The 144,179-nt window shown below is 42.3% G+C and overlaps 2 protein-coding genes and 1 long non-coding RNA gene across 5 annotated transcripts in view; 1 reads left to right on the plus strand and 2 right to left on the minus strand.

The window, feature by feature from the left end:
• NEK2 (NIMA related kinase 2) overlaps positions 1 to 1,259 on the minus strand; it is a 17,912-nt gene extending 16,653 nt beyond the window's left edge. The window contains exon 1 of the mRNA XM_045787844.2: positions 1,103 to 1,259. The gene's annotated coding sequence lies outside the window, so the exon portion shown is untranslated. The remainder of the gene's footprint in view (positions 1 to 1,102) is intronic.
• LOC148110664 (uncharacterized) overlaps positions 1 to 3,140 on the plus strand; it is a 7,721-nt gene extending 4,581 nt beyond the window's left edge. The window contains exon 3 of the long non-coding RNA XR_015722556.1: positions 2,892 to 3,140. This is a non-coding gene — a long non-coding RNA (uncharacterized LOC148110664). The remainder of the gene's footprint in view (positions 1 to 2,891) is intronic.
• Positions 3,141 to 30,714: 27,574 nt separating this feature from the next.
• LPGAT1 (lysophosphatidylglycerol acyltransferase 1) lies at positions 30,715 to 113,758 on the minus strand. Of its 3 annotated transcripts, none has more exons than XM_087857969.1 (9): positions 113,626 to 113,758; positions 113,165 to 113,376; positions 112,016 to 112,280; positions 75,858 to 75,976; positions 71,753 to 71,848; positions 68,550 to 68,823; positions 64,746 to 64,872; positions 39,822 to 39,928; positions 30,715 to 36,957 (listed from the first exon to the last, which is right to left on the minus strand). In XM_087857969.1, the coding sequence occupies exons 3-9, from the start codon at positions 112,251 to 112,253 to the stop codon at positions 36,806 to 36,808; spliced, it is 1,113 nt and encodes a 370-aa protein (XP_087714095.1). In that variant the 5' UTR covers positions 112,254 to 112,280; positions 113,165 to 113,376; positions 113,626 to 113,758; the 3' UTR covers positions 30,715 to 36,805. The 3 variants fall into 3 exon arrangements, with proteins under 3 accessions (XP_087714095.1, XP_087714096.1, XP_045643804.1); XM_087857970.1 differs by lacking the exon at positions 113,626 to 113,758 and adding an exon at positions 113,116 to 113,159 and having other exon boundaries at positions 112,016 to 112,288; positions 113,231 to 113,483; XM_045787848.2 differs by lacking the exon at positions 113,165 to 113,376 and having other exon boundaries at positions 113,626 to 113,756.
• Between the last annotated feature and the right edge of the window lie 30,421 nt (positions 113,759 to 144,179).

Here is a 144,179-nt window from a genome sequence, read left to right on the forward strand (position 1 = left end):
AACGTGGGGACGGGAATTCAGGTGGGAGTTTATGGTAGTAAAACCCAGGGGATAAATGATACCAACGGAACTGAGGAAGTGGCTGTGGGAATGGAGAAGGTGGTGGGGGGCAGACCTGTCTGGGAGGTAGATCAGATGTATGTCGGGGAGGAACGAGGACAACTCCCAGCTTGAGTGAGCAGACGGGTGGTGGTGTCCTAACTGCTGGCGTGGGGGACACTGAGCTCACGCTCAGCCTCAGGGCCTCTGGGGGAGCTGACCAGTGGGCAGCCAGACACGAAGTTTCAACAGAGTGGTCTGGGCTGGAGACAAGAGCTGGAAGTCGGTGGCGACAGAGTTCAGGTGTGGGGATGAATAGGCCCTGAGAATGGCAGAGTGATAAGGGAGATGGGAAAGGAGCCTGGAGGGCATGCTGGGCATGAGGAGGCAGAAGAGCCAGCGAAGGACACCAAGGCGAGTGACCAAAGAGGTAGGAAGCAATAGGGAAATAACTTGTAACCCAGCTTGCAACCCAGGAAATGGTTTTTTAAAAATGTGGCGTGGTCCACAGTGCTGGATATTGTCGAAAGAGCAAATAAAGTCAGTGCAGAAATGGAAACACTGGATTAGGTCATTCAGAGAGCCTGTGACCCACCTAGGAGCATTTTCTTTTTTTAAAAAAAAAATTTATGAGAAAGAGATAGTGGGGGGAGAGGGGCTGTGGGAGAGGGAGAGAGAGAATCTTAAGTAGGCTCCACTCCCAGCGCAGAGCCTGACATGGGGCTTGATCCCACGACCCTGAGATCACGACCAGAGCCAAAATCAGGAGTCAGATGCTCAACCAATTGTGCCACCCAGACGCCCCATAGGAGCATTTTCAAGTCGAGTGGTGTAGAAGCCAGCAGGACCAGATGGTGAAGGAAGATAGTGTGTGTGTGTGTGTGTGTGTGTGTGTGTGTGTGTGTGTCCTGTGGGGCCCTGCCTTTCCGCCCAGCCCTGTCCCCAGAACGGGTGGCCTTCCCACCCTCCTTGCCCCACTCTCCTGACATCAGCCTGCGGCTGGTTGCAAGTTACACGCTCACGACAGGTGCCTCATGGAGCTCACGTTCCTCACAGCACCCACCTTCCCGGCGGCCACGGATGAGGTTCCACGGGAAAGGCGAGGATCGTGACCAGCAGCCCGCGGAGGCCGCGGAAAGGGCGCTGTTGGCCTGCCTTTGCTCAGTGAGGAGGCTTCACAGGAAGTCAGAGGAGGAACTTCTGTTTTGACTTTCAGGGGAAAGAACCGAAAGTCTAGGCACCAGCCTGGGTCTGCTCCCCGGGCAGGGCGCGTCATGAGCTCCCGGGCGCCTCCCATCGGCAATGAACTTGAGTCTGGATTCAGTCCAGGAGGAAGTGCCCCACACCCTTTCGTTGTTTCTCAGCACTCATTCTTTGACCAAGCCCCGCCGGAGAGTAGCCTCAGGGCTGTAGCCTGTAGCCGGGGAGGACAACCCAGGGCAGACGCAGAAGGGAAAGCCTGTGGTGACAGGTCTCGCATGGTGACTGGTCACTGAGCTCCGGCCAGCCCCGGGCCAGCACCGATCCCATCTCGCAACTGCCCGTGGGGAATTCACAAAGGAGGAACTGGGGGCACAGAGACGGCAACTGGTGAACTCAGGGTGCTGAGTGGCAGCCCCCGGTGGCGTCCGTCCTCCAAGAGATCAGGATCTTGACAGCTAGTTTGTGTGGCTGGCCTGCTTTGGTCCAGGACAGAGGGGATTTTTAAAAAATCAACGGCAATGATCCAATGTCTAGAGTAGGCTCTGCTCTAACCGCTGCGCCATGAGGCCTGGCATCTGCCCACTGACCAGACCTCGCCCCCCTCGCTGGACCCCAGAGAGCTCACCTACTGCCTCAGTGTGAACGTGGAGAGAGGGTGGGAGGGAAAAGCCGGGCTCTGTGTTCCTCCTCAGCGACACGGACCTGAGGCAGATGCCGGCCCCACACACCCAAGCTGGATGAGACGACGGGCAGTTACCCAGGGCCCCGGAGCCCCGGGTCCCTCCCCTGGAGAAAGGGGGACATAATGCCTCCCTCACAGGGTTTCCCTGAGGGTTGGGCGAAATCATGGGTGTCATGTCTGACCTGCTGTAGACGCCCCCGATGTGATTGCTACTATGGTTTATAGTAGAATTCTCTTGTTACGGAGGGAAACACAACACTAGACGTTCAGCTGACTGCTGAGGCTCTGTGACAGGCATTTTTTAAAAAGATTTTATTCATTATTTGACAGAGAGGGAGACAAGCAGGGGGAGAGGCAGAGGGAGAAGCAGGTTCCCCACTGAGCAGGGAGCCTGGTGTGGGGCTCGATCCCAGGACTCTGGGATCATGACCTAAGCTGAAGGCAGGCGCTTTACCGACTGAGCCACCCAGGTGCCCCCATGACAGGAATCTATCTGACCTCCAGTCGCCTGCCCTGGCCAGCATTTCAGACGACAAACACTGCCCCAGAGGGTCCGGCTCCTTCACCTGGCCTCTGCGTTGCCTGCTCCCAGGTGGCACTCTGCCCTGGTCAGGTTCTCAACGTGGCAGTCGAGGGCTTTCGAGACAAGGGGAGCAAGGGCCAGGCACAGCTGTTTTCAAGGTGGTTTTAAATTCACTTCAGCATTGATGAGCAGATGTAAATGGCTCCCAAGTGCCTGCCACCCTTCTTTGGCTGTGCTAACTTTCTCTCTCTCTCGTTTTCTTCTTCCTCCTCACTACCTGTCCAGGGCAGACAGGCAGCTGAGGGGAGTTGAGGGGAGGAGGTGCCCTGGTCTGTGGCCCTTCAAAGCTAATTCCCTCCCTCATGGGCCTCAAATTCCAGAACTGGCCTCCCTCTGGTCTGAGACACATTGCAGAGACCTCACTCTTCCTCTCTTGTTTTTCAGGAAACATCTGGAAACTCCTCTGGGGAGATCTGCCACATGGCCTCTGGAGTGAACCCTAGACTGCCGTACATTCTTCCAGAGTTCTTCGGTTGCTGGATGTTAGGAGAAATGACATATATCATTCTCCCAAATACATAATTTGAACCCAAAGCACAAAGTTCTTCGTTAAATCCCTGTCTTTAGAGAACGCAACACATGAAATCAGAATTTACCACACAAGTAATTTAGGAAAGGGGATTATTTGTGACACAGACCACTCAAAGAACTTGCTACTGATTACTTTAAATGCCAGTCTTCCAGAGTGTTCTTAAGATGTGGTTTCATTTGAAAGGTATTCTTTGCACTTTTGTTTTTTCTGGAGCAATTTTGTGGTGCACAGAGAGAGGACCTAATTGGAGGAGGTTTTGGTGACTGTCAATGTATTATTACTCTTCAGGCCTGTGTAGCCGCCCTCACAGTGCCCCCCACCCTGGGCAGCAGTGGAGGGCCGCCCTGGAGTGTCTGCTGAACTGAGGCCACGGTTACACCTGGCATGGCTGATGTGGCCTGGGGGAGCCAGGAATGATAAAGGCCACTCATCCATGTCACACACTGGGCTACTCACTCTTCTTCACTCTTCACCACATAACCATGGTTGAAATATTGGTTTATTCCCATTTTCCACGAAAGAAAACTGAGGCTCAGAATGGTTAAGCCTAAGACCTCAGCCTACCATTCCAGTTCTCATCTGAAGAAGAGAAAGCAGAAATGGGCCCACTCACCCTACAGATTCTTGGAGGTCTGGCTCACTAAACCCTGAGAAAGCCCCCCATGCCTCTTCAGACCACTCAGAAACTATATGACCCCTGCAAGGAGTCTGGTTAGAACAAGGGCCTACGGGGAAACAAGTCAAAGGGCAGCATGAGCCTGGTTCGGTGGGAGGGCCGTCAGCCTGGACGGCCACACGTGGGCCGGCATTTGTGCAGACGTGTGTTTGTGCACACAGGGGCAAGGGTGCAGTTGGGGACAAGGGTCATTTCTACAAATGGAAAAGCTATAGTCTCCTCACAGCCTCACCACAGAGAAAGGGAAGCCAGACGAAACCTGAACCACTGGACCACAGCAAGCCCTGCCCCAGCAGCGAGCCAGTGAGGCACTCCCTGTGAGAGAGATGAGAAGGGCCGCCTGGGCACATGAGGCTGGGGTGGTAACGAGACAATTCAGCATCGCCCCTTTGCTTAGGGACCCCGGCTGGAGGCAGCACCCCTCATTCTGCGATTCTGGCTTGCTTGGAGCTGACCCGGCTTGTGGCGCTGAAAGCCTCGCGTCCCTGGATACCCCTTGGTCCCATGCAAACTGGGACGGTTGGTCACTGTGGCTATGGAGCTCCTCTTTGCAAGCACCCCAGCCTGCCCATAGCCAGAGCGGTGTTGTTGGTAAGTGGTGCCAACCCTTGAGTGTGGTCCTCGGACAGCAACCACGCCGTCCTCTGGGGGCTTGTTAGAAATGCAGACTCTCGGGATGCACCCCAGACCTGCCCTTTAACACAGAGCTCGGGTGACTCCCGTGCAGGCTCACGTTGGGAACAACGACTTCCGACCTCACTTTGCTCGGAAACACCATGCGGACAGCGTCTGCTTCTGAGGCACCCTTTCCTGGGAGCCCCCGATCAGACCTGGGCCCAAGCTTTGGGATGGCCAGGAAAGCACTCGACCCATTTGAAACCATCCCAGCGGTGAGCAGCTGGTCGGTGACAGCCTCTCAGGGAGGCTCCCGAGGGGCAGCAGGCCTGCAGAGCGGCGCCGCCAGCCTTTTCTCCCTGAGAATACAGGGGAGAGCAGAGCCGGAGGACTGGCCTCGCATCTGCTCTAACTTAAATATGGAAGACGATGAATGCGTCCAAACTTTGGCACCGTAACTTCATATGATTAGCAGGACGGTATGGGTGACGCCTCCTATCTGATCTCAATATCCTATGGTTCTCAACTTGAGTGCCGATCAGAAGCCCTATGGGGCTTGTTCTCCTAAAAACAAAAATGCCAGGACCACACCAGGGACCTTCTGCATCAGGGTCTCTCGCGAGGGCCCAGGTTTCTGTGACCTGGGGAAGTCCCGCAGGTGGTTCTGAGGGGCATCCAGGGACCAGAACCACTAGGAGCATTGCCTGCAGCCGGCTCAGCCCTGCGCTGTCTCTGCCATCCTGCCTGTCACCAGATGAAGGTGTCCTTCCCTCCCTCTAGAAAGCACTGAAGGGATGCCTGGCCCCTCACCTATATGGGCCAGCACACTCTTTTGGAAGAGGGGTGGAGGTGGGAGAGAAGGAGAGGATGGTGAGAGACTAGACTCTAGAGGACCCAAACCTTGGGGGTGCTTAGATGTGCAGTGTCCCAATATAGAAACCTTGACCCCATGACTGAAAGATTCACAGCAAACTTCTGCTTTCTGGGGAACAGACAGGTTCCTGAACGTGCCTCAGGACCTGATTGACCCTTGAGCTGGGTTTTGAAGGTCAAGTAGGAGTTAGCCAAGGAGGTGAGGCCAGGGTGGAGGGTAGTGCCAGGGGCATAGAGAACAGAGGGGCAGCCGTGGGTGTGTGTGACGATGCTATTCTAGCAAGAGGCTAAAGCAGGCCTTACAAGGTCTTGGATCTTGGGAGGTTATGCTCCATCCCAATGGTGACAGGGAGCCACTGAAGGGTTCTCAGCAGGAGGAAGGGAGCATCGTCAGATGTGCACTGACACAGACCACCTCAGGGTTGGAGAAAGATTCCATGCCCAGAGGCAGAGCCTCCAAAAAAGAGGTTGTTGTGGGATCCGGGGCATTTGAAGGCCCCTAAACCAAGACAATAGCCACAGAGAGGAGAGGACACCCTCCGGTCATGTTTAGAAGATAGAACGACTGGGCCACTGTGGCTTGAACGTGAGCAGTAAATGGGAGGGAGGAGTGGAGACAGACGCCCAGGTTCCTGGATGCACCACCTGGCAAATGACTGTGCCGCGTAGACGTCAGCGGGAAGGAGGGCAGCCTGCCGAGGAGGGGGTCGGGCCCTCCCACTGAAGATGCCTTTGTGCAGTGGACAGACGACCCGGGGAGGAGAGAAATAGAGATCTGGAGTCAGCAGCAGGTAAATGACCGTGTGGAAGGTCCAGGAGAGAGGGTGGGATGAGAGGGGGTCCCGGGCAGAGTGAGGGGAGCAGAGGGTCCTGGGCAGGCGGACACCAGCCATGCAGGGTGTGTGGGCGGGGGCTGTTTACTTTCATGAACTCGGGATTCTGTTGAAACCAAAACTGGCTTCATTCTGTCCATGGTCAATGAAATGAGGAATGGTGCCTGGAGTCAAAAGCAGTTCTCCACTAAATGGCTTGTTTTAAGTCATTATTGGTGGCTGCTTTCCTTGGGAGCTGTTGGTAAAAGCCTTAAAACCGCATTTCCTGAGCCGCTTGAACAAGAAAGGTAATCACAATACAGAAGCAAGTTAGAAGAGCCCCCCCACTCCGCACGCCCAGGGCCTCGATGGGCCTTTGCAGGAAGTGAAGAAGGGTCTGGAATGAGCGCACCTCGGGCCTGAGGAAAGGCTCAGAAGGGTTGGCGCTGCAGCTGCTGAGCCAGGCCCACCGGGTCCTTTCTTCCTGTGCCACACCAAAGAGGTGCAGGGAGGGGGCGGTGTTGTCATTTGCACCCAGGACAGGAAGCACCGGAAAGGGAGGCTGCAAAGCCCGCGCCAGCCCTCTGTTCCCGTGGCCGCTCCGGCTCTGGCCGGCGTGCGCTGGGCAGGCTCTCGAGGCTGCCGGCTGGACGAGCACGGCCGTTTGGGGCAGCACCTGCGGGGTGGGGCTTGCCCCCGGGGCCCCCTCAGCCCTCAGCCCTCAGCCCTTATCTACCCACCCCAGGGAGCAGGTGCGGCTACAAAGAACGCCTGGGTGTGATCTCACGTCCGCGGCTTGGGGCCAAGCCCCCTGGGTTTTCCCACGGCCTCACTTTCACTCCTGACCTATTTTCCTCAGGGGTTTCAAGGAGGAACCAACCCCGCTGACACCCGGATCGTGGACGTCCGGCTTCCAGACTGTGGGGCAGTTTCTTGATTAAGCCACCCCGCGTGTGCAGTTTGTAACGGCAGCCCCAGCAGCCAGTTCCCCTCTGTCTGGTGTGAAGAGGCGACCTCTTCCGAGAAGGGACAGGGGGATGCCGAGGGTCCCAGAACAGTTATTCTGATGTATCTGTCCGGCCAAGTTAACAGTCCAGCTTCTCAGCAAGTCCCGCTCCTCCCTGCTCCCCGGCCTGTCCCTGAGTCTGTCCCAAGCTGGTTCGTTCACTTATTCACGTGCTGGTCCACCGTCCGCTGGTTTTCTGGGGCATTCCGTTCATTCGTCTTGTCCGCCTTCTGTGAGCCAGCTACTGTTCCAGATGCTGGGCGTGCAGTGGGGGGCCTGTCCTCAGGGCACTTCCGTTGCAGTGGGAGCCAGGGCATTAGCAGTGTCAGCCACGTGCTAGCTGCTGCAGTGACAGGAGCAAGGTGCCAGGAGCGGCTCGCTGGGGGTCTTGCTGTCCCAGCAAACCCTGACCCTGACCCTCCCGCTTCCACGTGAGCACAAAGAGGGCTCGGGTGTGTATAAACAGCCTCGTCACGCTGCTAAGTGTTCTGCTGGTCATGAGAGGTTGTGCATCGTGAGTACAGATGGGGACCTTCGTGTGTGCCTGCCCCCTCTGCAAGCCCCGTCTTGGGGAGAGGACCGAGGGACTCTGTGGCCCAGGTGGCATGGATGTGTGACACTTGCCGGGGCTGGATGTTCTACATAAAGACCACAAGGTGACAACACCAGAGGGTCGTCGGGGACTCAGGGGGTCTCTGCAGGAGGTTGGGGGTCACAGGTGTTGTGCAAGGCAGGGCAACTCAAAGCATGCCTCCTGGGATCACCAATGCCACCTGGGACCTTTTGAGAGATGCAAATTCAGGCTCCACCCCAGACCTACTGAATCCGGAACTCCGGGGTGGGGCTCCCCGGGGGCTGCTGATGAACCCAGAAGTTGAGAAACACTGGTACTGGGGACAAGCGTGGCTCTGGGGCAAACGGGTCCAATTTGAGAACCGGCCTTCTGCTTACTGAGGTTTTGTTCTCTTATATTTAATAAGGGCATAAAAAAAAGCACCTAACTCCTCCCACCAACTTCCAAAGTTGTGAATAGTGTATTAGATAATGCGTGTGAGTGTGGGATCCAGTACAAAGGCAGGAAACACTAGCTAGTTATTCTTTTATTATAATTATTATTTTCCTATCTGCTTATGGAGAGCAGGCCTTCCTACCCAAAGCATTGGAGCATCGACAGCTGGTTAGAAACCCTCAGCGTGACCCCAGCCCTCTCTCAAACTGGCTGCCTGGCTGGCTCGGTGCTCTCTGCCCCCCAGGAGGACTGGGGAGGCTGGCTCGCTCGGGGCCCTAGAGGCCTGAGGGCTTATAAGCCAAGAGTTGTCAGGAATCTGGGCCCCAGCCTGCTCCAGGAAGTCTGGCCTACGATAAGGCAACACCACCATTCCCCCCCAGACAGTGCAAACTCAGGGCCTCTGCAGGGTCCAAACAAGGAAGCCTGGTGGCATTTTGGGGAGGACAGGTTCTGAGGGGAAGAGCAAGGTGATCGATAGGTTTGTGTGTGAAGTGGAGGCAGCCATAAAGATTTCCTAGGAGCCAAGGCGGTCCGGGGCTCCAGGTACCAGAGAGGGTGGGAGTGTGGTCTTAGTGTTCCTATTGTCCCACCGACTTCTTGATCAGGGCTTCCCTCTGAGCACCTCGCTTTGTGACCCAGAGAGTAGGAGGTTGTTGAAAGCTGTAATAAAGCTCCGAGCTTGAAGCAGCTTTGCCGCTGTTGGGGGCAGTTGCCCCGAGCAGTTCAGAAAGGCCACGGCAGACATGCGCACTCAGCGAGCTCACGGGCATTTCCACGGGCATTTCCTGCCCTGCCCCACTCCTTCATCAGGAAGCTTTACTGGGTGAGGCTGGACTTGGGGGCGGGGGGGCATGGCCTTGGACTCCCAGGCCTGCTTACATGGCACGACCAGCCCAGCCTCTTCTTGCACAGGGGCCGAGGTGGGGCCTACACACCTCATCGGGGGACTGAGGCTTTTCCCTAGCTCCTTCCCAAGATTCCCTGGGAGGTAATCCGGGTGTTGGGCCAGTTTGTCAGGGTCATGAAGAGGCTGGGATACAGTGGCCTCCCCTGAGCTCAAAGGGCTTCGGCCCTGTCTGCACGGGTGACACCTTCCTGGTCTGCTCTCAAGTTCAGTCTCCTTCTGTGGTGGGCTCTGACTCCTTTCCCAACCGTGACCCACCCCAACCCCTGCAGAGATAACTATCAGCGATATTCCCCCAGTTGGCTCTCCTGGCTTCCCCTCTGGGGCTCACCAAATGGGGTGAGAACACTAACATTCCCGCAAAAGATATGCTCGGCCACTGACAAATCAGAGAGAGGAAATAAAGGTTATATATTCCTGTCAACCTTCCATTCAGATATATATTTTCCTCCCATCATCCTTGCTTTTTTTATTTTATTATTTATATGTCTCTTTTATTATCTGGATTCTTAAAAACGATCTAAAATTGTTTAGGAAAAAGACATTTTTAGTGGTAATCTACTTCTCATGTCAAAGGGGGATGAAATGTGGGGAAGAAGATTAACCCCCAAGTCAGGCCACAGTCACGGCTTAGACACAGGGAAAGGGGTGGAGGGGTCTGTGCTGAGTTGACTGTTGTGCCCACTCAGGTGGACTCTCTCCCTTCCCGTCCCTGCCCCCTCTTCCCCGGTCCCTCCCCAAGAAAGAGGGGCAGATGCCTCTTGGGGAGAGACGTTTCTCTCCCTCTGCTCCTTTGCTCCTCAGGGGTAAGAGAAGAGCTAAGGGAAGCAGGTAGCCCCACTGGCCCCACCCAGGCCCCTCACGGAATGTGGCTTCTTGGCTCACCCACCTTCACACAACCTTCTGACACCCTCTCTCCCCAGCCTGTCCTGGTCTCAGGTCATTCGGTGGCCCCTAAGCCTTCAGCTGTGGGCCTATAAACCTTCCCCATACACTGGTACTCCGGTCTTCCGTCTGAGCCCATCGCCCCAGCCTCTAAGCTGTCTCCCCCCGAAAACCCTGGGCGGATTGCGCATTGCCATTCCCGATAAACCCTGAACCCAAATCTACCGCCGTGCACGCATCTTGTGTTGTTCTGGAAGGACTCGGGGCTTCGGGCTTGGTCTGTGTGATGTCTCTTCGGGAGAGAATGTATACGGCACGGTGTGAAAGAGCTCGCCCACTTGGGTTTGGACGGCCGTCCACGGCGTGCCCTTGGGCACATCTCATCGGTCTTTGTTGGTGGTGGTTTCGTTGTGGTAAAATACACATTTACCATCTGAATTATTTTAAGGTATACAGTTCTGTGGCAGGAAATACATTCATGTTGTTGTGCAAATCACCACCACCCAGCTCCAGAACTCGTCTTACAAAACGGAAACTCTGGAAAGTTCTGACAGCATGGTATAACATGGATGAACCTTGAAGACATCATACTAAGTGAAGTAAGTCTGTCACAGAGGGACAAACACTGCACGATTCCGCTCCTAGGAGGGAACGAGAGTTGTCAAATTCCTAGACACAGAGAGTGGAATGCTGGGGGCCAGGGGCTGGGCAGAGGGGGAAGTGAGGTGGTGGTACTGAATGGGGACAGAGTTTCAGTTTGAGTCTTGGAGGTTGGGTGCAGAACAGTGTGAATATATTTAACACAAATGAACTGACACTTGAAGATGGCTAAGGAGGTAAATTTTATGTTTTATGTAATTCACCGCAATTAAAAATTTTTTAAACTAAAAATAAATTTAAAAAATGGAAACTCTGTACCTTTACCCTACTTCTATTTGCCTCAGTTTACTCATTTGTCAAATAGGAATAATCATACTACCCATCTTGGAGGGGCATTGTAAGGATCCGCTGGGGGATGTATAGGAAGTGTTCACATCGGTGCCTGGCCACCCAAGAGCCTCATGTCAGCTCTTACTATTACTAGTGTTTCCGGTTGAGCAGGGTGGTAAGGGGGAGGTTAGTAGAGAAAAGGGACAGGGATGATAGGATAGGGTGGGGAAGTGTGAGGGAGGGGAGTCTGTCCCAGGACCTTGGGAATCTATCCCCCGAGACAGAGGAATTCCTTAAGGCTTATTGACCTGAATGCCTGGGTCCCAGAAGAACAGCTGAGTCGGCCGATTATGCAAACACTGGTCATTTGAATTTGTGATCATGCATATACAGTAGGCTGGAATTTCGGAGTCTCCTACCTAGCAGAAGGGTGAGCTGAGCTCACTTTGGGCACAAATCAGAGAGGTCGAGTACATGGGAGATTTTTAAATTTCTTAACGGAATAAACTACCTCCAAGCCCTGCAACAGGGTTGCTGGGAATATGGTTGCAAAGTGTCTTACCTTCCAGTTGAGTACCCTCAGAGCAATTTTGAAAGACATTTCCATTAAAAAAAGCCTTATGAAACTATAAATGTAGTTACATGTAATAAGCAACCGTATTTAATAAGAAAAAAATCACATCCTTAAAAATCTGAGTATGGTCCCCCGTTACGTTGGGGTGTCACCCGGGTGAAGCCCGGGTTCCTGGACTCTCTCCTCCTTATAGCACCGCCACCCCCCATGACTGCAGGACAGCAACTGAGCAGAGCCCCCCCAGTCCTGTGGAAAGATCCAGCTGCAGATGGGCAGCAAAGATGAATGAAATGAAAAAAGGAGATTAGTCCAAAGGGTTTTACAGCATCTGTCCGACCAAATGTTTTCTGATGTTTGTATGAATTCTCTCGGGCTCTTGCTCCAAGGACTGTAATGACCTCATTCCCCGCTGACTTTGCCCTCCAGCCAGACCGCAGGCAAGTCCGGGTGGTCTTCTGTTGCAGGAGCTGAGGAGTGGGGACAGGCTGCCTCCTGTCCTCAGGGTGTGTGTATGGATGGGGGTCCGCAAGCACGATTCCTGGGAGTGAGAGCTGTGGGACCCCTCCGCCTCTCCCCCTTCCCTCCGTCCTCCATCCTTAGGCAATGGCTGCAGCACTAAGGCTGGGAATGCTGGAGATACCGGTGCTTTTCTGTTCTTTAGCTTTATCGGGTTTGACTGACGTACAAGACACGACACACATTTGAAGTGTGCATTTTGAGAAGTTTCGACATACGTATACACCCATGAAACCGTTAGCAGGAGATACATATCCACCCTCTGCACCCCTGTGCCCCTCCCAGGCAACCACGGATCTGCTTTTTGCCTCTATACATTCTTTCCATTTTACAGAATTTTGTTTAAATGGAAGGGTGCGTTATGTCCTTCTTTGGCCCAGACTCTTTCACTCGGCATCATTATTTTTTCAGATTCATCCATGGTCACGTGTATCACCTGTTCATTTCTTTTTAATTCTGTCACTTGTTTATCCATTCGAGTGTGGATGGGCATTTGTAGACAAGACTTTGTGTGGACAGATGCTTTCATTTCTTCTGGGTAAATAGCTAGGAGTGGAATAACTGGATCATGTGACGGTAAGTCCATGTTTATTTAAGCAATTACCTCACCGTTTTCCAAAGCGGCTGTGCCATTTTATGTTCCCACCAGCAGCACGCGAGAATTCCAGTTGCTCCGCATTCTTACCAGCATTTGCTACTGAAGGCCTGTAATTGTGTACATTCTGATAGACGTTCACTAGTATCTTGTGGTTTTGATTTGCATTTCCCTAACTAATGATTTTGAGCCTCTTTTCATGTCCTTATTTGCCATCTGTATACCTTCTTTGGTGGCTCGCCTATTTGAATCTTTGTCTATTTTTAAAATTGGGTTATTTGTTATTATTGAGTTTTGAGAGTTTAAAAAAAATATAACTAACACAAGTCCTTTATCAGATATATGCACACAGTCTGCGACTCGCCTTTCCATTCTCTTAGCAGGGTCTTAGGAAGAGCACGAGATTTCTTTCTAAGAAGTGTAATTTATCAATATTTAATTTCATGAAGCGCGCATGGGTGTCACGTCTAAGAAATCTTTCACAGAAGGTCACAAAGGTTTTCTCTCACGAGTTCTTCCAGATATTTTAGAGATTTGGTTTTACATAGGTTTATGATCTGTTTTGAGTTAATTTTTATACATGCTGAAGGCATGAATCCAAGTTTATTTCTTTGCATATGTGTATCCAACTGTTGCAGCCCCATTTGCGGAAAACACTATCTTTTTCTTCACTGAATTACCTTTGCCCCTTTGTAGAAAATCAGTTATGCATTTGTTTCCTAGGACTGCCTAATAACATACCACAGACCTGGGGGCTCACAACCACAGATGTATATTCTTTCACAGTTCTGGAGGCTCGGAGTCTGAAATCAAGGGGTTGGCAGGAAGCATTCCTTCCAGAGGCTGTAGTCTCGAATTCTCTCTCACCTCTTCCAGCTTCTGGGGGCTCCAGACATTCCTTGGTTTGTGGCAGCATAACCCTAATCTCTGTCTCGTCTCTCCCTGGCCTCCTGCCCAAGTATCTCTCAGGGTCTTCTCTTCTTATACGGATACCTGTCATTGGCTTCAGGGCCCATCCTAAATCCAGGATGTTCTCATCTTATGATCTCTAACTTAATTACATCTGAACAGACCCATTTTCCAAATAAGATCACATTCATAGGTTCCGGGTGGACATTTGCTTTGGGGAAGGGAGGAACACAAGTCAGCCCACTCCACACATCTATGTGTGGGGCTATTTGGCTATTACCGCTTTATAATAAGTTGTGAAATCAAATAGTGTTAGTCTTCCAGCTTCGTTCTTTTTCAAAGTTGTTTTGGCTGTTCTAGTTCCTTTGTATTTCCACATGAATTTTATTTATTATTATTATTATTATTATTATTATTATTATTATTATTATGAGAAAGAAAGGAAATGGGAGGGAGAGCAGGGGGAGAGGGGGAGAGAGAGAGAGAATCTTAAGCAGGCTCTGTGCCCAGCATGAGCCTGATGCGGGGTTTGATCTCATGACCCTGAGATCATGACCTGAGCGGAAATCAAGAGCCAGATGCTTCACCAACTGAGCCGCCCAGGCACCCCTCCACATGAATTTTGGAATCAACACGTCAACTTCTACCAAAATGACTATTGGGATTTTTTTTGAGATTGTGTTGAATCTATTTGGAGAGATTTAACATCTTAACAATAATTGTGTCTTCCAAACTATAAACGAGGTAGGTGTCACCATTTATTTAGATCTTTAATTTCTCTCATCAGTGTTCTGTAGTTTTCTACATACATGTCTTTCACATCTATTGTCATGTGTTTCCCTTTTCAGATATTTTGATAGTACTTGAAAAGGGTATTGTTATTTTAATAGCAGTTCTGATTGTTCATAGCTAGTATATAGAGATGCAATCGATCTGTAGATATTCACCTGCAATCTTACTAAACTCACTTACTGGTTTAATTGCTTTTTTGTAGAGTTAACAATCAGATTTTCTTTATGTCATCTGAGAGTAAAGACAGCTTTACTTTTTCTTGCCACTAGGGATTTCTTCCTTGCCTTACGCATTGGCTGCAATCTCAAACACAATAACAACGTTGAGACTGGATGTTCTGATGTGCACCTGACCTTAGGAAGAAGACATTCAGTCTTTCACCATGAAGTATGCTGTAGTTGTAGGTAGAGTGACCAGTCGTCCCAGTTTTCCTGGGACCAAGGGGTGTTGTGGGCTGCACCACCCTCAGTGCTAAAACTGGGATATTCCCAGGCAAACTAGGACAGTTGTCACCTTAATTGAGGGTTCTGGGCCAGTTCCAATGATGATCTTTTCTTCTCATTATGGGACGTATTTTTCAGTTTCTTTGCATGCCTGGTAATTTTTTATTGGATGCCAGACATTGTGGATTTTACTTTGTTGGGTGCTAGATAATTTTGTATTCCAATAAATATTCTTTTTTTTTTTTAAAGCCAGTGAGAGAGGGAACACAGCAGGGGGAGTGGGAGAGGAAGAAGCAGGCTCCTAGCGAAGGAGCCTGATGTGGGGCTCGATCCCAGAACGCCGGGATCACGCCCTGAGCCGAAGGCAGACACTTAACGACTGTGCCACCCAGGCGCCCCTCCAATAAATATTCTTGAATGTGTTCTGGGATGCAGCAATTTTATCCTTTCATGCCTTTAGGATTTGTTAGGTGGGATGAAAGCAGTGTTTAGTCTAGAGCTAATTATTTTCACTACCTAAGTACGATCCTTCTGAGTACTCTACCCATAAATCATGAATGTTTCCAGTCTGACTGGTGGGAATAGCGAGTATTCCTGGCCCTGTGTGAGCTCTGGGTACTCTTCCCTTCATCTGTTTGGGTGGTTCTTTCCCCAGCTGTGAGTAGTTTCCTTACACACCTGTGCAGGTCAGCGCTCTACTTAAATCTTGGAGATTCCCAGGGTTCTCTCTCCATGCAACTCCCTCTTCCTGGGTACTCATTTGTGTGCTGTCGCTGCCTAGATATCCCGAGCTTGCAGCTCCTTCTCCTCACTCACAGTCTGCTGCGCTCGGCCTCAGTGTCCCTTCCCTGCTTCATGGCTTAGAAATTCTCTCAAGGCTGTAAACTGAGGCAATTGTAGGGCTTGCCTGCTTTGTTTCCCACCTCTCAGGTGTCCTTGACCTTTGTAGCCCGACGTCCAGGGTCTTGGAAGCCATCATTTCCTGCATCCCTCCATCAGGCTAGGAGCTCCTAGAAGGCAGGGGGCTGTGCTTGGTTCATCAGGCTGGGTGCTGCTGGAGAGCAGGCAAGACCTGGACCTCTGCCTTCCTCCTTATCCCTCCTTCAAATCATGTTCTAACAGATACTTAAGACCATCCCATTTTACTCATGGTTATTGCCTCCAAGTACATGTTTGCTTTCATGTGACACAGATTAAGCTGCAGTCCCTTGAGATTGCCCTTTCTTCTCTCAATGGTTCCCAAGACCACACATCCTCTAGAAAGTCTTTCTGGTTGGAGTGAGATAGATGTTGTCTCCTTGCCACACCACCTGCCCATGAGTTTATGAATCCTTTCCCCCTGGTTTGCCATTCTCCCAGTGATTCCTAGAACTACTGTCCCCAATCTTGGGTTGCCCCAGAAAGGTTTTAATCCACCTTACCAGTTCTGTGGGAATCTATGGGGGTTATAGTTGAAATCATGTGAAGAAATACTGCTGGTTATATCCCACTCATGAAGATTCACAGAGCATGTTAAGCTTTTAAAGGCGCTGATAAATACTGTAGTAGAGGAAAATGTTTGCTTTGTTCACACATATTTTCTAAATGTAATTGATTCCAGTAACTTTTCTTTGATCTCAGAATCTCTCTGTACTATTTATTGTTCTTAGGAACACACTTAAAGAAACACTAAATCGTCATGAACAAATGAGAGGTTCTCCTCTTCTGTGTCCATCTCTTCCTAGAGAACAGATGAATGTTTGTTAAGCAAATGATTCAAAGAAAGAATTTGAAATCACTCTCAACAACCCATTCTGACTTTATCCTTATAGAGCAGGCTGGTTTTCCATGGGATTCTCTGGAGCCTTGCTCACAGCATATTTGGTTGCCCCCTCCTACCCTGTGTTCTTTGAACCCCACATTAGTCATTTGCTCCTATTTGGAACTGGTTTGGTGTCACATGAGTAAGGCTGGGGGCACAGACTAATCAGAACACAGATAAAGGACAGGACCACACCATTGCACAACTTCAGGGGCATCCTTCATGCTGAAATCTTTGTGACGGGCATTCCCCTGGAGTCATGCAACACAGTAGCCCTAGGGAGGTGTTTGAAAGTAGACACTCTGTGGGCTTTCTCATTTCTAGATCCCGAAAGTACCATTGCTCTGCATGGAAGACTGTTCTGCACATTCTCTTGTCAAAATTCTACTTCAGTCGTAGCTAAATGCCGCTTCGAGGAAACCATTCTGGGTTCCTCAGAGGGCATTAGTGTCTTCTTTCTCTGAACTCCCATGGTTTTATCAGAGTCTGCCTTTGAACGCGATTAGTTGTGTCCAGGCCTTCCTCCCTGACTCGAATGTGCACTTCATGAAAACAGGGACTGTGTCTCACTCATTTCCGGATCCCTGGTTCTTTAACATAGGACCTGGCCTGGCAGAAGCTCGCAGATGTTTTAACAGACTAGTGAACAAACGAGCTGAGGTTCAGTGGAAGCTCCGAAGATCAGACATCCTCAGCCCTTCTGGGAAAGTCTTCAGTGGAGCATACCAGGGTTCTTCAGGGCTCAGGGCAGGCTGAGAAGGGAGGCGGGGGGTCTGAGACATTAAGGTCCTTGTATCAGTTCGGCACAAAGCCAGAGAGGTGGTGAGACTCAGCTCAAAGTCCAGCCAGCTGTGTTGATGCTGTCATGAAAACCTGGTAGATTTTGTCCTCAATGTCCTCAGTGAGGACCCTTCAGCACACACGACTGGACACATTCGTGTCCAGGGGACACGTGTGCGGGGACAACTTAGGCAGACACGGGAATTATCACGCGTGGTCACATCCACAGGGAGATATGCCGATGTGCACTTGCACGGCGCATGAGGCATGCAAGAGCACGCTTACGTACACAGGCTGGGCGATCTTTGAGAGCCCAGAAACACAGTGAGTGTGATAACAGGTAGTCAAGGGTGGGGAAGTGCGAGCCCTGAGCAAACAGATGGGCTGTCTCTTGATAACCAAAGCCAAAGGAAGCTTGGAAAGACTGAACACCGAACTCCTCCCCGCCTTCCCTTCCTCTCTTCCAGAGAGTTCTGGAACTTCAGGCAACAAGCCAGCAAGATCCTTCCAGCATTGCCCCCCTGTAAGGAACCACAGTGTCTGATAGGCAGCCGCCGGAACCAGCAAGCATCCAACTAGCTTGGACCCTTCCTGGCTCAGCTCTGCACCGGATGGCAGGGAGGCCTCTGGGAAGGGGGCAACTTCAGGTAATCCCCTCCTCTGGGCCATGCCCCTGCAGTGGTCCAGCTAGTTCCAGCCTCCAGAACAGTGCTTACACCTTGCCTGTGTCTTCCAGTTACTGTCCTTGCAGTCACAGTGGATGCGTGTGTGTGTGGGGGGGTGTGTGCATGTGTGTTGGTGTCCCTGTGTGTCCTCTGTCTGGTCGGGAGCTCCCAACAGCTTCTCTCTCTTGAGCAAAGACCGTGCCTCCCTGGGCTCTTCTAGAAGGCACTGCTTTCTCCTCACCTGTGTCCGCACTGAGGGCCCCGAATGAGTGGTTTCTGAGTTGGGCTCTTGCACTCTCAACACTCCAGATCATTAGGGCAATCATGGCTACAGAGGGCTTTTAACATGGGGCCCTGGTGAGCCTCCATACTTCAAGTTTCAATCTCTGGCAGGCTCAGAGGCCGCAGGCCGGGGAAGCGGGCCCCAGCACAATCCCAGCTGCAGCACCCCAAGACAGAGTCCTCTCAGGTTTCTTGGCATATCTGACTCACTAGGGAGTTGTTGAGAACCTGAGGTTTCCTCAATAATTTACATCCGTGCTCCTCCTGTGACAGGATCACATGGCCCCGGACAAAGACAGCAAACACTATCCCGGGGAACCTGATCTCCTGGGTCCAGTGACAACAACAAAGGGAACAATGCCCAGGATTGCTCTGAGCTCCGGCCAGCACCTGGGAGGTCTGGACCCAGCTGGAAGCCAGTGACCTGAGAGGGCCACTCAAGCTCAGCAATGGCCTTACTTGCTGGGAGGTGGAGGGTAATTGAGAAAAAGGCAGCCAGATGCTCCAGGAGTCTCAGGAAAAAGATGGAGGCTGGGTTTTGCCCAACACCACTAGCCTGTGGGGCTACGGAAGAGGTTACTGCGGCATGGCTGCTCCATTCCACACTCCGTCTCTGTCCTCGTCTGAACTGAGTGTCTGCTGGGTCTTCTTGTTCCCTGTCCTCTCACCTGTGCTCAGGGCCCATTCCCCTCCCTTGGTCCCATGCCCAAGTTCTCCTGCATCCTCAGCCTTCTCTCTTCACTGACTCCATTCCTTCAACATATAAACACACTCAAAACTTTGGAATCTTCCAGTAAATCCGCCCTTACCCCTCCAGTCACCACCCTACTACTCTCTTCCTCCTTGGATAAGCCACTGGAGACAGACTGAGAGCCTTCCTCACTGCCCACAGCCCATTGGCCTCCACCTGTTCCACAGAAGCGGCCCCACCCCCGCCCCGCCAATGACTAATATTCCCACAAACACTCCTGGGCACCTGAATGTTCCACAGATAAGCTCTGGACTTGCTATTTGTTCATCAAAAGTTTTTAAAATACCTTCTCTTTGCCAGGAAGGGAGGTATAATGTGAATGCAATTAAGGCCAAGGAGCTTACGATTTGACAGTAAGCAGAAATACGAACCAAGCATAACAGATCTGATTGCTGGGAACCCAAGGGAAGTGCATGGAACCAGGAGGGAAGGAGCAACTGGTCAGAGGAAACTTTCCGGGGGAATTGGGTTGGAACTGAGTTTTGAGGGATGTGTAGGAAGTGGATAGAAGAAATTGGGATTTGGGCTATAAGAGTCTTTCACTTTATTTTTCTTTCTTTCTTTCTTTCTTTTTTTTTTAAGGTGGGATAGGGGCAGAGGGAGAGGGAGAGAGAGAATCTTAGGCAGGTTCCATGCTCAGCGCAGAGCCTGATGTGGGGCTCAATCTCATGACTCTGAGATCATGACCTGAGCCAAAATCAAGAGTCAGATGCTTAACCCACTGAGCCAACCAGGCGCCCCTGAGTCTTTCAGTTTTAAAAGTGACAGGACAAATTTAAGCAAACCAGGGACAACTGGGTGAAGCTGGTCTCCGAACTCACAAAGCATTCAGACTTGCTGCTCTCCTCACATCATCTCTGTTGTTTCTTCCTCTGTGTTGAACTCATTCTCTCCTATCAATCTTCCTTCATGTTTCAGGGGACAGGAGGGCCATGGCCACAGGAAATCCTAGGCTTCTATCACCTTAGTTGGTTGCCCCCAGAAGAAAAAAGAACCCTCCTAGCACCTATATATATATAAAATCCCAGAGGAGGGCTCTGATTGGCCCAGCTTGGGTCACGTGCCCATCCTGGGCCAATCATGGAGGGATGGGATACTCTGCTTGACCAGGCCTGGCTTTCCTCCCCACCCCTGGGGCCAGTGGGCAGGATGATTGGCAGCTCCATCAGGACCGCATGGAATGAGACAGGAGAGGTAATCCAAAGGAGAGGGTCCTGAGAACACAGACGACAGATGTTCATAACAGAGTACTTTCTAGCCGGAGAGAATCACGCATACGAAACCATACAACAGCCATGGAATGTGTCTCGGAATAACTAGGAGTTTTATATAGCTGTATCTAAGGATCAACTTAGGGGAGTGACGAGAAATAAGCCTAGAGAAGAAGAAAGAACTTGGAGGCCATATGTAGTAAACAACAGAGTTTGAATATTATCTTAAAAGTTATGGAGAATCTTGGGAAATTTTATGTCAGATATTTACATGATCAGATTCTTATATTTGAGAAGAAAAATGCTTTTGCCCATAGACCTGATCTTTTCCTTTCTTCCCTATTTCGGTTAATGGCATCGCCATTCCACTAGTTCCATGAGCGAGACATCTGAGGGCAACTTGGGGTCATCTCCCTCAGCCAGGTCCTTCCTGGAGCCTCTCCCCGTTAGCCAGTCTTTTCCTTTCTGTGACACTGCCTTCGCTCAGGCCTGGCTCTGTCCTTGCCAGGACTGCGGTGGTGGGTCCTGCTGATGCAGACCAAGGAGGGAGGTTTCCATGGCGCAGCCCAGGCTGGGTTAAACCTGGTTCTCTCTGCTCCCAGGGTGCTCGCGGCTCTCACGGCACCCATCCCACAGCACTGTAACTGTGCCGGCTGACTCTGACCCCACCTATTTTAATTTTTTTTAAGTAAATGATTTCCATACTTTGGGACGTTATGATTAGTATCACCTCTTGCAACACATTTCACATCTGACCAAGTGCAGAGTCTGAGTTTACCCCTGGGGGGTCTTTCCTGAGGGGGGAATTACAAGGAAGGACTCCTCCGTGCACACCCCAGCGAAGGACCCATGGCCGGCCAACACCAGGGTCAGGGAAGCACGCAGAGCAGCCCTTCCCAGCCCTCCCTGAGGCTCTTTGGCTCCTTGGTCCAGAACTCAGCTTCTCTGGAAAAGCTTCTCAGACAAAGCCTGTGCTGCTCCGGACACTCCTCTCTCTGGCCGCATCCTCACGGCCTTGTGTGTTCACTGCTGGGCCCACACGTGCCTGCCCGCTCAGGAAATCAGCTGGTCTCATGCTTTGGAAAGACTGCCAGTCCTTGCTTTACACTTTCTCATCTTTCCCTCCTTCCATCTAGGAGCTTCCTGGGGGTGGTGGAGGAACATACCACCCCCTTCATCTGTCCATCTCCCAGCCCTGTACTGTCTGGTTCCAGCCTGGGCTCAGCCACCCAACCTAATGGCTCACTGATGCTTGATGATCAGATTCTCTTTCCTTCTCCCCTGAGACTCTCCGGGGAGGTGAGAGGAGGCTGCTGTCTGGCCTCTCCTTTTAGCTGTCTGGAGCGTCTGTCTGTCCTTCTGGTTAGCTTCAACTTTGCTCTCTCCCCTGTGGAGTGGAAAGTGTGCAGCGCCAAGAGTCAGAAACTCTGACTTATGCTCTCAGGCCTACCACCAGTTAGCTCTGTGACCTCGGGGGTCATTCATGCCCCCTGGTCAGTTTGCTCACCCATTAGAAAAGAGGGCGAGATCACTCATCCTCTTGTCTTTATGAGGACCGAGTAAGACAAGTGCCTATAAAGTGCTGTGCAAACCGTAGGCTCCCTTCCGTGGCATGCATTCCCAGGGTCATGTTACCCCTGTGCTCTTCTCAGTGGAACACTAGATTACAAGTGGCTTCAACCGTGAAAACAGGCCTTGTCTCACATGTCAACAAGCCTGGAGGGAATTCCAAGACTCAGCAGCTTGACAATGTCCAGGCTCTGGCTTAGCTTCTGTACGAGGCTCTTGGCTTTCTTCTTACTAGATGCCACAGCTGCTCCCGGGCTCAGCTTCTCATGCCAACAGTCGAAGCAGGAAGGTGTGGGTAAGGCGGGGGGTGAGGGGTGGGGGAGGGGAGTTGCTGGTTAGAAATGTGAACCAGCTAACATCTAGCTCAGCTACTGTCAGGTGGGACAGGACAGGCTCTGGAGGGGCCTTGTTGATAAGGAGGAGGGAAGAGACTCCCTTGTCTCTCTGTTTTTATCAAGGAGGGAGAGTTTCCCAGAAGCCCCCAGTGGACTCTCCCTCAGATTCTATTGGCCAGGACTGGGTCACACAAATAAGCTGAGTGGTGGTATGGACTAAGATTCTAAATCAATCATGGTTCGGCCATGGGGTCGGGAGGAGGGCCCCTCTGGCACGCAAGAGAAATTGGGGTTTAGCCAGCATGGCAGGTGGGGGGCCTGTCCTGCAGCCCCCGCCCTGTCTTCCCTGCCTCATTCCAGGCTCTGCATAATGGGCCCTGCCTTGCTCTTCCTTTCTGATTCCTGCTGTCCCTCCAAAGACATCTTGCCATTTTTGTCTTCCTTTCCCAGGACTCAAAGTCCACTCTCTTCCTTCCTGACCCACCGTACCCTGAACCTTTATGCACCAAGCCCGTCACCGTAATGGTGTCAATGACCTGCGTCTCCAGCTAGTTAGAATCTGAGTCTTTCTCTTCCTGCACCGACTTTATGAGATGATCTGGAAAACATTTCGGGATCTTGACTGTGCCTCCAAGTTCACACTAGCCCTGATGGCTGGATGTGTGCTGTGGAATCAGGTCAGAAAGCCTTTTTTTTTTTCAATAACAATCCCCAGCATTCACACGGCATCGGAGCATTTCGCTCACCCTTGCACAGACCCACCTAATCTAGCTTGACCCCCGTGGGAGCCCAGGAGGCAGACAGGCTGGGCCGGCGTCATAACCACCTGTGTGGGATGAATCACACGAGGCTCCAGGAAATCAAGGAGCCTGCCCGAGGCCATGGGGCCCCTAGCAGTTGGGCCTGGAGCAGGGATTCCTGGCTCGGGCCCTGACTGAGGGCCTTTTCCGTTGCTCCACAACTCCGAGACAACTCACGACTGGCCGGTTTAGATTCCAGACAAGCAGGAGTTTGCCAGGCTCATGAGTTCCCAACAACAAAGCCCCTGTGTGTGCCAGGAAGAGAGAGTAGGAATCGGGTTTAACGGGAAGCCAGGCACAGGGCGGCAAACAATGGTTATTATATGTCACATCTACATCGAACTCCGTTGGTTTGAAAATTTTGCTCACAGACGTTTCATCTGATGTCTCAGCAGCCCTGTGACGTGGAGATGGCAAGGCAGATGACTGCTGCACATGGGGAAACTGAGGAAATGTGACTCGCTGGCTAGAAAAGCTGAGCTGTGACCTAAGCCAGAGATTCCTGTTTCCCAGGCCCGGATTCTCCCCGCTCACAGATGAACAACAATCATTAACCCGCCCCTCTGCTCGAAGGTTCGGGGGTTCTGGCTGGTCAACTTGTCTGTCAACTAGTTTCTCAGAAGAAGGCAGAGAGTAACTAGGACCTAGAAAGCGGTTTCAGGGAAATGTGGCCAAGGGAAGAGGGCCTTGGGAAAGGAAGGAAGGGGTTGGCCAGAGGCTCAGAGCAGGCGTGCTGAGCCAGCAACTCTGGCGGAGCCCAGGGCAGCCTCAGGCAGGCAGCCAGCTGGACTCCAGGGAGCGTGTGTGCAGGAGGGGACTGAGGAGCGGGGTGGCGGGGTCCCCGGGGTTCTCCAGCCAGCAGGGAAGCTTTACTCGGAGTCCTTTCCTGGGCTTTGCGGCTGTTTCTCTAGAAAGCCTCTGGGGATCAGCCTCTCCCCTGAAGCGCTTCATCATGGCCACAGCCAGTCTCGGCGATGCCATCCGGGGTGCATCAACATGCTGCCCTAAGGGGAACAGAGCCTGTGCCCTTCCCCTCCCTCGCCCCCTGCCCAGCTCATTCAGGAAGCACACTCTGTAAATAACAGCTGATTGGCCCTCGCCCGCTGTGCCATCTCCGGGGCTCTGGGGCTGGGGAAGACGGTAGCCCCAAGACTGAACAACTGTGGGCATCGAAGAGGAGCACAGAGACCCACAGGGGAACAGTGCAAGTGATGTTTTGTCTGCAGATCTCCTTGCCACCCCTGCTCCCAGATTCTGTCGAGAGCTGGTCCCTAGCGAAATCTGGAGCTCCCTGTACAGACACGTTGGGTGTCCCTCCCTATATTTCCTGTGCCCTCTGCCTTCAGCTGCCCTGATGGTAGCTGGCTGATGGTTCTCTGGGGACTTACACTCACCTTGGGCACATCCTACCTGAAGCCCACTCCCTGAGTCTTTTTGCTTTTGGCCCCAGGGTTTCTCCAGTGCCAGGAAAGCTTCTCTCACCTACGGCAGGGACAGCCTAGAAATTTGGAGAAGTTAATGGCCACAGGGGCAGCCCCTAATCAATGGGGGACAGGAGGTGATGGGTGAATGCCCAGCTTCCTGTAGAACTGAGCTCCCGCTGCCCACAATGGCAGTGTCAATGTCCCCAGTATTCACTCTTCCTTGTCCCTTTCTCTTTCCTCTACACGCTTTCTGATCCCGGACTCATTCTAAGAATCATGCCCCAAATAAACTATCTGCACCCAAAGCCTTATCTCAGGCTTTGCTTTAGAGGGAACCCACACTGGGGCGCCTGGGTGGCTCCGTCGGTTAAGCATCTGACTCTTGATTTCGGCTCAGGTCGTGATCTTGGGGCTGTGGAATCGAGCTCCGCTTCAGGCTCCGCTGCAGGGTGTGGAGTCTGCTTGGGATTCTCTCACTCCCCCTCCCTCTGCCCCACCCCACCCATGCTTGTGCATGCCCTTGCTCTCTCTCAGAAACAAACAAGCAAAAAAAAAGAGGGACCCCCAACTAAGACCCCTCTCACTGGACGAGATGCATGACCATCTCTGCTTACCCGGGCTGCGGTAGCGCCCAGCAAGCTTCCCCCTCCCAGATGGGTTCGCGGTGCTTTTACTAAGGGCAATAAAGGAGAAGAGGCTGCGGCCTGGTGATCCATCGACCTTCCTGGGCGGGTTTCCCCTGCCAGCCTCCCCTCTCTGAGCAACTATACAGAGGCCCCCTGAAAAAAGCGTAAATCACAGCGGTTGAGAGGCCAGACTGAGGCCTGATACCCTGCATCTGAATCCTGGCTTGGCCATCATTCATGGGGTGATTTGGGGCAAGTCACCTAAACTCCAGGTGTCATTTCATACATCTGTAAAACAGCGATAGTATCACCGACCTCGTGGGGTTGTTTTGAAGGTGGTGACGTGCTCGGAGTATTTCCTAGCCCACGGGAGCTGGGAGCTGTGTTTGCTACTCTTACCTCCTCTTCCCTAAGAGGGTCCTGTGCAGGGCCGTGGGAGGAGGAACAGACCGGGGGCACGGAGGCCCCCCGGCGGCCTGGCACCTTCCCGTTCCTCACTTCCTCCTTGGGGTCCTGGTGGCAGGGCGGACTTCATAAACGTGTCACCCGCACCTGTGTTAATGTTCTGCCGTCGCCGTCTTGCAATTCTTCAAATTTTCAGACCAGGGGCTCTGCGTTTCACCCCGGGTCCTACAAACGATGTAGCTGGTCCTGCCCGGTGGCTTAAATCGTGGGGAGAGGCCTCTGTGAACGATGAGAGCAAAACGAACCCTGTCCTCTGGCCAAGCTGAGCTCACGCTTTCTTCCCCCGCTGAGCGCAGCGGACGACGCGGGCACAGTGAAGCTTTCATCAGGGGGCCACCGACGGACAAAGGCCCGAGGCGGGGAAGCCTGCAGCGCCAGCTGGTCCAGCCCTCGGCGGAGCCGGGCTCTCCCACCCACCCCTGGCATGGGCTCACCCAGATTCTCTGTCAATTCTTTCGGTGACAAGAAAGGACCCGTTTCATTGTTGGATCTCATTGTATCTGCTGCTCATTCGTGTGGGGTGTTTAAAGTTCTTTCACAAGGATTATCTCTCTGGGTTGTCACCGACCCGCCGTGCGACAGGCATTTTCTAAGGAGTAGAAATTGAGGAAATGAAACCTTCCAGATTAGCAGCCCTTGCGGCCCACACTCAGCCTCCCTCTTCCTTCTCTCAGCAGTTGAACTCGCACTTCATTCAGGAAGTCCTTCAGCCTATCAAAAGAGAAAGAAGAACACCTCAATTCTTTGTGCTAAATTAGTTTTCCCCTGGGCTGTAGGTAATACAATACCTTCTTTTCATTCGTGCTTCATTTTGAATAACAGGCATGAGAAGGGCATGGATTAAGCAGCCTTTTCATGAACTGAATCCTGTTTTACATATATTCAACTTCTGTTTAAAGATGGATAAAGCAGGATCACGGAACCTCCCTCCCCTGTTGCCCAAAGAAATAACGCAGAAATTTAGAAACTAGACAAAAACACAACCACCGCAAACAGCCAATGAGTCAATCACACAAGAACACACGCTTTAAAATGTGCCTGTCAAGGAAAGAAATGGAAGCTTCTAGAACCATATGGTTTTGTCCCCCTCCTGATCGTGGAACTATGTCCATGGAGAAAATCCTGAGCACTTCAGCCATGCCCTCCCATGCGGAGGGCAACCACCTGAGGGAAACTGGAGCCAGGAACTGTCTGAGAGTGGAGGGGCCTGGGGCCTGGGACCAGAGTGGGCAGGATGGGCTGTCCTTGGCTCGCCATCTTCCTGGTGAGATGGCTTGACCAGAAGAACTGGAGGCCACAGGAGAAGCAGCCCCGGTGAGAAAGCCTCACCACGAGGACCTGCTGGTTGCTAACTGCACACCTGAGCTACCAGACGTCTGTGACTGAGGGTGTCGCAGGCAGTCTCTGAAGGACATACTGCCGCCTCTCACTTGCTCAGCAGACCCAGCGCTTTCCTATTTCCCCAGCTTCCAAAAAAAGAAAAAAAAAAAGGCTTTCCTTCATTTCCTTCTTATCTGTAGTGTTCAGATTCTTATACCCACCATGACCACTCCTCCCCACCCCCACCCAACAATAAATACCTTTCAAATGGGAAACCCCGTGGGGCACTTGGCTGGGACCGGTCTCTCCATGTTAGAATCTACCCCTGTGGTTAGACAGGTCCCTCCCCGTGGGGCTGGTAAGGTAGCCCTCTCGCTAACCCTTTCCTTCCTCTTTCAGTAGTCAGTCAGTCTGAATCAGGGCTTCTCCTGACACACCAGGTTTCCCCATCACTCAGACACAACTCCAGTTTATTCCAATTACTATTCCTGATCTTATATGGAATAGACTCTGAAGGCTGAGTCATCAACCGTTCCATTTCTCTGCCCCCAAGGAGAAAATGCTTTATAAATTCCACATTCGTTAACTCATTCAACCCCTTGCCTTTTGTAGTAACTCTTTAGGAAACCAAAGCCAGTTTCCCTTCATTACAGGCCAGCCTAGGACTGCTCTGATTTCGGTCATGCCTCGGCAGGCCCAGATGCACCTCCACGAGTCATCGTTCATGCCGAGCTTCTCCCCGGACGATGGCTTCTAAGTACCTCCAGATCTCCTCTAGGAGACCTGTTCCATAATCCCACCTTTGCCCCTCGCCCTCTCCCTCATGGAAGTGCTACTTCCTGGTGTTGAGAACCTGAAGAAGTTCTGTGAATGTTGGCCCAACAACCTGATGGGTGTCAGGCTGGGGCCCTTAGAGAAGGATCAGGCTTCGGAGCATCACCTTCTTACCACCTCCCGCCCCCACCCCCAGCCGAGCTAGGCCTCCAGCTCATGGCTGCTGTCCAAGCTGCACAGAGAGGTTCCTCTGTAGTCGACCACAATACCTCCATAACCATAAGCATCTGATTCTTCTCTGCTCACTTCCTTCTGGTACCTAAATTCTTAAGAATTGAGTACGTGGCACTTACAACTGGAAGAGCAAATGTCAGCTCTCGAGATAGAAGCTTCAGAGCTTCTGCAATGAGAAAGGAAAACATTTTCAAAATTACTGTGACTTCCTGAATCTTCAGGATGCCTTCAGTGCAGCTTTCATATTTGAGGATCATATGAATTATACATAGAGAACTATGGGCTGGTGGATAGCTTCCAACGACTAGAAATTACATTTCCCTCCCTTTTGATAATGAGTTCAAGGTCTTCACCACAAGTGACATCATGTCTCAGAGGCAAAAATAGTCTCTACGAAGACTGTGTAATGTCTTCTGTCTGGCAGATTCTATTTCCTCTTTATGCCCTACTCTCCTTACCTTCCTGATTGGCTCTCGGACCTCAAAGCTCTTTGTTGCTGCTGTCGGGAGCCTTAAATAATGAGATATACTCTGACTAGGTAAGTTAGGAGCTTGGCTAGGCTGACTACATTTCAGTTCCCCTTAGAAACCCAAATGACCTCGGGCTCTGAAAAAAATGGGATGGTGGGCGTTATAGCCTGGGGGATAGTGATACAATTCTTAAGAACAGGTCAAAACAAAAACAAACACAGGTCATTTGGACCTTAGACACAGGAGTATGGGAATAATTTACATACTCTGTTAAACCCAATTGGGGTGAGATAAACCAGCCTCCTTTACTGAGCGTTCAATACAATGGGCTTCACAGAAAAGATCGTCCTACTGAAAAGAACTCTTTGAAAGTTTCCCATTGAACACACAAGGAGAGTGCGGTTTGGAGGATAAGACACTTATTAAAAGGGTTAGGATTCAAGCTCACAGGCTGAGTCCCGGGTGTTGCGGCCCTTCTGCGGGCTCTTCTTAGACAGGTCCTGGAAGCCAGCCAGCTGCCATGATGAAGAGACATTTGTGCACTAGAGGCAGTGGTGGCCTGAGTTTACCACCTGCTGCCTGTTATACCTGGCATTCAGAAAGGAAAGGAGCTGTTAGGAGACTGACATCTCTCCTCGCTTCGGTCTGAAGTGAGGCATTCTGTTTCTCTTCTACTCTATGGGGCAAAGATAAACACAAAATAGATTTCACTTCCACATCCCAAGAGATAAAAAGCATGGATTTCAGACTTTTTTTAGTGGCTAATTGTCTCTCCGCAACAGCTGAGGGAACAGTTATAAAAAAAAAAAATAATCTAGGGCTTGGGAACTATCATGTAGATTTTTGAATCGAGGAAAAGGAGATTATAGAAGCTTTTAAGTCCATCACCCCTTTACGAAGTATACTTAATCCTTCAGATTTAACTCTTAATTTACTCAAAACAGAAACCCAAACAGGCAATATGTTGTTTTGGAGAAAACATCTGAATGGAAATCAAGAGCCCTGGTTCTAGTCCCTGCAGTTCTGGTAAGTAGCCATTTGCTGCTACCAGCAAGGGACCAAAACTGGACCAGAATGAAATCCACCATCTCAAAGCAAGGTGATTTCTAAAGTTCCTGCTGGCTAAGGGCCAATGAGTTATGCCTCAATCGGTGCTAAAAATAATAATAATTACTCCCCAACAAAACCTCCATTCTTTTAGATATGTGTCCTTTTGATGAATGTGATTTATGTGAATGAGTGATGGACCAACAGATCTAATCCTCTTAAAGTATTCAGAAATTCAAAATATTTCCAACTATTGAAATTATGGGCAAACTTGTAAAAGTGCAAGAATTCTAGACCTGTCTAGTGTTGTTTATTGCAATAAGTGAGGAATTGTTTACTGATAGATGCTCTGCAAAAATGGCTCCTGATGAGCCATGCCTCCCGATATTTACACCCTCTTGTAGACCCTCCCACATTAAATCTGGACTGGCCCTGTGACTCACTTTCTCCCAAGCGACATCGTGCCGGGACTGGATCTAAGCCAAAAGAAGTCTCGGTTGGCTTTTACTTTTTGTGCTTTTTGGAGCCCCAAGCTGCCACTGCTCTCACTGTCCCACACTGAATATATGAGAGTTCAATACATCCAATACAGACCGGCCCAGATGTCTCGTTTCCAATGTCATCCTTTGTCCTAATTGAAACGCGTACATTTCAGGGACAGCTAAAAGCCCTATTGTGGGCTCTAGATGCCTTGATGAAAAGAGGCTCCTTGTCACCAATATTTTGAATTGCCCCTTTGTTTAGCATCCCGGCGATGCCTAGAGGCTCAGAGGCGTGCTTTTCTTCTGCCAAGAGGGCAGAGTATCTGAGATGGCGGGTGGGATCCTTCACAGGTGAGCCCTCAGCATGGCAGTCTTAGGACAGAGTTCTCACCGAGAGGATGTACCGTGTTGGAATACCCCCTGGGGTCCGCAGGTGTCAAGGGCGTGTGTACCTGCTTAGAGAACAGCTTTTGTGCTCCCTGTGTCTTCTATCACTCCTGGGTTCCTCTTCCTAGTACTCTAAGCTCTTCTGATTTCTCCACTTCTGGGGCTCTACTTTCTTGTCCCTCAAATGTCCATCAGCTGATCCTGATAGTCTTAGTTCACTGATGAAAAACTGAAGACACTTGTCGGGAAGTTTTGCATCAAAAATGAAACACAGGCATGAAGATGCAGCAATTGGTAATTTGGGGAAGGATCCCAGCAGACAGCTGCTATAATCACAGGGATGGCCCAGTGTTCTCTCTTACCCACGCTAAGTGAGTGGTAAGAACTTTACCATCTCTAGAGCAAATCTCACACCTAAAAAGGCAGAAAGTACTCCAAGGACGAGCCACAGCAACCTACCAGGGGAAAATTCAGAGACGACCTTTGTGATACACTGTTTTCTAGCAAAAAACATTGTTCCATTTCCTCCTTTGTAAAATGGTTTGATCATATCTATTTAAGAGTATTTTTCTGATGATGAAGAGAGCCTGGCTCCTACCTGGTGGTTAGCCAACCCACCCCCTTCCATTTGTGTCGTTTATATGTGATCCGGATGATTTGACACTTAATGTTTCTCATGCCTCTGAGAGTTAAGAACAAGGTTATACAAGTCCTGAGAGGTAAAAATTTATTGATTTATATATCAGCATGTTATGATATGGTCACACCTGCTCATACAGCTGACTTTTTCTTATGGCCAAAAGAGGATTTTTTTTTCTTTTAAAAATACATTTTTTTTCCAGCAGGAAGAAACATTTAAAAACAAACATTTTCATATTAAGTGGAAATTTAAAACAATGGCTTTTTTTCCCCCAACTCATGAAAAATAGGGCTGGTCAGCGAGAGATCTCGGAGAGCTTCAAATATGCCTTCAGTCTTCTGCTGATTTGTTCTTCGTCTTAGAAACAACTTAGAGTGGGGATAAAATTACCACCTCAACTCAAAACAGCAGGCTGAACCCAAATAGAAGAAGAGGTAGACTGAACTGTAATGTTTTAACTTATTTGGTAGATTGTATTAAAAAATTTTAATACATTTAAATTTTTTCAGTGGAATCAAACATATTCTACAAATAATGACCTAAACAATAAACGTTTTAAATGCTCAAAACGAAATCTCAGAGAGGCTCATATTACAGTCTACTTCGCTTTGAGACCCGAAAGCATAGAACCAGCTTAAGAAATAGGCAAGCTTCCCATGCACTTCAGGAAAGTGCTTTTGTCAAATTCTTCAAATCAAAAGCACGCTCTGTAGGACCAATGTTAATGCTTTCCCACCTTTGGAAGCCCCTGCAAGGGTCAGTGGTAGGAGTTTCCTGAGAGCAGTGAGTAGCTTAAGTGTGAGAAATTTATTCAGTACTAACAGTGAAACAAACAGAAAAGACAGGGCAGTGGTATGCTGGAGATCGCTCCAACTGGCTCCCGACCCTAGAGCCGATGGCTAAATTTTAGAATTTTGCCAGCAGTTGTTAAGCAGCTGTTACTAAAATTATATAAGCTATAATTAGTGCTGAAGCTCAAAGTGGTTCACTTTAATGAGTATAATTTGTACAAGGGTAAGAAATAGTTTAGCAGATCACATATCAGATTGAGTGACAATAAATTTGAGAAATAGGTGAATTAGGATGTTATTCCATTTTTCACATCATGGGTTGGCTACAAGAGTTCAGCAAAATCAATTAAAGCATCCTGGGAGAACAACTTGGCCATATGGAATTTACAATAAAGTATATTTAATTATTATCTACTAATTGTGTTCTGTATTCTTTTATCAGGAACATTTATAACAAACTTACGTACATTTGCACACGTTTTTTCCCCCAGGATAGTGGCCTGTTGAACATTTACCAGTATGCCACCAGTATACCAGTATCTCCACCATACCATGGGGGAGAGTGGGAAAGGAGCGGAGGGAAGAGTCTAAAACCCACGAAGGAAGTACAATGGTTTTCATTTGGTTTTTCAGTTTGCCCTCAGCAGCCACCTGCCGTGATGTGCTCTGAGTCCATGTCTGCAGATGTTCATGCCAAAATATCTCCAGAAACACACAAACGCCCCGTCCCCACCACTAAGAAGTAAAAGCACTTTACTTGAAAAAAATCTTTATTTTTTTCTAGGTTAAAAAAAAATAGAACCAGCTATTCATTTGTTGTTGTTGAGAAAATGCTTCTTTTGGTGTTCACATCTACATTTCTGAAAAGGCGATCTGGTTACTAAGATAATCCCGTACGCACTCAGGAACCAGAGCCACGTGTGACCAGCCCTTTACAAAAATTAATTACAGTTGCTGCAGCCTTTACATTCATTCTGAGCATACATTACAACATGCAGATAACAAAGAAAGAAAAACAGGTCAACAAAAGCTGAAGTAAACATATGGCATCGGGAAAACTAAAACCCATCTGTTTAAAATAAATACAACTTTGTAATAACTGTAGAGAAAATGAGAGCACTTAACGCAACAATGGCAGCTTGTGTGTAACTGTGTCATTACCCAGTCATGAGATAAGTGACTGTGAAATGCAGACCCCTCACATGTAAAGAGCTCGTGCATCAGTCCTGTGTTCAACAGTTCTACACGACAAAAATAAAGCCATTCAAAATATGTGTGCATACTTTGCAACTAGAATACACTTAAAAATTTTTTGCTCTTTCAACTGTTTTAAAAAATATTAAATGTAAAAATCCTCCAATGGAAATTTTGCAGAAAAAAACCCTATTTTATCTTCCATATGGCTCCCGTCCCCCTCCCCAGCGGTTCAGCACCCTCAGCTTATTCCCAGGGTCCAGTTCCTAATTGTTGAGGATCAATGCCAATGATTGCAATAAAGCACCAACCAGCAACTGCTCCAGAGAGCCCCCGGCCCCTCTGTGATCTAGAAATGTCCAGTGTAGGTGGTTTTGGTCCCAAACATATTGGTCTCCACCCCCTCCTACAATAAACCAGTATACCTGCGGCCCAGTGCTGCTTTGGACTTTGCCTTTCACGTGAACAGATGTAAGGTTCACAGCACTACATGGCAAAAAAATAAGACTAACCATTTTTATTCATCCTTGTGGACCAGAGCGGACTCGCTCGTGATGGTAACTCTGGAGTGAAATCCTGTGTGATGAAGAAAATAACTAACTCTTTGCTATTCGGCAGCACAAATAAAATTTCCTTAAATATCAAAAGAATCCAATAAGACCGTCCATGATTAAAGACTGCTATCTATGATTATAACCAGGTCCCGCTAGTTCAGAAGAGTCTTTAGGGAAGTGATTGTCAAAACGTCACTAAAGACAAACCCACAAGAAGTGAGCAACATGGACAAAGAATGAAGAGGCATTCTTCACATCAGTCCGCACGATATTAACACGAGAAGGATGTTCTGAGGTTCGTACTGGGTGATGTCACATCTTGTTTTCATTAAAGGCTTGAGTATCGTTGCAATACCGCCAACTCTTGATTATTCAGGGATTCCTTTTCTAGCCCATGGATTATTTAGGCTTTTGTGTTCCCTCTTTCTGAAGCTGTCTGTCTTCCCAAATCTTTTCACTACTCATTAACACAGTCATTAATACATACGCAAGAGAAACTAATAAACAATCGAAATCCTTGTTTTAAAATCAGCAAGCATCCCCAGAAGAACGAAAAAATCCTGATGAAAAAAAACCTCAAACTCGTCAATACACATTAGATGTTTGGCTAACTATGACTTATTACTGGATTAATTATCTGGTAATCCCTAGTTCCTTCACTGTGGGCAATTAATGGTTGATTGTAATATTAAAATCTACTTAAAATATGACAGATCTGAACTCAGAGCTATCTTTGTTTTAAAAAGCTATTTAGATTCTCAAGTAACTTCTTGGCCCACCCGAAATGTCCGTTTCCATCCTGTCATTTTTCTTTACCTTCCACTGGCGTATAGGTTTCTCCATCGTATCTGCATATTTCAACACCAATGACAGTTTCTCATGTGAAGAGTGAACTGCCGGTGTGGTCCCCTCTGTATGCACCGCACCTGCCCTCGGCTGATGGCCCAGCGGGGGCTCCATCACTGTGATGTGCTGAGATGAAGGTCCAGCAGGGTGTTCTCAACCCTCTTTGCTGTAGGAATCTAGGCAGGTCAGCTGAGACCAAGAAGTGCTGAGATTCTATAAGCTACTGGTGTAAAACTGGCACAGTTTTATTTTTTCCTCCTTCACAAAATGTGTATTCCCTAAATCTCCTTTTATTTCACATTGCAAAGAAAGTACAAATTCGGAATTTTTATTCACTTCCGTACAGTGGCATATTGCTGCTTCCCTGATTTGCCATAGAACACGGATTCTCTCTCTACGTGTCCTGGTGCAAGTAGCCGAACTCCAGTTCCTGGTACGGAGAGCGCTGTCGACGCTCTCAAACAAACAGAAGAGAGAGAACACGTTGATAAACAAGTGGGGAGGGATATGCAGATCAGTGACACATCTATTTACACTCACAGGTCTATTTTCAAAAAGGAACTCATGTATCTATTGGTATTTGTCACTCGAAAGACTGTCGAAATGACTCTGCACTTGAAGAAAACGTAAAGCGTCTTACAGAATAGATAGTTGGTTTAATGTGTATTAACAGTGTCAAGTTCCTTTGGGGCACAGCCATGGCAGAAGTGGCCCTAAACTGCATTTATGTATGCATGTATCCATCTCTCTCTCTGTTTCCTTCTTGATAGAACTGGCCACTCCTACCTGTGGCTTGCTTTAGCAATGAGGAGAAGGCCTAGTTAGCTAGGACTGTGCAGGCCATACTGGACAGTGAGCAACTTATCCCCCAGGGGACTGACTAATCTCTCAAATGAACAATTTCAATTCAGCCTGTAATGTAGCAGTGTTTGCTGGACCTCAAACAGAAGCATCGTTAAGCTTCTGTCTGGCTTCCTACCAACATCCATGCCTCTTAAGATCGGTTTCACCTACTCACTGTCACTGTAAAACACACAATACAATGCTTAGATTGCAAAAAAAAAAAATTGCACCTTGTAACGACCCTACCAAAGCACACACATTAACACTGTCTTCTGTGTTTTACCAGTAGTAGCCTAATATGCAACGAGGTATTTCATTAACACAGTATTCTCTTTCCTATATGCACAGAATGAGGCTGCTGTGGGCTTTTATTTGGTGTTGCTTTACCTTTCCCACATAACTGGGAGAAAATTCACATCTTTTCAGTTGTTGTTAGTTTGGTTTTTTGGTTTTGGTTTTGGTTTATTTAAAAATAGAAAACACGAGCCTTTATTTTTATTTTCTGGCCTACTTCTCGAAATTGCCATTGTAGGATTAGTGACAACAGGGAATCTACAACACTCATATCACAGAAAACTGCCACTGACTTACTAGGATCTTCAGAGTCTTAACAATCCCAAACCAAACACCAACTCTGTTTCAACACTGGGAGTGCAGGTGAGGGGCAGATGCAGTCCCAGAACTTTCTGAGAAGAGTCTGGTTCTACCGTGAGGTAAATCACATGAATGTAGCGGGGGAAAAAAAAAGTGTTCTCTAGAAATAGAAACTTGACTTTATCCTCTTTAAAAGCAATTGTAAGAGACTGGGGAGCCTTTGGTGTGGGTCTGTCTCCCAGTCACACCACACTGATGTGGGCAGCAACTCGAGGTGATGATAGAACATAGGTTTGGGGGTGTCATGTGAGAACTTATCACCATTTTAAGCCTACGTCTGGCTCTAGCTCTTAATTTTCTAATAAAACCCCTATTTCACCTCAAACTGATCATTTAAATGTTTTAATTTGTTCCAGCCACCCCCAAATACATTTGGTGCTAATAAGTCAACATGGGCGGAACAAAGCCTCTGAGCTGGGCAGAAGCCTCCCGTGGGCCTGGCGCTCTGTGCAGGGGGGCGCCCGGGTACACACGCAGAGACAGGACAGCCTCTCAAGAATCCCACTCACTGATCACGCTTACATTTGTTTTCAGGCTGTATTACTAACCCTCTGCTCTATATGCATCTGATAAAAGTGCATTTGGTAAAAGACAATTATCAATCTATGATATGCCTCTATACAAAAAGAGAAATCCAGTGACCCCCCTCATTTAAGGGGAAGCACTAGCGCATGTAAACACGATGTCGGACTGAGCGAGCCTTTTTTAGGAACACATTCTAGTACCGGAACGTGTCCAGTGGACACTGCTTCTCCCCCACGGGCATGGCTGACACTGGAGTGTCCCCGCGAACCACAGGGGAGCAGGTCTTGAGGGTGCCGCCCAGCTCCCCTCAAGGCTCCTAGTGACCCAGCAAGAGCTGGTGGAAGTGAGGGCGCTCTACAGCTCTGCCCTAAGAGACACTACTAGCTTAGAGGAGCGGATGCGCTCTGAGCTTGACTAGATTACCAACTGTATCTGGTGGGAACAGAATTTCCCTCAGATAGTCTTCTAGGATGATTCTAGGATTTCTTCTTCTCCGAATGTGATGTCTGCTTAAATGTATGGTAGAGTGTATCTTTTTAAAACGTGAAAGATCCTCAAAACATATTAGCAGGTCATTATATACTGATCCTCATTTTAGTAGAATTTTAAAATATCCCAAAGGGGGATAAATATTAATCCATCCACTGAATTTCCTTTGCTTTTTTTTTTTTATATATTCCGATTTGCACATGTAAAATAATGCACACTTATGAAGGTCTGAACTCCTATGGTGACCTTGACAAGTCCCAGTCAATTCCTAAAACAGGCAATGGTAAAAATACTGGATGAGGCTATACCACATATAGCCTGACAAAAACGCAAAAGACTGTATGAGAAATATCCACATATTGCTGAGGGTCATCTCCCTGGAAACAGCTTCCTTACGGCCCTTGGGAGGTGGAAAAGCCCCTAAAAGACAAGACAGAAATATCGTTTTACTGGTGGTAAGGTCTCCTGGAACAAAAGCTGAATATTAGTTTACCTAGGACTTTTTTTTTTTTTTAAAGATTTTATTCATTTATTTGACAGAGATAGAGACAGCCAGCGAGAGAGGGAACACAAGCAGGGGGAGTGGGAGAGGAAGAAGCAGGCTCACAGCGGAGGAGCCTGACGTGGGGCTCGATCCTACAATGCCGGGATCACGCCCTGAGCCGAAGGCAGACGCCCAACTGCTGTGCCACCCAGGCGCCCCATAGTTTACCTAGGACTTTTGTTGTTTGTTTTTTAAAGACTCTTCTGTGACTTTCCATTGTTCCTGGAGAGAGATCTCATTTGAAATACAATTTTCAAACTGCTGAGCCCTTTCCTGCCTCAGAACATTTGTGCTTATTCTTCCTGCCTGAGAGGCCTCTCCTCATCTCGGTGAATGGCGGGCTCAGCTGCCTTCTTCCAATATCAGAAAAAATACCATCCGCTCCCTGCTCCCCCCAAGTCAGTCACACTCATCGCCGCGTTTATTTCCCTCTTGGCACTTTCCTCGATCTGTAATGATCCAGATCTATCTTTTCTTTTTTCTAAAGACTTGTTTACTCTCTGTCTCCCTCTGGAATATAAACTGCATGAGAGCAGGCACTCTGGCTGCCTTGTTTCCACTGTAACCCTAGAGATTTCTACAGTGGCCAGGACACAGGATGTGTGAAATTGATGTGTGTGTGTGTGTGTGTGTGTATTTTTTTTTTTAAGATTTTTATTTATTTATTTGACAGAGAGCGGGAGAGAAAGAGAGAGAAAGCACAGCAGGGGGAGCAGCAGAGGGAGAGGGAGAAGCAGGCTCCCCATTGAACAGGGAGCCGGACGCAGGGCTCGATCCCAGGGTCCTGGGATCATGACCTGAGCAGAAGGCAGATGCTGAACCAACTGAGCCACCCAGGTGCCCCGAAATTGATATTAAATAATTTCTGAAATGATATAATTTACACTAATTCCTCCATTGACAAGTTAAATGTTTTTGCCACAAAAAAGGTGGTGGTAAATCACTGGTATTCTTTTCAGAAGGCAATATTATTTATGAAATGTATCTTAGTAATTAAAAGGAGAAACACAAAGTAAACAGATGTCTTTAAATTCTTTTCTAGAAGGGAAAGCTAGACCACTTCAGAGCAATATTACCTAAGGTCAGCTTGATAACACTTCAGCATTTCAAATAGTCTTTGTCCTTGCTGATAATCCCTTTGGGTAAGCTGATTCATGCGGGGATTTACGTCTCACAAGCAATTTACAGAGAACACTTTCAAGTTTCAAGGTTTATTATACAAACAGCTTTCTCAAAAAGAGACCTCCATTATTGCTGCTACAATTTAGGCTAAATACCATAAAGCAAGAGACGAAGACTGAAAGAGAGATCCTGTTGACTCTTAATTACCTCATGCCTTCTTACACATCTATCCTAGTTTATCTTTAAAGAAATTTGGGGGGCTCCTGGGTGGCTCAGTCAGTTAAGTGTGTGCCTTTGGCTCGGGTCATGATCCCGGGGTCCTGGGATCCAGACACATGGTGGGCTCCCTGCTCAGCGGGGAGTCTGCTTCTCCCTCTCCCTCTGCCTGCTGCTCCCTCTCCCCCTGCCTGCTGCTCCCGTTGCTTGTGCAAGAGCGCGCTCTCTCTGTTAAATAAATGAATAAAATCTTTAAAAAAAAAATAAAGAAATTTTGAGAATAAGACCAAGGAATGCACATGGCGGAGAGGGGCATCTTGTTCAATGAGTATTACTAAGAATTCTAGAGACATGCACAGGTCCAACCCCTATCATATGAGTATCTCCCCCCCCCCCCCCCCCCCCCCCCCGGGTCCACAGCCCCAGGGTCAGAACGTTAGAATCAGGAAGGAATCCTGCTGTGTGTAATGTGAAACAATCCTAAACACAAAAACAAAAATATTAAAGGTAATTAACAGTATCAGCCTTTGCTCACTATTAGGCCTTTGACCGTCTGATTTAACATGAACGTTAATTCTGAACCAAAAAAATCTAAGTGGGAAGAAAACAGCACTTTGTGTTAACATCTCACAGCCATCATCAGGCCTAAACCAACTTTCTCTTCCCCTTTTTCTTTTCTTATTGTAGGATCCGGACAATAAGCCTACAACGGGCGGGCGTAGTTATTGTGAAAGCACTTTGGTAATGCCTGACATTCTACCAACACTCATTTCCTTCTTTCCTAACTTCCTTTCTTCCTCCCTCCCTCCTCCTCCCTTCCTATGTCCGTTTCACTGCATTGCAGTTTTCACAGAAGGTACAGAAAATTAACTATAGATAAGGGACCTTTGGGTAAATTGACTTTTTTCTCTCAAGGAGAAAAGTATAAGGTTGTATCTGTGAAAATTTAAAAAGTAAGCTTTATCCCTACATGTAAAGAAAAGAATAAGCATGTAAAAACACGGTTCAAAATGATCTCAAATGACTGCAAGATGATGGAATTATGTAAATAACCATGTACAATGCCAAACCACACATGTTATCTGCAACTTCACAGAGCAGCCCGTGTAACTGTACGCGTATGACTGTAGTCTTCCACACACCGCGCACTGACTTGAATTAGTTCCATTTGTGCAACATTTTACTCATCATGTGATCTTGCACACTGGCTGTTCAAGTAAGGGCCTGAATAAATTTAACATTAACACTGTCCTTATGAATATTCTAAGCTGGAATTTTTAAATATAGAAATACTTTGATTCCTTTAGGGCATCTGAAGAATGGAAAAACGGTTACCTCCCCTAACGTACATCTTTGGAACTATTGCCAACTTCAGAAACATAAGTAATAGGAAACTGTGTACCTGTTTCATAAAAATGCGATAGGAGTTCCTCTTTTTCAATAAAACGTTGATAGAGCCAATCAGAAAGGCCATCCGTCTCCAGGGGCACATCTTTGATCGGAAAGATCCTATGTGAGTTAGAAAAAAAGCAAAAACTACTTTAATTCAGAAATCAAAATCATTCAGAAGCACAATTTAGGGGCGCCTGGGTGGCACAGCAGTTAAGGGTCTGCCTTCGGCTCAGGGCGTGATCCCGGCGTTATGGGATCGAGCCCCACATCAGGCTCCTCCGCTGGGAGCCTGCTTCTTCCTCTCCCACTCCCCCTGCTTGTGTTCCCTCTCTTGCTGGCTGTCTCTCTCTGTCAAATAAATAAAATCTTAAAAAAAAAAAAAAGCAGCACAATTTAGCTTTGGTAACTGAAGAGCTGAAGACAAGTTATGGAATCACCTTTGGCTTTTGCAAGGATTCATTTCTGCAGCTTCTCAGGGCACCTTGGTTTTTAAAAAATTGTTGATTATACAACAGAGTTCATTTATTCATTCATTCAAACATTTACCAGCCTATTAAATATGTTAGGTCCAGTGCCAGATGATGAGAAAATATTAATAAGTTGTCTGGTAGCTATGAATAATTATTGAGCAATAACTGTCTTCCCATGCTAGCGGGTTTAAGAAGAAACAGTGTTCCGAAGAGATGAAATTTTAAAACACAGCTACTGGGACGCCTGAGCGGCTCAGTGCATTGAGTGTTGGACTCCTGGTTTCAGCTCAGGTCAGGATCTCCCAGTGGGGAGATGGAGCCCTGGGGTGGGCTCCGCGTTCAGCAGGGAGTCTGCTTCCCCGCTTGTGTGCATGCGCCCACACACTCTCTGTCTCTCTCTCAATTAAATAAATAAATCTTTTAAAAATAAAATAAAATAAATGCAGCTACTTTAGGACACATTTAGAGTAGTCAGATGCTAGGCCAAATAATGCATTTTAGCAATGTTCTTTGGGAGGAAATGTTTGTGAACAGACAGAATCTGCCTAAATTGGTGCCTACATTGTATCAGAGATAGAGGTTTCCTGAGCGGGGCCACCTCTAAGAGGAGCGCGATGTGCCGATCCTGTGAACGTGTCGGCTCAGCAGGAAACGACCCGGATGATGAGTGATAACGATACATGTCCGCTGGACCGGAGGGCAGAAAGGGGCACCTCGAGTACATACTATGTATTTGCTGACGTTGAAAAGAGTTTCTTTTTTGTTTTCCAGTTTTGTGGGGAGTTTTCTTAATTTTATTTTAATCGAAGGTATAAAGGTACACAGTTTTAAAAGCCTGCAAAAGGTTCGTATGAAAAGTAGCGGTCCCTGTCCCACTGCCGGTTGTTCCTCCCTCCCCAGAGGAATCGATTTTTACCTCTTTTAAACAAGCATCCTGATATTTATTGCCATGTTTCCCCTTCAGTTTTAGGGCCATTCTACTGACTTCCCACTATGGAAGAGGAGGAGTGAGCGCCTTCTTCCTTTTCCCATCACGCATTCATAACCTTCCCATCTTCCCAATGCAGCTGTATGGTCATTTTAATTAGCGGAGTACTAGACATTTACATTATTATAATCACGTACATATATTCAAAGCTAAGCCATGTAGTAAAGCAAGGCTACTCTTCCCTTCCTGCCCAATTTTTGTTCTCCCTGCACTGAGCGGTTTCATCATTTTCTCTGTATACATAACTAATTCAACCATAAACTCTTGTCCATCTAGAGACAATTCTCTAGAGCGCGTCTGCAGACTTTTTCTTAAAGGGCCAGACAGAAAGTATTTGGACTTGGCAGGCTTCATGGTACCTGTCGCAACTATTCAACTCTGCTTTGTAGTGTTAAGGCGGCCTTAGACCATGTATAAATATGTGGCTATAGTTATGTTACTTGAACATATACACTATAAAAAACAGGCAGTGAGCCAGATGGACCTCTCAAGGTGCTTGTGTGCATCAGACATTCTTTTAATTTTATCTTCCTGAATAAATTTCACCCACACTACGGATTTGTTGCCTGTAGTTTTCATCCTGCAAAGGCCCCTTACTTTGTCCTGGTGATGCTTCTAAAATGCATTTAATGTTTCCTACATCTCATGTCTTCCTTTTTCTGTATTTACTCTACATTCTGATGGAGCATATCCTCCAGTGGTTTCTGGAGAAAGGGTACTTGAAATCTTGCATTTCTGCCAATGTCTCTTTTCCTGTCCTCACACTTGGTTGATAATTTGACTAGACAGAGGATTCAGGGTTGCAATTCAAATTCTTCCATCTCTGTCTTTGTGTCCTCCTTTCTAGGAGATTTCTTATATAATTTCTAAACTTTTTTTTTTTTACTGAGTTTTTATGTCTTTTCTCGTATTTTTAATTTCTAAGAGCTCTTTGAATGTTCCTTTTTTATAGTACACTGTCGTTTTTACTGTTATAATAACTTACCTTTATGAAAATTAGAATGGAAATTTTAAAACATTCATGAAAGTACAGAAGAGGGTTAATGAACTATTAGGATTTTTGGCAGCTGTGCTCTCCCTGCACCATCCCTCCAAGTCACTTTTTTCTGTTTGTTTTAAGTCTCCGTCTTTCACAGCAGAGGCCGATCAGATGACGAAGTTATCCGGAGAGTCTTCGTTTGTTGACTCACATTTATGGATAAGGGGATTAAACAGCTGATTGAAGGCTCTCAGCCTGTGAGTGCACGTTGTGGACTGGGAGCTTCGCTAAGGATGATCTGGTTGGGCCATTTAAGTTGGTCTTTCCTCCTGAACTTGCCATTGCTGCAGACAAAGATCCTCCAGTACCCTGCCCAGAGAGTGAAGGCCTCGTTGTTGGCTTTCTGATGGCAAAGTGAAACAGCAGGGCTGGGGGTCTCAGCACTCGGCGCCCTGACATCACTTAACCGTACTGTTTTCATTATGGGACCTCTGCCTCAACTGTGCCAGGAGCCCCTGAGTCTAGACAGCCTGTGGTTCCCTCTCCAGAGTAAGCCTCCAGTCCCTGCCACGGCAGGGAACGAAGAATCTCCCAGCTGTGGAACGGAGGGTAGGTGTTCTGGGGATCTGAGTTCATCAACAGATTTCAACCAGACCCCCCCAAGTGTAGCAAGTCTTTCAACCTCATTTCCACGGGCACTGATCCTGCCAGTTTTTCAGTTCTGTGGTGTTAAGTCAGGCTGGCTCCCGGCTACCTGCTGGCTTAGGGTTCTGTTAGGTTATTGGCTGCTCGATCTGTTTTCCAATTTCCCGACTTTTGTTACTATTGCCTTTCCTATTGTATTACTCATCCTTGTGGGTTTACACTTTAAAGAAACTCTTCAGTGTCATTCTACGGGAGTTTTGGAAGGGCATGAAAGTTGACGTGAGTCCGAGCCACCATGTTCTTTAGGAAGCTGTCCTGTTATTTCTGAAAAGTCCAAGATGATTTTCTATCTTTGGCCAGTGTCTACTACTTGCCATTCTACAACGGGGCCTATATTACTATTTCAAGTTTAGGCAAAATGTGTGTCAGTCACTTCGTAAGGATTTGAAAATTATAATGACGCATACCCATCACAAAAACATTGAACAGCTTCTACAGTTTATCAGTAGAACACAATGTCCAGACTAGCCAAGTAGTACAAAGGATTCCAAATGACCAGACTGCCCATGCTCAGACTCCTTCAAAGGCTTCTTAAAAATTACTCACGTAGCATGGTCATTTGCATACAAAACAATCAGAAGGAACATTATTTATGAATCGCATTATAATCAGATCCCTTTCTCTTGTTATTTAAACACCGAAATACCAGATTTGGGGTACTTCAACACCCCAATGTAAGTATCTGTGGGCAGGAAAAAGAAGAGAGGAAACGAAGGAAGAGTACGGTATGGAAAAAATCTATTAAAAATCAATTTCAGGAAATTACAGTTTTGATTAAAAAATTTTGCTTTCAAGAATTTGAAAAGGATGAAAGGTAACCAAAACATAGTTTTATTTACACAGAAAATACGTTTCCCAATCTTAGTCACCTTTCTATCCCCCTTAGTACTAAATAGCTCTACAGCTGTAATACGGAGGTGTTCTGGTTTATTAAATATTTTAATGGGATAGGAGAGCCTAAGGTCCAGAAACTTCAAGTTTCAGCTTGCTACTGTAAAATCCCCTACCAGAATTAGATTTTCTTTTGCTTTGAAAGAGCTAACCACAAAAAGAGGAATTAAAGAACATCACGACTTTTAAAGAGAAAAAATACTCGAAATGCTTCCAGTACATAAAATCATCCCGTAGGCCCGTATTTCTTAGCCCCTTTCATGCCTACACTCCTAGGTAATTGGAAGATTTCTTTCAAACAAAAAATGTCTGCCTCTTCAGTCTCTCATGTTCTCCTATGCCTCACTACAGTGAGAGTAGGACTTCATGGCTGAGATTCCCTTCCACAAACAGTAGGGTTTTTGTTTTGTTTTGTTTTAATATGTGGAGAGTCTTTGCTTTTTAGGCATAATTAAATAATCCCAGAAGGTCGTTGGCCCAGTGATTAAGAGTACAGACTCTGGGACAGACTGCCTGTGGCTGAATTCTGGCTCTACGGCGCTTGCTGACTACGTGACCTGGGGAAAATGGTTTAACCTTTGTACAACTTACTTCCCTCATCTGTAAAATGGGGTTAATAATAGTATTTACCTTACAAAGTTGTTATATATGTATACTACTGGGCAGAGGGTGGTGGCATAACTTGGCTTCAGCAGTGATGGTGCTGGGTGTTAAATGGTAAGTATTGTGCTTTCGAGTTTTCTGGGTTCAGCAACAGTTGTAGTGACTGGACCGGACCTGAAGCTGTTATAAGGGTTTGGCAGTCTGTGACTCTTTTCATATAGCATAATTCTCTCCACAGATAGTCTGTGTGGTGTATCTCTATACCAGTGAGGCAGCAATGAAGCCAGCCTCAAGACAGTCTCATAAAAAGATAAATGCTGTTACCAAGTACTACAAGGGTGAATTCCTGACAGAGATTTTCAAGATTCTTAATATTAATACTGATATAATCAGAGGAGCAGAGACACGGAGATACGATTTCAAATGAGGAGGCCCGGGGCTATTTAAACAAGTGTGTGTTTCCATTCCTTCAAAGGGTAATTCTACTCTTTGAATTATAAGGAAGCCTCAAATTAGAAATAATATTCTAAGAATTTTATTATCTCCTCTTTTTCTTCTCCCCATTTTAACTAAGAATGCAGATCCCTCTGGGGGAAAGTCACACAGGATACACGAGCTCCTAAGACTATTTCTACAGACTACTTCACCTGCAGTGCACATGGAATCCTACAGAATTCAGCCGTTAGGCAAACATATTTCTATGGAAAAATGTTCTCCATGCTCACCATACAACACTAAGCTCACACCTCCTCGTCTGTTACATCTTTGTCCTTGCCTGCAAAAGGTCAAACTCCCTGTCTCCAGCCACCATCTCAACTTAGAGTGGATTTGAAAAGGAGATGACTTTTTTTTTGAAGTCAGTCTGTAAAGTAGCGTTTCCAGCCTCTTCCCTTGTCTGAGAAGACTCTTCAGGTACCTGGTTGTATGAAATGGCCATTTATATTGTGAAGGCGGCATGTCCATGTCCACCAAGCAATCTTGTAACCTTAATCTACATGTAGGAAGATGAATTAACACAAATTATGACAATTTGGTTTTTACCTTTTCTATATTTACACTGTTGACTCCATTTTCTTGTCACACTGCCTGATCAGGACAATACTGGATAGAAGTGATAGTAACGAGCTCCCTTGTCCCTCATTTCTCGTCTTTTGGGGGAAACATCCAATAGTTCACCATTAAGTATGATATTACTATAGATTTTTTTGTATATACTATTAATGCGATTAAAGAAATCCCCTTCTAGGGGCACCTGGGTGGCTCAGTCGTTAAGCGTCTGCCTTCGGCTCAGGGCGTGATCCCAGCGTTGTGGGATCGAGCCCCACATCAGGCTCCTCTGCTGGGAGCCTGCTTCTTCCTCTCCCACTCCCCCTGCTTGTGTTCCCTCTCTCGCTGGCTATCTCCGTCAAATAAATAAATAAAATATTAAAAAAAAAAAAGGAATCCCCTTCTATTCCTAGTTTACTAAGTATTTTCTGTTATCACGAATGGGAGTTAACACTTTATCAATTTTTTCCATCTGTTGACATGCTTATGTAATTTCTTCCTTTATTCTCTAATGTGATGAATTAAATTGACTGATTTTGAATGTTAAACCACTTTCATTCGTGGAATATATATACTCAGTACATAATCTGATGTGTTTTTAACATATCACTGGGTTAGTCTGGCGTTTATAATCATGTAACAGATTTGTCTGTAAATTTTCCTTTCTTATAATATCCTTGGTTCAGGTTTTTAGATTAAAGGTATGTTGGTTTCATAAAACAAGCTCAGAAGTATCCCCTTTTCTATGCTCTGAAAGAATAGTACTTAATGTCCTTTATTGTCTTTTTTATGACTGTAGAATCTATAGTAATGTCTCCTTTTCATTCCTGATATTGGCAACACTGGTCTGGTTTTCTTTTTAAAATGCTTTGTTTTTGAAGATTTTATTTATTTATTTATTTGACAGAGATAGAGACAGCCAGCGAGAGAGGGAACACAAGTAGGGGGAGTGGGAGAGGAAGAAGCAGGCTCCCAGCGGAGGAACCTGATGTGGGGCTCGATCCCATAATGCCAGGATCACGCCCTGAGCCTAAGGCAGACGCTTAACCGCTGTGCCACCCAGGCGCCCCTGGTCTTTTTTTTTTTGATCAGGGTTGCCAAGAATTGGTCAATTTTATAGTGCTTTTTAAAAAAACAATTTTTTGTTGTTATTCTTTCTACTGTAGGTTTTCCACTTCAATAAATTCTCCTTTATTATTCCCTGCTTTTTACTATCTTTGTATTTAATTTGCTTTTCTTTTTCTAACTTCTTGAGATAGACATTTAGATCATTCATTTTCAGTTTTTTTTCTCATAGTAGCTTTTAGGGCTACAGATTTTCCTCTAAACACAGATTATGCTATATCCCATACATTTTTATAGATTATATTTTCCTTATCATTCTGTTAAAAAAATCTTCTAATTTCATTGTAATCTCTTAATACACAGTAAACATGAAATTCCTCTTATTTCCTAATGATGGACAGTTTCTCATCTTTTGTTATTCTAAACAATGTGGCGATGAATGACATAGTGCAAATGTCCACTCATATGTGTACAAGTATATCTAGAGGATAAAATTCCAGAAGTGAAATTGCTAAGTCAAGAGTAAATGCATTACTAATTTTGAAAAATATTGCCAAATTGTCTTCATAAAGATACACCAATTTACATTCCCATTAGCAATTTATGAGAATGCCTCTCATGGAAAGGTTTTTTTTTTTTTTAAGATTTATTTATTTTGAGAGAGAGAAAGAGAGAGCACGTGCACGCGTGAGTTGCACTAACGCTGTAGGGAGCAGAGGGAGAGAGAATCTCAAGCAGACTCCCTGCCGAGCACGGAATCCATGTGGGGCTCCATCTCACAACCCTGAGATCACAGCCGGAACCGAAATCACGAGCCTGCTGCCCAACAGAGTGAGCCACCCAGGCATCCCTCGTGGAAAGTTTTTAAACTGGAGAATAACAGAGTCAGAGGCTCTGCTTTAGAGGATAGCTAGCAGTGTTTCACAACTGGGATATGCAAATTTGGGGACATATTCTTGGGGATCAATCTATGAGTTCTCTTTAAGTAGAGAGAGATCTTGTGTTTTCATTTCAATGTTAATAATAAAAAGATTCTGAATTATACAGATAAACATATTTTTTAAATTTTAAAATTTTTATTATTATTTTATTTTTTTAAAGATTTTATTTATTTATCTGACAGAGAGAGAGAGAGAGAAAGTACAAGCAGGGAGAGCTGCAGGGAGAGGGAGAAGCAGGCTCCCACTGAGCAGGGAGCCTGACATGGGGCTCGATCCCAGGACCCTGGGATCATGACTTGAGCTGAAGGCAGCCGCTCAACTGACTGAGCCACCCAAGGGCTCCAATTTTATAAATTTTTAAAAACATTTTTAAGTAGGCTCCACACAGCGTGGAGCCCAATGTAGGGCTTTAATTCACAACCCTGAGATCAAGACCTGAGCCGAGATCAAGGGTAAGACACTTAAGCAACTGAGCCACCCAGGCACCCCCAGATAAACATCTTTTTTACTAAGTACCGCTATGTGACTTCAGTGACAATGTGTATAGTCACTTTGGCACAATGCAGTACTACTTTAAAAGGCAAAAAAAGTACTCAAGGGCAAAATCTATTCTTTTACCTCTTAAAATTTGAGATTTAGCTGTAACTTTCCCTATGACTTATAACAGTCATTAAAATTAGACAAAAGGTGAGTTCTGCTTTTCACAATTGCAGAGTAGTTCACAGGTAACAGTTACAAATTCTGGACGAAACACAAAAAGTAATTAGTGGAATGCACTGGGGAGTGACTAAAAACAGGCAGATACTGGAAAAGAGTCAACACTGGGAAGACAGGAATGGCACTGGGTGAGTTTTCCATTTCTTCCAGCTTTTTCCCTGAGGATAATTCCCAATTAGCGCCACACAGGGAGGCCTAAAGTTTACACGGAAATATGTAGTCTTACTGGTTGAAGAATGAGAGGACAGAGATTAGGATGACCACAGCAGCTGGAAAGACAGGCATCCCAGAGAGAAGCACACACGAAGGGGGAGTTACAACTTCCAATCTCTGGATGACCCCTGAACTCTGTTACGTAGGGACAGACTCCAAGCAGAAGCAGGCCTCACAATTGGTAGCCAGCACAGTTCCAGGTACAAGAGAGGTGTGCCCAGAGCTACGCAGGAAACTTAACTATTCAGGAAACGTAATCATTTCTTTCTTTGTTTCCTGCAAATTAGATATCCTTAAATAGTTGGATTTTTAGGAAAATCCGTTAAACTTCACTTCACCCTGATACTAGAGGAATGTTTTAAAATTTAAAACTTAAATCTAAAAATTGGATTTTACTTTTTAAGTGAATGGCATTACAAATTATTGACTTTTTACTTTTAGATAATTTAGTACTATCCTAACACAGCTTTGCAATATAGGTAGCACTCTTTAAACTACTCACTTCTACCGCACTGAATAGCAGCCAAATGGTTTGGGGAATTATTTGCATTACTTTTTGACTTATAAACATCTACTGTTTCTGTAAATATAAAATCAGGCCTAATCGACCTAAGGATAACTTAGCAAGAGCCATAGGGCTAAAGAACATCTCGAAATAGTATTTAAAGCATCTTTATAAGGAGAAAAGTGACTAAGAATATGGCTGAATTAAACAGAGGAAGTTTGGGTTTACCAATTGAATTCTTGAAAGGACATGGTAAGGTTGGCAAAGTATATACTGCTTTAAGTGGGGGTGAGTGTGGGAACAGGGCTGTGTTTTAACAGAAAGCCTCCCCTACCATCTGCCTAGAATAGCTTGGACTTTCTCTTGCCTTAGGAAACAGCCAGGAGGGCAGACCAAATGCTCCCTCAAGAGCAATCTACTTTTATTACTCTGTTTCATCACTGTGGGATTAAAATATTAAAACAACTAACCCCCTAATATGGCAAAGTATCAAATGCACTCAATACCAGTTCTCTTGGAATCAAATAAAAGGAGATCTTGTGGGATATAAATAAATAAACAGATAAATAACAGAAATAAATCCTCCCAATACCAGTAGCTATCCAAATGAGAAACTAGCTTCTAATTTTCAAGAAACAAAAATTCTAATTATCAGGAATCCAGAATGTGCTCTTAAATAGAGTATTCTACCAAAATCCATTGAATCAGATTTAAGAGCACTAAATTACACTTGCAAAAAAAGATATAAATAATGCTTAGCAGCTGGTACCTCTATATATTTGAGTTAGAACATTTGAATTTTCATGCTACCAAGGATCCAAAATGGGAGCTAACAAACAACAGGGCTAAACCCTCAATTCCGTTATGCCAGCTACAAGTAAGGGAATTACTAAGCATTGAGGAAAATCTTGAGATGAACAGTTCCTGCTTTCAAAAGCCTAATAATCTAGCAGAGGAAAAAGAAAAGTAAACAAATACTCTAAAACCAGAATATGGTAAATGTTGTATAAGGAGTTTAAAGAAATTCTGTGTAAGTTTAAAGGAAGGGGTGTGTGCGTCTACTTATAGCACAGGATACATGGAAATGGCATCATTTGAGTTGGCCTAAAAGAGTAAGTAGGATTTAAAAATCTTTTTAAATAAAGTAACCAAATGCATATCGTTTTCAAGAGTCTGAGTACTACAGGGTTGACAATGAAAAATAATAACCCTATTTTTTCCCTCCCCAGACACCCATTTCCCAGACACAATGCCCTTCAATTTTTTTTTGCTATTTACCTCCATCGTGCTTATAAACACGCTCCTACCCCCATTTCTAGATTATCCAGCTTCAAATGTATTCATTGACTTGCTGCTACGGAAGATAAGGATTTGGGTCTCTTATCCCTCTGTTCTTTTCTCCTCTTCTCCTACAGTTAATACTCCCTTCTTAGGGCCAACTCTGTCCTTTGTAACTCTGCTTATTAGTTTATGTTTTATTTATTTTCGTATGTGTCCGTTCCTTCCATCAGACTGTGCTGTACTCATCATCGCATACCCAGTGTGTAAATCAGTGCCTAATCCTTCATGGGAACTCAAGTTTGGCGAACGGAATTAAAAGGAAAGTAATCTGCCAGTGTAAGACTTAGGCGGTGCCATCTGTAGACAGCCATCAGTACCATGGGAATAGTAAGTGACACCACCGGGGTTAGTGTGATAAGAATAACCCAGAAATGCAGAAACTAAACTTATCACCAAAAATAGATTTATGGACAAGAACAGATACTGTCAAATTTAACATATCGGAATATCTCGCAGCATTCAAGTCCCAGAAGTTTTGCTTTAGAGCCGCTGTCTTGAGGTAAGCTACTCAAGGCTTCATCCTCAACATATCAAAATGTAATATTTATAGCTTCCCCCTGGATCCACTAGCAAGACTTAAAAAGAAAAAAGAAAAAAAAAAGCCCACTTAGTTATCTGAAAATAGAATTCAGCAACTCAGATATAGGCTTTTACCCACTTCAGCACAGGGACAAACCAAGAGACAGCCAACGCAGGGTCACAGAGAACTTCCAGCACCTTGAACGTCCCTGTGGACAGGGAGAAGGCAGGTAGCACCTTGGCCGCTGCTTCCTCTCACAGTCGGGGAAAGTTCCGCCTGGGACTCCTTCCCCTTGAGCCCTGCTTCTTGTGACGGTCAAAACTGCAGTAAACCAACATGCCACGTGACGGCATAAACAATGAGGGGGCGCTGTTCAGGCCTCTTATTACATCTTTGTTTGTGTTCTGTCTTTTGAGATTATAGTAAGATGCTTACCAAATAAATGCTTGATGAAGGAAGTGGACTGTCAAGTAAGCAAAACACAACACTGGTATATTTGCTTAGGAGAATCACTATTACACTTTCCCTGAGTCTAATGACTTAAAAATTTTTTTGTTAAGACCATTTTTGGGGAGGCCGGTTTAAGGTTCACAGCAAAACCCAGGAGATGGCATACAGAATTTTCCCTATTTCCCTAATAACTTTTGAAAACTCTTGAGATAATTTTATGCTCAAGAAAAGTTGTAAAAATGGTACAAAGAATTCACATATATGCTTCACTCCAATTCCCCAAATGTCAGTTTCCCCCATATTTGCTTTACGTTACAATTCTTTCTCTCCATATATGCATACATATCTTTCTGATATATACACATATGATTTTTCAACTTTTGAGAGGAAGTTACAGTGTCCCCTAAGTACTTCCACATGTATTTTCTAAATACAAGGACAGCCTCTAACATAACCATAGTCGAATGATCAAAATCAGGAAATTAACACTGATACAATACTATGATCTATAATTTACAGACTTCATTCAAATCTTGCCAGTTCTTCCACTAATGTTTATAACAAAAAAGGGGGGGAGAAGGTTTAATGCTTTAGGAAGAGGATATAGCAACAAAATAAATAATGATTGAAGATGGAACCAATATTAACAAAGGGAATATTTAATAAACAAATATATTCCAGGTAAAAGATAATGAGGTGTGAGCTAGGCTGTGGCATTTAGATTTTTAAAAAAGGGATAGAAAGAAACACTGCAGAGGTTTCCTTCATAGGAACTGGCAGCTGAATTTGAGAGAGAGAATTAAATTAAAAGTGGAAGAGTCAAAGGAACTCAAATTTTCATTCTGGATGAGTGCAGAATGATGGTAACATAAAGCCCAACTGGACAGCCAGGAGGAACAAGTTTGTGTGAAGGAAAATGAGTGCAGTTTTAGAAATACTAGGCCTGCAGAAGCAACAGGCTATCCCGATGGAGGAAAGGAAGTGATGTGAGGGTCTGGAACGTGGGAGAAGGCCGGGGAACTAGAGCTATGTCTGCAGAGGACCTATTTCTGTTTACTCTCTTACTATGAACTCAACCTCCACAGACAAAAGAGGGCTAAAAACAGGATCCTGGAGAAGTCTATATTTAAGCAATCTGTCACGGGGTGTGTGTGCGTGTGTAAGATCCTGTATTAAATGAAAGGTTAGACAAAAAGACCTAGCTAGCCCTGCCACTTCTCAGATTCAGTTCAATGACTGCAAGTCACTAAAAGACAGTGATCATCAGAGTTACGCTTAACCATTATTCAGTTAAAAATTAAATGCTAAGACTTTTTTTTTATTTGAGGGACACACTATTTCCAACAACACTAGATTAACTTAGAAAACAAAAGAGTAGTTTTTGAATACCAGTGGCAGTCACTGTGATTGACCTTGAAGAGACCTGAAAGTGAAAGGGACATGGGGAAGCCCACAGGGCCAGGGAGGTGGGGAGGGAGCTCTTCATTTCCAAAGCTTATCACAGTTCCCCAAATCCTGTTATGTCCAGATGCCTGTACTGAAAACAGCTTTAGTAAATTAGATTCGTAGATTGTGGTCTTCGTTCTCAACTATGTTAATAGTACAAAATTTCTTCCACGTATGACTTTTTATAAATATTTGGAAATAAATGACATGTCGGGGCACCTGGGTGGCTCCGTAGGTTAGGTGTCTGACTCTTGATTTTGGCTCAGGTCATGATCTCAGGGTCCTGGGATGGAGCCCGGAGTCAGGCTCTGTGCTCAGTGAGGAGTCTGCTTGTCCCTCTCCCTCTACTCCTCACCCTGCTCATGCTCTCTCTCTAAAGTGAATAAATAAACAAACACAGAATCTTAAAAAAAAAATAGAAATGAAGTATGTCTTCTAAGTAGAGGACGATTTTATCTCACTTGAAATGATGTTCACCTCTTTCAAATTTCAACTTCATTACAGAAACACAGAATTCAACCCACAACTCAGTAAAACTTCAATTAAGACCACTTACTCAATGCCTCCAGCATCCTGAAAGGTGCCAACCTAAAATGTTTTCTTTTCTTAAAGGAAAAGGGGAAAAAAACTGCTGGTGTGGAAAAGAAGAAAGAACGTGTGGGTGGTGAACACTAATAAAAACAGCCAAGCACAACTAAAAACTTAAAGATTAAATTCAATGTGTAACTTTCCATTTTCCAACCAGAAGCTCTCAATAGTGACCGATGACTAAAACGTCCAGCCTCTTCCAGGGAAAAGCTAGGGTACAGAGGCAAGGCAACAGAAAACAAGAGGTGCTAAGAAAAGCAGACAGGAGGAAGAAGAAAATCATTAGAAACAGCACAAGTAGGGCTGAAATGAGCAATAATTCCAAGCAAGGATAGAGAAAAGCCCTAGCATAAGAAAAACTAAAGACAGGACACTTTTCTTCTGCGAGGAAAAAAGAAAGCCACTTTTAGCTCAAGAGGCAATCTTGGTACCTCACTCCCAGGCGGGTAATTTGGGGGCTCGAGCGGAGGGTGCTAAAGCCCTAAGCGTGCATCATTAGTGCCCAAGTGTGTGTCACTCAGGTGTGAACTACTCTAGAGTCGTTCATAGTTACTGGGAAAAGGTGACCTGAAATTTGGTCCCCATTAAGTTAAAAAACCGACTTTCACCTTATTGATTTTATTCTACTTTAGTCCAACTTTTATACCAAAAAAGTATAATAGAAATTTAAGCCTCTTAAAGTTCAGCTTTCAAATTATGGATAAAGCACCAAAATATGAAAAGCTAAACTATATAATTTGAGCATTTCAATATGCTGGATTTAAAGGGGTAAAATCTATTTAATGTCCATTAAATGGTATTTATCTTACAGGTGAATTTATTAAATTCTTAAAACTACCTGATGAAAATGCTTTTGTTGCAATTATGCAAAGGATTATTAGACCAAAATTCTAAAATTCTGCAGGCAGTTTCTTTTTTCGATTAGTTTTTTAAATTGAAGAATGAATACACTCACGTTATTAAAAAAGAAAAAAAAAACCCTCAAATAATAGCATGAGAAGATCCCTCCCCATCCCCACCAGAGGCATTCGCTGTCACCAGCTGAACAGCAACTCTAGGGAAGTCACCACGCTATAGAAAACCAATGGTCCCAAACCACTCCATTTGTTGAACAGTCTGTGTGCCGCTGATATGGGATACTTACTTAATCATACACAAGTCCCCAGAGAAGTCTGGATTTTCTAATCTTTCCATCCATCTGGTCCTGCCTTCATACTACACTGTTTTAATGACAGTAAACCTTGACATCTGGCAGGAAGAATTCCTCTATTTCTTCCATCTTCAAACTATCTTAGCTGTATTCAGTTATCTTTATTCTCTCAAATGAATTTTAGAACCATTTTGTTAAGTTTCCAGAAAAACCCTCCTGTATATAAATGTAATTGTAATTGTGTTAAATTTATAGATTGATTTGGGAGAACTGACGTCTTTGTAATTTGGGGCCTTCTCCTCTATGAGCACAGTCTCTCTTTCCATTTATTCAGGTCTTTTATGTTCCTCAATGAAGCTTTAGATTTCTTCTTCATACAAGTCTTACACGTTTTTTGTTAAGTTTTATTGTAAGGTACTTTATAGTCTTCTTGCTTCTGAGAATCGTATCTTTTAAAAAAATTACATTTTCTATTTATTGCCAGGAAAAGGGATGCCGCTGATTTTTCTGTGGTGATTCTATATCAAGCACTGGGTGTTACACGCAACTGACGAATTATCAAACTCTACATGTGAAACTCGAGATGTACTATATATGGGGGCTAACTGAATTTAAATTAAAATAAAAGATCGCTGAACTCCATAAATAGATGGTCAACTCAGTCTCTTGGGTTCTCTATGTAGACTATTGTGATGGTTAACTTGATATGTCCACTTGACTGGGCTAAGGAATGCCCAGATAGCTGCTAAACATTATTTCTAGGTATGTCTAGCAGAGATTAACATTTGAATCAGTAGACTAAGTGAAGAGGATTGCTCTCACCAATGTAGGTGGGCGTCATACAATCCGTTGAGGGCCCGAACAGAACAAAAACCAGAAGAAGGGTGAATCTGCTCTCTCTGCTTGAGCTAAGGCATCCGTCCTCTCCTGACCTAGGGCCATTAGTGCTCCTGCTTCTTGGGCTCTCGGACTCCAACAGGGACTGGATAGCGATCATCCTCCCCTTCCCTCCCTTTTGCAGACTGTGGGATTCGGACTGAATTGACCACTGGCTTTCCTGGTTCTAGAGCTTGTAGACCACAGACTATGGGAATTCTGAGCCTCCATAATCATGAAAGCCAGTTCCTAAATTGAATCTCCTCTTACAGATTGTTTTGTATGTCCTGTTGGTTCTATTTCTCTGGAGAGAACCCTGACTGAAACAACCAACAGTCATCCCAGTGGATGATTCATAGTTCATTTTTCAATTAAGTTTAGAACATTTCCAAACCTTTATAGTTTGGGACATGGGGAAAAACCCTTCCTAATGGCTCACAAAATAATATTAGACTACAGACCTTCTTATACGATCATAAGGAGGGTTTTCAGGCAAAACTGATCCTCATTATGTGTTGGGTGCCAGAAGAGGCCTCGATTCTAAACAGAAATTCCTGACATCATTGTTTGTGGTTAAAGGGATGGAATGAGAAGTATCATTTTTTTCTTCAAAGCATAGGACCTATTTGTTTTGAAATTTATTTTACTTTATTTATTTATTTCTTAAGTAGGCTCCGCGCTCCACGCAGAGCCTGACGCGGGGCTTGAACTCATGACGCTGAGATCAAGACCTGAGCTGAGATCAAGAGTCAGATGCTTAACTGACTGAGCCACCCAGGAGCCCCTGCTTTGAAATTTTTAACTAAAAACAGCCCTCAAACACTGTTTCTGGCAGACGACCAGACATTCTATGCCTCCTGATGGAAGTAAGCAACACCACCTACGAAGCATTTCTTGTCAAGCAAATTCAAACCTCAATCTGATGCAGTTTTAGTTTCTACCTACCAATTAACAGGAAATAGAAGGGACAGAGGAATACACAGGATACAACTGGCAAAATCAAAATTGTAGCAAACTCTACTGGCAAATAATCCGGTATCCTCAAAAAACAAACTCCAAAGAAAAGAAGAACGAAAGAGGGAGGAACCTGTAAATAAAAAGAAATGTAAGATATATACTGAATAGCTGCAATCTAACTGAATCCAACTGTTTTGAAAAAATCATTTATGAGATAATTCAGAAAACTTGATAACTGTCTAGATATTTGATGGTTTTAATGAACTGTTATTAATATTTTTAGGTATGATAATACATAATTTTTTTAACAAAGAATTCTTCTATTTTAGAGAATATGTAATGAAATATTTACAAATGAAATGATACGATATCTGAGACTTGCTTCGGAATAATCCAGCAGGATGTGGGAAATAGCACAGGGAAAACAACGTTCCCCATAAGAGTAAGACAGATACAAGGGGCTGAATTTACAGGTTTGATCTTTTCCATAATAGAAGTTTTAGAGGGAAAAACTATTTCTGAAATTATAGTCTCTACAACTTGTAAAAACTTGTGACTTTTTAATTTTGTTGTTTTAGGAAGTAAGAAAAAAAACAGAAAGGAAAACCAAAATGATATATTAATCACAACTATATTAGGTTTATGCATAAAATTACTAAAATAGTATAGTTTCTAAGTGTTGATAATTTTTCTCATAAGTAAGTTTTTCCCTCCTCTTTGACAATCATTCTCCCTATTCAGGTGTCCTTTTAATAATACTCTACAAGCTAACATCAGAAATAATAGGTTAAAAATATCTTTTATAAAGGAATCTAGAACATGGGGTGGAGGGAGCTATATGTAAGTGTTAATATATCCAGCATGGCGTTATTAAAAGTCACAAATAAAGCCTGACGAGTCTATGGCTAATAAGGAAATGGGTCATTAAATGTATACACTAAGTAGGATTTTGGAAGGCCACAAAGACTTTGTAACAATATTTTTAAATATTTATAAAATTTGTAATCTTAACACCTAGTACATAGAAAGTACAGGTATAATGTTCATTAAAATGTTATATGGGATAAAGTAGAATATAAATAACTTTTATGCATATTATAGTGACAGCTACATTAAAAATACATATAAGAACACATACTAAAAGGAAATATAAAGGAATTTTATGTGAGCATGCTGGAGAAATGTCTACCTATAAAATATTTTCCATAGTTGCATGCTTCTATTTTTGAAAATAAACTTAGTATTTAACAAAGTATATAATAGAGGACATCTCATAATGTTAACGAAATGTAATTCTTTAAGCCCCCAAATCTAAAATATTATCACTTCAACATGTCATCAAGAAAAATTATTATTTTTTTTTTTTTAAGAGAGAGAGAGGTGGGGGGAAGGGCAGAGGGAGAGAGAATCCTAAGCAGGCTCCATGCCCCCAGTGGAGCCCGACGTGGGGCTCAATCCTTTAACCCTGAGATCATGACCTGAGACTAAATCAAGAGTTAGACACTTAACTGACTGTGCCAGCCAGGTGCCCCAAGAAAAATTATTAATGAGATATTCTACAGTCCTTTTTTTCCTACTGGTTGTTGAAATCCAGTGTGTATTTTACATTTATAAAACGTCTCAAAGCAGACTAGACACATTTCAGGTGCTCAACAGCCACATGCGGTGAGTGGCTGCTGTAATGGGACAGTGCAGGTCTAGACAGCATAAACTTTAGCCTTCATGCATTCGTAAGTACTGCGTTTCTACTGTACGCCAGCCTTGCTCTGGGAGCTGTCAACAAGACAGACAAAGTATCTGCTCTCAAGGAGGTCATGTTCCAGATGGGGAAGATAGACAGCAATGAGTAAACCAGGAAGATTTCTAACAGTGGCTGAATACCTAGATAAAGATGCTAGCTTCACCCTAATCTTGTTTCATGGCAATGTACCTTACTATCAGGTTACAGGATTATCACACTCATGTCATAAATATGAAACCCAAGGCCTACATAATGATATAACATTTCAAACGTATCACATTTGCAAAAGTTAAAGGTGATGACTTTGACATACATATTGGAAGAGGTGATCTTATATACTGCTAATGAGATTGTAATCTGATGTAACCACTTCGGGAACTATTTGACTATGTCCAGTAAAGGTGAAAATGCACATACCCTATGATCTAGCACTTTCCCGCTGGGCACACACATACCCGACTTTAACTCTCACTTACTGGCATATGCTTAGTGAAACAGGTATAAAGATATTCATTGTGACATTGTTTATTACAATAGCAAAAATACTGAGAAAGCAGGTATCCAACAATAGGAGAATGAATTGATAATGTGTGACAATCATACCATGGGAATAGAACAGTTAAATAGTGTTAATAGTTCATATGAATGAAAGGGAACCATAATGTAAAAATAAAAAGATCTAGAAAATAATGCAGAGTGGAAAAATACATGTTGTAAAATGATAAATCACCTAGGGTTACCTACAGTTTAAAAAACATACAGAACAGTACCATATAAGTATATCTGTGTAATAAAAATATTAGGACAGGAAGGGACACACCAAGTTATGACACTAGTGGCTTCGATGGTGGGAACGAAGGGGGTGGAACTGGGGAGGGGAAATAATGGCAACTTAACTTCATGAGAAATGTTCTCTTTTATTACTAAAAAATCCTAAAGCAAATATGTTAAAATGTCAACATTTGTCCACTCTTGCTAGTGAGCATATTTTTTTTTTTAAGATTTTATTTTTAAATCATCTCTACACCCAATGTGGGGCTCGAACTCATGCCCCAAGGTCAAGAGTCACATGCTCTACCAACTGAGCCAGGCAGGTACCTCTAATGAGCATATTTTCTTAAAACATATTAGTTAAAAAATTATTTTCTGAATTAATTCCGTCCCTCAGAAACTGAAAGTAAGTTCTTACTCAAAGTCCCTAGTTGAATGCCTTCTCCAAAGCCACCAAGATTCTAATCAAAGGCAGCACCTCTGCCTTCTGTTATCTATGCTGCTACCTACACTCAAGGTTACATCTTTTTCGAAGATTTTAAAAATAAAAATATAAGCTACTTCTGCCCGAAAGAACCATTTTCTCGAACTCACTGTCCTAATTTGGAGTGAAGTAGACATTTATATTAAGGACACCGATTACTTTTGCTTTTACCCTTACAAACATTCTACGCCTGTAGTTAAAATCTAATCATGTTTAATTTTCCTATTAAGCCCTTAACAGCAGCATGCCATGCCCATTACTTCTTTAATAGGAAGAAGCTGTCTTCCAGTGTGACAGTAGTAATATAAAAGGGAAAGTGGGAGGAAAGAATTGTTCCTTCAAATGTTTCTTATAATTAAGGCTTAGTTCCTTTTTTAAAACACGCATTACTTTTGAAAAAGATCAATAATGTGGTTGTATGCATACTAATAAAAAATATTCCCCTAGTGAAATAGTACATAATATTGGGAAATAAGGAATAAGAAAGGATATCTTTTCTCTTCAAATAAGAAGTGGCCTAAGATTAATCTGTGGGGAATGCTAATTTACTAACATTGGATTTATCAATTATCCATATATACTTTATATATCTTACTAAAGTACTTTGTATTTGTAAGGTGCTTTGTGGTTTTTTTAAAAATTTTTTTATCAGTATACCATTTGGTGCTCAAACAATGCATTCCCTGAAGCCGGGGCAACCTCCAGTCCGGAAGGTCCTCGGATGGGCTGCTTGAGGAGCTATGTATGCACTGAGTTTAATTCGCAAAATGGTCTGGGTACTGCATGGCCACTTACTGTAAGTTTTCTAATGAATAAGCTCCAAACATTTGCCTTAAAGGTTTGACTTTTGACAGATAACAACACTATTTGTAAGGTACAATCGAGTATATAACCATCTCACAAATGTTTACTTTCTCATTTATGTGATATTTTAGAAAAGTATTTTACAGCATATAGTAACATATATATTTAGGATTTTAGGGTTTGTCTCTTCCAGAAATCCTAAAAATCAACATTTAACCCCAAGAAGAAAGAAGTGAATGGACAATGCGGAAAATCGCTACTGGGAAAAAAAAATTGGTTTATTTCAGAACATTTAAAATAAACTATTACCTTCTTATGCTTTTTTCCTAAGCATCAGTACAGAAACTTAAAATCTAGAAGAATATTCTGCTGCACATTCTGGTAATCTAGATAGTCTCTTCTTATTTAAATGAAGACCAAATGTTTTCTAAGCATTTAGTTTTACTAACACATTGTAACTGGAGTCACACAATAGGGAAAAAATGCCTTTTTAAAAAAAAAGTTTTATTTAAGTAATCTCTACACCCAATGTGGGGCTTGAACTCATGACCCGAGGTCAAGAGTCACATGCCCCTCCGACTGACCCATCCAGGTGTCCCCCAAAATGCCTTTTTTGCCCAGAAATCTCCATACACCTGTTACAGTATGTTCCGATGAAGTACAGAACAGGGAGTGGAGTTTACCTGGCAGCCCTGACAATAATTTCCGAGAAGAGAAATGTATTAAAAAAATAAAAAATGGTCCAACTAGAGATTAATGATGGAAACTGTATTGTTTCCCAAGTACATTCTGACGGTCAAGAACGTATGGTGTTCTATGAGTACCCCAGCCACTCAGAAGCACAGATGTGTCAAACGGGAAAGGACAGTTACTCCATAAAATTTACCTAAAATATGGTAAAAGTACTTCATATATATAGAAACTTATTACAGATCTAGTACTTATGAATTGTTAAATTTTTCCTTAACCTGTTTATATTTTCAACTTGGAGTTTCCCTTAGAATTATGTTTCATTTAATTATTACCACTTCCAAATTTGCTTTAGTTTGATTTAAAATGGTCATTCAAGTGGTACTAGTGTTCTAGGATTTATATATATTAGGTATTTTCTTTTTTTTTCTTTCATTTTTTTTTTTTTTTTTTAGATTTTATTTATTTATTTGACAGAGAGAGAGACAGCCAGCGAGAAAGGAACACAAGCGGGGGGGCTGGGAGAGAAAGAAGCAGGCTTCCCAGCAGAGCAGGGAGCCTGATGCGGGGCTCGATCCCAGGACTCTGGGATCATGCCCTGAGCCGAAGGCAGATGCCTAACGACTGAGACACCCAGGCGCCCCTATATATATTAGGTATTTTCGTAAGCTTCTACTAGCTGCATTATTTCTTTTAAAATAGAGAAATTAAAATACATATAGTATTCTAAGTGGGATTTGATCAATGCTGAGCAGAATGGAATAATTTTTCACTCTCACATGTATACTCCTCTAGCTTACGCTGAAAAAAACTAGCACCAGTATCAACTTGCCCAGCTACCCCATAATCACCAGATAAACATTTCAATTAAATTCTCTAAGAATGAGGGGGTGCTTTATTAAAAAAAAAAGTCAGCTGGGGCTAAGAAGAAAACAAATACTTTCTACATAATATGAAACAAGATTGGCTTGCACCATATGGCTTAATAGAAAGGTTCTGGATAAATTATGCTTAATTGCAGGAAAAAAACACATTCATTAATAATTATTAAAATCTGCCTACAGGTGAAGATAAGCAAAGCAACATTAAGCAAAACTACTATTTTTCAGTGAACCTGACAGTTTCCTGAGCACTTTTTCCTTTCTCTCTGGGCACCCATTCCCCACTTCAACCAATCAATGCTGTTTAGTTTTTCTTACCAGCCTCCCCACATTAAAAAAGAGAAAGAGATTTAACCTCAGTTATTTATATTATTCACATTCGTGTATATATGATTTCCAGTGTTGCATTTTAAATCTCTTCTTCTAATTGGAAACATCTCATCCTTGTTTAAAACTTTAAAACCAAACAACTGGAGAGTTTGAACAAAAACCAATCTCTCTGAGAACAGGAAAAAAAAATGGGTAAGAAGTACCATGTTTGCTTAACTAATTTCAATGGTGTTATTCCTACCAGGAAAAATCCAATATAAGCAATAAACAGTTTATTTTGGAATTGAGAAAACTGGAGGTAGGGGGAAGCTCCCCCAAACCCCAACCAAACCAAAAACAATCCTTTTTTCCCTATTTCCCAGGGTGTCCAGATGGCCTAGAACAATATAGGAGGAGATCTAGGCAACGTGTGGGTGAGAAAGATTTATCCCTGGGAGCTGCCACGGATATGGCCCAAATCCCTTCTCACGAGCTTCTTGCAAACCCTCAAAATGATCCTGATAGCAAGACACCTCTTTCTCTCTGGCCCCTTTCATTTCCCCTCCCTTTCCCATCTGAAGACAAGTCCTTCCCTTTCCCTAATATTGGTTAGACAATACACTTTTTTCATTAAATTTCTGTAAAGAACAATTTATCTCTTTACCTGTCCCAAGACTCCTAGAATGTGTGTGTGTATGTGAGTATGGATGTATAAATAAATAACTGGCATAATGTGTACTATAATTAATATTTTAGGATATGATTCTATATCATGATTTAATCTCTGCTAATCTAACATTTTAGAAATTTCTTTATTATTTCTATGTCTGATAATAAAGTCTCTATAATCAAACATATTTCTCAGAAGCTTCAATTTTATCAATAGAAGTATTTTTCTGTATCAAGCTAAACATTCCACATCTTTTATCTACTATTTGGTTTTGATCTCTAAATCAGGAGTCCTTAATCTTTTTTTAAATCCTTAAATCTATTTTGAGACTAGATCGAAAGCTATGAAACTTCTCTGCGGAAAACTGCAGACACGCACAACATTTTGCATAGAGATTGTGTTAAAGAATTGAGGTCAGATGCAGCCGCACTTGTGGTGAGTGTAACGTATGGAGGAGCTGAACCACTGTGTTGTACACCTAAAGCTAATGGGACACTGTGTGTCCACTATACTCAAATAAAATAAAAAATTTTAATTAAAATAACATCTGATTTTGAAGGCAAAAAAAAATATTCTCAGGTCCATCCAGGTTAAGAACCCCTGCTTCAAGTGAATATAAAGACCTTGAATTTACTCCTGTTAAAATAATTTTGCAAAAAAATGGACATTTCTTCAATTTCTTAGATCCCTTATGATTCCATTCATTTTTTTCATCTATAAACTAAAATTGTTTTCTTTTTATTGGTCAAGAAAGAAAGCAGGGTCAACTATAGTAGAACGCCTACATAGTTAATGTTTCTTCCTTGTCTCAGTTCCCTTTGGGTATGATGTGCTAGGAGGATCGACATATATCCAATGCAAATACAATCTACACGTGTCTAAAACATATACCCGAGAGTCATATATTTTTGGCGTGACTACCGGAATTGAGTTTCATTTATAGATTCTAATTGAAAAATTTACTGAAGGCTAGATAAGCTTCATATATATGAAAATAAAACTGTTTCTGGAGAAATTCTGTCAGGGCCTAGCATACTGCCTTATACACAGTAAGTGCTTGATAAGTAAAATGGACAACATACGTGGAATGGAGTCAGTGCGGTCACCAAGAATTACTTTCTTACCTTACACGTGAATTTCACAATTTGGCAATGTAAGTCACACAGCAGAATCAACTGTAATTTTATAGTTATCTCTTCCATACCAAAAACCCAAATTGTAACATTTAAGTTTTAAAACTTTAGTTTCAAATTATTCCAACTTTGTACTTCTATTTGTAAAACAATGATGGTTTATACATATGAAAACACGTACCTATTTACTTTCAATGAGTATGTAATTTGAGTAGTCTTCCTCTTGAATTGAGGTCTTTTGTGGCAATTGTGATCCTGTGGGGGACCAACTGCTCACTCTGTTGTTGTTGTTTTTAAATTAACATATAATGTATTATTTGTTTCTGGGGTAAGGTCTGTGATTCATCAGTCTTACACAACACCCACTTTGTAACTCAGTTGCCAGGGGCTAAGATCTTTGACCAGGAAATAAAGTAAAGATAGTTGGCTTATAAAGTGGTCAAATCTATCCAGGCTTCATCAGCTTGTGCTTTAGTATAAATAGCTTTTGAAAAACCAATTTACATTAAAAAATCTCAAGAAGCCGGTACAGAATATTCAATAAATGTTTTTGCTGTTGTTTACGCAAATGACATATTAAAATGTTAAGTATTAAAACATTAAACATTTTAAAGTGTAAGTTTTGCTAAATTCTCAATGTAATCATTTAGAAAATCTTATGTGACTTAATGATTTAAAAACAAATTCCATTTCTATTAATACAAATCTACTTAGCCCAAATGGGTATAAATTTATGCTCGATGTTTGCCTTTAATTACTTTTGCTCAGAGTGTCAGGCAATCAAGTAATCCACGTGCCTCCAGAATGCCATTTTTAGAGACTTTTATCACTCAGTGAAAATAACTAACTTCAAATGATATTTTCATATTAAAAAGTCAGCATAAGAATGATTCTGAGTTGACTATTTTCACCATTGATTAAAAATTTAATATTAAAACACTGTCTTGAGACAGTACTTTACGTTGGGTATATGCTGAGTCATTAACACAAAATTCTTACCTGTAATGTACATGTGTGACTGTTGGTCTCCTGTACCCAAGGATCCAGGTTTGAATATCTATGGGTTCAGCTTTGGGATAAGCTATAGTTGTATCTATTATCCACTGGAGGCCTTTCGATTTGCTCTCTGAGAACAAAACAAAAAACAACTTAAAATTGAATCAATTTTTATATTATTTATAACCAATAACATAGGATAAATACAGCAGACTGCTGTATCTTCTGCTTTATGAAAACAGGATGAACTTTGGTGTTAACTGTTTTATATGATATCCTTTGGACGATATTAAGCATTTCCTAATATGAGATGGCTGAATTTCAAACAAATGAACAATTAACAGAGTGCTATTATTTACTGGACAGGCACCATTCAAGCATTCAATACAACAGGGCACTGTCAAGGTCTAATTTACATTTTATCACTCATAAAATCTGGCCTATGAAAAAGTCAGAAGCTAAAGTATCACATCACAAAAGTAAAAAAACAGACCTCAAAGTAGAGCAAATCCATTCACCAAATGCAATACAATACAATGCAAACACCAAGACCTCTGATACTTGGAAGACGTTAATAAACACGGAAATAAGGCCCTAAAGTAAGCATTTCATTGACACACGACTGTCAGTTGCTGTTCTTATTTTACACAAACAAACAAAAACACTCCTCCCATTTTAGCAAAAGTTCTATGCAAATAAAGCAGTAAAACTGTCCAGTCTTTGGTAGGTACGACAGGTAACCACTGTGGTGAGGGGCTGTGGGGAATAATGTTTACTCTGGTTGTTGGCATGCGACTTTTATTCCCAGCATGGAGTAGAGTTGAACAAGAACTGAAAGGGGAATTCTCACAGAGAATGCTGATAGCCAGACCTGGGTGACAGTCTGTCCTTTGTCTGAAGTATGTAACAGATCTCTAAAAAAATAAAACTTGTTCTCAAACAGAAGTCTAAATGTGCATTAAGAATCAACGATATTTTACTTTTGTGTATCAAATAACTAAAAAGTGACCTTAAGCTTTAAAGAATTTTAGAAATATTCTGAAGGGGAAAAATATGTTTTTCCCCCATAAAAATAGGTTAAAAAAATGTTTAAATAGGGGTGCCTGGGTGGCACAGCGGTTAAGCGTCTGCCTTCGGCTCAGGGCGTGATCCCAGCGTTCTGGGTTCGAGCCCCACATCAGGCTCCTCTGCTATGAGCCTGCTTCTTCCTCTCCCACTCCCCCTGCTTGTGTTCCCTCTCTCGCTGGCTGTCTCTCTCTCTGTTAAATAAATAAATAAAATCTTTAAAAAAAAAATGTTTAAATAACCTGTTGCTAAAGGAACAGAGTTTATGTAAAGAAACACATTTTTAACAAGCTATCAGCGATGTACATGCTGAAATGTTTAGGAGTAAAGTACACTGATGCCTGCAACTTACTCTGATTACATTAAAAACAAACAAGATGGATTAATGGGTTGACAGAAGGATGGGAAAAGACACAATAAAGCAAATACAGTAAAATGTTAAAGAATCTAGCTGGTCAGTAAATGGATATTAACTGTAAAATTTTCAACTTTCTTATGTATGCTTGAAAATTTTTATAATAAAATTATTGGGAAAAATCACCAGAGTTCAGTTTAATATCTATTAAATCATACAATAAACTAAAAAATACTAACCCTTTGCAAGTTAATCAGACATAATTTTGATATGTATATGGATTGTGTATATACACACACACACACACACACACACACACACACACATATTTTAAGTAGTTCCACACCCAGCGTGGAGCCCAATGTGGGGCAAAAACTCACGACCGTGAGATCAAGACCTGAGCGGAGATCAAGTCAGATGCTCAACCCACTGAGCCACCTGGCCGCCCCCCGTGTACGGATCGTATATTAAAACAGACACGAAGGCATATTCTGTATTTATATGGAACAGAACACTAAAGAGTAAATAAGAGCACTAGAGAAAATAAAATACAAAACACAAAAACATAAGAGAAGAAAATGGTAAAATACAAGCAGAACTAGTTTTGGGGTATATAACTTTCTAGAATTTCTTATAATTTTTCCTAAGCAGCTAGAATACAAATTCTAACCAAGGTAAGATAAAGAATAAGCTACTTTGCTTTCCTTATAAAAAGAAATTATTTCTCTCCAAGAGAAAACAACATTTTCTTTGTGATTGGGTGAGCAATATGACAACAGCCCCTACCCTTGCGATCTGGGACACCAGAGGGTACTATTGACTGGGCACAACTATTTAAAAAACAGCCATCTTTATTAGTGCAACTAATCCTATTTGGAAGACCTTTGCCTTCAAGCTTTGGCTTGGCTGACATTGCCACCGTGTTTCTCTGAAGCTATTCTGAACTTTCCTTTTCTATTAAAAGACTCTTTCAATTTGTCTTTTTAATAGATGATGAAAGATTAAGAGAGCTGACTGCCAAGCAGCTGCTTAAAAAAAAAACAAATGAAAGGACAACTCAGTGTGGTCTTACAGGCATTATCTCTATGTCTGGTCCTAATCATCATTAAAAACACATATTCCTGAGAGCCAGTCATTTCCATTTTTATTTTATCTAAAGATTTTTTTTTAATAGCAAAATACTACCAAGGAAACAGGCCTACTGAGTTTCTTTCAGTTTTTTAATTTATCATTTATCACCCAATTTCACAGTGTCTCAGATAAACTTTTCGAAACAGTCTTCGTGCTGCTGGCACAAATTCTGCAAACCTTCACAGTTCATCAGGCTATCTCCAAAACAGTTGCCCCTTTGAGTATGGTCTGCTTTTTCCTGGCCGTAAAAGTAATACATACTCATTATTAAAAACAAAAATTCAGAAGTATTCAGAAATGGGGTGGAGATTATTCATAATTTTGCAACTCAGAGAGGCAGTCACTGCTGACATTTGGGATCTTTCCTTTCACTCATTTCCCACTGCTTATTGCTGACATACTTGAGCTCACAATGGTCTCACAAGAGTTGTATGTTCCTCCCACTCATTAACATGATAGAGCAGAAGCCATACAAACTCTCCGTAAACATCATTTGTAATGGCTGTGTTGTACGGTGGTGGATAGATATTTGATAATTACTTGTCTGTTCTCCATTCTGGCTATTTCCAATTTTTTGCTATTAAAAATAATGCTGTGAAAAATAAATAAATAAATAAATAGATAGATAAATAAATAAAAATAATACTGTCATAAACCTCTTTACCATGTATGTCTGATTATTTCCTTTTGATAAGTATTATTTGTAGTGGAATAATGGAGTCATTTATCAACACTTGAAGGCTCTTAATAAACGCTGTCAAACTGCATTAAGTTCATACTCTGTATTAAAAACAAACCAAAAAACCTTTCTGTATTTGATAAATGAAAAAATATACATGATTACAATTTGCATTTGCATACCTATGATTAGTTTTTCAAATTAGTGATTTCTATCCCTGTATCTCTAACCTAGCAATTCCACTTCTAGGAATCTATACTACAGACTGTACTTGCACAAATATGTGAAGATATTTATAGGAATGCTTATTGCAGCAGCGGGAATGGCCAGGAGTAAAGGCAGGTGGGGTAAGGGAAAGATACCTTTGGCTACGCATTTTGTATTATTCAAATAAATTATTTTAAGCATGAACTAACTTCTGTAAATAGAAACGTTAAAAAATTAAATTTGCATCTTCTCCCTATTATTTCTATTTGACAAAAATTATAAATATAAAAAAGAACAATAATGTTATCTTCTGGAACTCCAGATAATCCTTGAGTTCCGACAAAAGAAAAAGTGCTAAAAGTCATCATACCCAATTCTTTAGCATCTCCTCCTGCTGGACTGCCATTTTCCTGTCGTGCTACAAGTGCACTCAAGATGACATTTGTTGCCCCAATCCTTGGCAGGGTGACATGTGTAAGAAATGGCAAGTTATTTTTTTTGGCAAATGCTTGACTTGTTTCTCGCCTCTTCCTGAGGAAGCCCCCTTCTGGAAACAAAACAATCCATTTTCGATCTCTGCTCCTATAATTATTTTCTAGGTGCTTTTTGAGAAGAAGCAGCTGCTGGTCACGATGAGATTTTCCCTAAGAAGACAGACACACATATAGTAAGTATAGGCACATCTGAAATTAAACTGCCATAAAATTAAATAGAAATAACAGCTTCCGAAGCAAATCCCAATCACAGACTAGAAGAGCGACCCCTCCCCACCCCTCCCCCCGCCTTACTTCCCCTTTTGACCACAGTGGTAAAAAGAAGTGATTAGCACTTATATGACATTAGCACTCCAGAAGCAAAACATTGCTCTGATTGCCCCTGCGAGTTACTCATTCATCAGTTCAGTGACTACCAAGTGCATACTACTTGGGAGGCACTGTCCTACACACTGGAGGTAGAGAAGTAAATAAGAGACCTTCATGGAGCTTACTCGAGTGGAAAAGATAGAAAACTAAAAAGTGTAAATTCAGATGGTGATGTGTTAGGAAGAAAAAAGAGTAGGAGGATAGAGAAGGTCAAGGAGGTCAGGGAGAACAGCCCCACGGAGGTGAAGCAGAAGCAATGAGCTGGTAATGTGAAGGAACCAGTGAAGCGGAGGAGAGCCCAGTTCTCCAGGTGACAAGAAAAGGACAAAGGCCCTGGGATGGGAACGAGCATTGCATATGGAAGAGCAGCACCAAGGCCAGGGTGGCTGAGGTGTGACAGTGAGGAAGGCAGTGGTAGGAAGGGAAACCGCAGAGAGAGGCAGAGAACAGAGAGGAAGGGCCTTGAACTTGGTAAGCAATTTGAGATGAGAAAAGTCATTGGGTGGTTTTGAACGAGAGAGGGTCATGATCTTATTTACATTAAAAACAAAAAAAATCTGCTGGCTCTGGTGACAGAAAGACTCCAGCAGGTAAGTCAGGAGACTATTGTAGTAGTCCAGGCAAGGGGGGGTGATGAGATCTGACTGTGGTGTATTGATGAGAAGTGGGGACATTCCAGAAAGTCAGTCTGAAAGTAGAGCAAACAGCACATTCTAATGGACTGGGCCTTAGTGTGAGGGAAAGAGGAGAAAGAGGATGACTTGGAGACTGAAAGAGGAATCCAGAAAAATTTGTAGGAAAGCCCAAAACCCACAGATAAATATTACAAAGGTTCTTCCTTTGAGTATGGTCGATTCGCTATAAATTTCCCAGCCAACACAATTACAGAAGGCCCCAAAATAACTTGTATGCGTTCAATCTTTAAAATATTCCAATGCAAAACAAGTAAGACATTTTCTTGTTTTACTGAACTGAATTGATCATGATTAAGCTTTATTTATTAAGTTCCCAAGACGACATGTAAAATATTTTTATATTCTTGGAAATATCTAGTAATAAAGTCCAAGAGACTTTCCTTAAAAATAAAACTTTTTCTCTCTCCCTTCCCCTCATGTTACAGATTTTTATTACTATCTATTGGGGTGGGGGGGAAGGTTGCTCTTTAGAAACGAACTTGCAATATTTGATAATTTTGAAATACAATCTTTAAGTATGTAAAACTTTACATCGCAATAAAAAGGAAAATGTTTTGGAGTACATTCCTTTCTACACTTATCTCCTCAAAGTACGCTGATCATTTAGTATAATTTAGTGATTGATGCCTGGGGATCATCAACAGGGTCAACTGTTCTGTGGTAATCTCCTCAGACTCTCATGATGGAAAGGGCTCTGCCTTCCCCTAGACTGCTAAACTGCAATGGTTGCTTCTGCTTCTTCCCCTCCAGTGGTAGTCTAAAGTATTATGTTAATTTCCTTGTTAAGTTGTTCCAATCACTGTTTATTTTGTCCCAAGCTTGTGGCCAATCCCCACTGCCTCTTCCTCCTGAGGTTCCAGTGCAATGCTTTCATGCATCTTTCTGCTCAGAAGAATCAAGAGCATTTCCAGAAGAAACGATATCATGGCATAGCACGTGAAAAACAAAATGTTCTGTAGTACATAAAAGTGCCTGGAGTAAAGTATATGTGTTTCGTGACACCTACAGTCACCTTAGAAGTTTCTCTACACACTTCCAGCGTATTGCTGAATTTGTGGTTCTCAGATGAGGCTTAACCAGATTCATCAGTTATCAAACACTTACCTGTGCAAGGCTGAAGCCGCTAAGAACGTAAATACCAGGTAAGTGTGGCATTACCATACGTAGAAACTCTTGCATATCATATTTCAGTTTTTGAGAAAATCAAGCACGTGATACTAGTAGCATACCAGGGAAATACCAGAATGTAGTGCTGACTTGGTAAGAGGGTATGATTCTTTGTCTTTCACTAACTAAACTTACCCCTAATGCTTGGGACCCATTCTCAATCTATCCTCCTCTATCAAACTCATACTTATCCTTTAGATTTGTGCCAAATATCATCTTCTTCTTCAAAGTTTTTCTGAGTTCATAAAAAATCTGATGGATTCACTTTTCCTAATGAGAATTCCCAAAATATGTTCATTTATTTATCTATTTATCAACCCACCTACCTACCCACCTACCTACCGGCAATTTAGATACCTTCTCTATCATCTAACAGTGACTTGTCAATAAAAATAACAGTGAAAATATAGATGAGGATAGTGGTAATCATGACAAAAATGAGGAGAAAGGGGGCAGGCACTGATCTGAGTGTATTACTTCATTTAACTCCCATCCTATGAGGGCTGTTATTCTCACCTGAAAAATGAGGAAACTTTTTCACATAGCTAAGAAGCAGAAGAGCTGAGAATGTGGCAGGAGCTTGGTAAATCTTTACTAAACATTGTACTGTTTAGATGGGGTGAGGACGGCAGAGATTAGAATAGGTGCAATGTCACCATTTTACTGCTTGAGCATACTCCAGTTCAGACTGAAATCAGTGTTTCAGAGAACAAAGATTCAGAGGACCAGCTCCTTGAGGCACGACAGCTCGCTCTACCTACTATAACTGGTTTCGGTGTGCCTATGTTTACAATAAAGAATCAGTCTGATCAGGCTATCGCTGTGAAAAAGGAATGCTCATTACTCACCTGTCTTATAAAGAAGTCTCCGTGAATTAGAGAAACAATTCCAAAGTTTGTGTACTTGAAAATATGATCCATCAACCACATCATTTGAGCAACAACCTAAAATATTTAAAAGCAAGAAATAATTCCATGTTAAATAGAAGAAACCTGCTATAGTCTAGCCAGGGCTCTAAGTTTTAAATATAATCATCTAAGCAACCTCTTAATTAACCTAAATATTTTAAATATAGTGTTTACTTCTCAATTAAAGCATATAGTCTCCATGAAAAATTACTGGTCTTGATTCCAAGTCTTGAAATCCCAGGTCTCAGGTGTGTGTGTATATATATACATATATATATACATATATATATGTATATATATACATAATTGCATAACAAAGCCAAACTAACTTCTTAAATTTGAACTTGATTCCAAATTTGTTCTACCCTAACCAAAGTTTTTGGTAATTCTTATATAACTTGTAAAATTATTTTGAAACAAGAAAGTAAAGTTATCAAATGAGGGCTGTAAGTTTAATTAATAAGCACTAAAGCTTTATAAAATGTGACTTTACCTTAATGGCTAAAATATTAAAAAGTATAAATTATAAATATATAAATGTAAAATTATAAAATGTGATAAAAGTATGAAAATGTCCAAAAAAACAGAACATTCAAAATTCATTTCATAGAATGATTTATACATTTGATTATGTTAAGAAGAGTATTTCTTAGTTTATGCAAGGCCATACTCTTTGCTAGCATAAAAATATTTATAGCACGTCAATTCTTAAACACAGAAACAATATCCCTTGCTGATAAGAGTTAATACTCATATTAAAAGCAAAAGCCTTTATTTCATACAAATTTCACAATTAAATGTAAGTGTAAACAGAGGTCTAATTAATAAACTGGTTAATTGTTCCTCCCTGCTGAGGAAATGGCATTCCTTGTTATAATCCATAAATAAATTCATTAAAAGCTACCGCATCAATCAAGAATGCAATAGAGCTCACTTTGGTTTTCGGGAATAACACATGTAAACTTCATCTCGAAGTACCAAATTATATGAACTTACCTATGAGGGAAAAAAATCAGCACTGACATCGCTGGTGCTTTTACATAAACATTATAAACCCTCACAAACAATTTAACATTAAAGCTCCTGCCTTAATGTTTCAGCATCACTGAATAGGTCAATTACACAACTCCTACCCCATCAAATTACTATGTTAAATCACTTTAAAAAATAAAGATACATGCCCAGTGAAGAAGTGATTCCCCAGGTCAATTAATACAGAATAAAACGACTGCCAACATCTCAGTTTTCAGTCTTGTTTTGCTTTGTAATGATGACTGCTTTGTTTAAATAAATTGAGATTTGAACTAAATGGAATTTGCTGAAAAGTGTCCCAAGGAACAAAACAAAAAGCAAGTTGCTTCAACCTATAACATACTTGAGCTTTATACACAGTACGAAGTTTAGTGGCAATTTATTGATTTCTGGGTTTAAAATACCAATGCTAAAGCCACTAGCTTTTGTGCTTAACCTTACATTTTACAATGGATTTATCTCTTCAGTTAGAAGGGTCACCTAAAATGAATCGATTCAATAAGATAGCCAAGCTATCTTCTGAGATTTCTATGGGTAATTCTGTCCTAACGTATTTTAGGGGAAATGTTACAAGTCAATAAATGTTTATTACATGTCTAATAAAGTTCTTTTGACAGAAATATAAATTCTTAGTTTTATCATCATTTGTCATAAAAGGACATGACTCAATTCACAGATACTTATTTAAAAGGTACCAGCACATTTGGAAAATACAATTAATCCTTTGTTTCATATTCCTCAAAAGAGGGGCAGTAAATACCAGCTGCCTGAAGCAACTCTCAGTGTTTCATAGGTCTGTCACTCAGAGCTCTGTTAGGTAATTCCAAGAAACAGAATTGGCCCACATCAATTATTCTTTATCTGGAAGCATGGGTTTTCTGATATCAAAACATCTAGAGAGGCTTACATGAAGGACTACGTTCTTTATATCCCTCTGAAAGTACAGTTAAGTCAATGGTTCTCCTGTTTAGAAATCTGTAAGGACAATTTGGATTGTCACGACGACTAGGGAGTGCCACCAGCATTTAGTGGGTAGCGGTCAGGTATGGAAAACATCCAGCAATGCCCAGGATAGTTCAGGACAACAGTGCTATCCCACCAATGGGCCAATGGGACCTCCATTAACACTAACGGGTGCTACAAGAAGTCTCCTGAATTCCAAAAGCTATGTTACACTCCGTTAAACTAATATTTTTTAATTGGCCCACAATTTAGCATTAGCCTTCTTTCTTCGAATGTACCCACGGAGTATGCAATAAGTCAAGTAAACATTCTTACTAGTAAATATTAATAAAAATTAATACTGTCCTGTACTTATCAGGCAGGAAGGAGAGATTATGATGCACCTAGCTTTATATTTCTTAATTACTCCTTTATGAAGGAATACAACAAAATTCCTCAAGATTTCAAATTATTCACTAGTATCAGATCATAATAAAAAATGTTTAGTATCACTAAACTGAAAATAATAACTAAATTACTCTGGACAGAAAAATGAACCTAAGTCAAACTAACAGAAATCTTTTTATAAAAGCAAACAAATAAGACAAATTTTATTGTCCACATAGCTGGTGAATTTCAGATTCCCTAATATTCTAGTTAATACAGTTATTATCTATCCGTGAGAGTGACAACGTTAAGCGTATTTATACTGACCACTGTAATCATTCTTTGAAATTCAAAAACCAACTAAGAACACTGTAAGCCCTCAGAATAATCACTATGAATATAATGACCTTATCGGTAAGAATAAAATGTTAATTAGGGATTCTCTTTGATGAAAAGCCAAATTAGTTTCTATAAAATTTTAACATCACAACAAATGTTATTATAAGTGCAAATATATTTATACAATGGTATTCTTTTAACAGTTCAAGATTCTGAATATAAGAAAGGATTGAACTTATTTCACATTACAGCAAGATTATGCCTCTGCTTTTCAGATAAACATGAAAAACAGATTCTACAATAATCAAACATTTTCCTTTACTCTCACTCATTTTCTGACCCCCACCCCGATCTACTGAATCAAAATCTCTAGGACCTAAACGTACCAGGCTTAGTCTTGCCTTGGTATTCTGGCCAAGACTGCTTCACTAAGGAAGAAGGCCCTTGGCTTCGCCACTCAACTAGGCCAACTTGATGTCTTCTCCCCTCTACGAAGTTTTCTATACCTGTCATACATGGGAGCTCACCCTCCACTAAATACCTTCTGCAAGTAAGTATTGTTCATTATACCTGCCTTCCACCTACACTGGACTGTTAGCTCCTTTAAGAGGACAGTATCTTACAGGATGGTGTTCAACCCTTACAGTCACTGACCATGAATATGAAGCATTTAATAAACATCTATTGGTTTGTTTCATTGCTATGAGGATAAATATTAACTTCATTAATATATACACTTTCTATTTATTTAGTTTTCTATGAACACAACCTCTTTAACTTCTAAGGTGACAATTCTTTTAATGCTAAAGACTGAATTTATTTTAAACCCACCCATTGATAGATGTATTTTAGTTATCAACAGAAGCCACGTAAAACCAATGGTTCATACATAGCCTTAGTAATACTTAATAAAATGGGCCTAATATCCTCCCTTTCAATTTGCTTTGTAAAGGAAATCCAAAATATTTACTTTTTTTTTTTTCTTCTGGCTAAAGATCCCCAAGATCACCTAATTCACTGACCAAGTAGACTCTTCTATCTTAAACAATACTGCTCTTTGTGTCTGTATTTTTCAAACCAGTGACCCAACACTTCACCTCAAGACAGCCCCCAATATGAACATCTTTCCAGTTACTTTTTTTGAAAGTCTCCGTATTCCTGTCCTGGAGCTGGAATTATACTTAGAATTGTATATGTGTATATGTATATGTGTGTGTATATATATATATTTTTTTTTTAATTTTTCTCAATTTTCAGTTTACGTTCCAAACCATAGTAAGATACTTGGATAGATTCTGTTAACCTCCGCCCTCTGCTGCCTACGTCTGCCTTCAGGATGGCTTACCAGTCCTTTGTCTTGGAGGCACATCATCAGAGTGCACACATCTCCTGTTGCCTGATGATTCACCAACATTACTGCTTCATCTTGTGAAACTGCTTTAATATCGTCCCCCCATTCCATCACTGTAAGAACAAAAAAGCTGTCACTTTAAAGATTTTACATGACTAGAAACCTTATATTAGACAAACTGGTATATATCAATGATGATAGATCACTCAGCTAAAACTTTGAAAGTCTGAACTAAGTTTACGTCCTGTAAATATCAGGCTGTCAATACAACATTTTCTAAAGCCCCCAAATATCCATTAAAATGTAAAATGGTCATCCTTTGATCTAGAAGTTCTACTTAGAATTTATCCTGCAGAAACATTTGTCCAAATAGGCAAAGACAGATGCGTAAGGATTTATTGGAACTTAAATGTTCACCAATTTAATGTTCACCATTAGGGGAGTGGATAAGAAAGTTACGATAAATTGGAAGAGTGTAAATCCACTGAAAGAATAGAGGGTATATCTATACACTAACCCAAAAAGGACTTGCTATCAAGGAAACAAAACAAGTCACAAAACAGCTTATATAGCATGATTCCACCTTTTAAAAGAAGGAATAGGGGCGCCTGGGTAGCGCAGCAGTTAAGCATCTGCCTTCGGCTCAGGGCGTGATCCTGGCGTTATGGGATCGAGCCCCACATCAGGCTCCTCCGCTATGAGCCTGCTTCTTCCTCTCCCACTCCCCGTGCTTGTGTTCCCTCTCTCTGGCTGTCTCTATCTCTTTCAAATAAATAATAAAAAAATAAAATCTTTAAAAAAAAAAAGAAGGAATAAAATTTATGATATTTAAGTGAAAAAAGTCTAGGGGAATGAATTCTAAACTATTGATATTGATCATGAGTAGGATAAGGTTTCCAGAGCCCCTCAAATTCTACTTTATAATAAAATGTGAAAATATTACAAATATATGCGAGTATTTTCATTTTAAAATAAGAAAACTAATAAAGATGTTACACTTACTAAGAATCTCCTGACCAAAAGTCGTTGTACCAAGACCTATATGTACACTCTAAGGAAAACACTGGTATCTCTTCGTAGTTATGTCTCATTCTACAGTAAATCTACTTCACAAAAAAAATATAATTGAGCATCAGTTTTGAACATCAGGATTCTACAAGACAAAGCTTCCAGGGTTCCTCAAATGTCTGACATGAATTATGAGAGGCTGATTATACATTAGTATTCACTCATCTTACACATGGTTAAAGGGAAAGAAATCAAGCCGCCTGTACATTATAGTTCTGGATGCAGTGGGCATGGGAAGATGTGGAGCTCACCTGCTCTGCCTCCCCCTGCCTCCCTCCTTCTCCAGCCACCCTTCACTGTCACCCTGACACAGTGGAATTCCTCATAAGAGTACATGTGAGAAAAGCAGTCTGCTAATTTTTTCTTTCTGTTAAAAGCCACTTAAGCCATGCATCTATTTATTGATTTTAAAGACCTTAAAATTTTGTAATAAGGAAATTTTCGGCTGGGCTAAACATATAGTATTATGTTGTGAGACCTCCTTGCAAAGTGAGGTAAACTGATCATTACCGACACCAAATGTTATTACCAACACTCAAATAATTTATACTGTATGGGAAAATTTTTATTTTAGTTTTTTTTTAATGAATACAGCATAAAACTATGTTAAAGGGATGTCAAATAATCCTTAAGGAATAGAGTAGAACACTGGGAGAGAGTCCAGCCCCTTGAAAAATGCAGCAACACCAACTTTCCTTCCAGTGGCCTTTCCTTCCCAAGTTCCCAGTTCAGCTCAGCTGACAAGCTACCTACCGAAACTACAGCTGCTGTATCATACGCTGCAGTGAGGAGCATGAATTGGTACAACAGTCTGGGAAGTCGATTTGGCAATATACATCAAAACTGAGAAACGCAGAAATCTTTTTATCCAGAAATTCTACTTCTAGGAATTCAACTTACAGATATACTTATTTACGTGCAGACTGACACATATGCAAAACTAGTTACTGCAGCCTTATTGGTAAGAGCAAAGAGGAATGGGAGCCTGGGGGGTGCAGTTGGTTAAGCAACCGACACTTGGTTTTGGCTCAGGTTGTGATCTCATGGTCTTGAGGTCGAGCCTTGTGTCAGGCTCTACACTCAGACTGGAGTCTGCTTAAGATTCTCTCTCCGGTTCACTCTGCCCCTCCCTACCTCTCCTGCTCTCTCTCTCTCAAATAAATAAATCTTTAAAAAAAGAAAAAAGAAAAAAGAGGAAAGAGGAAAACAACTCAAAAGGGAGACTAGCTCAAATTCATAGAAATTGAAAAAAAAAATGATGGTTTCCAGGAGGGGGAAATGGGAAGGTGCTGTCCAATTAGCAGAGTTTCAGTTTTGCAAGATGAAGAAGTTCTGGAGATGGGCTACACGATAATGTGAATATACTTAACAATGCTGAACCGTACACTTAAAAATGGTTAAGGTGAGGGACGCGTGGGTGGCTCAGTCAGTTGAGCAATTGACTTTGGTTTCAGTTCAGGTCACGATCTCATGGGTTGTGAGACCAACCCCCCCACCTCCCCCGTGGGACTCCATGCTGGTGCGGAGTCTGCTGGAGATTCTCTCTCTCCCTCTTCCTTTGCCCCTGCCCCTGCTTGTGTGTGCTCTCTCTCTAAAATGAATTTTCTTTACATCTTTAAAAAAATGGTTAGGATGATAAATTTTATGTTACGTATATTTCCTCAAAATTAAACATTAAGAAGGAAGACTAGTTAAATGATAATATACCTATGTAAAGCAATATTATGTAATCATATCATTTATATGCAAATATGGAACAATATACTATAAACAACAACAGCAAAATGCAGAACAGTGTGTCAGGGATGCCACCAGTTGGATTTTATTTTTTATTTATTATTTTTTTTATTTTTTAAGATTTTATTTATTTATTTATTTATTTATTTATTTATTTATTTGACAGAGATAGAGACAGCCAGCGAGAGAGGGAACATAAGCAGGGTGGGTGGGAGAGGAAGAAGCAGGCTCCCAGCGGAGGAGCCTGATGTGGGGCTCAATCCCATAATGCCAGGATCACACCCTGAGCCGAAGGCAGACGCTTAACCGTTGTGCCACCCAGGCGCTCCTACCAGTTGGGTTTTAAAAGGATGTAGAGTACTGGGTGATTCAGTCAGTTAAGCATCTGACTCTTTATTTCAGCTCAGATCAAGATCTCAGGGTCATGAGATCAACCCCACTTCAGGCTTCCGCTGGGCGTGGAGCCTGCTTAAGATTCTCTCCCTCCTGGAGCCTGGGTGGCTGAGTCGCTTAAGCGGCTGCCTTTGGCTCAGGTCATGATCCTGGGGTCCTGGGATGGAGCGCTGAGTCAGGCTTCCCTGCTCAGCAGGGAGTCTGCGTCTCCTTCTGCCCCTCCCCCCACACATGCTCGCACGCGCTCTCTCTCTCTCTCAAATAAATAAAATCTTTAAAAAGAAAAAAGATTCTCTCCCTTCCTCTCCCTCTGCCCCTCCCCCACTGTGCTCACACCCTCTCTCTCTCTCTCAAAAAATATAATAAAATAAAAAGAATAGAGGGAGATATATGTGCTAAATAAAAATTCCCCCATCATGCCTCTGCTGACAATCCTTCAACAGGGACAGAAAGACACACACATACACACACACACACACACACAATTCTTTCATTAATTCATTCCTCATTCAATAACTCGGCACCAGGCACTGTTAGGTGTTGTGGATATAAAGAGAAAAAATCAGCTGCATTTCTACACACTAAAAATGAGACAGAAGAAAGAGAAATTAAGGAATCGATTCCATTTACAACCGCACCAAAAAGCGTAAGATATCTCTGGGTAAATCTAACCAAAGAGGCAAAGGATCTCTACTCAGAAAACTATAGAACACTCCTGAAAGAAATTGAGGAAGACACAAAGAAATGGAAAAATGTTCCATGCTCATGGATTGGAAGAACAAATATTAAAATGTCTACGTTACCTAGAGCAATCCATACATTCAATACAATCCCTATCAAAATACCATCAATTTTTTTTCACAGAGCTGGAACAAAGAATCCTAAAATTTGTATGGAACCAGAGAAGACACTGAATAGCCAGAGGAATGTTGAAAGAGAAAACCAAAGCTGGTGGCATCACAATGCCAGACTTCAAGCTCTATTACAAAGCTGTAATCACCAGGACAGTATGGTACTGGCACAAAAACAGACATGTAGATCAATGGAACAGAACAGAAAACCCAGACATGGACCTCAACTCTATGGTCAACTAATCTTTGACAAAGCAGGAAAGAATATCCAATGGAAAAAGGACAGTCTCTTCAATAAATGGTGTTGGGAAAATTGGGCAGCCACATGCAGAAGAATGAAACTGGACCATTTCCTTACACCACACACAAAAATAGACTCAAAATGGATGAAAGACCTAAATGTGAGACAGGAATCCATCAAAATCTTAGAGGAGAACCCAGGCAGCAATCTCTGTGACCTTGGCTGCAGCAACTTCTTGCTAGACACGTCTCCAAAGGTAAGGGAAACAAAGGCAAAAATGAGCTACTGGGACTTCATCAAGATAAAATCTTTTGCACAGCAAAGGAAACAGTTGACAAAACTAAAAGACAACTGACAGAATGGGAGAAGATATTTGCAAATGTCTTATCAGATAAAGGGCTAGTATCCAAAATCTATAAACTTATCAAACTCAACACCCAAAGAACAAATAATCCAGTCAAGAAATGGGCAGAAGACATGAACAGACATTTCTCCAAAGAAGACATACAAATGGCCAACAGACACATGAAAAAATGCTCATCATCACTCGGCATCAGGGAAATACAAATCAAAACCACAGTGAGATACCACCTTACACCAGTCAGAATGGCTACAATTAACAACTCAGGAAACGACAGATTTTGGCGAGGATGCAGAAAAAGGGGAACACTCTTACACTGTTGGTTGGAATGCAAGCTGGTGCAGTCACTCTGGAAAACAGTTATGAAGGTTCCTCAAGAAATTAAAAATAGAGCTACCCTACGACCCAAAAATTGCACTACTAGGCATGTACCCCAAAGATTCAAATGTAGTGATCCAAAGGGTACCTGCACCCCAATGTTTATAGCAGCAATGTCCACAACAGCCAAACTATGGAAAGAGCCCAGATGTCCACTGACAGATGAATGGATAAAGAAGATGTGAGATACACACACACACACACACACACACACACACACACACACACACACACGGAATACTACTCAGCCATCAAAACAAAAAAGAAATCTTGCCATTTGCAATGACATGGATGGAACGAGAGGGTATTATGCTAAGCGAAACAAGTTAATCAGAGAAAGACAATTATCATATGATATCATTCATACGTGGAATTTAAGAAACAAAACACAGGAGCATGGGGAGGAGAGGAAAAAATAAAACAAGACAAAATCAGAGAGGGAGACAAACCATAAGAGACTCTTAATCAGGAAACAAACTGAGGGTTGCTAGGAGGCTAGGGTAACTGTGTGATGGACATCAAGGAGGGCAAGTGCTGTAATGAGCACGGGGTATTATATAAGGCTGATGAATCACTGACTGATACTTCTGAAGCTAATAATACATTATATGTTAATTAATTGAATTTAAATTTTAAGAAAGGAAAAAAAGAAAAAAGGGAAAAAATAAAATAAAAATGAAAGTATTATTCTAACAGCAATTTAAACACTCAAGAAAAGTCTAGCCTGGTTCTATAAATATTGAGCTATTAAGAGGTAATGTGGAAAGTCTCCTGGCTCCATATCTATATAAACAGAGGTTTCATAACCAAATATTCCTTTAATGAAATTTCTGCCACATGAATGGAAAATGCTAGATACCTAAGTCTATGCAGCGGGAAAGCATGTAAGTGAATACAACTGCAAATGATTTTTTTACATAAAATGTATCCTACCTGTTTGCTTTACATAAAGTAGATAAATCCAGTATGTTGGCTTAAGTCTCTTAAATTGAATTTAGAACCCTCTGAAATGGTTTGAATAGTGCCCCCCCCCCAAATTTACATTCATCCAAAATCTGTAAATGGGACCTTATTTGAAAACAGGGTCTCTGCAGAGATAATCAATTTAAGATGAGGTCTTACTGGATTAGGGTGGGCCCTAAATCTAAGTCCAATATGACTGGTGTCCTTTAAGAAGAGGGAAACACGGACAGAGAGATAGGGAGAACGCCACGGGACAACAGAGGTGGGGACTAGAGTGACAGATCTACAAGCCAAGGACTGAGGATAACGACCAGAAGCAGCAAGAGGCAAGGAAGGATCCTCCCCTAGAGCTTTCAGAGAGAGCCCGGCCATGCCCGCACCTTGATTTTAGACTTCAAACCTCCAGAGCTGTGAGGGGATAAATTTCTCTTGTTTGAAGCCACCCCATTTGTGGTACTCAACCCCCTGAAACTCATACACCCCACGCACCTCAACTTTCTCCATCCCTTTTCTCTCCCATTCTATTCCCCCCAAATTATAGTTTTTTCTGATCAAATATAGGATAAGAATGGCACTGTACTTTAATCATCTAGAACATTTTAATAGACATCTAACGTTATGTACTATAAATGGTTCCTAATGTTCATTTCTGTAACCCTTTCAGGGAATAATTATTAAGAGTTAATCCATTACATATTTTATCTCTCAGCCATAAGTTAGCCAAAATTTATTTTCAAACTAAGTGTCACTTTACTAAGACTCACATGGCATACTGAATCGAGCAAGTGAAGATAGCTCAAACAAATTTTTATCAAAAATTATCCTGATGTAGCAATTTCCAATATTTATGGTGTTCCTTAATCATACTTTTATCATACCTATATACTTCAAAGATCACTGTTAGAAAGTCATATGACAAACAAAATTGAGATAAAAATGCTTGTAGAGAAAAGGCCTTTATCTTATGTATGAAGAAGCTACGTTCCTCAGTTCATACCTTGCTTTACCAGAACCTATAATAATGGAGCCAGTATCTTAACCAAGGAATAGAATTATCTGCATGTTAAAGGACAGAAGCTATGGGTGCCTGCCAGCTCTTACACCGTACTGAAGAACAAAAATATTTTAACACACTGTTCTATGAAATGCATTCTAGAACTAGGTCAGGTCCACTATTTCCAAAGGGAATGAAGGACAACCGAATAAAATGTGGAAGAAAACTTCTCTAGTTGTAACTGAATTTTAAAATTCTTTTAAAAACCAAAGCCAAAGATTATCACCTACCACACACACACACACACACACACACACACACACACACACACACACTTTTTCCTCTCTTTTCTAACATATCGTCAATAAACCTCCCCCAAAAGTTACAGACTAGTATTGATCAAGATAGTTCACATCTCAAAGAGAAAATAAAAGCAATATGAATCCACCACAAATTCCTTAAAAACAGTGATGCCAAGGCCATTATACTGACTTACAAAACAGAATTAATGTGGGGAAGGAAGGTTGCTTAATATATGACCATAATAGCTCACCTTTCTAAGTTCAAAAAAAATTACGCCTAAAAGTTCATGCCACAAACTGTTTTACCATTCAGTGTTTCATTTTTCTTATTTATAAAATATTGATATTATTAATGCAACTCAAATATAAAGTGAAAATAAATGCTATATAATTGATAAAAATCACAGAAATCCTGGGTACCTGGATTACATGACAGTTGAAGCCACTTTTGGAGTCACTATTAAATAAAAGAGTCATATTTCTACTGTGTCATCTAAGGTCAGGTATTCTAAGATGAATAGTCAAGATTAAAGAGTTACTCCCCCCCCCAAAATGTATAATAATTTCACAGACCTCAGGAACTGTGGCTATAATAGCCCACGCTGGAGGCACACTGGGTTCATCCAAAGCTGCGGGATAGCAGAGCAAATGGGGCAAGACAGAAAGGGACTGAGGATATTAATTAAGGATGGCCGTGAGAAAGCCAGGTACTGATTAATGGAGGGGAGGCTGGCTGGTGAGGAAGACCCAAGCAAGGGGAGATTAACTAAAAGAAACTGGAGAGAGGGCTACTCTGATAGATATACTCAATCCATCCCCTACCTCCACCCTTACCCATCTTATTTAAGCTCCCAGAAGTGGGGCCCAGATATTTAGAAAAAGCTCCCTATTCCACTTCTAGGTATTTATCTGAAGAAAAGAAAAACACTAACTAGAAAAGATTTGTGCACCCCGTTCACTGCAGCAGTATTTACATTAGCCAAGATGTGGAAACAACCCGTGCTCATCAATGAACGACCGGATACAGAAAACACACACACGAAGGAATATTATTCAGCTATAAAATAGAGTGAAGTCTTGCCATTTGCAACAATATGGACAAACCTTGAGGGTTTTATGCTAAGTAAAATAAATCAGAGAAAAACAAATACTGTATGATCTTTTTTACATGTGGAATCTTAAAAGCAAGCAAACAAATGCCAAGATCATAGACACAGAAAACAGATTGGTGGTTGCCAGAGGGTTGCAGGAGTGGGGAGGGGAAGTGGGTGAACTGTTTTGTTTTTTGGTTTTTTTTTTTTTTTCAGTTTAAATAAATTGTTAAAATAAAAAAGAAAAGAAAAGCATAGTCATGTGTTATTACCAGTACCCCAAAAAGCCCTTAATGTGAAAGATAGAAAACAGAAAAGCAAAAGACCTGGAGGAAACAAACACACGAAAAAGAAAACTTCAAAAGAGACCAGCATTAATACACTGAGGTAAGAGAAGATGATGATAGCAATATAACCACGAGATAAGAACAAGATGCTCTAAAAAAAAAAAAAAAAAAAAAAAGGAACACTTACAGAAGAAAAAGGAACTGTTGGAAATCACCATGTTAGCAAAAATTTAAAATCTTAATAGAAAGATTGGGAGATAAAGTTGGGGAAATCTGGAAAGTAGATAAAGCGTTGAAAAACAGGAGAGAAAAGATTTGAACATGAGAGGGTCGTTCCACAGTCTAACATTCAAATAACAGAAGTTCCAGAAAAAAGAACAGAGGAAAAGAAATCAAAGAAATAATTAGCATCAAGGATGTAAATTTCCAGATTGATAGGGAACATCCAGTAACCAGTACAGTAGATGAAAATACCCACACCAAGGCATGCTCACAAAGTTTCAGAACAATGCAGCCAAAGAGAAGATGCTATAAATGTTTAGAAAGAAAAAAATACGAAACAAAGGTAAGGAATCAGATTGGCTTTGGACAACAGCTACAGAAAGTTAAAAGATAGCAGAGTTACGGTTTCAAAATCCTGAAGAGGAACTATTTCCAACCTGGAATTCTCTACCCAAACTATCCAGCAGGTGTGAGGGTAGAAAAAATATTTTCAGGTGTGCAACATTTCAAAAAACAAACCACTTGTTCGAAGGAAGCTGGATATGTGCTTGCCAAATAAGGGGATAAACCAAGAAAGAGAAAAACTATGGGAATGCAAAGCCAGAGACAGGCAAAAGGAATTCCCAGGATGACAGGAAAGGGAGGTCCCAGGATGTTAGCGGCCCACTCGACTTACTGGATAACCAGTCCGAATTGGAGTAAGTTAGGGGTTTCCCAGAGAGACTGTCCAAAAAGATGAAATTGACAGAATAGCAACTGAAGGACTTGAGAACTCTAAAACTGACAAGAAGTTTGGGGTTGAATTAGTGATCATTTCAGAGAAAAGCAAGCGAAGGAAAGACAAAACAAAAAACAAAGACAAAAATTACTAACTCTAGGGAAAATATTGTGTAGGAAAGTGAAAGTAAACACAATTTTACTATATGGCTCAGGTATGAACAGATCATATATTCATAATTAAAGAAAATCTCTGAATATTGATATAATAAAAATTATAATAAAATTCAAATACAACCTAGAAAAATTACTTTATAAGGTATTACTTAAAAATAGGATGGTTAGCTTTTTCTAAAGATGTATAGTTTCTGAATATTAAAATAATGTGTGTAATTCTAATGAATTAAAACAATACTAAAACACACGCAGAAGAAAATCTCCCAAATTCCACTACCCAGAGATAAGAAAACACTATTAAAAATTTTGTAGTGTATCTTCCAATGATTTTTCTATGTGTATAAAGATAAATTTTCAAACCAAAAAGGAATGATACTTAATATATTGTGCTATACCATTTGAAATTTAATATATCATATAAAATTGCTGTCATCAAATATGCTTCCACATTATTTTTAATGCTATATAATAGTTTATTACATGTAAGTCCTATAGCTTAGTTAATTCCCTAATGCTGGGTACTGGCTATTTATTACAGAAAGTGCTAGACAAATAATTACACAAAGCAAAGAACTATGGGATTTCTGATCTAAAAACTATGGTAAATTTCTTAAAACAAAGAATAAAAACGTTTCTATTTACAAATGTTAAGTTACCAAAACAAATAAGTTAAAAGTACAAAAATGTATTTTAGGAAGTCACGGAACTGCTGCATATCTTGATTGTAGGAACAAATAAGTTAGTACAAAAATGAATTTTAGGAAGTAATGGAACTGCTGTATATCTTGATGCTGGTTATGTAACTGCATATGTCTGTCAAAAACTCATAGACTATATAAACTACAAGGGGTAAATTTTACTGTATGCAAATTATACCACGATAAAACTGAAAAACACATGCACAAATTTAGACGACATGACTTTTTAATATGTTCTTTGAGTCAGTCAGTGAATAAACTCACAGAAATCTAAAAACTTTTATAGATACAAAGAAAGATGGAGAGAAAGAAAGATGGAGAGAGCCCTCACTAGAAGGTGACCACGCTGGCACCCTGACCTTGGACTTCCCATTAGAACTCTAAGCAATACATTTCTGTTGTTTATAAGCCACACAACCTATGATATTTCGTTATAGCAGCCTGAATAGACTAAGACATATGAACTGATGCACAAAAACATTTAACAAATTTCAATAGCTATGCATAATAAAAACTCTTAGTAAAGTAAGAAGAGAAAGGAATTTCTTCGATGTAACAAAGTGTTTCTATACAAAACCTATAGCTAACGTAATATTTAGTAGTAATTATATATTAATGCTTCCCCCATAAGATTCAGAAGTGGGCAAGGATATCAAATTTCCTCTCTCTTACTTCACATATTCCAGAAGTCCTAGACACTTCAATAATGCAAGGGGAAAAAAGTCATACAGGTTGGAAAGGGAGAGAAAACTGTTCATATTCCAATGGCATGACTGTCCATGCAGAACTTCCCAACTAATCTACAAAAGGCTCTCATTATTGAAGGGATACATGCACCCTGATTTTTACAGCAGCATTAGCAACAATAGCCAAACTATGGAAAGAGCCCAAAGAGCCATCAACTGATGAATGGATAAAGAAGGTGTGGTGTATATATACACAATGGAATATTACTCAGCCATCAAAGAGAGTAAAATTTTGCCATCCAACGACGTGGATGGAACTAGAGTGTATTACGCTAAGTGAAATAAGTCAGTCAGAGAAAGACAAATACCATATGATTTCAGTCATATGTGGAATTTAAGAAACAAAACAGATGAACATATGGGAAGGGGAAAAAAAGAAAGAGGAAGGCAAAGCATAAGAGACTCTTAACTATTGAGAACAGACTGAAGGATGATGGAGGGAGGGAGGTGGGCGATGGGCTAAATGGGTAATGAGTATTAAGGAGGGCACTTGCTATGATGAGCACTGGGTGTTACATGTAAGTGATGAACCACTAAATTCTACTCCTGAAACCAATATTACACTACATGTTAACTAACTAGAATTCAAATAAAAATTTGAAACAAAACAAAAACTCGCATTATTAATGTGAGTTTAATAAAATCAACACACAAAATATCAATTTTTTATACTAGAAATGAACAAGAGGAAATAAAAAAAAATTTAAAATCCCATTCACAATAGTTCAAAAAATATACTCCAGGGGCGCCTAGGTGGCACAGCGGTTAAGCGTCTGCCTTCGGCTCAGGGCGTGATCGCGGCATTGTGGGATTGAGCCCCACATCAGGCTCCTCCACTGGGAGCCTGCTTCTTCCTCTCCCACTCCCCCTGCTTGTGTTTCCTCTCTTGCTGGCTGTCTCTATCTCTGTTGGATAAATAAATAAAATCTTTAAAAATATATATATATACTCCAATATAAATGTAAAACACACAGATGGGATCTGTATGCTCAAACTATAAAACATTGATGAAAGAGATCACAGGCCAAAATGAAATGAAGATCATGTTTGTGGACTGAAAGATTCAATACAGTAAAGAGCCAATTCTCCCACAAATTAATCTACAAATATAATGTAATTCCAATCAAAATTCCAGTAGGAATTTTTCAGATACAGATAATAGGATTCTAAAATTTATAAAGAAAGGCCAACAAACTAGAATACCCAAAACAACTTTGAAAAAGAAGAATAAAGTTGGAGGAATCACGCCACCCGATTTTAAAACTCACTATAAAGCTACAGAAATCAAAATGTTGTGGTACTGGTGAAGGACAGACACAAAGATCAACAGAACAGAAAAGAGAGGCTGGAAACAGACCACACAAATACGGCTAAGTGATTTCTGACAAAGGTGCAAAATCAGTCTCATGGAGGAAAAAAAATAGTCCTTTCAAGAAACAAAATTACAAAAATATGAAATCTTAACCCATACCTTATACAACTAATTCAAAATGGATCAGAGAACTAAATGTAAAACTTAGAACTACAAAACTTCTAAGAAGAAAACTAAGGAGAACATCCATGACCTGGGGCTAGGCAAAGTGTTCTTAGACATGACACAAAGAACACAATCCATAAAAGAAGAAAAAAATCAGTAAATTGGACTTTATCAAAATTTAAACCTTTTGCTCAGCAAAAGATACGGTTAAGGGGATAAAAAAACTGGGGGAAAATATATACAATCACACAGCCAACAAAGGATTTGTATCTTTGTATCCAGAATATATAAAGAACTTTGAAAACTCAGCAGTAAGATAATAAGCCACCCAATTAAAACTACACAAAAAATTTGGATACTTCACCAAAGAGGATATAAGGATGGCAAACAACCATATGAAAAAATGTTCAACCATCATTAGCAATTAGGGAAATACAAATTAAAACCATGATGATGCAATGTTCCATGATTCATTATTTGCATATAACACCCAGTGCTCCATGCAATACGTGCCCTCCTTAATACCCATCGCTGGCCTATCCCAATCCCCTACTCCCCTCCCCTCTGAAGCCCTCAGTTTGTTTCAAAAACTGGGGATGTACTGTATGGTGACTAATATAACAAAATAAAAATTATAAAAAATAAAAAAATAAAAAATAATAAAACCGGGGCGCCTGGGTAGCGCAGTCGTTAAAGCGTCTGCCTTCGGCTCAGGGCGTGATCCCGGCGTTCCGGGATCGAGTCCCACATCGGGCTCCTCCGCTGTGAGCCTGCTTCTTCCTCTCCCACTCCCCCTGCTGTGTTCCCTCTCTCGCTGGCTGTCTCTCTGTCACATAAATAAATAAAATCTTTAAAAAAAAAAAAAAAACCATGATGAGCAACCAGTAAACAAACACTTATTAGAATGACTAAAATTAAAAAGACTGAGAATACCAAGTTTTGGCAAGGATGCAAAAAAACTGGAACTTGGAGATACTGCTGATGGGAATGCGGAAAGGTATAGCAAATCTGGAAACAGTTTGGCAGTTTCCCATAAAGTTAAAAATACACTTACCATATGACACAGGAATATGGGTATTTACCTAGAGCAAGGATCAGCAAACTTCTGTAAAGGGCCAGCCAGTAAAGACTTTAAGCTTTGCAGGCCATATATGTCTCTGTTGCATAGTCTTCTTTTGTTGTTGGTTTTCACAAACGTTTACAAATGTAAAAGCCACTCTTAGCTCATAGGGCCATACAAAAACAGGCAACAGGAAAATGTGTCCCATGAGGCATAGTTTGTGCACTCCTACTCTACACAAAGGGGAATTTACATAACACAGAAACCTGTACATGAATATTTATACTGGCTTTATTCATAATTGCTAAAAACTGGAAACAACCCAAATGTCCTTTAATAGCTGAATGGATATGAACTGTGGTACATCCATTCAATAGAATACTCCTCAGCAACAGAAAAGAACATTCTAATGATACATGCAACAACTTGGTTGACTTTCACAAGCATGCTGAGAGAAAGAGGTCCATCTCAAAAGGTTCCATTTATATGACATTCTCCGAAACACAAAATTATAGTGAAAGGGAACAGATCAGGGGTTGCCAGGGGGCTGGAGGCAGGGGGTGAATGTGATTACCAAGGACAGTGATTACTGCAGCATGGCAGAACTACAAATGGTTTTTGCTCTGGTTTTTCCCCTTTCTTTATATTGTTCTGTTTCTCCAAATTTTTGGCATTTGACTTATTACTTTTGTAATTCGGGGAGTTCTCCCTTCTCCCCAGAACAAAGTAATAATGAAAAATGTTACTAAAGTACTAATGTACTACATTCTTATTTGTTTCTTAAATGTCCATTTTCTCACATTCACCAATAAGCTCTCCCCCAAAGTAGCCTGGTCCAAATTGATTTGGTTAAACCACCGAGAACTGAAGTAGCTAAGACTTAAATCTTAAGTTTTTTTGCTAGTATGTTCCTGTAAAAGTACTTCACTCTTTGCAAAGTCCTCAATTTGCTCAGTTTTGTTTTCTCACCCTTTTAAATAGCTTCTTTCATTTACCTATGAACACTACACTAAATTCAGAGATCAGAATTTAAATCAAAGGTACTTAAATTTGATGCCATCGGGACAGCTTAAGCAACAGAATTCAGTAGTATCTACTTCAGGTTCCTGAAATGAGTAACTGGCAGAAGGGAAATTCTAACTTCTAAAGATTACACAAATTGCCACCAGGAAATAAGTGTACCATGTACGTACTTCTCTGCTTTGCTACTAGAGCGTTAAATAGCTTTATAATCTGACCATTAAAAATGGTAGGGGTTTTGATTTTAATGAAGTTTAGAATTAGAAAGGAAATGTGAAGATATTTGAACCCTAATCCCTCCCTTCACAGATATTTTAAATCAAATACAAGAAACAGAACTCTTAGGCTGCTTCTTGCCTGACCAAATTAGTTGCAAAGAAAAACATACAGATGGTAAGTATAATTAATTTACATCACCTCCTGCTCACTGTCCCCCAAAGCACTTATTGCTGTATTCATTCGTTCAACTACTTTTATTCTCTTCATAGAGAAACAGGGTTCTAACACTATGGACGACATGAAAGTATACTGGGATTCCATCACAAAGAAATTAACTCATGAAATTCAACACAGGAGCTTGGCAGAAAGAAAAAAGAGAGAGAGAGAGAGAGAGAGAGAAGGGACAAGATGAAGGAAAAGAGAAATGAAAAAGACTGAAACAGAGAACATTTTAAATAGTACAGGCAATTCTGCCTGCCCTTCCAGCCCACAGATGTAAGCTTGAGACCAGAATCATGAATCTGCCATTCCTTGTCATTTTCACCTCTCATGTGCTTGCGTCATGCCAGCATCTCACTCACCGGCATCTTAATGAGCTGTATTTTAGTTTTTTAAAAGATACATTTTCTTCCATATGAAACAAGCAAACTTCCCAAATGACGAAACATGATCCCTGCCCGCAAGAAGTTTGCTCACTTACTGAGAATAAAAGACACACTGGGGAATAATGCATTATCTATGAAAATATGTACCACAGGTTGCAGGAGAAGAAGAAATCATTGTGAGCTAACACGTGAAGGGAGGAGATACCAAACACATGGTGGAATAGGGCCTAGGTGGACACCTTCTGGAACAGACAGCTGGTACTGGGGAGAAGGAAAAATAAGGCTCTATCTGTAAATATGAGGTCAGATGACGGAGATACTTTTAAAAGTCAGATACTAGAATTTAGGCCAGGAAATATAAAATTCCTTTTTTGTCACCAGGCAGGTGACAAAGTGAGGGAAGTGGCATCTTCTCTGAGAGTAGGAAGCAGCGGGACTGTTAAAACAGACAGCACACGCCCCACCCGGACAGGGCAGCTACTGTCCAGTTCCAGTCTCTTGCTGGTATCTGGAAATGTGGACCCAGATTACTGTATCTTCCAACTTTGTAAGTGTAACTGGAAATGTGAGTTTTTATGAAAGTTGAAGAAAGAGGACGTTAACACTGGAGGACGATTCCTCCTGAGCAAGCAGGAAGGGTTGGAATCCAAACAAGGGGACATTCTGCACTGTAACTGGAGGAATAAAGGAAATGAATTCCAAAAGGTAAGCCTGAGCAGCAGGCTTGGGCCAGTTTACTAGAGTACCAGAATTTTGAGTACTATCTTATAAACCACAGAAAGCCAGCAGGGAAAAAAGAACTGGGCAGTATATGGGATGGAGGGACGGAATGAAGGGTTGTGGGGACGGAGAGTAGTTGTTAAATGAGGGGTATTGTTTTAGGATGAGAATGTAGTATCTTTACATCCTGGAAAACACGGGGGAAAGATAGAGGAGACAGTAAGTAGTGAGACGAAGTAAGAGATGGGATATTAGCTTTGGATAAGAGACTATCTCTGGATGAATGAGAGTGTGAAGAAATTGGGAGGGGGGATAGAGAAAAGGGGAAGAGTCTTCACAGCCACCAACTAAACCCATGGCAAAGAGGCAATGAGTTAAAAATTGACCTAGGAGAGAGAACTGCTCAGAAAGTTATCTCATATGTAGATATCCTAAGCGGAGCAGAGCTAGACAAAATTGGGGACGCCCTTGAAAATGAAAGAGAAGAAAGCAGATACAAGTACTCACACCAGCCAAGCACCCAAGAGGTCTCTAGCAAGGAAATTCAGAGTTGGAGCTAATACAACCTCTGGTTTGAGGCTGGACCATATTCGCAGACTTTGAAACCTAGGACAGCTGAAGAAGAAAGTATTAGAAAATATAATCAAATGAGAAACGAATTAATTATATGACACATCGGTAAAATTTGTCGATTTTGAAGAGCTTTCGTTCATATTCTCTCAGTTGCTCAGCAGCCCTGTAAGGCACACAAGCCGAGGTGTCAGTCTTATTTAAAGCTAAGGATCCAAGGAGATGTTGAACACGGTAATGCCATAAGCGAGCGCTATAAATCCAACTGAAATCCGGGCCCCTGAAACCAAAGCGTAGACAGCCCCTGTCAACCGAGATTGCTAAGCATTCAACTAAAAGGGGGGTGTGCTATGTTTTCATGGTAGAATGAAAACAGCATGGGTAGAAGACCTTCCTTCAAAGACCAGCACTGTCCCTGGCAAGCTGTCATCCGCACTGGACAAGTGACTCAGCTTCCACCAGTCTTCATGTTCTCATGTACTTAACGGGGCTGCTATGACCTCCCCCTGAGGGCTGGTTTCAGTATTTAATAAGAAGCCCCGTGACAGCACTTGCTAGAAGGCCTGACACATCAGGTACTCCAGGTGAGCTTCTCTTCTCACTGCAGGCATTACCAGTTACACATGGTTTGCACAGGAGTTAGTCTCCTTGCTGCAGAATTCAGTAAAAAGGCTTGGGAAAAGTTTTTCTTTTCTTTTAACAGCTAAATCTTATCAGAAGATAAAGAGTTCCTAAAGAAAGCAGAGAAACTAAAAAAGTGAACTCTAAATTGAAGAATCTAAGGTCACAAGAAGATGACAACGTCGTTTCAAGATCAGTAGTAAAAGGATGACAAATGGAAGAACAGACATAGAGGAGAGAATAGGGCCTAAAAACTAGAATACACTGTAGGCAGAAGGCGCTTCGCACTGAGTAAGTTCAAACCTGGAGCCCATGGAGTCCATATATGGACTTCAGAGAATTGTGAACCCCTTGAAACTGTACAACTGTGAGCATGTGCAAAGGTGCTGTGGTAAGCCCAAAAATGCCCCCCCACCCCATAAGATACCCATGTCAAATCCCTGAACCTGTGAATGTTACTCTGTAGGGTAAAGGATGTGATTTTTTTTTAAAAGATTTTATTTATTTATTTGACAGAGAAAGAGAGAGACAGCCAGAGAGAGAGGGAACACAAGCAGGGGGAGTGGGAGAGGAAGAAGCAGGCTCCCAGCAGAGCAGGGAGCCCGATGCGGGGCTCGATCCCAGAACTCTGGGATCATGCCCTGAGCTGAAGGCAGATGCTTAGCGACTAAGCCCCCCAGGCCCCCCAAGATGTGATTAAATTAAGGATCTTGAGAGGAGTTTACCCTGAATTATCAGATGGCCCTAAATCAATGACAAATGTCCTTAGACACATAGAGAACAGACATAGAGGAGGCAGCAATGTGCCCCAGAGGCAGAGACTGGAGTGATACAGCCACAAGCCCAGGAATGCCTACAGCTACCAGAAGCCGGAAGAGGTAAGGAATGTTGCCTTGTGCCTCTACAGGGAGGGCGGGCCTGCTGACACCTCGATTTGAACTTGTGGCCTCCAGAAATGTGAACAAATAAATTTCTGTTGTTTTACACACTTCTGAAGTAATGTGCTATGGCAGTCATAGGAAATTAATACAGGTGCACTTTGCAGGGGGCATAACTTTCAATAGATTCTAAAAGCAGTTCTTATGAACCCCAAAGGTGGAAGAATTATTATTGTAGGGGATAGAGCAAAAGTATCTATAAACAAATGAACTAGAAATATTTAAAAAACCAGCAGAACAAGTTAGTACTTGGAAAAGGTCCCACAGTTCATAAATGTTGAAATAAGAAAAATATAAGCTGTCTTCTGGCATCTAATCCAATATTCATTTCATTAGCTCTTAGGAGTTTAACCCTACAAATTGCATCAAAAGGCAGTGATTCCCAAACAACCAAATAGCTTATTAGAAATATAGGTTCCCAGGTTCCATCCCAATGTACTGAGTCAGAATCTCCAGGATAGAGGAAAACATACATACATAAAGCTCCTCTGATAATTCAGATGTGCAGACAAATTTGGGAACTACTACTATGAAGCAGGGGCCAGTAAACTTCTGTAAAGGGTCAGACAGTAAACATTTTAGGCTATATAGGCCAAGAGGCAAAACTGAGTATATTACATAGCCATTTAAATGACAAACTTGTTTTCCAACATATTTCTATTCATTTTTAACGGACAAAATACAAAATATAAAGCTGAATACAACTTTTTTGCAATATAGGTCTACTAATGAGAAGAATGCAATTCTTTCTTGGGAGGGGTAACATTTCACTTAACTGGGGTTCAAAGGGTTTCCTATCATCAGATTAATTCAAATGGTCATCTGTAAAAACTAGGAGCTGGAGATTTACCAAAAAAACAAAAAACAAAAACAAAAAAAAACAGGCAATGGGCTGGACTTGGCCCAGGGGCTGTGGCTTGGCTAACCACTACAGAAAGGAAAAAGGAAGAACTGTAACCTCTGCCCTTAAGCAATTGACAAATTAAAGAGACAAGAAGAGCAAAAGGACAGTAATAGTGAAAAATGTGAAGTGGAATTCTGAACGCTTATGTTGTGGGGCAGTATGTCCTAACTGTTTCAAGCATGGGCGGTCTTTTTTAATGTCAAAAACTATGGCAGGTATCTATACAGTTCTTTGATTACTGAGTGAAAATATCCATCACAAAAAGCAACAACAAAACATCTATAATGCTTTTAAGGGATTTATTAATTAAAACAGCCACTACGTATATTTGAAAACTACTGATACATATGTACAAGACATATTATTTATTTATCCACAGACGGCACTTAATACGTGCACGGATTCTCATCCGGAGAGAACTCCGGAGCGCGGCAGCCCAAAGGTTAGGAACCACAATTACAGAGCAGAGGCCAAAGAGGCTCAGAAAGGAACAGTGGAAGCTAGAGCAGTGGGTGGAGTAGTGGGATTGTAGCGGCGTGCAGGGGGGCAAGGGGTCCAAGCGGAGCAACGGCACCTGGCTCCGGGGGTCCCAAACAGACCAGGTTTGGCCACTCGCCGCTGACAAAACATAAGGGCAGAGAAATGAGTGGTGGTGAAACAAGAAAGAAATGTTTTCCAGGGAGGCCAACACTGAGAAGACAGCGGAGTCGTGTCTCGAACACTGTCTCCCAAATGCCGAAAGTATTTCCAGGTTTCTACAAGGAAACTATGGGGCAAAGGTGGGTGGGTAATGTGCAGGTAGGCTGCCAAGGTTAAACTGATCATCCTCTTGGGGTCAATCACGGATGGGGTCTTGCTGGCTCAAGGCTGTCCGTGTTGCTTGAGGGGCTGGTTCTAGTCCCCATCAGGGGATGTTTTGCCCTCAGGATCTTTCACTTGAGCCAAGAGATAAGCTGGAAAGAAGAACCCGACTAAAAAGTTTGAGGTCAAACGGAGGCAGCCCAAGTCCTCTCTCAGGATATCATGGGTTTAGATTGAGTAAGTAGAAATTTTCAAGGAAATTGAAGAACATATTTGAGGGTATTAAAAAACAAACAAACAAACAAACAAACAAACAAACAAACGTACACACACAAAACCACAGGCCCAAAATGGTTGTCACTTAGACCGAGGTCCCAAACTGGTACTTAATACATAATCTAACTGTAGTTCCAACCTCCCCCAGAAATGTAGTCTTAACCTGGTCAGCCAGGAATTTTTCAATCCACACCAATGAGTCGGCCACGGCTCCATCTCCCAAAGAAAGAGGAGGTAATCTGCATAAGACACCTTGCCTTAAAAAAAAAAAAAAAGACACCTTGCCTTTCCTTCAGGAAGTGGCTTTGCCTGGAACAATCCTTCTCTTTTGCTAATAGCTTTCTTGCCCCCCACTTCTATAAAATCCTTCAATTTTTGTACAAATCCTGGGAGCGCCTCTCTACTTGCTAGATGGTGTGCTGCCCGATTCACGAATTGTTTAATAAGGCCAATGAGATCTTCAAATTTACTGGAATTTTGTGATATAACGGGGGACAGGAAGAGTATCAACGAGAGAACGCAGAGGGCTGAGGCACTGCAGCCTTAGTAAGTAGGAGTTCAGACCAGGATCACACTATGGAGACGCCGTGCCGCCTGCCTCTGCCCCGCAGCCAACATTTAAGTGCTTTCCACGAAATGTATCGAACCCCGGTAAGTGTTGCCTCATTCAATCTCCTCTAAGAATAGTTTCCTAAATATTTGAGTTGTGTAAGTAAATGGCCAGGGCTTCATCATGTACTTACTACTCTAAGTGGTTCAAAATCTAGACTTTTCCATCTCAAAAATTCAAAAAAAAAAAAAAAAAAAGCTTTCTCTTGACCCAATTTCTCTCTTGCAACTCTCACCCTCTATTCTTTCAGAGCCCAACTTCTGGGAAGTCACACGTTCATATTTCCATCTGACCTCCTCTCATTCATCATTCACCTCCAATGTACTCCAACCCAGTTTCCACTTCTACCACCTCGAAGAAGCTGCTCTTGCCAAGTGCAGTAAGAGAATCATAAATCAGCTCTCATCTTACAAAACATTAACTGTCAGCAGCAATCCGCCAGCCCCTCCCTTGAAACACTGTTGACGTCTGCCAGCACACTCCTAGGGCAGGCGTTCCTTCCACTCCTCTGGCTGTTCTCAGAAGCTCCACCATCCCACTCTCCCCCACCTCAAATGTCCACATTTCCTCAGTCTGATCCTGGGCCTGCGCTCCCTCGGTACTTACAGGCGCTTACAGTCTCCTGGGTGATCTCCTCCAGCCCCTGGCTTTAAATACTGACCGTGGGTAATTTCCCAATTTATCTTCCCAGCTCAGGTTTCTCCTCTGAGTTCCGGACGGCGTATCCATGTTTATTGCCAAGCTCCACTTAGATGCTTCTCATCTACCCTATGCTAAAGTTTTCTCTTTCCTCTCGATGTTGTCTCTTCTCTGAGCTTCCCTATCTACCCGGCAGCTCACACCAGCAGCTTCATGGTCGTCCCTGTCACCTGCCCTTCAACTCCATCCTCTGTGCGCTATGACTCAGAAAGTCCCGACCGCCTTCCTCCTATAAAACTCTCCAATTAGTTCACTTCTTTCCACCTCTACTGCCATCACTGTCACCTCACCTGGCTAAAGTAAGACTCTTCCCAAGGGCAGCCCCGGCACACCCTCACTTTCCTCTAATCCATTTCCACAAAGCAGGCAGAGTGTAGAATTACAGAGATGAAACTGATTCCGTCATTCCCTGACTTAAAATCCTTCAATAGTTTCCTCTGAGGATAAATTTCAAAATCCTTAACAGGCACTACAAGACTTCAATGGATTTGGCCTCCTCAGCTCCCCTCCACCCCCCACCCCTGCTCCTCTCCTCCTCATTCACTCCCTGCTGCAGCCAACCTGGCCGTCCCTTTGTTCCTTAAACAAGACCAACCCTTTTCATCCCCTGAACACGCTGCCCCTCCACTGCGTCACCTGGCCAGCTCCCACCTACTTCTCAGCTCAGTCCTAGTCGCAGTCTTTCCTAAGGAAGCCATTCCTCCCTGAAACCACTTGTCCCCAGATTCAGCCCTTTGTTACTTTTCTCATAGCCCCTACACTAGTTCTTTGCAGCCCTTTTCCCAGTTGTGATCACATGGTTGTCATGTGACTCCTGTCCTCTCCCACATGGAATGTCAACTGCAGAAGAACAGGAGCTGTGCTGTTTTATTTGCCACTGTTCCCCCGCCACCAGCACAGTGCCTGGCAGGGTCGGCACTCAAATATTTGGTATCAGAATAGGTGGCTGAATTAATTAGAAGACAGTTACACATAAATTGCTCTGAAGATTTCAAAATTTATAAACATAAATGTTAATTAATAATTTAGCTGTACTATGGCTTAAATGACTAATGATAAATTATTTTTATTTATTGATTAAAGCAGAACTGTATTGAGCTACATACTATTAGCTAAGCTTGAGTATCCTCAAATGTATTTCTCAGACTATAAAAGTTAATCATGTTAGCTTTTATTCATTTAGACATACGTCTCCCCAGAGGTTAACATGGTTCTTTTCCTAGACATTAATATAATCATAATCATAATAATGATGATACTATTAAGTTCTTTATAGCATACAAAACACCACGCTACTCATTTTACATTTAGGCTTCACAAGAGATAAATATAACCTCCATTTTTACCAATGATGAAATGGAGCCTCCGATAGGTAACTAGCTTAAAGTTACACAATTAGCAAGCGGTAGTGGCAGGAACCAAACTCATACTACTCAAAAGTCAATGCTTTTTTCCTAATATATCATGCTATCTCTAACATCATACTTACTTAGCAACATCTATTACTTGTTAAAAATACATCTGTATATAAGTATCTGAGGTTTAAAATGACTTTAAATGATTATTTCAGTTTTGAAATGATTGCTGGGGGGGGCATGAGTAAAACAGGTGAAGGAGATTAAACTATACTTATGATAGCCACTGAGTAATGTATTGAATTTGTTGAACCATTATATTATACACCTGTAATACTTTATGTTAATTATACTTCAATAAAAATAAAATAAAACGACTGCCCACTCAGTCTCTCACATACAAAAAGCAATTTTATTCTACCCATAAAAAACAGCCCACAATTCTTATTCAAAGGACACCCTTGTTCTTTATGTAATCTGCACTTTATTCTACAAAATAAGTTTGGCTTCCAGTTAATTTTCTTCTCTGCAAAGAACTCGTTTAACTTTAAAAAATGGAACCATCACATTAAGGGAAAATGTGCACACTGATCTCCGTTCTCCAGAAAACTTTTCACATGTGCACTTTGGACACATAGTTGATAGCAAACTCAACTATTCCCAAAACCATCTATCAAAAATAAAAACTATGCCAAAAATCCTTTTGGTTGGACTTAATCTAGATCACACTCTTTGGCACAGTATCTTACAAATTAGTAATTTTGCTAACTGGCAGTAGGCAGTCAACAAATTTGATTGATCTATCACACAAGATACTTCTACAACTAATGTCCTGTTTTCTTGAGACAGCAAACTGGAAACAGTTATTCCTTATAACCATATTTCTAAGATAACTACTAGCAAAACACATAACTATGAAGCATCTCCTCAGTAAAGAGGTAAGAACGGTTCACTTAACCCGAAAATGAATATTAATTCATACTGATTCCAATTAACCCCAGCTGATTTTCAACAAGGGTGCCCAAACCATTCAATGTGAAAGAATGGTCTTTTCAACAAACAACGCTAGGACAACTGGATGTCCACATGTAAAAGAAGGAAGTTTGGACCCTTATCTGACACCATCTAGAAAAATTAACTCAAAATAGATCAAAGGCCTAAATATAAAAGCTAAACTCCAAAGAAAACATAGGTGACAATCTTCATGATATTGAATTGGGCAATAGTTTCTTAGATCTCACACCAAAAGTGTCATCCAATGAAATCACCCAATGAAAAAACAGGTAGGTGTAGTATACAGAATATAGAAAGAAACTTACAACTCAACAATAAGAAGACAAATAATCTAATTTTAAAAATGGGCAAAGGATTCGAATAGATCTCTCCAAAGATATATAAATGGCTAATGAACAAATAAAAAGATGCTCAACATCATTAGTCATTAGAGAAATGCAAATCTAAACTGTAATGAGCTACCACTCCCCGTCCACTAGGATGGCCAAATTAAAAGAACAACAAAAGGTAGAAAATAGTAAGTCTTAGTGAGCATGCAAAGATACTGGAACTCTCCTATGTTGCTGGTGGTAATCTACAATAGGACAGCTGCTATGGAAAACAATTGGGCAGTCCCTCAAAAACTTAACACAGAATTATCATATGACCCAGCAATTTGACTCTTAGGTCCTAGAGAATTGAAAACATATGTTCACACAAAAAGTTGCACATGAATGTTCATAGCATTATTCACAATAGCTAAAATGTGGAAACACCCCAAATGTTCATCAACTGATGAATGTATAAACAAAATGTGGTCTATCCATACAAAGGAGTATTATTCAGCCATACACAGGAACGAAGTACTGACACCTGTTACAACACGGATGAACCTTGCAAACAAGCTAAGTGAAAGACGCCAGACACAAAGACCACATATTATACAATTCCATTTATATGAGATGTCCAGAATAGGCAAATCCAGAGAGACAGAACATAGATTCACGGTTGCCAGGGGTTGAAGGGAGGAGGAAATGGGGAGTGACTTCTAATGGGCTTGGGTTTCTCTTGAGGGTGATGAAAGATTCGGGAATTAGTGGTGATGGTTGTACAATCTAAAAACCACTGAATTGTACATTTTAATACAGTGAATTTTATGGCATGTGAATTATACTTCAATTTAAATATATATTATATATTCTTAACACTAAATCTATATGATGATAGTTTAGTCTTCTGATAATTCAAAAACGTCTTGATGTGTTTAAATTTACAGATGTTTTTTCCCTTAAGGTGCCAAATAATGAAAGCTTCAAATTAATAGCATATACAAAATATATCTTATGTACATGATTCATAATGTTTCTTAAAGTTTAATGGGTAGAAAAAAAGTCTGGAAAAGGTGTGATGCTAGCAAACTTCATCAGATCTATTAAACCATAAGAAAAAGTATAACTTCACAACTAAAATTTATGCACGCTTTTTACAATACCAGTTCTGGACTATAATTTAAAGATACAGAAATCAACTGGGCTTGCTTTGTTTTTTGTATTTCAAAACATGAAAAGCAAAGAGAAGTAAGTAATTTGAATAATGTAGACTTTATGGGGCACTTGGGTGGCTTTGTTGATTTGAGCGGCCGACTCCTGGTTTCGGCTCAGGTCATGATCTCCTGGGTGGTGAGATGGGGCTCCACGTCGGGCTCCATGCTCAGTGGGGAGTCTGCTTGGACTCTGCCCCTCCCCCCACTTGTTCTCTCTAGAATAAATAAATAAATCTTTTAAAAAATAATCTAGATTTTACATAATTATATTCAAAAGAAATGAAGATTCTACTAATTAAGGAGTGTACAACAGTAGGACATTTCACCAGGTTAGTAATATAGTTTGTAAAATTTGAAAAACCTTGTGACCACATTCTTACTAAGGACACTTCATTTCTCAGTTCCCATCACAGGCCTTTGCTACATGAAATCCACAGCTGAGGTCTCTAACAAACTTTCAGTTTTTAATGGTAGAACTCATGAGCTTATAGGCACTGGTAAGGCATACAGATGCAAAACTATCATATGCCTAACAGAAACAGACTAGTAATTGCTATTTGAGTTTTTTCAAATGAACATCACCTATGCCTCTGGGGTCTAGGCAAGTAATGTAAATGAGCAAACCAGGTCCAAAGTAAGACAAGGAAGCAGTGGGATATCTCCGGTGAACTAGAGACCACAGGCTCCATCTGAAGGAGGTGGCCATCACTTAGCTCTGGCAAACTTCTGCCAGACAGGAATGAGGGCCCAGCACAGCCAGAACTCTAATTCCTCAAGGAAGTTTTGGTTTTATTTTTTATGTTCTATGAAATCTCCCTAATTTTGAACAGTTGGCAACTAATAAAAAAAAAGCTGAAACAGTGCAAAGGCCAAATCAAGCACATCAACTGCTAAATATGGCCACTAGATTGCAAACTCTGAAAAGAAACTTATGAAGCTAGTTTATAACAAATAAACTATAAATACAACATATTTAATATATAATATACTTCATATATAACTAATATATATTATACATATGCTGAACATATTTAATATATCTAATATACTATAAATATATTTATCAAAGTTTGGGATGCATTGGTCATCCTTAAAGTTTTCAAGGTGATCCACAGACCACATTCTAGAGACTAGTATTAAGAGTACATTTAATTCGTATTCCCTACTGAAGTACCAAAGGTCACTCACTTCTTCATTTATTTTGGTGACACTTTTTTACTGTAGCCAAGTGGAAATAGATTAGATGTCTTAACTATACCCTACTGACAAGTAGTCAAAGAATCAAAACAGTTTGGGAACCACTATGAGAAAAAAAAAATGGGGGAGGCTATTTCTTGCTTTTGGACAGATGTTAAAGAAAATTAATTAGGGGAGTGCCTGGCTGGCTCAGTCAGAGGGGCACGGGACTCTTGATCTCAGGGTTGTGAGTTCGAGCCCCACACTGGGTGTAGAGATTACTAAAAAAAAAAAAGAAAAGAAAAAAGGAAATGAATTAGGTGGTAAAATTGGTCTCCAATTTCTAACAATCAACTAATAGTACCACAGAATGGTGACAGAGCTATCTGAATTATAAACACATAGTTGAATAAAAATCTTGTGTTGTACTTTCTGATATGAATGTGGTGGATTATAGACATGAATCTTCCCAAAAAATACACATAGCAACAAGGAGAAAGAGAAAAAAAAAAAACTTCACAAAACTCCTTTTTTTTTTTTTTTAGCAAACCTGGAAGAAAAACAAAAATATAAAAATTTCAAAATACATGAAATCAGAGCTAAGATCAAGATAAGGCCGACATCAGCAAGAATCTATGGCGGGGGCAGAGAGCAGAGACAGAATGTGGCACGTGGCGAGGACTGCCCAGTAGTGGCAGATCTTCAAAACTACAGTGCACTTCTTTAAGGAGAGGAGTTTACACTGGCATGGGTCCCTCCAGTCCCAGCTGCAAAGGAAGGAGTGGGAAGTCCAGAAGTGGTAACAAAAAGCCACCTAGGCTCAGTCTGCTTTGGAGAAGGAGAGGACCTGTGGCAACATAAAGAAGCACACCCAGGTGCCACATGTAAAAAAGATTTTCTCCGAGGCAGAAATCTGGAATCTACCCTGGCCCTCCTACCCATACTTCCTACAAAAAGCTGACTGAGAAAAATCCAATTCATTAAAGTACAAGGAATAAAAAGGTAACTGGCACAGCATTCACTTAGAGATACCATAAGAAAAATGGCAGAAATGAGCAGCATAATGTACCAACTACAGAAGAATGCTTACTAGAAAAATATTACAATAGATAAAAATTATAACTAAACACTCTTGCATGAATGTAAGAAAACCAGTAAAGTTACTACTACTGTGAGGACAACCACAAAGCATAAATATAAGAACTCAAGGAAGAGGGCGCCTGGGTGGCTCAGCGGTGAAGTATCAGCCTTCGCTCAGGTCATGATCCCGGGGACCTGGGATCGAGCCCCACATCAGCCTCCCTGCTCAGCGGGGAGCCTGCTCCTCCCTCTCCTGCTCCTCCCTCTCCTGCTACTCCCTCTCCTGCTCCTCCCTCTCCTGCTCCTCCCTCTCCTGCTCCTCCTGCTCGTGTTCTTTCTCTCTGTGAAATTAATAAATAAAATCTTTTTAAAAAAAAAAAAAGAACTCAAGGAAGAAATGACAAGAGGAACAGTGAAAGCATGAACTGGTAGAACGCAAAAAAGAAACAGAAAAATACACAAAACCATCACAGAAATGAAGAAGAAACTGAAATGAGAACAAAGAGTGCAGAAGACACGGTAAGAGATATTAAAGGCAAACACACACAACATGAACAAGTATTTCAAATGATCAAAGAGAAAATGACAGATGAAAAAAAGATACACAAAGGGAGATCCAACAAACATAAAATTAGGGTCGCCAAAAGAGAAAACCAAAACAAGCAAATGAAATAAATATTAAAAGATATAATTAAAGAAAACATCCCTGAAATGAAGACAGATTTAAAGCTATATAATAAAAGGGCACACACGTGCCAGCTTATCCTATACCAGCATATCCTTAGTAAAATTACTAAATATTAGAGAGGAAGAATCCTTTGGGCAGATAGGCAAAAAAGATCAAACCACTAACACGGGAAAAGAATCCAAGCTGGCTTCACACATCTTCGCAGCAACATTTAATGTCAGAAGACATCTGTATACACCTATATTACTCAAGGCAAAGGTGAGCCAAGGATTTTGTTACCTGCTAAGCTGTCCTTCAAATGTAAGGCAACAAAGAAAGGAAGTTCTAAACATGTTTGTAAGAATAATATTCCCATATCATTCCCATGATTCTTTATGGAGAAATTATTAGAGAATGAACTCAGCCAACCAAAGAATGACTGGGAAAAACTGCAAAAGTGCTTGGGTAAGCATTATGCATATATTTAACTGATGAATTAGGACTAAAACAGAAGGAGATAAGGGTAGGGGCGCCTGGGTGGCACAGCGGTTAAGTGTCTGCCTTCAGCTCAGGGCGTGATCCCGGGTTCTGGGATCGAGCCCCACATCAGGCTCCTCCGCTGTGAGCCTGCTTCTTCCTCTCCCCCTCCCCCTGCTTGTGTTCCCTCTCCCGCTGGCTGTCTCTATCTCTGTCAAATAAATAAATAAAATCTTAAATAAAAAAAAAAGAAGGAGATAAGGGTGATAAATAGAACATAAATATTATAGGCCTTGACAGTGTATAAATGCAAATAACAAAAAATCGGGAGAAAGCGAACAGGAAGTGTAATAAGCTCACTGATCACCCTGACATAATAGCCGGGAGTCAATGGATAGTCTTAAAGCTCACAAATCAAGTACTAGAAGTACAAGCATACATAATATTACAAATGCAAATACTATTGTGAATAAATACTACTGATATTGACTAAGATTGGGTGATGGAGAAGGAAAAGGGGAAGAGAAAAGAGAAGATTTAAACAGAATTTTACCTTTGTTCCTTGAAAAGAACCAAGAGTTAGTATCAACGGAAAACTAAGAACACCATATAAAGCAACAAGACTAAGATACAAACCTACCTAAATATCACAACGAAAAAGCAAAGAAAATCAGACTACACAGTGAAAGACAGACCTAAAATGTAATGTACACATTTAAAAACAGAAAACAAAATAAAATGCCAGAGCCCAAATAAAGCATATCTGACATAATGGGTTCAACTCATATGAAAAACAGAGATATACAAATTAACTCATAAAGCGCCTGGGTGGCTCAGTTGGTTAAGCATCTGCCTTCAGCTTGGGTCATGATCCCAGGGTCCTGGGATCGAGTCCCACATTAAGCTCCCTGCTCAGCGGGGAGTCTGTTTCTCCCTCTCCCTCTGCCCCTCCTCTCCACTCCTGCTCTCTTTCTCTCTCTCAAATAAACAAACAATAAAAATAAAAATTAAATAGATGTTCTAAAAAAAACCCAAATTTACTCCTAAAGCAAAACCTAACTCCATGTCAATTACTAGACATACATCTAAATCAAAGTAGTTTTAAAAGTTTGAAAACAAAAGGATGGGCAAAGAAATATCAGGCAAACATAAACAAAAAGAAAGTAGGAATTGTTTTGCCCAGCTCTTTCTCACTCCAGAATCTGTGGTCGTAACCACTTTAAACAGTGCAAATGCTGCTTCATGTGTTTCTGTAATAGTGCATATGGGTATGTGTGCATGAATGAGCATACTTTGTATACTAAAAAAAAAACTATCTAATAGAACTACTCAATTATATATGATCTTTGAAATAAGACCAGATATCAAATTTATTAAACTCACACTGCTGAGTTTAAATCATTTAATAATATTTACATTTAACGGTATTTTTCCATATAAAAATCAAAATGCTATACTGAAAACTCCTTGCCTGGATTCATGTCCATGACGTTGTGGACATAACATCATGCAATAACGCCTCACTCTGTGGCAATCTTTAGTGAAGCATTCCAGAACTAAGATTCCAGTTGAACTGGGGCGCCTGGGTGGCACAGCGGTTAAGCGTCTGCCTTCGGCTCAGGGCGTGATCCCGGCGTTATGGGATCGAGCCCCACATCGGGCTCCTCCGCTATGAGCCTGCTTCTTCCTCTCCCACTCCCCCTGCTTGTGTTCCCTCTCTAGCTGGCTGTCTCTGTCTCTGTCGAATAAATAAATAAAATCTTTAAAAAAAAAAAAAAAAGATTCCAGTTGAACTGTTGTTCTCTGTAAGGGTAGAGATTCAAGGAAGTGGTATTTGGTCAAATTTACAGTGTACTACAAATACTTCCCTTGAAGCAACAATTTTTCTTAACCTCCTGCAGAAACCCCTAGCTATGACATTGTTTTCAGGGGTTATAGTTTTAGAAAGAGATTTCATGTCCCAAACAAAAGAGCATATGAGTGGGGAAGACTAAGCGGCTCAAGAAATACTATATAAAGGTCAATAATGACTCTACTTGTGGCAACATAAATTCAGTGCTTAAGGAGAAGCAACTGTGACCCTCAGTGTTTGAATTTCAACACCAATAACAAAAGGAAGTATTATTACACCAACCTGGTAAGACTGTTGTGAGCATTTAGTGCCTGAAATACTCAGGACCTGCCTGGCTTATACTTAGCTAATATTACCATCATAAAGATACAGATTTTAAACTGACACATTATGCAAGTCTTTTAAATCTATTGTAATTACTGATTATCCAGTTATTCCCACAGAGAAATATCTCCCTAGTGGAAAAAAAAAAAAAGGCATTTAAAGCCGCTCAGTCCCTAAATTCCCTATTCCCTCTCTGCTACCACCTCCCACCAATGCGAGATCAGGAGCCCTTCCTCTTTAACCCCACAGGACAGCCCCATTAGAGCATTACACCAGGATGTTTTCGTTGTGGGTGCACTGTCTTCCCCACCAAGGCTTCTGCGAACTCCTTAAACTCAGCCACTATGTCTTGTGCACCTCAGCACCTCCAGGACACCTGTTCCCACACATAATAGAAGCTCAAGAAAGGTGTGTTAAGGGGCGCCTGGGTGGCTCAGTTGTTGGGCGCCTATGCCTTTGGCTCAGGGCGTGATCCCGGTGTTCCAGGATCGAGCCCCACATCGGGATCCTCCGCTGGGAGCCTGCTTCTTCCTCTCCCACTCCCCCTGCTTGTGTTCCCTCTCTCGCTGGCTGTCTCTCTCTCTGTCAAATAAATAAAATCTTAAAAAAAAAAAAAGGCGTGTTAAATTAACAAATGTGATATTGTAGGAAATGGATATATACGCTTATATTTATATGTGTGAAAAACATGATCCAGTTCCGGGTTTGTATTCTGTGGACTGCAATGCCCTTGCCATCTGATGTTTCAAGAAGGTAGGCAGCCAAGGCACCTCAGCTGGGACCAAGAAGAAAAAAGGAATCATTCATTCAAGAAATACTTAAGGGGCATTCTGTGAGCTTCAGGCAACAAACTAGGCTCTGGGGTTATAAAGACCACATCTCCGTCTGTAAAGAGCTCACAGCCCCATGGGCACCTAGGAGATAAGGATCTCACCCCCACCAGGGAGCAGAGATGTTTAAGTTAAAGCCCCATTAAGCCATGCAACTCCCAGTTCTACACTGCAGTGCTCTTTCCACTAGAACAATGCCTTTCAGATGCTGAGAGGGCTCAGAGCAAAAAATACATTCTGTAGCACTCCCCAGCACAGAAACACACATTTCTGACCTTTTCATCTTCACTCTATTCTATTTCACTTTTTTTTTTAATGTTCAGCCTGACACGCTAAATTGGCTTATGACTCAAAGGTGGAAAAATACTGCTCTAGGAGACATATTTTTAAAACTTTCTCTAGAATTTCAACATCAGATATAATTCCTCATAGTTTTGCTCACACAATGAATGTGTACCCCAGCAAAAAAAGTAAAACACTATCAGATAACCAAACAAGCGACAAAGACTAACAGAGTCATGACAGCTGCCACTTGGGGAATGGGAGGAAGCTAAACCTATCTCTGCCAGCTTTCCCTAAAGCCACCAATCTAAGGGAAAGAGCATTTGCTAGGCAAAAACAACCCGGTGGCAAGCCTCCCAACACCCCAGCTCCCTCCCAGCCAGACTATGGCCCAAAAGACTCTTATCCTATACAGAAATTCTGGCGCTTCCACTTACAATGAATTTTTTTTTAATGATTTTGTGTAAGAGACTTTAATTAAATGTGTTTGGATGGGGAACAATGATTTATTAAGATAAGTGAACGAAAATCAAAATAAGCTATTTTAAACACATTTTATTTAAAAAAAAAAAACGCTCTCTGAAATTTGCCAGTCTTCATGTCAATTGAGGGGAGAGTAGTGTAATGATTTATCCCAGATCGGAATAAAACATGCAGAAATGGATCATTAGTTAAGTTAGTACCTCTTTTGGTTTGCTCTTGAAATGCTAGAGGAGAGACAGTACACAAATCTTCCTCAACATGAGATGTTTGTACAGCACTTTACATGAATGGAAATGTGGTAGCAGCAATCATCACTACCTAGCAGCAAGCTAGGGATGAAAATCCCAATGTCCCTAGAGTTCTTCCAAGAAACGTGGTTCCCCTGGAAAGTCACAGACAGGCAGAAAGACCAGAAAAGCCCTTTCTCCATGTTCTGTGTCCACAGGCAGTACTCCAGCTCTGATAACACAAACTAAGTACGAGAATGTTCACTCAAGTTCTTGGGGTGACCAGCCTCACCATTCGCCATCCAAGAAGCAAGTCTGAGTGTAAAGGACTCATTTTTGTGACATTTGCCTCAAATTAAAAGACAATTTTATAAAACTTTAACAAATCTTCCTGCCTTCCCAAAAGAAACGTGTTTAGAACTGTGTTTACAAAAATATCCTTTTTATAAAGATAATATGTATTCTCCTAAGGAAAAGGAGAAAGGCACATTATTTATCAGATCTGCCCGACAGAACGTTCTGTGGTGATGCAAGTGTTCTGTGTCTGTGCTCTCTGGTACAAGAGCCACCCAGTACCGAGCACTTGAAAGGTGGCTGGTGTGACCGAGAAAGTGTATTTTAAATTTTATTTCATTTTTATTAATTTAAATTTCAACAGCCGCATTGGGCTTCGAACCTACCACATGGGGAAGTGTAGATAAGATAATCAACGTAAGCAGCAGAGCTGGCTAACTGGCTTGTCTTAGACTAAATATCACAATTTGAAAAAATGATATTCAACACCAATATTCAATTTTCAGCTTCCCAATTAACATTTAATTAATTAACATTTAAGTTTTCCCCAGAAGTGGTTTCTCAACAGTTTGGCAATTTTTATTCCAAACATGAACATTCCAGATCTAGTGAGCAGAATTCCCCTGGCAGTGTTCAATTTTCCATCTGTGAAACTTAAGCACAGGGGAAGGAAAAAACTGAAACCCACCTTCCTCTTGATACACAGGGAAGAAATGGAACACATAATCCAGACCAAAGGCTAATATAACCTCCTAGAGTCTCTCATGGGTACATCTGCTCATTAGCCCTTGCTTGTGGTGCTTCTTTAACCCAGCTGTGGCTTTCCACAAAAGTCATTTCTACATTTGTTTGACCTCTTGATCGTGTTCCCTTATGATCAGACCATGACCAGACCCTCTCAAAGTATTCCACCTATAGAAAAACCATTTAAAACATAAACACTAAAATATTCTCTATTCAAATGGTCAGAATGCAGTAGCCTGAAGAGAACAGATGCTTCAGAAAGACTAAAATATGCAGATCACGCCAAGACCACTTTCTAAGCAGGTGGCAAGAGAAACCGCGCAGTTCTGTAGTCCGCAAGGGAAAGACAATGCAAGAAAATATGCTCAGAAACGCACTGCGGCCACGCTGTGGCCAAAGGATAAGTAACTTTGACTTCAAGCAGCACCACTGCCCTCGGCGTAATCTCAAGGTCAATGCCGAATGTTGCTCAGCTTCTCATCATGCTAATGCCTGTACACAAATAAACCACACACACAAGCACAAACGTTTCACTAATTTCATTGTGTTTACGTAGAATGAACTTCCAGAACTTTATCTAAAAATACTATGAGTTGATTTAAAACCAGCAAAGGAGTGTATTACATGCAGAGCAAAGCCACTAGTACCATACATACCATAGTTGGTGAAGCTTAAACTACAGAGCGAGGCGATTCTAAGACAGCAGTGTAACTCAGGTAAGAATTCAGCATCATAGCTGAGAACTTCATCTTTTTCCTCTACCACTACGACTACTACCACAGGTCCTAAGAAAGGACCAGAAGCTCACCTGCTATATCCAAAGAGCATTAGGATCTCAATGAGACCCAGACAGGGAAGCAATGCATACACTATCCCAGGAGCTTTGGGTCTTGCAGAAAAATAAATAGCTTTGCCAGAAGGAAAAAATGCTTCATCTGGGGCAACTGAGAGCACTCTGACCTAGCAAGAGTCTGTAAGACTCCATAAAAGCTATGTACTGTCAGTCCTTTTCTCGTGTGTATGGATAAAACCTGCAGATGCAGCCTGGGCAGGAAAGAAGAGGATGGAGAATTTTCAATGGGGAACTGCCATGCTATTTGACCCTGAGAGTACCCTCGTGCCCTCCTCACTCTGCCAAGCTATGAACTAGACTCCACTGCAGCATCTGCGGCATGATCTCTAAGGAAGCTATCAATTATAAAATTCTACGATAAAAGCCTCAATGCCTAAGACAAGTGCTAGAAACCTCAATGCTTTTTTTCATCTTCTGAATTCTTAGGGGAAAAAAGTCAAATAAATGTAATAAACAACACAGAATTTTCACAGGAGAGGCCCAGGTTCTCAAAGCACAGAAGGCTTATGAACAGAAAATAAAAATAAACACTACTTCTCATTTAGTTCTTTAAAAGTCCGCTTCAGAATAGCATTACTCCTGCTCCCCAAAATGCAATTTAAAGGCAGAAATATAAATCTACTTAAAGACACGCAGAATATAAATTAACATAGATAAAACTTAAGTCTTATATTTAATAGTCTAATACAGATTTACGAGATTAAAATACAGATTCGAGTAAACAAAAGAAACATACGTAACAGAAAAGAAAGCCATGTTTTGCTTGGCTCAAAGTGTTAACATGGTACAATACTACATTAAATGAAAAAACTTATTAAACTATCTTAGCACAAATATGGCCCAGTCCTTCTTCCAAATCCCTAATGTATTTATGGGCTAAATATGTTATTTCATTTTATAAGCCCTCAGGTCCTATATAACCCACTCCTATTCCTCCAGGTGAGTTTTGGCAGACGGGTTTTGATAAACGTCAAGCACATTAAAAACATACTATTTAAGAAATTTTTCAGTATACAACTATAAAATTATACATCTGAAAATACCATCCATCCTAAATTGGGATTCTGAAAAAAAACTCAATAAAATTGTTTTCTATTTTTTTAAGAGCCAAAGCAGCAAAGCATCTTCAACCCAACGTGTAACATGTATTTAATCATGGCTCCTGGCTTAAGCATAACATTACAAATTGTTTCACACACGTTAAACAGAAGTGCACACACTCTTACCTGTATATCCAGCATACCATCCCCAAGAAGCCACCATTCCTAAAAGCCATTTATACATGATTCCTTCAATGTACCAGAACCGCTTACTGTCCAGTAGTCGAAGGGGCTGAAGTATAATTACATAGCAGATGTAGGACGAAATAGCAACCAGGTTGTTGGCGACCATGAAGGCAAACCTCATCAGGGCTTTCACCAGGATCCAGCCCAGCCACGGAGCTTCTTCCAAAGTCACAGCCATGCTCACATTGGCGTCCGCCCTGTCTTTCTGAGATGAAAGAAAAATTCATTTAAAAAGGAAAATGGATTACACACATCCAGATAGTCACCAACAGAGAAATCGCCTCCAGTACAAAAACACCAGAAAAACCGAGGTCTAAGCTTTCCCGGTGTAGTACCTCGCTGATCTCTCCGGGAAATTCCAGAGGGGGACAGAGAGCGAGGGAGGAGGAGCCGCACAAGGTCAAGGGAGCTGTTCACAGAGGCACGGGGTATGTCATAATATATTTAGCAAATGATAATACTATTCCCACTAACTAATCAGCGGCTGTCCCCGCACCGCGCCTCACTGCAGTCTGCTGTGTGGACTTTCAGGAAGAAAAACAGACCCACTTGCTTCAGACACCCTCAGTCTTTCCAAACTGACGACACGAGTGAAAGAAGGCTGTTGCAGGGACCCGATCCCATTTCCCAGCTATGAGAACCTGGGTACCCGCGCCACCACCATTCCTGCACATCGATCGTGCCTTAGAAAGATCTCTCGCATGAGCATAAAGAGTTACGCTAACAGTGTTCGTTTGCGGCAAAGGGGTTTTTGTCTCCCCTCCAAACCTTTTTTTAGGGGAAAAAGGAGAGGGGCCTAGAAAAGAGGACAGAAAGGTGAGAGGAAGAAAGTGGGGACTAACAGCGAAAGGAGGAAGGACGGGAGTAGGGGGAGGGGAGCAAAAGCCAGAAGGAGGTGAAGGCACCGGGGCCACGGATGAGAATGAAGTCCCCGAGCAGAGGGCAGGAGAGCGAGGGGTGATGGAAGAAGCGCGGAGGAAGAGGCGACCGCAGCGCTCCGGGGGGAGGGGGGGCCGGGGGCGCCCGCAGCGGTTTCCGCGGCCCGGGAAGGGGTCGCGGCGGCGGGGGCGGCCCGCGCGCCGGGCTCACCTCGGCGGGCGCGGACGGCGGGCGGTGGAGCGCGGGGGTGAGCGCGGGAACTGGCGGGCCGGGAACTGGCGGCCCGGGGCGCGGTGCTGCGCGGCGGCGGCGGCGGCGGCGGCGGCGGGTGTCCCCGGCCGAGGGGTCGCGGTCATGGACGCGGCGGCGGCCGAGGCGCGGCGCGAGCGGGCGCGCGGGCGCCCTACTCCCCTCGCGGCTGCCTGCGGACAGAGGGACGGCGGGGACTTAGAGGCCGGACCTGTCACCGGGGCGGGTCCGGGGAGGCGGGCGGATGCCCCGCGCCCCCGCCTCCTCCTCGGGGCCTACCGCGCCCTCGTCCCTCATGCCGCCGCCGCCGCCGCCTCCTCCCCGGGCCGCACGACGACGACACCCCTTCCCCGCCCCCTCCGCGCCTCTCCGGGCCCGGCGCCGCCGCAGCCCCGGGCCTGCGCCGCCGAGCCGGAGGTTACCTCGGGCTGGCCGGGCCCCGGCCCGGGCTGCGGGAGCCAGAGGAGCCGGAAGAATGCATGGCCGGCGGCGGGGCCGGCGGAAGGAGGCGGCGGCGGAGCCGGGCCCCGCTCCGGCTGCGGCGTGGCCCGCGCCCGGTCCCCGGCGGCGCCGAGACTCGCTCCCCGGGGCCCGGCCGCGTTCGCCGGGGTGGCGCGGAGGGCCGGCGGGAGGAAGCAGCGGGAGCCGAGACTGCGGTGGAGCCGCCCCCAGAGCGCCCTCTAATGAAGGCGCCGCGGCCGCCGCCCGCGTCCCGGATCCCGCTCGTCCGCGGCTCGGGCCCTTGGGGCTGCCTGGTCCCCAGGCCGGCGGGACCTCGCCGAGCCCAGTTCCCAGGAAGAGGGAGGCTCAGAAGGGTCTGGTAATGAGCCGCGAGCCTTACACCGCACGAGGAGTGCTGGGGTCCCAACTGGGAGCACCTTTCAGCCAGCACAGCCGGTTCTCATTGTTAAGGCTCTCCCTCCTCCGACAAACCGATGAGTGCCCAAACTGGGAAGCTGTCTCCTTGAAGGCTGGGTGTCCTCTTTTCTTTCCCAATGAAACCCAATGGCTCTCACGGCTTCTCTTCTGAACCTCCCCAGAGTGTTAAGGCCTAGAGTTTAAAATCAATTTATTTTAAGTGCCAGAATTCTTCTCTGGAGAGCACCCAGAACATTAATGAAAATTCCAATTCCCCATCCATGTCCCCACCCCCATCCCCCTACAGGGGGAAAAAAAAAGGAATCCAGTGGGAATAGGTGGTCTACACAGAGACACTGACAGTCGAGGAGGGAAAAGCACTTAGGCAGGGCCTGCCGTTAAGTGCTCAAAAAACGGTGGCCATAGGTATCCCTGGCCAGATCCGGTCACTCCTGGACACTGGAGCTGCATTCTGTTTCACATGCTGGACCGCCATAAGGAGAATAGACAAATAACCCAACAACCCGCCCACCTGAACATTCTCAAATGGCCTACCTAAATTTCAGTTTTTAAAAAAACCCATAAAATCTTATATCCCTTAATCAAATTTGTAAATGGGGGTCAGGGACAGTTTTTACATGTCCCTAGGGAACTGCCATGTTTAAATCAGGATACCACCTATTCTATTTTGAAAGTATTTGTTAGGTGTTTGCTTTGAACTCCCAACTATTTTATGATTTCTCTCTCCCTCTCCCTTTCTCTCTCTCTCTAATTCCCTAGTTGGTCCACAGGTGAGAGAAAGAGAATTCACTTTTATGCCAAATGAAAGAATACTTTCTATTCCCATTCCTTCTGGCGATGAGAAATGCATGAAAGCACAGAGCCTGGCTGAAACAATTGATTAGATTCCTTTCCATTTATTATTAATTTGTTTTTATTTATAGATGTTATTTATCTCTTTCACTAATATTATATTTTAACTGTGTGGGGCATAAAAAGGCACAGGCCCTATCAGAGAACTTTTCATATAATTTCAGCTAACATGTAGCAAGAGAAAAGTTAGATATGCCCTTTCTAGTCCTCTGTATTCTCTCTGAAAATTTAGGTACCAACATAATAGCACCTTTAAATAAATCTCAAGAGAGAAATAATATATGTACTATAGATTATTGTTCAAAAGATGCCATCATATTCTTTTTTTATAATTCAAGTATGGTTAGCATAAAGTGTTATATTAGTTACAGGTTCACAATAATAATGATTCAAAAATTTTATACATTACTCATCACAATAAGTATATTCTTAGTCTCCTTGACCTATTTCACCCATCCTCCCACCAACCTACCTCCCCTCAGGAACTCCCCATTTGTTCTCTATAGTTAAGAGTCTGCTTCTTGGTTTTTATCTTTTTTCTCTGTTCCTTTGTTTTGTTTCTTAAATTCCACATATGAATGAAATCATATGGTGTTTGTCTTTCTCTGACTGATTTATTACACTTAGCACTATACCCTCTGGATCGATCCATGTTGTTGCAAATGGTAAGATTTCATTCTTTTTTATGCCTGAGTAATATTCCATTACACACACACACACATCTTCTTTATCCATTCATCTGTGGATGGACACTTGGGCTGCTTCCATATCTTGGCTATTATAAACAATGCTGCAATAAACATGGGGTGCATGTATCTTTTTGAATTAGTGTCTTTGTTTTCTTGGGTAAATACCTAGTAGTGGAATTGCTGAATCATATGGTAGTTCTGTTTTTAGTTTTTTGAGGAACTGTTTTCCACAGTGGCTGCACCAGCTTGCATTCCTGGCAACAATGCACAAGAGTCTCTTTTTCTCCACATCCTCGTCAACACTTGCTATTTCTTACGTTTTTATTTTAGCCATTCTGACAGGTGTGCGGTGATATCTCATTGTAGTTTTGATTTGCATTTCCCTGATGATGAGTGATGTTGAGCATCTTTTCATGTGCCTGTTGACCACCTGGATGTCTTCTTTGGAAAAAATGTCTATTTATGTCCCCTGTCGATTTTTTAATTGGATTGTTTGTTTTCTCGGTGTTGAGTTGTATCGATTCTTCTTTATATATCAGTATATTTTTAAGTGAGTAAGACAGGTAAGGCACACGGATTCTTTTTGGTCTACCCCCCCCCCCATGCTGGTAAACAGTGGCTGACACTTAGAGAGAAGGAACAATGGGATTCATACCCGGTTCCTGGATCAGTGAGCATCCACCGAAGCACCAGATCCACCAGCACTTGCCAGAGATGTAATGACTACTAGCCAGCCAGGCCCAGAGAAGGGCCAGAGGTTGAGCAGGACCTTCCATAGTGGGTCTCAAACGTTGGCGTGCAAAACACCACTCAGGATGTCTATTGAATGGATAGATTCTTTCTATCTAGAACATGTTAGTACTCCCAGAGGAGCCTGGGAGCCCGCTTTTTAAAAAATATCATAGGTAATTCTGATGTAGGTAGTATACAGATCTTGCTTTAAGAAAACCTGACCTAGAGGTATCCTGAGATAATCACATTCCTTCCCAGACCCTTCCTGATTTTAAATTACTTGATCATATCTGTTCTCATCTGTATTAGTCAGCTTTGGCTGCTGTAACAATGTACCACAGACTGGGCGGCTTAAACAACAGAAATTTATTTTCTCACAGTTCTGGAGGCTGGAAGGTTGAGATCAAGGTGTCGGCAGGGCCACTCTCTCTCTCTGGAGGCTCTAAGGAAGTTCCTTCCCAATAGGGTTGTTTTCTTCTGAGGCCTCTTTCTCCAGCTTGTAGACGGCTGCCCGCTCCCTATGTCTTAACATGGTTGATGCTGTGTGTGCATGTGTCTGATGTCTGTCTCTGTGTTTCTTCATCTCTCCTTATAAGGACACTAGTCACATGGGATTAGGGCCCACTCTCAGGACTCCCATTTTAACTTAATTACCTATTTAAAGGCCCTGTCTCCAAACGCAGCCACATTCTGAGGTACTGACAGTCAGGGCTTCGATATAGGAGCTTTAGGAGATGACAGTTCAGCCATAGCACACTGCAGAATTCTGCTATTTAAGTAGCTTCTTGTGGGAGGGATGTGGAAGCCCTAATTTTGATTATTTCAGCTGTTCTCCTCTTGACTGGCTCCTATCTCATTAGACTTTTCTTGAAGTTAAGAAACAAAGCAATACGCCATATTCCAAGTGTAGATATGCCCTGGTCTTTTGTTTTCTTTGGTTTGGTTGCCCAGGGTGAATGAAGAGGCTTATCTTTTTAACTTTTTTGATGACTCTGGCACATTCAGTTTCAAGACAATTCAATATTGGGGCACCGGGATGGCTCAGTTGGTTGAGCGGCCAACTCTTGATTTCTGCTCAGGTCGTGATCTCAGGGTCATGGGATCGAGCCCTTTGGTGGGCTCCATGCTCAGTGAGAAAGCTGCTGGAGATTCTCTCTGCCCCTCCCTCTGCTCTCTCTCTCTCTCTAATAATAAGTAAATAAATAAATCTTTTTTTAAAAAAGACATTTCAGTACCTACAATGGATAAGAATCTGCATTTGAGCTGACTTCAGGGAACAATTTCAGATGATGCTTAATTAACAGTATTTCAGAGTTCATCTTAGATATAAAATATATATCTATATAAACTTTTTATTGCTCTGACACCTTTCAACCCACTTAGGTACCCTCCTGAGATTTTCTTGTTGTTGTTGTAGCTTATTTCCAAAACAGCCCAGGCAGACACATGTATAAATGCTTTCAGTGACTGTAATGAGTTTGAGAAGGCCAGTACTTCTAGAGAGATCTGAAGAAAGCAAGGACCTTCTTTGATAGCTTCCTGCTACCTTAGAGCTCTGTTTATCAAAATGCAAACATTAATCAAGTCAAGCATTTGAGAGCCTTCGTGTGCACCCCAATAGGGGGAAAGGGAAAACAGACTCCACCCTATAGCCACAGGCGTGTTAGAGTTTCAGTTTCAAAAGCCCACATCTGAACCACAAGAAGATGGTCCTTTGAAAGAGAAAGATGACTTCTCACATTTCCAGGAGTTTCCAGACATTTTAAAACAATCTAACCACAGCACCTTAGAAGCTTTAATTCCACCCATCTGGCGGAATACACATGACAAATCAGATTATAACCAGAAAGGGGCTCCTGCCTTGGGCAGAAGAATCCCCCTGGGCCCTCTCTTTTTCCTCGTGGCAATTACAAAAACATTTCACCCACCTGGGCCGCTTTCTGTGCTGGAGCGCCAGTGATCTAGCTCCTGTCTAGGGGGAAAGCCCCTCAGCAGTGCCGTAAGTGTGCGATGACCTGGCACGGCTCCCCCCATCACCAAAAAGAGTTGCAAACCAGAAATTAGCACCCCAAAAGTCAAATTCTGACTGCTAGTCGGTTTTAACTTCAAATAAAAAGGGAAATATATATACGTTATAAATATATATAATAAATACATATAAAATATATAAGGGAAATATATATTATAAATATATAAAAATATATAAATAAATATATAATATATGTAACATTATAATAAATATATATAAATAAATATATGTATAAACATACATATATTTAACATGATTTTTTCTTTTATATTAGTGTCAGTAATCATTTTATATAAAATGTATGAAGGCTTATAGCCTTAATATTTTTTAGACAAGTTGGGTCAAATCATCAAGACTTGACTATAGCTTCATTTAAGCCATTTCAGCTACTTTTTATTAACAAGGTTGGCCCTAAACAATATTGTGAAGTAAACAATTCTCTCTTCTTTGCACCCCTCTCCTTTTCAACTAATTTCCCTTTTCCCCTCTTAATACTAAAATGATCCCTAGCTTATAATGATCCCACTCTCCCACCAGACAACCCTCTAAGCTAGAATCTTCTTTCTTACCTGTCCAACCTTGCGTTTCCTTGGTTCAGCCCTGTCTTTCCTGCCCAGTGTGGTAAACTAACCCACGCTGAGCTGCTTACGACCCTGTGTTCCCCTTCCTACAGGACAAACACTTCATGAAGGACCTCCTAAAATCCTCTGAGCCTTAATGCCTCTGCAGGAGAGATTCTCAAGCACTGTGGTAGACGAGAAGTCCGTCAGATATCTTGGAGAGGGCGATTTCAGCAAGTTCCTCCCCTGCCAGAACCTATGAAGTCATGCAGTACGTCTGTGAATAGACAAATTCAGGGGCGCCTGGGTGGCTCAGTCGGTTAGTCTTACACTTGATTTTGGCTCAGGTCATGATCTCAGGGTCCTGAGATCAAGCCCGGCCTGGGGCTCTGCTCAGCAGGGAGTCTGCTTGAGATTCTCTCTCTCCTGCTCCCTCTGCCCTTCCCCCCTCACATGCACACTTTCTCTCTCTCAAATAAATAAATCTTTTTTAAAAAGAGACAAATTCAAATTTAAAATTGTATTTTCCTAACAAAACCAAAATAATGATGTTATTGGTGATTATGTTAAAATGTATTCATCACTTTCAACATTCCGGGCCCAGTTTTCGATGGTTTGCATGCGTCAACTCCTTCAATCTTCACAAAGACCTTACAAGGACCATATTGTTAGGCATATTTTACAGATGGAGAAATTAGACACTCTGCCCTAGGTCAGTCACTTGGTCAGCAAGTGGAGGGGCTGAGACTTGATCTCCAGTTCTCAGGCTCCAGAGTCCATGCTCCTGACCACAGAGAGAGCCCATGCTGTCTCTCAGAGACACTGGTGGAAAAGCTCTTCTCCACTGAGAGAGATAGGAAGTTTCAGAGGCTGCTACCCTTTTCTGGTCTCACCTCGTATCACTCTTTCCTCACCCCTCCCCTGTTTCAGGCCCCCACGCTCTATTATGCTAGCCACACTAAGGTACTCACCCCCTTGAAAGGATGTGCTGTGTAACTTCACACATTCAAGCTCGTGCATTCTTTGTTCATGCTTTTCCCTTCTCTCTGTGTCTATTTGATTATATTCATCCCTTGAGGTCCAGCTAAGATATCAAAGACCCCCCCACCACTTCAGAATTCATTGACTCCTTCTCGTACGTACGCTTAGGCCTCGGTGCTCACTACCTTGCAACAAGCCTGGATATTTTCTATTTCAGGTTCTCTGCTGAGATTAGGAGTTCCACATCACCTGTCTTTCTCATTATCATTTCCCTGGTGTCTAGCTTACTGCCTTATATATGGTAGGAAATGAATTTTTTTTTAAAGATTTTATTTTTAAGTAACGTCTACACTCACCATGGGGCTCAAACCCACAACCCCAAGATGAAGAGTCGCATGGTCCACCAACCGAGCCAGCCGGACACCCGGGAAATGAACTTTTTAATTCAGTGTTTGTTTAATCTGTTCAGATTAAATCATTTCTTTTTTTGTTAATTGACACATGGGATACCTTGAATAGTGACATCATCATTATCATTCAAACCAAGGCAGAAGAAATAATATTGCTAATACTTCATTTTAAAATGTATTTCAATCTTTTCAACATGATTGTTTCAGTAATATTCAATGACTAGAAGTACCTCAACTGAGTCACTGATGATACAAAAGAATAATACTTCTTTTATTGTTAAAATAGCATCCTCCCTCTATTCTCAAACTATCGCCTATTCCCAATGCATCCTAGATAATGTGCTCCCCGTCATGTTTTTCTGAAAGACTGTATTTAACATTGCATTTTCCCATTCCAGTTTTGACATTGTTTTCCCATGTGTAGTAGAATTGTTAAAATCTTCTCTGAATGTCTCTATCTGGTTAACTTCAGGGCCTTCACTATCCGATTCCTCACTCGTTCTAGACTTTATCAGCCACTGGGTCACGCACGCCAGTGGGTTTCAATGAGGTTCACGAGGCAGAGCCTGGTGCTGCTAGGGCTGCCTCCATTTACCCTACACTCCTATGCCCGTTTTCAATGAGTGCCATAAATTAAAGGTCGGGAAACATCGTCAAAGTCTAATTTCAGTTCTCATTTACTTCCCAACCAGCCTCCTCTGCTTTTAAATGGGCACATTCCATAGCTTCACTTTGCCCGCTCCTCATACCTGGAATGCCATCCTTCTTTCTTTCGGACCATCTCTTATCCCACAGGAAGCTTGCCTTCTCATCCAGGACTCCAGAGTCCCTTCTCTGAATAACTACTGCATTTATACAGAGCACCTCACAGTTTTGACTTAATTCTTTGTTCTCACACGTCCCTTCTGCGTGCTTGTTGAAGCCACAATTAACTGCCCAGTGAGGAACCTGCAGTTCCAGGAGATCTCAGCCCATGAACTGTCCAGGGTCGAGAAGTTCCAGATGTACAGTTTCATGGGGCTCCAACTCAGACTGCAGACAAGTTCCAGCTGCTCCATCTCACCTCTTTACCTGCTGGTCGCTCAGAAGCTACATCCTTTCCATCATTCTGTCCCTCCACGCTCTACTCTCCCGTTTAAAGCCAGATTTGCTTTCTTCAGCCTCTCTAGGTCCTCCAGAAAGTTGAGTCTTCTCAAGGTCCTGGGTCCCCCTTAGTTTCCACACAAGACTTCTTGCTTCACAGTTACCTGAATTCCAGCTTGACAATTTCCTGGGACTCTGTCCACAGACTTTCCCAGCACTGTCTTCTTTCTGGAAACAGTATCCTAACTAGCTGCTCTGAACTACCTTCTTCCTTCCTCTGCCCTCACCTCCATCCTCAGGAGACCCCTCCAAATCTCATCTCTAACTTCCCTTCACAGCTCCAAGACCAAAGCTCCAAGACCCTTCATAAGCTCCTAACTTGTTCTGGAATCTTTGATCTCATAAGCATCCAATGTTTCTGGGTGTTCCCACAAATTAAAAAAAATCCCACTGGAGCATCTATGTTCTGGTGTTGGGATGGTGGAATTTAGTGATGTTTGGTAAGGAAGAGGAATTCCCCTGTAGAAAAGGAGCACAGGATAATTGCACTTATGAACAGAGGAGAGGAGGTGTGGAGAAGTGACGTGAGCTGTTCATCATAGAGTATTTCAGAAACAGAGCTGGGGCGGCCTTAAGGGGATCAATTCCTCCTGGTTGACCCAGGACTTTCATGATTTTAGCACTCAAAATCCACATCCCAGGAAACGACTCGGTCCTGGCAAATGGTTGGTGACCCTATGTGGTCTCCTGACCCTTGGGTCCCCAAGCTGTCCCTTTGCCAGGTTATAGAGGTCCAGCTTCCCTACCCACCCTACCTTTTCTCTGCTATAACTGCTCCCTGATGATCTGATACATCGGAGATTAACAAGCCATTCAGGGCTGATGTGTTTAATGTTTCCTTCAAAGCATATTACTTGTCCATTCTGGGGTTAAATTTCCCACTCTTATTCAAGCCTTCTGTGGTATAGCTTGGCTCTTTCCGTGGTTCTCATCATCTTAAATCCTAAGGGGTTTGAGCAGACATTTTCACTCTGCTCATATTCCAGCTATGCGTTTAAAGTTGATTTGTCATCTTGGGGACTGAGCCTGTTGGCTGAGACCCTGCTATAATGAAAATCATGCCACCTTGCATTTCTCCAGTGCTTTGAAGTCAACAAAGCTCCCTCTCGATCTCTCTGTCTCAAACACACACACACACACACACACACACACACACACACACACACACATCTTGTTGGATGCTAAAAATAACCCCTTTAGGTAGACAGGTACTTATTGGTTGAAAGAAGTAAGAAAGGTAAAGAAAGAACTTCCTTGCAAATAGTTTCCTCTTAAAATGTCTTTAAGAAACATTTTATAAAACACACTTTCAAATTCTTTGTTTCTTTCAAACTTGGTCTCCAAAGCATAAACCAAAATGGAGTTCTAAATTGTCTGGAACCATTATTTACAATAGCCAGACAATGGAAGCAGCCCAAGTGTCCATCAATAGATGAATGGACACAGAAGATGTCACACACACACACACACACACACATACACACACACACACAGAAATATTATTCAGCCATAAAAGAGAATTAAATCTTGCCATTTGTAACAACATGGATGGCTCTAGAGGGCATAAGGTATAATGCTAAGTGAAAGAAGTCTATCAGAGAAAGACAAATACAGTATGATTTCACTCGTATGTTAAGAAACAAAACAAATGAGCAAAGGGAAAAAAAGAGAGAGAGACAAACCAAGAAACAGACTCTTAACTATAAGAGAACAAACTGATGGTTACCAGAAGGGAGGTGGGAAGGGGGATGGGTGAAATAGGTGATGGTGATCTAAGAGTACACTTACCATGGTGAAAACAAGCAAACAAACAAAATTTTACCAGTAGAAAAACTTTTCTCTGCTCATGAATTGTTTGACTAATTCCCCTAGAAAAAATAAGCAATAATAAAAAAATTACCTGGAATCAGATGTTGGCAATCACATGGCCTTGAGAAACCTTAGAGTCGGGCTGGGGGATCCTGGACCAGCTTCTCCCTTCCAACGCAGCCACCATCAGGTCCTGGAGTTAGGGTTCCACTCTCTGTCACCCTGAAGGCTGGCAGGTGCTGCCTCTCTCCCCCCCTCTCCCAGAATATTGTTGCTATGGGGAAATGCACACTTATAAACATTCTCTTGAAATATTACCTGACTGTAAATTGGGAACTGTCAATAAAGAATATCTCATCCTTTGGTTTCCTATTGTATAGTCGTGTAGACACATGTTCCTATTTTAAGTACTGTGAATTAAACAAAGCTATGGGCAAAGGAGCGACGCTAAAACACTGCCTCTTCAAGTACAAATGTAGTGCCATTCAAGTTAGATTAATTATATAGTTTAAATTCTTACATGAGGCTTTGGTAAAGTTTCAGTAAGTCCATGTTACATTAAATTAAATGACATTCAACCACCAGTTTGTTCTCTCCATAAGATTTTGTATACCTGAAATCTGAAATTAAAATAAGAGCCCCCAGATGAATCTTATGGTTAGGCATGTGTAGGAGACATTGAAATAGACTAGGTACCTTTTTGGAAGAAGGCCATCCTTGGACTAGAACCCTTTATAATGGCCTGTGAGGCCCTATAGGACTGCCCTCTTGCCTTCCTCTCCAGCTTGGCCCATGCAAGGCACCCCCTTGCGCTTACCAATCCAGGTACCCTGGCTTTACCTTATTTACGAGAACCCATTGTGTGCCTTTCCACCTCAGGGGTTTTGCCTTTCATTTCCCCTTGGGCAAGGTACTTTCTGCTGCCCTTCACTTGATCAAATCACGTTCATCTTTCCTATCTCAGCTTAATCCTACCTCATTACATTAGCCTCCCACCAACCCGCCCGCAGCACAAGGTCTCTGAACATTCTGTTCCTTCGTTTCATAGCACTTTATCACAGTTTGTCATTTAACTGCTCATTAGTAGTTTCATGTCCGATGCCCATACCAGGCTGTGAGCTCTGAGAGGGTAAGAATCATGTGTGTTCTTCTTTATCACTGTGGCTTTAACCCCCCAGAACATGCCCGGGACAGAAAACGGGCTCAATGAGCAGCTACTTCAGTTCCACTGCAGTTGCCATCAGCTAGATTTGAGATTTCGGAAGCGTGTCCCTGTTTCTAGCCTATTCACCTTCCAAACCGTGCCCCCCACTCCTGCTGTGCTAATCTTCTAGATGTAGACAGCCTCTGAGTGTCCACAGCTCTCCCCGTGTCCCATATTTGTCTATGGAAATGCCCCCAAATATAATCAGAAAGAGTCCATTTATTGAGAGTGTACTATGCACCGTGCTGGATACTTTATATAGTTAATCTGATTTGCTCCTCACAACCACCCTTGAGGAATATTATCTTGATTTCACATGTGAGAAGTGAAAGGCTTGAGAGGATGAGCTAACTAATCTCCTGGGTCATAGGGTTTGTAAGAGGTGAAACCAAGATGGCGCCTGATGCATAAACCCTTGCATTCCTGACTTTCAAGTACATGCTTCATTCATTAGAATCAGGTTTGGCTGTGCGTGACAGAAAAGTCCAAATTACAGTAATCGTGACTTAAGCAAGATGTAAAATGACATCTTTCTCGGGTTAGAGACACAAAGGAAGAGTCCTGGGTCGTCACCCTAGATACAGGGTCTAATTTTTTCTAAGGTTCACACACCGGCTGCTAGGTGGAAAACTAAGTGTAGGAAGATAGAACTGGAACTGAGAGACCAGTTGGAGTATCGGAGTATCCACGCGAGAAAGGACAGTAGCTTGGGCTACGGTGGTGGCCCTGGAGTTGAGCAGAAGATGCATTTGAGAGAAATTGAGGTAGGCAGGACGTGGTGAGAGGTTGGAAATACTATTTCCAAGACCACGGGGATTAACTCAAGTGTAAAAGTGAAATCTGGACTTCAAATCCCACATAGGACTAGTCAAACGATATTGTGCTAAGCACTGAAACACTAGGGTAGACCCAGAGGGTGTCGTCCCAGCCGAAGTATAAACTACCTGGTCTGGGCCTTTGTTACAGGAATCAAAGGCTCTGAAGAGCAAATTATGGCTCCTTAACTTGCCGCCTTAAGCAAAGGCCATTTAAATCACCTCCAATCAATGTGTTCCGCAAAGGAAAACAATCTTCTTTATAGCCTGCCAACCACACCTCACCCCAAGTAGACTTGCTGTAAATGAAGCCAGGAACTCTTGCAGCTGAAATTGCTCTAAAATATTTTGCTCCTACTAGAAAGTGTTCTAATAGTTACCATGAGCTACTTATCCGGCTTTTATCGCTGTGGGACTGTGCTTCTCACGGTATTTCCAAATGATCATTTGTTTCTGTCTCATTTCTTAATTCATATATTTTTTTAATTCCCCATCCCCCCTTCTCTTTTAACGCGTATTTCTAAACTGAAGATAGCTGAGCAAAGTATTATTTACTTAGGATTGTCATTGTGGTTTTAAGATCATTTTCACATTCTTTGCAAGATGTCGCATCTTTTTAGTAGCAAGAGCAAACAGTATATAAAACTTCATTGCTGCTCTCCTTTTCGCACCATAAAAGGAATTGATGGCTTTAGAAATTAGGATTGTGAGACAAGCAAACAATGACGAAAAACGCTTGATGTTACAGAATGAAAATTTACACTGAAACACCGCTCTGCTGTCTTTCTCCCATTTATTTTTAGTCTAAAGTCTCTAATAAACCTGCAGGAACTTCTTTTTATATCTTTAAGTACATAAATGTTTTCTTTGCAAAGTAATAATTAGCATATCCTAATATAATTAAATTATACCCTATAGGAGCCCAATTATTTTATTCTGCAATATTTAGCAATTTTAGCTTAAATTCATTTCATTACAAAAGCACTAAAAATGAGGTTAATGAAATAATTCTGAAAATCTTTCAAAGGTGAGCAGGATGAGTTTAGAGGATTTGGGGGCCAACTGCATGTGTGGAAGAGGCAGGCATGTTTCTCTCTTTTAAAGGTAGCAATAAATTCTGCCTCCATTCTGGACGATAACTGATTCAGTCAGAAAAGTTAAAAGGCTGCCCCAACATCTAGCAGCTGCAAGAACGCGAATTTAGGCATTCTGTAGCACCCGCCCACCAGCAAGCCACTCTCAGGCTCTCCTTGGGCCTTGTCACCACCCAGAACTGCCTCAGTTATGACACCTTAAGCTCCATTGTTCTGGCCTCTGATCATGGCCGTCTTTCCTTCCAGCTCTGTCCATTCCTCCCAACTTGGAATCCCCCGCTCTTCCCTTGTCCCCCATGCCGTCTCTCACTGGGCATCTCTCACCTCATTTATCACTCTCACTAGAACCTTCAACTTGCCCTTCCCGTAGTCTTTTTATTACACCTGCCCTGCAAAGCCAAGGATGGGCCCTGAATCCATTTTTTTTGTCCAACCCATATTGACGATAGTGGGCTCAGTGGAAAAAACTCACACAGCCCAGTACAGAAGAGTGACACGCTTGGAAAATCCTTTTGTATAACCCTGATCAGCCTCTGTCCCATCGGGTTCATTTCAAATACAAAACCCTCCTTACCTTAAACTTCTGCTCTGCATTCTTTCCCTTCAGTTTCAGCAGAAGGCCTTGTCCATCTCTTTGCCCCCCAGCTGGAAACCTGTCCGCAGACACCTTCAAGAGCTTTTGATCTAGAGAAGTTTTAATTCACGTTTCTCAGGCACATTAAGTGAACGAGTTACTAGGAATTTCCTCATTTTGTGTTACTATTTTTAAGACATTAAACTTCTAAGTAGTGAAGAGCACCTTACTGAGCAACTATTCTTATTTCCTTTCTTAGGAAAGGAAGAAAAAAACACAGACCTGAGGTTCTTTAGAAATGTATGGATATAAATATATGGGTATCTATACGCACTTATAACTGTAAAACAGCTTTATTGACACACAATCCTCATACCACATAATTCACCCATTTAAAGTGTTGAACAGTTTTTAGTATATTCACGGAGTTGTGCGGCTATCACCAAAATCGATTTTAAAACATTTTCATCACCCCAACAAGAAACCCGATATTCCTTAGCAGTCATTCCGTCTGTTCTCCCCCAAAGTCCTCAGCCCAAGGAAACTGCTCTTCTTTTTTCTGTCTCTACGGATTTACCTATTTTAGACATTTTATGTAAATGGAGTACTATGGCCTTTTGCGTTTGGCTTTTATCACTTAGCATAACGTTTTCAAGGTTGTAATTGGATAAGAACTGCATTTGTTTCTATTGCCAAATACTATTCTATTGTCTAGGTACAGCACATTTTATTTACCAATCCATTAGCTGGCTGACCTTTGGGTTGCTTCTGCTTTGGGGCTATTATGAATAATGCTGCTGGGACCATTCATGTGCAAGGTTTTGCATAGACATGTGTTTTCAGTTCTCTTGGTTATATTCCTAGGAGTGGAATTGCTGGTTCATGTGGTAATTCTACGTTTAACCTTTTGAGGAACTGTCAAGACTGTTTTTCAAAATGGCTATACCATTTCCCATTCCCGTAAGGGTTCCAGTTTCTCTATAGTCTCATCACCACTTGCTATTCTCCTCTTTTTGCTTACAGGCATCCTAATGGGCATTAAATGATATCTCATCGTGGTTTTGATTTGCATTTTCCTGATGTTTAATGATATTAACTATCTTTGGGGTGCCCGGGTGGCTCAGTTGGTTAAGTATCTGACTTTTGATTCCATCTCTGGGTGATGAGATCAAGCCCTGCCTCGGGCTCCAAGCTGGGTGTGGAGCCTGCTTAAGATTCTCTTACCCTCTCCTTATGCCCCTCCCCCACTCATGTATGCTCGCTCTCTCTAAAAAAAAATGATATTGACTATCTTTTCATATGCTTATTGGCCATTTGTATACTTTCTTTGGAAAAGTATCTATTCAGACACTTCATTCTTTTTATGTTGGGTTGTCTTTTTATAGTTGGGTTGTAAAAGTACTTTGCATAGTCTAAATACAAGTCCCTGACCAGATAGATGATTTGCAAGTATTCTCTACCATTCTGTGGGTTTTCCTTTCACTTCTTGATGGTATAGCAACAAAATTTTCTAATTTTGTTGATGTCCAATTTAACTATTTTTTGTCGTTGTTGATGCTTGTGCTTTTGGTGTCATATCTAAGAAACCATGGGTAACTCCAAGACCTCAAAGATTTACACCTATGTTTTCTTCTAAGAGTTTAAGTTTTAGCTTCTACAATTTGAGCTAATTTTTGTATGAGGTATGAGGTGGGGGTCCAACTTCATTCTTTTGCAGTGGCTGTCCAGTTGCCCCAGACTATTTTTTCTCCATTGGATGGTCTTGGCACCCTTGTCAGAATCAATTGACCATACATGTGAGGGCATATTTCTGGACCCTCAACTCTATCTATTTATCTACAGGTCTCTACTTATGCTAGTACCATATTGTCTTGATTACTATAGCTCTGTAGTAAGTTTTGAAATTGGGAAGTGTGACTCTTTCATCTTCGCTCTTCTATTTCAAGATTGTTTTGGTTATTTTGGGTCCCTTGAATAGTTCCATATGAATTTTAGGATCAGCTTGTTGATTTCTGCAAAAGAACCAAAAAAAAAAAAAAAAAACCCCAAAACACCAACGGGGATTTAGATAAGGATTGTGTTGCCTCCCTAGTGTCCTGGGGAGTGTCCATATTAAGTCTTTTTATTTGTTTAGATCTTCTTTAATTACTTTCAACAATATTTTGTAGTTTTCAGAGTATAGGTTTTATACTTTTTATTAAATGTATTCTTAAGTATTTTATTCTTTTTGATGCTACTGTAAATAGAATTGGTTTTCTAATTTCATTTTCAGATTTTTTTATTGCAAGTGTATGGAAAATGTTTTTTGTGTACTAATCTTGTATCCTGTGACCTTGATGAACTCATTTATTAGCTGTAATGCTTTCTTTGTGTGGATTCAGGATTTTCAGTATATAAGACCATGTCACCTGCCACCTGAAAGTTCTTAAGGACTACAACTGCACAGTGGTAGGACGAAGCCGGGGGTGGTTCTTCAATCTCTTCAAAATGGTGATGTGTTTTTTGCTGAAAATGTTTCATTTTTCTAATTAGAAAGGATGAGTCTCTCAACAACAAAATTCACTACTAATTCTTTACACCTTGCCTTTCAACTAATGCAACCGAAAAACACAGTTTTGTGTGTGTGGTTTTTTTTACCACAAGGGTTGCACTTATCAATCTATAAAAATACATGAGATCGTGACTGCAAAAAACTGTCAGTATTTATCTTTTTCATTCAGAAGGCAGCACAATTTAGTGGGGAAGACCTCCTCCGCCCCTGGAATTAGAAGACGGGTGTTTAGTCGGCTCTGTCCCTATCAGCAATGTAATTACAGGGTTATTGTTGAAGGTTCCGGGAGGGTCCAGCTACTTCCCCAGGCTTTCTTCTTAGGCTGGCTGTTTCTCTGCAGAGGGCCGAGCCTCAGGAGGGTGGCAGGGCCCTGGACCAGAGGAGACAGCACCAGCGGAGCAGTTTCCTTGGGAAACGCCTACTTCTTTTTAGTCCAGGCGTTTCCTTGGTGTCATCAATAATTCCTTTCCTAGTTTAAAGCTATTATGACATTTCAGCTCACTGAGGAAACTTTCCCTCTCACGCCGAGAGTGGGTCTGCCTTTGGTGAAGGTATATCCAGACCTTACCTGGCCTGGAACCTGTGGACTGCAGAGATCTACAAACTGTGTGGGACAATCACAGTAGTGATCCGGAAGAACGAACAGGCTGTGGCCTTATCTTTTTCTTTTTTTAAGGATTTTTTATTATATTATGTTAGTCACCATACAGTACATCCCCGGTTTCCGATGTAAGGCTCGATGATTCATTAGTTGCGTATAACACCCAGTGCACCATGCAATACGTGCCCTCCTTACTACCCATCACCAGTCTATCCCATTCACCCACCCCCCTCCCCTCTGAGGCCCTCAGTTTGTTTCCCAGAGTCCATAGTCTCTCATGCTTCATTCCCCCTTCTGATTACCCCCCCTTTCTTTATCCCTTTCTTCCCCCACCGAGCATCCTTATCTTAATCGCAGAGCCAAGGCTGTGTCACCGGGATGGAGAATTGGCAGGGGAAATTCCACGCCTTATCTTAATGTTCACTGCTTTAGCTGCATTGCTGCTTCCTTCCTTAATATGCAATTAAGGACTGACTTTCTAAGAGACAAACAACATGTCAGTTTTATGATAGCCAAAGCCTATAATCTGAACATGTGTTTTCCCAGCTGGGCTCGAGAGCACGGTGGCAAGAGTGTGGCCCTAAAGTCAGTTTGTCCTTAGATTCAAATCCTAGCTCCATCTCTTAATAGCATGAGACCCTGGCAATTCACTTAACCTTTCTAACCTTTTACACCATCTGTAAAAAGAGCATATAGTCGTTCATAGGGATGACTGTGAGAATTGAAGAAAACACACACAGTCCTTATCATAGGATAAGCACATGATACAGGTTAGCTATTAGGAAGAGGAAGAGGAGTATTCTTCCTCAAGGCATTTGATTGATTAAGCTAAGAAAATTATTTTAAGTCCATTCCCGTGGTTTTAGGATGTTAGTAGGCAAAGCAATCACCAAGAATAATTTTGTTAATGAAAATTCCCAAACTCTACCCCAGCCTCTTTGCTCCAGTAGTCAGTGGCGGGGCCCAGGAGTCTGCATCTTCGGCAGCAACTGTCCTCCAGTGTTCTGACACAGGTGACCCACAGGCAGTTTTTACAATTACCTGTCGTTTTGTGGGCACCTGCGTGGCTCAGTTAAGCAGCTGCTTTTGGCTCAGGTCATGATCTCGGGGTCCTGGCATCCAGCCCCAAGTGGGGCTCCCTGCTCAGAGGGGAGTCTACTTTGCCCTCTCCCCTCCCCTCAACGCTCATGCTCTCTCTCTCAAATAAATAAAATCTTAAAAGAAAATAAATAAAAAATAAAATTACCTTTAATTTTGATATAATTTCAAATTTATAGAAAAGTTGCAAAAATAGCAAAAGCCCTCATACGCTTTACAAAGATTCATCAATTTTTATTTTCCTACATTTACTGTATCACTCTCTTTCTTTCTCTATGTCTCTGTCTAGAAAATTTTTTTCTAAATCATTTGAGAGTAGGTTGTACATCGTACCTCTTTACTCCGTAAAACTTCAGTGTGTATTTCCTAAAAATAAGACTATTCTCTATGCAGGGGCGCCTGGGTGGCTCAGTCGGTTGAGCGTCTGCCTTCGGCTCTGGTCACGATCCCTGGGATCCTGTCCCCAGTCTGGCTCCTTGCTCCGCAGGGAGCCTGTTTCTCCCTCTGCCTGCAGCTGCCCCTGCTTGTGCGTTCGCTCTCGCTCTCTCTCTATGACAGATAAGTAAATAAAATCTTTAAAAAAAAAAAGAAGAACACTATTCTCTTTACATAAGCACGGTTATCAAATTCAGGAAACTTAACATTGATAAGATACTTCTATGTAATATACAATCCATATTCCAATTTTATCAATTGCCTCAATATGCCCTTCCTCACAACTTTTTCTCCCCATAAAGGATCCAGTCCAGGGACCAGGTACATATTGCATTAGGCTGACATCTCTTTTGTCTGCCTCAATCTGGAACAGTACCTGAGCCTATCCTTACTTTATGACATTGCCATTTTTTAAAAGAACACAAGCCAATTATTTTACAGAACATCCCTTATTGCGGGTTTGGCTGATGTTTTCTAGTGATTAGATTTGGGTTATGTATTTTTGGCTAGAATCCTACATAACTGATGTGTCCTTTTCAGAATATCTCCTCTGGAGGAGACACATGATACCTACTTGCTTCTTATGGGCAAGATAGATCTCACTTTGAGAAATACTTGAGCAACCATCTCCTGTTCCCAGAGGCCTCAGAACCTGAAGTGGTCAGACAAGGACTCAGGATGGTTACTATTCTGAATTTCCTGATTGTGGGTTTGTTGTGGGGCTTATCTGTCCATTGCCTAGGTAGTTCGAAGATCATGTAGTCAACGCACTGCTATTACATTCAAAACTACAACATATCCTTATGTTTAAGTTATACAATTCCCTACCTCTACTCTCCATTTCTTTGATTTTTTTTTAAAGTAAGCTCTATGCCCGACATGGGGCTTGAAGTCATGAACCCGAGATCAAGAGTGGCAGGGCCGTGTGCTCCACTAACTGAGCCGGCCAGGTGCTCCCCCAGCCCCCCACCCACCTACTTTCACTTTTAGTAACTCTGGACCATGACTTCTACGCTGTGGTTGATACAGGTAATCTGCATGGTGCATCATATGACATAACTGAATGCACCCATGCTATCGATGGGAGTTTGAGGCGAGTGGAGCAAACTTACTTTCTGGCATCACACATTTTACAATGAGATATCAGCTTTCTCTTCAATGATGTGCTTGGAAGTGCTCACTCATTCTTCCATTACCTCTAAAACACACCGAGGCATGAACCGTAACTACTGTTTTATTACTTATGTGTTCGTGGAAAATCGCTGGCCTGCTTTCTCAGTGTACCTACTTTATGTTGACAGTATAATTCTCTTGGCATTCACTCATTCATTCTACCAGTAGTTTGAAGGCTAAGAAAGAATATGATGTAAGTCTTTAAAAAGCTGGCATTTCTTGGGGCATCTGGGTGGCTCAGTCGGTTAAGCACCCGAGCCTTGGTTTCGGCTCAGGTCCTGATGTCAGGGTCGTGGGATCGAGTCCTGTGTCAGGCTCTGCCCTCACTGAGGAGTCTCCTTGAGTTTCTCTCTGTCTCTCCCTATGCCCCTCCCCTCCATGCTGTCTCTCTGCCCCCCCCACCAAATAAATAATCTTTAAAAATAAATAAATAAAAATAAATTTTAAAAAGTTTAAAAAATAAAAAATCAAAAGCTGGCATTTCTTGAGACCAGCTCCCTGTCGGCCACCATGTAATACCTCACAACAACCAGAAAGGAATGTTTTTACACACAAGGGAACAGAATTAAATAACTTACCTGACACCAAACGGCTAACAAGCAATAGAACTGGGATTTAATCTCAGGTCTAATGAACTCTAAATATACCGTTTGCAGGTACTGCCAATAAAATTGCAATGGTAAAGACAGAGTGAGCAAATTAAATACACAAATTTCCGAATGCCGGAATTAGGTATGCTTCTCAATATTGAAAGGGCAACTTCAGGTCAAATGAGAGCATTACTTTCCAAAATGGCCCGGAAACTTAAGGAACTTTTACCCCACAGGGCCCTTTAGGAGAAAACCAGAAGTATCATAATAGAGTCTTTTGAAAATAAAGTTGAAGTCCCTGTGTTCTTGCCTGCCTCTCACCCACCCTCCTTCTTCCTTTCCCACAGGTTACTATTATTGTGTTTTTATACTTTGCATAAATAATGTCATTAAAAATATAAATCAATACAAATGAATACACAAATACTACGCTATATGGACTAATGTATTCAAGACCTAGCATTTCTAGCAAACGTTGGTCTAATACACAATGTCTAAATACACATTTTTAATGAATTTATTTTAATGACCCTATAGTATGACTATACCAAGTGGAATGAATTCCTACAATTTATTTATGTGTTCTCCTCATGAAAAATATTTGGTTTATAATGGGTTCTCAGGGATGCTAGGATCGATTGGAAAAGGCCTTTCACGTTTGAGAGTAGCATTATGAATAAAGCCCCAAAACCCAAAAATAAAAGATGCTTGGAGTTGGCATTTAGCATTAGAAAGACCCTTTGGCTTGAGCCTTAAGGTCTCAAAAAGACATTCATTTCAATAATAACTCTGTATTAGGAAAAAAGAGACACATGTCAAAATCGATGCTATATTAATGTTATATGTACTCTCAGATGTGCACGTTGTCCTTCTTTATTTATTTACTGAACGAGCTTTATTTTTCCGAGCAGGTTTAGGTTCACAGCAAAGTTGAGTGGGAAGTACAGAGAGTTCCCATGTAGCCCCTCCACTCACGCACCCACAGCCTCCTACATTATCGGTATCATGCGCCAGAGTGGTACCTTTGTTCTATTTACATATAGATGAATTTATATTGACACGTCATTATCCTCCAAAGTCCATAGTCTACATCGGATTCACTCTTGGTGCAGTACATTCCCTGGGTTTTCAGAAGTGTGTGAGGGCGTGTGTCCACCACTGTAGTATCAACGGAATGGCTCCACTTGGCATAAAAATCCCCTGTGCTCTGCCTATTCATTCCTCCCTCTTCCCAACTCCTGGCAACCACTAATCTTTTTACTATCGCCATAGTTTTGCCTTTTCCAGAATGTCACATAATTGGAATCATACAGTATGTATAGAGACTTTTCAGATTGGCTTCTCTCACTTAGTTTCCTCCATGGGGGAAAACTCCATGACTTGAGAGTTCATTTCTTTTTAGTGCTAAATAATATTCCAGAACTGTCTAGATATACCACAGTTTACAAATTCACCTACTGAAGGACATCTGGGTTGCTTCCGAGTTAGGACAATTATGAATAAAGTCTCTATAAATATCCATGTGTAGGGTTTCACGTATATATAAGTTTTCAACTTCTTTCAGTTAATACCAAGGAGCATGATTTCTGGATTGTATGGTGAGAATGTGTTTAGTTTTAAGAAACTGTCAAACTGCCTTTCAAAGTGGCTGTGCCATTGTACATTCTTACCAGGAATGAATGAGAGTTTCCGTTTATCCACGTCCTTACCAGCATTTGGTGCTGTCAGTGTTTTGGACTGTGGTCCCTCTAATAGGTATTAGTGGCATTTCATTGTTGTTTTAGTTTGCAAATCCCTAATGCCGTGGTCTCCGTACTTGTTCTCTTTTCCCTTGTGGATTTGTATCTTTTTTAAAAAGATGTTTATTTTTTTTATCAAGTATTTTTTTTTTAAGATTTTATTTATTTATTCGACAGAGATAGAGACAGCCAGCGAGAGAGGGAACACAAGCAAGGGGGAGTGGGAGAGGAAGAAGCAGGCTCCTAGCGGAGGAGCCCGATGTGGGGCTCGATCCCATAACGCCGGGATCACGCCCTGAGCCGAAGGCAGACGCCCAACCACTGTGCCACCCAGGCGCCCCTAAAAAGATGTTTATTTTATTTATTGTTAAGTAAATTCTAACCACAATGTGGGGCGCAAACTCACAGCTCCACAATCAAGAATCGCATTGCTCTAGCAACTGAGCCAGCCAGATGCCCCAATTACGTTTTGCTTTTTTGTTGTTTTTTTTTTTTTTGAGAGAGAGAGAGAGAGAGAGTGAGTGTGAACAGTGGGGTTGGGGGGTGGGTGCAGAGGGAGAAGTAGAGAGAGAATCTTAAGCAGGCTCCACACCCAGCACAGAGCCTGAGGCAGGGCTTGATCTCACGACCCTGAGATCATGACTCTGAGCTGAAATCAAGAGTTGGACGCTGAACCAACTGAGCCACCCAGGCACCCCTGTATCTTTTTTAAGTCCCCCCTTTAGCATTTTAGTGAGATTTTGGAAAGACAACAGACATAAATAAATATAATTGCTTCATTAGGTTACCCAGAAGTGTATTTATTTTTCATATATCATCACTTTAAAAATTATAGCTAAGCGACCAAAAACCTGCAAGCTATAGGGCTTCTTTCAACTTTTAAGTAGGTCTGATAGCTATGATCTTTATAAAGTCTTCCTCGAGACAGAATCCCAAATGAATAATGGGTCTGACACTATATTGACATTCTCACATTTTTATGTACAAAAGCATAAATTAGTGGGTAATTATGTGCTTTACAAAGGGATTTACGAGGGAAATAGTTAACTCTCCTAGGAGAGCTAACGTAAAATTTTATGTGCAAAAACTCAATTCATAGCTGATGAGAACCTAATCATTATATATAATATAGTGTAGAGGTATTTTTCTGCTAACCAAGTCACTAAGCATATTCTTTAATTCGGAAACTGGAGTTTAGCGAATGCACCAACATTTAAATCAGGGGGAACTGCAAAGAGGACACGCAGAAAGAAAATATGCCTTGAGACAGATTGGACAACAAAGTAGGATGTCAGCCACGGATGAGAGAAGGCCATTGAGTACCTGGGGAAAGGTACCGCTAAGAAAATGTAAAAATAATGCTGGGTCCTCACTCATTGTAATGGAGGGATTCAGGGGAGGGAAGGGGGAGGTTGGACAAAACAACTGCTGCGGACATGAATCTAGCATCATGGTTACAGTCAACGGCATGACTGTCACAGAACAAAGAGTTTCCAAGTTACAAGATGTGCTGGGTTTGAATAGTGGGTTGTGGATCAAGGATGTCCTACGTTAAAATAAGAATGGCAAAGAGAGCCGACCTAGAGAATTTAAGGGGAAAAAAGGTAATGAAAATAGATTCACAGAGGATCAGAAGGAAGGAATTCTTCCAAGTTGATTTCAGAATTTCCAAAGCACTGATATTCCAAAGGGGGTTGGAAGGTGGGGAATGGCACGTGGCATCCTTAACAAGGAAATAACATATGTGATGACATCAGGAGCAAACCAAGCAAACACATAACGATAAGGGCCTCATAAAACAATATAATAACTAACATTTACTCAGCATTTACTATGTGACAAGAACAAAGCTAAATATCATAGCATTAGCACATTTAATCTTCAGAGCAGCTCTGGGAAGTAGGAACTATTTCCTGATTGATAGATGAGGAAACCAAGGTTGTGACTTTAAATGATTTGCTCAAGGTCACGCAAACAAACTCAAGTCTGTCTGACTCCAGAGTTGGAGCGTGGGTTTCTAATTCGTAGTCTCAGTAATAATCACTGTTTCCTAAATATTATTTATGTGTCAGGCATTTTGTATACTTATCTGTACTGCTCACTACAGCCCTGAAGTAGATTTAAATAATACCTAGGTATTAATAAGGTATCATGCCTTATTAAATATTAATAGTAGCCTTAAAACAGTCCTGTGAAGTAGTTATACAGATATTTATAAGATATTACCTTATCAATTATTAATAGTATTTTGATGGAGATTTACATTCAAAAGTATGAAAAGCTGATATTGAATTCCCTCAAAAGCAAACCACAAAAGCATCTGTTTCATCTGGCCTTCCTCCTCCTCTTCCTTCCCTCCTCCTCCTCTTCCTTCCCTCCTCCTTCCCTCCTCCTTCCCTCCTCCTTCCGTACCTCCCCAGTTCCTAGCATATCACAGCTCACTCCTAAAGCCGGTTCTAGCTGCTCTTCCTCATACTCAGTTCTGGAGCCCATCCCCCACCGGGGCAGGGAGTTTGTCTTCGTTTATTTCAGCTGCTGTAACAGGGTACCAAAGACGAGGTGGCTCATAAACAGCAGAAGTTTATTTCTCACAATTCTAGAGGCTGGGAAGTCCACGATCAAGGTGCTGGCAGAGTCAGTGTCTGGTGAGAGCCTGCTTCCTGGTTCATAAACAAGCCATCTTCTCACTGTGTTCTCGCAGTGATGACCGAAGGGCAAGGTTGCTCTCTGGGATCTCTTTTATAAGAGCATTAATCCCATTCTTGAGGACTCCACACTCATGACCTACTAATCTCCCAAAGGTTCCACTTCCTAATATCATCGCATTAGGGATCAGGATGTCAACATACGAATTTGAGGGGTGGTGGGTGGGGGAACACACAAACATTCAGTCTGTAGCAGATTTCAGTATTTACAGGCTCAGTTTGTGCCCATAACCTCACCTCATGGAGCTGAGAAGTAAATCTACTCTCTAAGACCTAGAGTCTAGCTCCCTAGTCCTGGTTGCTGGGTGCCTGTGTGACCTGTGTCTTTGGTTTCTGGGAAGACTCCAGATTCAGTGTTCCTGAGAAATGCATGGAGGGTGATTAGGCTGATCTGTGAGGCATACCTCTCCTAGTGCTTGGCCCTCACCACCCTTAGTCCTGAATCTTTTTTTTTTTTTAAAGATTTTATTTATTTATTCGACAGAGAAAGAGACAGCAGCGAGAGAGGGAACACAGCAGGGGAGTGGGAGAGGAAGAAGCAGGCTCACAGCGGAGGAGCCTGATGTGGGACTCGATCCCATAACGCCAGGATCACACCCTGAGCCGAAGGCAGATGCTTAACCGCTGTGCCACCCAGGCGCCCCCTTAGTCCTGAATCTTGACACATATCCTGCCCCTGACCTCGGTGTCGAGACTGCAAATCAAAGGTCAGCCCAGTTGGAACTAAGCATTTCATGGTCAGGGTCATTGTTCTCCAGACTTTGAGCTTTTGCTGCAATCTCAATTTCTTCTTGCTGTGCTCTCTGCCCGCCTCCAACCTACCTCCCAGTGCCAAGTTTTCTGCACCTGTGATTAAGGTAACTGGGCTCTGTGGGCCTTGTGCCTACCCTGCCCAGTTGGGCCTCCGTCCAAAGCAGTATGCTGCAGCAAGGGAAGACCTGGAGGTAGATTTCCCATGAAGCTTGTTCAAGATGCTTACGCTTTAGGGTGTCTGTAAGCACCGGGTGGGATAGAGTATCCCAGGTGGGGAGAGAAAGCCAGGTTGTTCAATTCAAAAAGAATTTTTTGCTGGTAAATTACCTACAGTGATCTCAGAAGAAAGGAATATGAGACTCCAAGACACAAGTATTTGGTTGTAATTTCTTTACTCATTCTAAATAATACTTCTATATCTTATTTTTACATTTGTATTATTTTTCTAGAAGATTGACCCCCAAATTTTATAAGCTTATGGCCCACAAAACCTGGATCTGCCCTTGGGAAGACCCATACCCAAGCCTCATCTCCAGAGACTGTGTTTTCATTGATCTGGGGCAGAAGAGCTCAGCTGAGGTAAAATGTTTGCGCCCAGTGGGTATCTAGCAACGTCTGGAGACATTTTTAGTTATCCCAACTGAGAATGGGGGGAGATTTGCTGTGGGCGTTAATGGGTATATGCCAGATTGCTGTTAAACACCCTACAAAACACAGGACAGCCCCACGATAAAGAATTATCTGGCCAAAAATGTCAACGGTGTTGCAAGTGAGAAGCCCTGATCTAGGATGATGCTCTGAGCATCAGCATTTTTTCGAAATCTTCCTAATTAATTTGAATATACAAACAGGATTGAGAACAACAGTTCTAGAGATAATAATAGCTAGCCTTTACCACTGAGTACTTACTGTGTGCCAGTCATTGTTCTAAATGAATGAACTCATTCAGTCTACGGAGTAATTCTATTACTGTGATTGTTCCCATTTTATGGGTGAGAAAACTGAGGAACAAATATTAAGAAACATATCCTGAGATTCAATCCCACACAGCTGGGCTCCACAGCCTGAGCGGTTAACGACTATTGCATACCTGAATCTCCTTGACTGACTGACTGACTGACTTCATCCAACCAGAGATCTCTATGAAAGAAGGGAGTGAGAGTCCCTGGGGCTCCCATAGCCATAACCCTGCCTACCCCCAACACTTAGAAATGAAAATAAGAAAAGGTTTCAAAGTAGATACAGCTGAGGGGGTGGGGGAGAGTTAGTATGGAACCATTTTGAAGTCTGTGTCAAAGGATAGTAGTTGGGGCTATGGGTATTTGTTCCGGTTTCTCAGGTATGTCTGTGTCTAGTTCAATTTGATTAAATTTCTTAAAATGAAAGTTTAATCTAGATATGGTAGACCCTGTTTGGGTAAGAAAAAAACGTGCCTTGGCCCATCGGACTGTAAGTAAGTCATAGTAATTGTTGCTCCCATCACCGTCTCTTGCGCAGTAATGGGCTGTGTGGCAATGTACCTTTCACAGATGGCCATATTTAATTGAAAGCCATGCCCAGCAGCTGCTGGAAATGCTGAGTACCAGACTGGGAAAAGGACTGCCAAATGGGAGGAATGCAGAAGAGTTCTGCGGCAAAATGATAGAAATACATAAAGTAAAATGACTCTCTCTTTATTCACTGTTACAAAATGCTCCAGCAGAAAAGGAAAGTACCAGCATACTTGGTTTTGTAGTTCAATTCCATTAACACCGAGATGATGAAGATCATTGCTGCCTTCAGGGCACAGCATGTGGTGGGGATAAGGCCAAGATGCAAAATAAAATAAAGCAGGCCAAGGAAAGAGGGGGCTATTCCATGCTTGGAAAAGAACCCCAAGCCCCATGTGAGAACCACAGCTATGGCCAAGGTCTTGATTTCAGCCCAGTGAGACCCTGAGCAGAGAATCTAGTTGTGCTATGCTTGGACTTCTGATTTCTGGAAACTGTGGATAATAAATTTGCATCATTTTCAACTGCTAAGTTTGGGATAATAACCATTACAATGGTTGATTTTTCTTTTTTTTTTTTTAAGATTTTATTTATTTATTTGACAGAGATAGAGACAGCCAGAGAGAGAGGGAACACAAGCAGGGGGAGTGGGAGAGGAAGAAGCAGGCTCATAGCAGAGGAGCCTGATGTGGGGCTCGATCCCACAACGCCAGGATCATGCCCTGAGCCGAAGGCAGACGCTTAACCGCTGTGCCACCCAGGCGCCCCTACAATGGTTGATTTTTGAATGCCAAACCAACCTTATATTCCTGGGATAAACCCTACTTGGTCATGATGTATTATCCTTTTATATATTGTTAGATTTGATTTACTAAAATTTTGGTCAGAATTGTTTATATATGTGCATGAGGGTCGTGGCTTAAAGTGAAAGAAGAAATCTGAAGGAGAAAGAAATGGAAGATGAGAAAGGAAGACATGACAGATGAGAGAACAATTTAAGGAGAGGTGGGAAATTGTCACAGTAGGTTTGGAAAACAATCCAGTGGGGTTTTTTTTATTTTGGTTTTGTCTTTTTTAGAAGATTTTTATTTATTTATTTTAAAGAGAGAGAGTGTGTGTGTGCATGCAAGTATGAGCAGGGGGAGAAGGGGGGGGAGGGAGAGGGAAGGGAAAGAATCTTGAGCAGACTCCGCGCTGAGCACACAGCATGACTCGGGGCTTGATCTCATGACCCTGAGATCATGACCCTGAAATTATGATCCTGAGATCATGACCTGAGCCGAAACCAAGAGTGGGTGCTTAACCAACTGAGCCACCCAGCTGCCCCAACAATCCAGCATTTAATTTGGCTGGGTAACCACAGATAGGAAGTCAAGTGGTGGGGAATGCAGCTAGAAAACTAAGGAGCAGAATGCATGCTTAATTGGGGAAATGAAATCAAGAGTCACTGAAAGTCACTGAGAGACATAACCGAATGAGTGAGCCATAAGCAGTATGTAGTTCGAAATGCACCAAGCAGAACCTGGAGGAAAGGAGGGAGGCCCTTCCAATTGTCTGGTTAAAGGTCACTAGAGCCTAAACCTGGGCATGTTCAGGGGGAGGGGAGGAAGCAAGAGACAGAGGAAGAGATCAAGCCCTTAGCATTCAGCCTAGATGTTAGATTGGCTCCACTACCTCTTTGGACACCTGGAAAACGTCAGCAGGCCCTAGTCCATCATCTGCTGATTGAGAACCACGCACTGAAGGCAAACCTGAAAACTACTGATCACCTGCAGACTGGGCTCCCTATGTTCCCGATGGATCCAGGCCTGGCTGGTTGGCCCCAGCCAGGACACAATTAGTAATGGTCACCTAGGAGGCCCAACCTAGAACTCCAAGAAACTGGTCTCAACTCAAGTCTTCTGTCCATTCTGGGATGGTAGGTGGTTCAGCTTAATAAATGAAACATGGGAGAGGGGACAAGGGGCTCAGGGAGCAGAACTGTGCTCACTCAGTAGGGGCTTAAAACATATCTTTTGGGTTTGTGGTCCCAATGCAGGATCAGAAGCACAGAACGACAGGAAGGACTTTCCTGGATCTCAGTCAGCCTTTTCAGGTCATTATAATTCAGTGGCTCTTAGCATGGAAGGGCCTAACAAATAAAGATTATTGAGTAAGACTGATGTCTGTACTTTATAGCTTAGGAAAACGAGGCCTTATCTGGAATAGAGTTAGGGTGCTTTGCTTTGTTAAATTTTGCCTACTTGAATTAATGCTTTCGAACCTTGACATAGAAAGTGGTGTGCTGGAGTATACAGATTCATGCAAAGCCCTGGGATGGAATCCATTATTCGGCTCCTAAACAGGTTTTGCCTTCCCTACGACAGAGAATTTAAAAGGCCTAACAGCAGAATTATAAAGTGGGTAAGGGGACATGTTGCTAATTGGAGGATAAATCCGTGGAAAAGCTGTTTCCTTTCGCCTGGAGTCATCTCAAACAGAAGGATAATCTCCAAACTAATAACAATACCCATTGACTTGCCAGAGAGTGGAGCCCCCTACACTTTTCTCCATCTGCTCTGATCCCCAGGAAGCCGGCTCTAGGTTCACTAGCTCTGACGAAGCCTGGCTTGATAGGAACAAAAACAGTTGAAAATGGAAGGCATTGTCTCAGCAAAGTGCCATCTAGACTCAGAATTCTCAGGTGACCTGGCCCACACAGGGATTGCTGGGACCTGACCAGGGATTGCTGGGGCAGGTAAGTCAGTCCCCCAGGGCAGGAAGCCAACATATCTGCAAGGCCCCTGGGGGCAGCCCTCCCCAGTGCTATCAGGGGCTTCCTAACCTGAGACCACTGAATATTGGAACTAGAAGTGATTGATAATTGGGACAGCAGCTCCAGAAGTGCTGGGGAAGGAGACAATTGTGAGTATCTTATCTCCTCTCATCTGCTCTCTTCTCCTTCCCCAGCAGCTGGGAATGTGCAAGTCCATCACTTTTGCTCTTCTAAAGCAAGGGTGGGGGGCTTGTGCGGACTCAGAGACCTCAACTTCCTTGGGAAGCCTTCCTTTTTCCCCACCAGATGTGATCCCTCTGCCTCCTGAGTGCTCATTCTACTCCATCTGTACCTTCATTACAGCACTGCCGTGTCGTACCACACTTTGTATTACTGTGTCGTACTCCCTCATCGTGGACACTGTGGTGTGCCCCCCAGATTTCCACCATCGGGGCCAGTGCATACATTCTCCCAGCTTCTGGGGAAGTTGCCATCTGAAAGCTCATCGCTGAGTCCCTCTCCAGGAATTTCCCTCCTCCAAGGGGAACCCTCTCATCCAAGGCTACTCTTCCTCCCAGGAAGGAAACCGCATCCAGTGACATTCTACAAAAACACATCTCCCTGTGTCACTTCTGGACCTCTCAGCTTCAGAGCTCCCTGTGAGATCATGTTCCAGTTCAACTCCCCCTTCTGCCAAATCGTACACAGGTGCTGTTCTGGAGGACACTCCCTGATAAACTTCTGGCTGCCAAGTCTCCATCTCAGACCCAGGGACCCCAACTGACAACACCTCTAATGAGACAGGAAGCTTACTGAAGACCAGCTATCAAATTCTTTGTATCTGCCTTCCCCTTCCGTCCTACTCCGTCTCCCTGGTACTTGGCACAGTGCCGAACAGACTTCAGATGGATGGGACATGGATGGTGACTTGCACAAAGATTGGACAAGGACTATCTATTTCCCTTCTTTGCATCCGAAGTAAACACCAAATATCTTCTTGTCTCTAATATGCAAAATATTCATAGAATTTACAAATAATACAAAATATATACAGTCTAGGGATTCCTTCTGTAAAGTGTTTCCTGGGGAAATGCACATTTTAAAACCCAGAGAATGTTTTTTTATTTTTAAAATGAGGGAAGTGTAGCCCAGACTCACTTTAATCTTTCTGCTTTAGGTGAACAGGCCTCGGGGCAATTAAGAGAGGCGTGATATAAATCTACTTTTTCTCGGGCACCCTGGTGAAATTTTCACTGTTGATGAAGAAAGTGAACAACCCATTCCAGTGACTCTGTAGACATTCTAGAAAGATCCG

This window comes from Ursus americanus, chromosome 2 (assembly GCF_024610735.1).
Source record: "Ursus americanus isolate L20-20 chromosome 2, mUrsAme1.1.p, whole genome shotgun sequence".
Taxonomy (NCBI): Eukaryota; Metazoa; Chordata; class Mammalia; order Carnivora; family Ursidae; genus Ursus; species Ursus americanus.

What these genes read in the sequence shown, in the direction of transcription:
- LPGAT1 (XM_087857970.1), bottom strand. Translation starts at nt 113,310, where the DNA reads ATGACCGCGACCCCTCGGCCGGGGACACCCGCCGCCGCCGCCGCCGCC. An exon ending in GCCTCCAAGACAAAGGACTG is followed by an intron (nt 71,849 to 75,857) that starts GTAAGCCATCCT and finishes TAAATATTTTAG; the next exon opens with GTTGTTGCTCAAATGATGTG. An exon ending in AGGAGATGCTAAAGAATTGG is followed by an intron (nt 64,873 to 68,549) that starts GTATGATGACTT and finishes TTTTGTTCTCAG; the next exon opens with AGAGCAAATCGAAAGGCCTC.